This window comes from Talpa europaea, assembly GCF_964194135.1.
Source record: "Talpa europaea genome assembly, chromosome: 1".
NCBI classification, from domain to species: domain Eukaryota; kingdom Metazoa; phylum Chordata; class Mammalia; order Eulipotyphla; family Talpidae; genus Talpa; species Talpa europaea.
The window spans coordinates 56,210,280-56,354,458 of record NC_140073.1 but is presented as its reverse complement, the minus strand read 5'-3'; the positions used below and the strand labels follow the sequence as shown (position 1 = coordinate 56,354,458).

The 144,179-nt window shown below is 41.1% G+C and overlaps 5 protein-coding genes across 12 annotated transcripts; 4 read left to right on the top strand and 1 right to left on the bottom strand.

Moving 5' to 3' along the window:
- Positions 1-26,744: 26,744 nt before the first annotated feature.
- On the top strand, positions 26,745-93,606 carry SYTL2 (synaptotagmin like 2; the record flags this gene model as incomplete). 8 transcript variants are annotated; one of them, XM_084252652.1, is made up of 19 exons in its annotated part: positions 26,745-26,845; positions 36,581-36,732; positions 38,869-39,004; positions 48,046-48,127; positions 49,114-49,228; positions 50,587-51,378; positions 56,415-56,483; positions 62,929-63,030; positions 64,902-64,955; positions 66,160-66,207; positions 68,709-68,803; positions 71,728-71,847; positions 73,526-73,695; positions 82,706-82,808; positions 84,884-85,054; positions 87,589-87,667; positions 90,838-90,937; positions 92,328-92,533; positions 93,461-93,606. In XM_084252652.1, 19 exons carry the CDS (start codon positions 26,745-26,747, stop codon positions 93,604-93,606), a joined length of 2,841 nt encoding a protein of 946 aa, XP_084108778.1. The 8 variants fall into 8 exon arrangements, with proteins under 8 accessions (XP_084108778.1, XP_084108782.1, XP_084108781.1 ...); XM_084252656.1 differs by lacking the exon at positions 66,160-66,207 and having other exon boundaries at positions 38,956-39,004; positions 49,117-49,228; XM_084252655.1 differs by lacking the exon at positions 66,160-66,207 and having other exon boundaries at positions 38,956-39,004.
- On the top strand, positions 56,699-60,205 carry LOC311180288 (uncharacterized protein; the record flags this gene model as incomplete). The annotated part of the gene is made up of 1 exon (XM_084248014.1): positions 56,699-60,205. One exon carries the CDS (start codon positions 56,699-56,701, stop codon positions 60,203-60,205), a length of 3,507 nt encoding a protein of 1,168 aa, XP_084104140.1.
- A 5,304-nt stretch (positions 93,607-98,910) lies between the features above and the next one.
- CCDC89 (coiled-coil domain containing 89) lies at positions 98,911-100,026 on the top strand (the record flags this gene model as incomplete). Its single annotated transcript, XM_084232275.1, has 1 exon — positions 98,911-100,026. One exon carries the CDS (start codon positions 98,911-98,913, stop codon positions 100,024-100,026), a length of 1,116 nt encoding a protein of 371 aa, XP_084088401.1.
- A 21,005-nt stretch (positions 100,027-121,031) lies between these two features.
- Positions 121,032-121,997, top strand: CREBZF (CREB/ATF bZIP transcription factor; the record flags this gene model as incomplete). Its single annotated transcript, XM_084242863.1, has 1 exon — positions 121,032-121,997. The coding sequence occupies one exon, from the start codon at positions 121,032-121,034 to the stop codon at positions 121,995-121,997; it is 966 nt and encodes a 321-aa protein (XP_084098989.1).
- A 4,974-nt stretch (positions 121,998-126,971) lies between these two features.
- Positions 126,972-132,007, bottom strand: TMEM126A (transmembrane protein 126A; the record flags this gene model as incomplete). Its single annotated transcript, XM_084237379.1, has 4 exons — positions 126,972-127,299; positions 127,894-128,008; positions 129,052-129,245; positions 131,919-132,007. 4 exons carry the CDS (start codon positions 132,005-132,007, stop codon positions 127,107-127,109), a joined length of 591 nt encoding a protein of 196 aa, XP_084093505.1. The 3' UTR covers positions 126,972-127,106.
- Positions 132,008-144,179: the final 12,172 nt, after the last annotated feature.

Here is a 144,179-nt window from a genome sequence, read left to right as displayed (position 1 = left end):
TTGCATCCAAGGTTTTTATCCATTTTGAGTATGTTTATGTATGGTGTAAGACAGTAGTCCAGTGGCATTTTTTTGCATGTGCACAGGCTTCTTCTTTATGCTGAAGGAGCACACTGACTCAAACAATGTAGAAGAATGATTACTTACAAGAGTCCAACCAAATTCCAATCACAGATTGTCCAACATTTTTGGCAATAGGATTTTTCATTTCTGTGGAACCAAATAATGTCACAGCTGTGAGCCCTTAACCACGGAAGTGCCTTTTGGATCCATTTCTATGACAAAAAGCGTGGGGAGCATGCCCTTGATTTTCAAGGACAGGTTTATAAGGCATCAGTTATAAGGTATATCAGTTTACATTTCATGGGTGTTATTAAAATTTTAGGTGGCTGAAACTTTTCTCCATTTACGTCTCTTAGAGAAAGTTTATAATTCAAAGCCCTAGGAGAGATGAAAGGAAAACTGCTAATCCCTGAAATATAGACTGTGATTAACTACAAATTTCTTCCTTCCTTATAGGCATTTGTATTTTGTAATAATGAAGAAAATTTAATCAAAGCCTTAAAATGAAGACTAAGGAAGATTTATGAGCACTTTGCTTTTATGATCATTTCTTTTGTGAAATCACTTTTACTCTTTTTCTTATTGTTTTCAAAAGACACTTGTTTGAAAAGGGGAAAAATTCTGGAGACTAAAGGCACTTAGAGTGACATATTATAGGATCTCCATTCAGAGAGGGTTTGCGTTAATGAATTAGAAAGTTAAAAAGAGAAATGAGCATCCCTGACTTGGAATAGAACACGTAACGGCAAAGGGCATTTGACTGACAGTTGCCTCTAATACCCTATCAGAAGGTTGATTCTAAGCTACCCCTGAAGGGTTTGAGGGAGTCCTATTGATAGATCCCAGGGTTACCCCTAATTTGAAAAATCACTAAAGGCAGGTTGGTGTCATAGTTTCCCTGGTGGGTTATGTCTTTCTCTGAGTCAAAGATCTAATCTCCCACAGAGTCAACTAATCTCCCTAGAGCGTATAACCTGATCTGACTTTGTTCATCCGACTTCCTATGATTCTGACCGGGTACATACTCAAATTTAGAAGATCATAATAATCTGCTGTATCTAATTCACTAATTACGTACTATATGTGTGTCTGATCCTGACTGTCAGAACATCAAGGATATTAATCCCTTCTCTTGTAGTTTGTGTATTTTGATAGCTGCGTCTAGAATTTCCAGGTAATGCGGCTGGGATTTATGGGTCTTTGTCAGTTTCAAGAAGTTGAGAAAGGAAGTATTCACTTCCTTATAAATGAAAAATTTAGACATGCGACCACCCATGTGAGTTACTCCCAACATCTTGCTGGCCACAGTTTCATTTGGGACTTTGATGTAAGCCAGAGGAGAGGGAGTAAAGTGGGCACTCTAAGAGTCCTCAGGTATGTATTTAAAGAACTATAGTAGGTATGCTGGAAATCACCTGTTTGCTGTGTCCACAGTTGTCGGTGAAAAAGGTCACAGAAGACAGATTAGACAGTAAAAATTTATATGATAAAGGCTTGGTCAACCTTTAGAATGAGAAAGGCCTAGAGGTTCATCTATCCTTGTCTTTATTCTGCAGATGAGGAAACTGACAAGTGGAATGATAAGACCAGATTCACAAAGCCAGTGTTGAATCAGTGTCTTTAGGCTTGCCATTTGGGTTTTCCTGTAATCCTCTCTTCCCAATCCTTGATCACCCCAAAGGCTGTGACTAGATGTTAAAGTGCAACTACCCATAAAAGCTGAGGTCTCTTCCTTTCTGGATTTTTCTTTTTTTAATTTAAAAGGCTATATGTGCATCAGAGTGCTTTAATTTAATAGCTGACAGCATTATTTATGAAGGAAAAATACATAAATATGAAGTACTTATGCTGAATGTTATTGTACTGTATTTTTAATGTAACAGTGCAGATCTTGTTAGACACATGAATGTGTATAATCATGTTAAATGCAAATAAAAATAAAACTGGTTCATAGTTAAAAAAAAAAAAGGCTATATGACTGCCTTCCTGAGGAGGTACAAGTGAAGTCTGGCAAGGAGTGAAATATTTTTGTTGAAGTCAATATGCACCAGAATATTTACTGAAAATTCTGTTTTGGATCATACACATTTGTCTACACAAACCATGTCTTCTCTTCTGCTCCACATCATCTCTTCACCTGAAAGTGGTTTCTAGGTCCTATGGGTTTCTCTTCTGCTGTGGAATTGTGATAGGGCAGGAGCTGCCCCAAACTGAGGCACACCTCATTTTCCATAGATGGCAGACGAGCAAGAATCCTCAAGTTTGTTATTTATCTCTAACATGTGGGAGCCCAGGGCTCATAGGGAGATGCTGGAAGGTGTCCTTGAAATTTGTAAATTTAGGATAAAAGAGAAAGTACAGTATTTGGCACATAGTAGGCATGTTGCATTGTAGACAATCAATGATTATTAAACAAATGAATTATGGTACTTTTTCTCCATCTTCCTTTATAATTATAGAGCCTTAAGGGAACCTAAAGACTATTTCATTTCATCCTCTTTATTTTAGGAAGTGAAGCAAGTGAAGACTAAAACCATAAGTAATTGGCCCAAAGTCATACATCTATTCAGGGCTTGTGCTGGGGCAAGACATATTTTGTGTCAGGATGTTGTGTTAGCCAAGTGAAATGGTCATTTTATGAGTCAAAATGGTTGTATTTTGACATGTTTTTTCTTGCATATGTGTGTATGTAGCCAATCATATATTGGAAGACTCAACATTGTATTCATTCTTATTGCAATAGTAGTAGTAATAATCTTGCCTTCTTTCTGAAGCGAGCATGCAAGCAAGCACAAAGTAGCTTAGCTTAGTGTGGGAATCAGGAATGCTGATTCTGACTCAGATGATTCTGGTTTTATTTTTATTTTTTCAAAGATTTATTTTTTTATTTATACAAGAACCGGGGTACAGGCCAGATGTGCGGGAGGGTGAGAGGATTCACCAGGGACAGAGCGGGGAACAGAACAGGCAGAATGACTGAAATACACTGCTGAGGGGAGCAGCGGGCGAGACAGGAGAGGTCTGCCACACCTGATACTGGTTTTGTATCCTTGGTCTTGCTAAGTTGAAATTTCCTCATTTGTAAATTAGGAAAACTATCATATGCATCTCTCTTAATATTGCTTTAAAGTAATGGCTTAGTTTAGTGCCCAGTATATAGTAATGGCTTAATAAGTATTAATAGGGAAGAGAATTAAACTCATGAGACCTTAAAAACTGAGGCTTCTGGACAGCTTATTCATCTTTTCTGAAATCTCTAAGATGTGGCATACTTTTGTTATCTATGTGGTCATATCTTTATGTTCTTTCTAGTGCACAGTTTTCTTCTAGTTATAGGTAATATGCTTGGAATGATAGTCTCTCCATTTTGAAGACCTTTACTTTGATAAAATGTGCTGTTGTGCCTTGACAATCATTACAGTAGAAGTAAAACAAAAAGGCATATGTATGCAGAATTAGACCTCGAGCTCCATAAAGGGAGGAGACCATTTCTTTCATAATCTTGGATCATTTCTCCTCAGTGTCTAGCAGAAGTCAGATGTAGAGTTAGGGCTCAAAATGCTGTTGACTGACCAACTGACAAAGTCAGTATATTCTTTTAAGACCTGGACCTTGGAACCATATTTGCTGTTTGTCCATCCCTGCTTCGTGGTCAGCAATATCTGCACTGCCGGGCTTGGAGACGCCCATGTGTAAAGTCTTTCTCAGAGGACTCCTCATGACCCAGTGACACATCAAGAGCAAATATGTTTTCAGACAGCTGCACACTTAGGGGAAAAGTTATCACCCTGTGGATAAGAGTGGACTGAGGCACTCCCAGCCCTGAAAAGGAAGTAGCAGACTTACCCTGAAAACAAACACTTCGTTAGCAGAGAAAATAAACAGAGGCCCTCCCTCCTCCTCTCCATGACCATCAACCCACAATTCCTTGGCATCAGTAGACTTTGGGTATCTTTCCCTGGAGTCTATGCTGCCTTTAGACAGGACCACTGCATGAAACCATTGGGGCGGAGAGCAGATTCAAGTCAAACTTTCCTTCATAGTGATTTTTTTTGAGATTATTTTTTACATCATTTTTCATTTTTGTACAATGTATGCATTTTCATCATGGTTATAGTCCCTCCATAGTGATTTTTCAGGGAAAGGGATTTGCAAAACATTGTTCTAACAACTACCCATAAATTCCTGTATTGTCTTGTATTGCAATAGTAGTAGTAATAATCTTGTCTTCCATTCAGACTGGCTTCTTCCCTTTTACTCCATCATGTATCTCCATTTATTTTGTTCACATTACTTTTGCCATTGTGAGGCAGTGGAAGCAGAGTTGATCTGTAAAGAAAGGTACTATAACAACAACATGCTGATCATTTATTTAAAAGACAAACTTATTGAGAATTGGCTGCCATTTTGAACTATGAAGGGAGCCTTAGTGCCTGGAAGTATCTATGAAAGAATTACAAATATTTATGGTGCATCTACTTTGGTTGGCACTAAGCTAAGCTATTTGTGTGTTCCATGTCTCATTCATATGGCAACCTTGCAGAAACAAGTATTACCCCTCATTTTACATATGGAAAAATGGAATTTTGGAGAAATTAACTGATTCAAGATCGAACTGCGTGTCATTAGTAGAGCTCTCTGACTAAAGCTATGTATGCCCTTGCTACTACTGCAGGCTCAGGTGGGAATGACCTTTAACTCTCTGTCAGCCTATAAGGCTGGTAGACACTGCTATTATTGACCTGTTGAACTTTTAAAATTGACAAAATTGGAGCAAAGGTATTGTGAATTTCTAGTTTATCTCTGCTATGAGGAGTAGAAAATGTATACATTTGTTCATGCAGTTATCCATTTATTAAAAACACATTTATTCATTCTGTACCATATGTTCACCATCGTGCCAAGCACTGAGAAGTTATAAAAAGTAGAAAACATGAGCTCTGTCTCAGGAGCTTTTATTTTAGACAAGGAATTAAGAATCCTAAAATATTTTTTCTTGAAGTAAGAACAGGAGTTAGATGCATTGTAAAAAACAATCGGTGCCTTTGGAGTTTAGAGTTGGGAGAGAGTATGTAGATGGTTAGGAAAGGAATATGCATTAAATACATACACGCACACTGTCTAAAGTTGGTGGTGCTGATGGTGGCAGAGGAGAGGTTGCTCCAAAATATTTTTTAATTAAACTTTACTTTGAGGTATTGTAGACTCTCGTGCAGAACAGGGAGATCTGTGTACTTATCCAATTTCCTTCACTGGTCAATTCTTATACAACTAGAGTACAATTATTATAAGGCTATTGACATTAATGCGGTCCAGGTTTCCCCAGTTTTATATTAACTCCTCTGTGTGTGTGTGTGTGTGTGTGTGTGTGCGCGCACCTAAGCCTGTGTATATTAAGTTTTAGTTCTCCAGTCATCAAGAAACTGATTGGCTCCATTTTCAACAACGGTTCCTCTGAATTTTCTTTCATAAACCTCGCTTCCTTTTTCCTCTTGCCTCCCCTACTGCTATCCCTGTTCCCCAGCAACCACTAGGCTGTTTTCCATTTGTGTTGGTTTGCCATTGGAAAAAATGCCATAAATGTGACCAGACAGTATGTAGCCAGCTGGAACTGCCTTTCTTATTCAGCATAATTCCTTTGAGGTTCTTCCAAGTTATTGTGCAGCTATAGTTCATGCCTTTTTTTTTTTTAAGATTTATTTATTTTTTATATAAGAGCTGGGGTACAGGCCAGAGGTGTGGAGGGGTGAGAGGATTCACCAGAGACAGAGCAGGGCACAGAACAGGCAGACTGACAAAATACACTGCTGAGGGGAGCAGCGGGCGCAGCAGGAGAGGTCTGTTGCACCATGTGGGACCCTCGCAGGCTGACTGGGATCGAACCTGTGCTGCAGAGGCTGCGGACAGCTTCACAGCGCTGCGCTCAACTGCCTGCACCACTGGGGAAGCCCTCATTCCTTTTTATTGCTGAGTAATATCCCCTCATATGGATATACCACAGTTTAACTATTCATCTGTTGAAAGACATCAGGGTTATTTCTAACTTCTGTTTGTTACAAATAAAACTTCTACGAGCAGGATTTTTTTAGTACATTATTTATGTAGCATAATTGGATCTAACCTTAGGCAGAGCATGATGTGGGAGTTCATGTCACTCCTTTCTTGGGGGATATTTTTTCTTTCTCTTAGCATTCATTCAACAAGTACTTTTTGATCTAGGTGTTGTAATACCTACATTCTACCAAAAGACCGAGGAATTAAAATTACCTTTGTTGACTTTTGGACTTCAGTGACCTGTGGCTCTCAGTGTATAGCTTCTTTGGAGAAAGATAAACTAGAACTCCAGGTCGTGGACATTTCAGCTCCTATTAGCTCAGCTAGTCCTCAAGAATTAAATCCTTACTCTCTTTAATTCTCTAGGGCCTATTCAGACTTACTGTAATTTTTTGTGATGATTAAAAATCTCATTTAAAATCTTAAAACTCAGTCTTTTGAATTATTTTGGAAATAGAAGTGTAAGAAGCTTCTGTGTAAATTGTTTAAAGATTTTTTTTTTTTAAGATTTATTTATTTATACAAGCATTGGGTACAGTCAGAAGCGCGGGAGGGTGAGAGAATTCACCAGAGCCAGAGCAGGGAGCAGAGCAGACTGATGAAATGCACTGCTGAGGGGAACAGTGGGTGGCAGGAGAGGTCTGCGCGCCATGTGGGACACTTGCCGGCGGCTGGGGATCGAACCGGCACTGCAGAGGCTGCAGACAGCTTCTCAGTCCAGCGCTCAACTGCTGCGCCACCAGGGGAGGCCCTAAAGATAATTTTATAAATTCTTTTCTTTTTTTAAAGATTTATTTATTTATGCATACAAGAGCTGGGGTACAGGCCAGAGATGAGGGGGTGAGAGGATTCACCAGAGACAGAGCGGGGAACAGAACAGGCAGACTGACGAAATACACTGCTGAGGGGAGCAGCAGGCGAGACAGGAGAGGTCTGCTGTGCCATGTGGGTTGCTCCCTGGCCGGCTGGGGACTGAGTTCATGCTGCAGAGGCTACAAATTGCTTCATAGTGCGGTGCTTAACCCCTTGCGCCACCAGAGAGGCCCCCTATAAATTCTTTTAATAAAAACCGGTAGACAAGGACTTTTACTGCTAGGAAGATATTAGACATTTGCCAGATAATGCCTTCTTAAAGGAAAAGGTGAAATCTCACCTTCTTTTCTCCATCCCTGAAGGGGACTGATTTTCTGTTGCCCTCAAACAAGTAATGTTAACTTGAGCCCATTCTGAAGCTCTGTCCTCTCCATTCGCGTACTTTGTAAATGTCTTTTGTTTCAGTTATGTTGAGAATTATAAAACCTCTATCCTCAGGTGGGACTGAAACCCACAGAGTACACTTCATTAGTGGTTGACCTTCCAGCTTTTAGATAGGAGGCACTTTAGCAGGGACCATGCATCCTGGTGACTTCAGTGTGGAGTGAGTGGGTGTGGGATTTCTCTAGGCTTAAATTGCCCTTTTTTCATCTCCCACTTTTTCCCTCTCTATTTGGAAACCTCTTCTGATTTGTTCAAATAAAAGGAACCACCCAAGTAAGATACTGCATTAAACACATGTGAATGCTGATGTGCTGCAGGGTCAGGAGCCTGAGTAAGTAGTGATCCCCAGGGCCAACAAAAACTGGTTTATAAATACAAATGATGGGAAGGTTTTTTTCCTTATCAGTTCTATGGAATTGTGGCAAGAAACTGAAAGCTAAGATTGAAGATTATCTACTTTTTTATTTTGTATAATTTGTGTGAATGTTGAAGATTGGTAATTTTCAATGCTTCTGATGTGCATAAAATTTGATAAAAAGAATATGTAATGAAGTCCCATGACGGTGTTTATTTCCCTTGTATTTCAGCCTGGATAGTAGTAGCATTTGAAAGCCATTATTTTTGGAGGATAATGTATGGGCCCATAACTTGAAATGAAAACACATCGCAGACTGACTAGTTCTCCTTGAAGTGGTGTTTATGTCCTTTTTTTTCTCCTTTGTCTCTAAAATGCAAAGAAAACACCAATGAAGCAGAGAATATGATATCTTTAAATAAGATTTTCCCCTTTATAACACTGTAAGGTTCACATACTCTTTTTCTTCTTGGTGGCTTTGCCTTCCTGATAAAAGAACAAAGCAGAAGAACTTTGAGGCTTTTTGTGGTTAAGCTGCTTTGAGGCTTTCTGTGGTTAAGCTGTCCTGAAAGACCAGCTCTATTTTCAGATCATTGTGTTGCACCATCTCCACGATTAAGCTTTTGTGAAGGGTAGTCCCAATTTATGTGAGATCATCAAATGCTTTTCCAGAGGAAATATTTCTTTTCTGCTCTAACTGGGTTCCTTGGCTTTGGTTGTGAGTTCTCCCTGGATTTAAGGAAGGTGCATTTTCAGTTATCTTGTGAAGGTTGCTTTTAGGACACTGTGTCAGGTACATCGAGCCAAGAAGGCTTTTGTGGCTGAAGAGTGACCATCAGGCCTTCCGGGACCCCTCTCTTGGGCTGCTTGGGGACGTCTGGTCTGATAAAATCTGTGGGTAGAATTTGCCAGGGGTTGAAAAATGAACCAAGGCAGAGAGTTTTCAGGAAGCCAAGAGAAAGGGGAAAAGCCCCACAGAGCTACAGCCCTGGCCACTGAGAGAATGAACAGACTGTGTGATAGGAGAGGCCGGGCAGGGTGGGGGTCAGGATGTGGATGCTGGGGCTGGGCTGCTACTTACTGGTTAGTCAGTCTCTCTAAGCCCATTTTCTTTTCTTTTCTTCTTTTTTTGAAGATTGATTGATTGATTGATTGATTGATTGATTGATTTATACAAGCACTGGGTACAGTCAGAAGCGCGGGAGGGTGAGAGAATTCACCAGAGCCAGAGTGGGGAATGGAACAGGCAGACTGACGAAGTACACTGCTGAGGGGAGCAGCGGGCGGCAGGAGAGGTCTGCGCGCCATGTGGGACCCTCACCCGGTGGCTGGAGATTGAACCAGCGCTGCAGAGGCTGCGGGCAGCTTCGCAACCCAGCGCTCAACCGCTGCGCCACCTGGGAGGCCCCTCTAAGGCCATTTTCTTATCTGCAAAATGCTTGCTCAGCATGTAGTTGTGAGAAATTGAGTTAAAGATGTCAAGTGCTTGGAACTGTGCCTGGCATATTGTTAAACGCTATGGAAGCCTTCCACATTAATAGTAACGGATAATAACTAATTTTGCCCATTTTACCATTTACTGCCAAGAATAAGGGATTTGTAATTCACTTGTAAATTATCCCACTCCTGAAAGAATGACTATGTTAATTTGCTGCTGCAAGACGGGGATAATGTTATTTTTGGGTCTGGAGTGGGATGAGAGGTGCACTCCTGAGTTGTGGGTCCACATGCCTTTGTAGCCAAATTTTGCTTTTTCACAATTTGAGTCAGACAAAGGTCTATAGGAAGTCATCTTTTTCAGTGTCCTCATTTTGCAAATGAGGAGAATAAACCCTGGAAGTTTCAGGGATTTGTCCATATCGCATAGCTAGGGAGTGACTGAGTGGGAAGTGAAATTAACCTTGTCTAATCTTCAGGACGTGGTTTATCTCCAGTACCCATGAGTTTCTAGAAGCTCTGCCCTCTCTCTGGATTCCTGTAGCTAATGAGTCTCTTCCACACAGTTTGTCCTTTGGAGGTCTTTATTGAACAAATTCTTTGTCTATTAAGAATTCATAAAAAGCATGTTTATCTTTTTCTGAAATCAAGTTATGGATAATATTGTTTTACCTAAATATTTTCACTTTTCCATTATAGCTTGACTTTTTAATATCTGTTGCTGCTTGGAGAATAGTGAAATTGTATGAGTATTACTTGGTTTTTGAAGTGAGCATGGGAAACTGTATTATCTCAGTTTGTAGAAAATAACCGGTATCTGTACGATATGCTCATAGACACTTACCTGTGTACAACATAGCAATTAAGATGGCAGACTGGTTAAATGACTATACTTCTTTGAGTCCAGTTTCTCTTCTGTAAAACAGGGGCCATAGTGATACTTTCCTTACAGAGTTGGACTGAGAATTAGTAAAGTAGCTTATGTAAGTGTTCCAATATGGAGGCTCTTTGTAGAAACAAAAATACAGTAAATTTGCATATAATTCTGCTACTGTCCTAATAAACAACTACATCTGAATGAAAATCAGCTATGTTAGGACTTTTTTTTTTTTTTAAATGGGAAAAGGATGTCTGATTTTACCCACTGGTTGGAAACCAGAATCCCAGATCTGTATTCACTTAACAACCACACTGTGTAGTTTTCTCTATGTAATGACAGGGTGCGGAGTTCTCAGAATGTCATATGTTGGATGCACATAACTGAGAACTAAATATGTACATCTATCCATATAAACATAAGCCCTTCTGTAATTAGAATATGTATTTTATATATTTTATTTTATTATTTTTTTAAGATTTATTTATTTATTTATTTGTTTGTTTGTTTATTTATTTATACAAGCACTGGATACAGTCAGAAGTGCGGGAGGGTGAGAGAATTCACCAGAGCCAGAGCGGGGAGCAGAGCAGGCAGAAGGACCAAAGTACACTGCTGAGGGGAGCAGCGGGTAGCAGGAGAGGTCTGTGCGCCATGCGGGACTCTCCTCTGGTGGCCGGGGAGCAGCCGGGGATCGAACCGGTGCTGCAGAGGCTGCGGGCAGCTTCGCAATCCAGCGCTCAACTGCTGCGCCATGGGGAGGCCCTATTTTATATATTTTAGATGGGAAGAATGTGTGCCCTGTTCCTTTTAACCAGGCATAGATATTTTTGAGCATTAGCTCAAGGGCAAGTCTTCAAGGCTTCATTAGTGGATGTGTCCATTGGTAGGTCTTGCTGCCTTTTGATGAGCTCTTCAAGATGCCAGAAAGACAGAGAAGATGATGGAAGTGGTTCTGTTCTGTAGCTTGGAAGCTCTGTTTCTCTTTGCTCTATGAATAGCACTTGGTTCTGATGTGATGGAATAGGAGGTTTAAATTTTCTTTGGTGGGAAGAACCGCTTTTGGCTTCAAGTCTAAACTCAAAATCCATTTCTGGGATACCACCAACAAATAGCCCTTTCCTTTGCCCACTCTCACTGCTTGCAGTTTCTTGTGGTTGGGAGTAAGGGAGGATTGTTTAATCTTATAGAGTATAGTATGTGAATTATACCTATGGATTTCATCTTAGAACTCTTGAAGAAATAGGTATTGTTTGAAATGTTACCTGCTGAAATAAAATTGGAATGACAATTCTGGAGGGTTGACTATCACCTACATCGGCTATCCAATCAGATCTGTGGTTTAACTTCAATCTCACTTGCTATGTCTGAGATTCCTCCTCCCAAGGACCTTCAACCTGATTCCACAGTCTCCTTGATTCCTGTGTTTTGGCTTACACCCCATTCTGTGTGCTCTGCAGAGTCTGGGCCTGTTTTATTAAGCCCATCTGTAATTTTAAGGCTCTATCATCACATTGAAATCTTTCCCAGCCTCTATTCTCCTCATCTTCCTTCCCACCTAATGAGCAGGTCCAGGTTGCTCACTAATTACATTCCTGAAACTTGGTAGCATTGAATGCAGACTGGCAAGGCAGGCTTGCTATACAAGGAGGTGATTCATCATGCCCAGGGAGAAGGATACTTTGAGGTCAGTGAGCACAGGTAATTACAGTAGTGGTCAAGAGTACCAAGGCTAGGGGTTGGCCTCAATGGAACAGAGGCCCCTAACCCCATGTGGCCCTCTCCCTGACACCTACTGTGAGTGCCAAGCAAAAAGGTTCAGGGTCACCTGTTTTGACTCCTGGGAAAAATACTTAGCATTACACATGCTGATTACTGATGGCGACTAAAGAAAGTCGCTTCTGAAATGAAAGACAGTGTGTATCTCTGTGTTTATAAATATAGACATCCTTTAGTTTTTCTCTACTCCACCCGCTCTAAAGTAATACTGTTCCATCTTCTGCATTGAATTCAGTGAGTGTAGGGTATAAATTGTCTAAATGATACCCCATGTGCAAAGCTCAAGTCTCATCTATTCCCAGTTCTTGCCCTGATATCACTTCCTCACTTATCACAAAATTGATGATTAAACACAAACTTTCAGGGCCTCCCTGGTGGTGCAAGGGGTTAAGTGTCTCACTATGAAGCTATCCACAGCCACTGCAGCACGAGTTCAAGCCCCAGCCAGGGAGCTACCCACATGGTGCAGCAGACCTCTCCTGTCTCTCCCGCTGCTCCCCTCAGCAGTGTATTTCGTCAGTCTGCCTGTTCTGTTCCCCGTTCTGTCTCTGGTGAATCCTCTCACATCCCCCCACACCCCCCCCACAGCTCTGGCCTGTACCCCAGTACCCCAGTTCTTGTGTGAATAAATAAATAATTTTTTTTAAAAATAAACAAACCTTCATCTGTAGTCTTTTCCTCCTCTACAGTGTGTTCTCTTCCCAACTTTGTCACTTAGCAGCTGCATGACCCTTTCACCTTGCTAAGCCTCTGTTTTCATATCACTAAAAGGGGGGTTGTGATGACTGATGTTCTTACCTGCCCTCCTGCCTCACAAGGCTCTTGTGAAGAGTGCATATTCCAGAGTGTGGTGTAAACCCCAACACTATGCAATAGAAGCTATTATTGCTGTGAGTCCAAATCTTCTTCACAATAGGAACCAGATCTTACTGCTTAATAGCTTGATCTATAATTCCTAGCCCAGCTTCCAACAGGGGACACTCTTGGTGAGAAAGGAAGGAAAGAGGGAAGAGAGAATGGAAGGGAAGAAAACTTTACCATTTTTGTGTCCTCAATTTTTCCTAATTATTGTTCTCTCCTACAATACAGCTACCTGATGAAAAATGTTTTGTTTCTAAAAGGCATTTTATGGGCCTCCCTGGTAGCTCAGCAGCTGAGCGCTGGGTTGCAAAGCTGCCTGCAACCTCTGCAGTGGCGGTTCGATCCCCGGCTGCTCCCCGGCCACCAGAGGAGGGTCCCACATGGCGCGCAGACCTCTCCTGCCGCCCGCTGCTCCCCTCAGCAGTGTACTTCGGTCCTTCTGCCTGCTCTGCTCCCCGCTCTGGCTCTGGTGAATTCTCTCACCCTCCCGCGCTTCTGACTGTACCCAGTGCTTGTATAAACAAACAAACAAATAAATAAATAAAGGCATTTTGTGCTATTTTTACAAGTTGACTTTTTCAATAGTCTTTCTCCCTCAATCACCTTGGTACTGCTCTTGGAATTTATTCTGGTTGTTTGCTTCAGTGCTCATGAGAAAAAAATTATTATACAGTCAGAAGGTATCTGAGAGATCAGAAACCAAATGGTTAATTTTACAGGGGAGGTTACCCCGAGAGGTGAATAAATCCAGGATTCCAGTCATTAGTGGCAGAGCAAAGATCAGATCCTAGGTCTTTGCTTCTGATGTTTGCTCTGAATCAGGCAGCCTGCAGGCTGATAAAGTGTCAGTGATTACTTTGGCCTACCTTTGGAGGGTATTTTACGGATTGACTAGTATGATAAAACTCCTTACCAGGTCAATGCAGATTTTTGCTTTTATGAGGACTTATGAAAAATAGATTTGCTGATGCTGTAAGATCATACTCCCTGCCTGCTTTCCATACTTTGGGTCTGTCTATATGTGCTGGTAAGTCCAGAACACATAAAGAATAAAAATCCCTTTGTCACTGGTTTCATTACACATCAAGTTTAACGACACCACATGTCAGGGCTCAGTGTTTGGAGTGTGTGGGAGCTTGAGGGAAAACACAGTTCCTCTCTGCATCCTTGGATTCCTTCATAGGACTTGTATGCCTGGCACTTCCTTCCGCCATTACCACTGCTTTTCTTGCCATGGACAGAATTTTGGAGTTAGGCAGGTCCGGGTTCAAACCCCATCTCTGTTGCGTAGAAGCAACACGGGTTTAGGCAAGTCCTTTAATCTCCATGAGCTTCAGGCTCTTCATCTGCACAGGTGTTTTTCTTGCTCTGCTGTTTTGCCTTATAGTATAGAGGTAGTGGGTGTAAAATGGAAAGATTTTGAGGAAGCTCTTCTTGCTATTTTTTATCTGATTTTCCAGGGCTTGGATGAGAATTTTCAGAAAGTTTAGTGTATAACTTAGCCCTTTTGGAGATTTTCCTTCCTTATGGTAAAACACACACAGACACTCACACACCCACATTGTGTATCATTTCTAAATTTGAACCTCCTTTTTAAAAGCTGTGGTTCTGTTGGTTTACAGAGAAGTTTCTCAAGGACACATGTAACATATATTTTAGAAGTCCATAAAGATTGTGTCATAATTCTGAGCAGCAATATACATTTTTTCCTAATAAGGCAAAGACTTGGAGATAGTTACTTTCTTACTTTTTGATTAGAGAAAACATTCCTTTTTAAAAATAAATAAATTTGCTTCTGGTCTTTTGAAAGAACACTATAAAGTGAACTTGGTCCTTTGGTGGAATTTGGTGTTGCACTAGCAAGCATAAAGTGGCAGCCCCAGGTCAGGAATATAAAGAAGATGGAGCTAGAGCTTTCCCTCAGGAACATCTTATCTGTCTCTGATAAGGGAGAGAGTTGCTATTTAATGCCAAGTCCTGTGAGACCAAAAAGGAGGCAACTCTAACTCAGCTTGTGAAGAAGGGGCTAGACTCACCTTTCCAGAGGAGGTGACACCTGGACCATACTTTGAAGAGGAGGAAGGAGTTTAGTCAACTGAGAGAGGGCATTGTAGGCTGAGACAGCTGCATGTTCTAAAGGCACAGGTGTGTGAGAAGTAAAATTAAGGAGCCTCAAGATATGATATAGGGAAACTGAAAAGGAAGGCAGGGCCAGATTGTGGAGGGGCCCATGGAACCCTAGGAGGTTGAATTCGATCCTGAAGGCAGTGAGGAACCATTGAATGCACTGCCCCCTTCCTGTGCCCAGGGAGACCTTCACCAGGAGAAGACCTCAGCGAGGTCAGAGTCTAGTATTTCATTTTACAGTTTTCCAGGCCAAGGAAGGGAAATAATTTCCTCCTGGTTACACAGGTAATTAGTGGCTAATGGTGTATGTTTTTGTACAGACATGGTGGTGCTTGGGAGTAGGGCAAGGGAAGCCTCCGAATGACATTTCAATGTCAACCACGTGAAGGCAGATTCTCAGAGTAACATTTGAGCAAGGATTTATCATGGGGACTGCATGGTTTGAGCTCATGACCCCAGCATGCCTTTCTGCATACTATTTCCTTTAAAGGAAAAGCCATTGCAAGCTAGAAATGCTGCTTGGCTATTTTTAGGCCATGTGGTAGGGGGGATTAGTGGAATTCTGAAGGTCAGCTCCAGCTGTTTTTCTCCAAAAGACCAGCTGAACTCTTCATGAAATTTCTTGCTGGGGCTTTTCCCCTTCTGTGAGCTGTTGTACTGAGTGTGAGTCAGACTGGACTGGGGAATAAGTAAGGGGACAAGAATTCAGGGAAGACAAAACAGGTCAGGTTGCTTGTTGCCCTTTTTACTGTTAAATGCTGTCTTAGATGTTGTAGGTCTTTTCTCATTCCTCAGTCATAGTGACAGTCCTTCTGGATGACATCGACCTTGAAGGAAGTTTGGATTTTGGAGACTCAGAGGTGTCATATATGTGAAGACTCGGGCCTCGTGTCTGGTCAGAGGTGGTACTGACTAGTTACGTGGTAGGTGCACTGAATGACACCTTTCACTCAGGACTCGCACCTTAGAACACTTTCCAGCTATGAAGTCAGATATTCCTGAAGACTTCTGTGAGAGGAGCTCTTGGTGGTTGTTTGACACCTACAGTCAAGACTACTCCCCGCTGCGTCTCAGGGACTGTATAAGGAGGCTGAGTGGAAGCACTCTCCCTTCTGTGTGTCTACACTGTGACCTCACCTCTTACCCATCAAAGTTGTTCAAGTGCACTGTACTTGAGAGCACTTGGGAGTCTCCTCACATGCTGTGCCCTAGGTCTATCTGAAGGAGCTCTCGCTCAGAGGGTGCTATAGATACAGACACAACCTTGTCTTGACCTTTGAGCTACAGGAGGGTGGGGAGCACCAACCCCTTCACAGTCAAAGATCTGCAGAGAACCTATAGTTGGCAGTCCGTAGACACAGACTCCAAGTTTGGGAACTCAGCCAGCTGACGTCTGTGGCTCTTTAATCTGCGAATGTAGAATCTGCATACAGAAAAAAAAAAATCCATGTGTAAGTGGCCCCGCGTGATTCAGACCTGGTGGTCCAGGAGTCAGCTGTGTTTTGTGCTCTGGGCACTGTGCTTGCCTCACCCTGAGGTCCTGGATTTGAGTAGGGCCACAAGGAGGAGTTCCAACATTAGTCCAGTGGTCTCAACACTGGCTGCCCATGGCAACTACCTGAGCAGCTTTCTAGAAGCTATCCCTGGTGGGGAGCCAGTGCTGCTCAGCTAAGTCAGAAGGGCTGGGGGGAGGAGGAGATGAAGGGACTGGGCATGTGTATATGCTGGTTTTGTTTTTGTTTGTTTATTTATTATTTTCTTACATCATTGTTCATTTTTTGTACAGTATTTTGTTGCTCCCCTCACTTAGTCCCTGTGGTTCTCCTACCACGCTGTTGCCTATGAACTATGTGATTTTTTAAATTAACTTTCCAGGTGACATTAATGCACTGCCAGCTTTGGGAGCTCCTGTTTTAGTAAATTTGGACAGAGTCCTTCACTGCCAGGCTGGGTAGGAATGTGCATGATTATACCAAAAGTGGAGCTCTGTGTAGTCCTTTTAAAGGCTGTGCTGGTGATTGCTGCAGTTCAGTTAACTTTATGATCCTGGGTTTAGTCCCAACCTGATTAATAAATCAGCTGGTTTTACTCCCTTCCTCTGAATTTGAAACTTGGAAAATAATTAAATCTCAAATTCATCTGTTGCACATTGCTGTCAGTGTGCTGCTTTCAGTGGCACTATGACCTGCAGCCCTGGCATGTGCAGCCCTTATCTAGATCAAAGGTGTGTATGTCCTAGATGATAATGGAGGCTTCCTCTGGGTGTCCTGCCTCTTATTAGGTGGCTCCATGACCTTAAGCAGTTGGTTTAAGCCCTTTGCTTCTCAGTTTCCTCAAAGGCATAAAGAACTAGTTATGATTACAAGTCGGCAGTTATTTGTGTTTCCTCCAGCTGGAAAACAATTTATATCAAATGAACATGCTTACCTTTGACTTAACGGTTGTGCTCTATAATGTGACATCAGTCATGCCTCACCTAAAGGAATCCTTTATGACTGTGATCCCCAGCCCTGGCCAAACATCTGCATCTGGTGGCAACATTTTAGAAAATGCATGTTCCTAGGCGTCGCCCTTGAAGATTTTGATTCAGTCTTGAGCAATGTCAAGAAATGTGCTGCTGCTTGTTAGTTAGATATGGATACAAGTAATAATGAATGTAACTGAAATGATCCACTCTCAATTTAGATATCAAGTTTACGGTTGGTAGAAATCCTGTTTTTTTCAAGGAAGCCTTCCTGTACACCTTCCCCCCAAATATCTGTCTAAGATTACATTACCCACCCTGGTTAAAAATTCTATAGCATGCTGCTCTTCTGCTTTGTGGGATTTCTCTGACCTCTCTTCCTTTGGGGACATACAAGGTACCCTCTTCCAGAATTGAGATCTGGGACTATGGCAGATGCTGCTCTCCCAAGGTTAGAGGAAATTTCTGTCTGGCATTCTGAACTTGGGCAAGGCTCCTGCTGTAACCAGGAGCCCCCAGCATGCTGGCTTTTCTAGCAGCTCCGTGCACCTTGTTCTACTATGTCTTAAAGATGCTCCTTGATCTGTGTCAAAGGCAAATCATCCCTTTTGCATATTGTCATCTTTTTTTTTTTTAGATTTTATTTGCATTTATAGCCCAGGTAAGAAGTTTAAAATGAATTATCAGCTGCCTGTTTCCCCAGTTCCTTTCTTCACCATTTTTATCTTCTGAAATCCTGATATGCCAAGAAAATATAGGTTAAAAGCATGGTTCTGGCTTATTTATGAAGACTAGAAAGTGAAAAATTCATGTTCAAGTCCCCTCCTTTGGCATTTTAAATGCCCTAGGGTCTGACTGTAGCCACAATTTTCTATATATCCTATAAAGAAGTTGTCGATCTTCGTTTTGAACACCCCTTTGCTCAGAATGCCCACTCTACCTCATTTTATCTTTTTCTTCAATCCCTTGATTTTGGTTTGTGCCTCCTATATCAGTACTTAACATAGTACTTGTACAGGTTAGTTATGTATAATGCTACTTCACTTGGGTAGGGTATGATTGAACATTTGACTTCTATGGTTACCATAAGTCTGAATTTGTAGCCTAGGAATGGCAGAAGGGTGAGCTTTTCAAAAATCCGAAGATAATATTGTTAGGTTGAGTATGAGATCAAGGAGTAGGGGGAACTGTCACATTTAAATTGTTTTTCCTTCTCCCTACCTCCTACATTGTTAGTTTGAATCAGTCACTAAGTCAGTCTCCGGGAAATATTAGTTTCCACCTCCATCAGCCATGTAGCTGTGTACTATGGAGCTGGAAGAGGTAAATGAAGTTGAAAAATGGCCTCCATCTTTGGAGGACTCCTCGCTAATCAGAAGCTTGATATATTGAGGGTGACTATTCATTTTGATTTTTTGGTTTCTCCTCTATAAAAAAAAGTTTATTGGATAATTAATTTATTCTTCCTTATCCTATCTATATCATTTTACTTATTCACTTCTCTATAGATTCACTTCATTTGTCATTTTATTTATTCATTCAACTTTTACTTTTAACAGGCTAATCTGAGCCTGTCTCAGAAAATTGTTCTTTCTCCTCAAGAAGCCCAATTTAGACAACACATTAGGTTGGGTAATTTTCATGTTTTAGGTTTTTTATTTCGGTAGAAAGCAAATCTTTTAAAAAATAAATATATTGAATAATAGCAAAAGGCATTTAGAAACTGAATAAGCAAACTTGCTTTTATATAAAACATTATTCTTTTTGAAGTTTTCACCTGTGTAAAAGCTCCTTTTATAAAACCATTTTGATGGTTTCAAACACTTTCTTGGTGATAGATGATGAAAACCTAATTTTCGTGGTTCTTTATAATAGAGCGATAGAAGCTCTGACTGTGTGGCGACAGGGAAATACTCATGTAGTGATGTTTACTAACAGTGTTATACACAAGTTTCTTTTTCATATAAATACATTTCTGTGTAAGCATTTAACTTTCCGATTGAGTTTCAACATAGGAAATAGGTTCTTTCTTCCTGGTGTCTCCAGCATTCTAACAGGTGAACAGGCTTGTCTAAACACATGCATGTTGACACAGGTGCTTTATTCCCTCTACCCCATGCTTGTCTTTTCCATTTCTAGGCATAAAACAAACCCAAAGAGCCTAACCATTTTCCTACTCCTAAAAAGTGGCGCATAGGTCCTCCCGTTGGCGCAGCGGGTTGAGCACAGCACTGTGAAGCTGCCTGCAGCCTCTGCAGCACTGGTTCGATTCCTGGCTGGCCAGGGAGATACCCACATGGCGTGGCAGACCTCTCCTGTCTTGCCTGCTGCTCCCCTCAGCAGTGTATTTCAGTCCTTCTGCCGGTTCTGCTCCCCGCTCTCTCTGGTGAATTCTCTTACCCTCTCCCACCTCTGGCCTGTACCCCAGTGCTTGTATAAATAAATAAATCTTTTTTAAAAAGTGGGGCATAGAAGAGCGTGCCATGCTTTGTGGGTGAATGAATGTTGTTCAGAGGAAATAACAAAGAAGAAAATCCAATGGACTGAAGGAGAAACAGCAGGGTGAAAACAGGCTGGACTAGCAATCAGGAAAACCTGGGGTCTAGTCTCACCTTTCTCCCTAAGTATCTGTGTGCTCTCTCTGAGAATAAGGAGGTGCTGATGTGGTGAAAGATTAAAAACAGTAACTTTTGAATCTATTGGATTAATGTCAGGTTCTGGTTGAGTGACTATAGGCAGGTTATGCAACTCCTCAAGCCCAATGTGGAGAAAACTTGGCTTCCTGGCTGGTTAGATGATTAACTGAGGCCATACGTGTAAAGCGCTTTGCACCACTACTCAGTCTTCATTTCATTCCAGAGAAAAATGACCAAGATTATAGAAAACATCAGCTGGGGGAAGGAGGAAGTTCCTATTCCTTCAACAAAGAACACTCAGGCAGAACACAAACGTTTTCCTTTCAAATTGTCATGTGGAAGGGAGCGGGAGCTGAGGAGGCAGGGCAAAGTGGAGGGGAAGGGTAGGACTTGTGGGCAAGTTCAAGCAGAGTGCAAACTAAACCTGAGAATGGGAGCAGCTTAGCAGGGCAGTTAATTGCTCTGGGCCTGGGCACCCTGGTAGTGTGGCCTGCTGGTCTAGTGACCACTCATTTGGGCAGAGGGTAAGATCTCTCCATTGGGAGGGAAGTGAGCAAAGGTTTTCTCATTGCCTCCGCAAGACTTTTTCCTTCCTAGGTTTCTCCGGAACCTTCTGTGGGTTATTTCATTTATCCGATGGTGTCCGTATGATCTGGGAAGTTTCCAAAACATTTGGTTTTACGTATGAAGGTTTGTCACCATAGAAGTGAACCTCTTACTTGATCAGGAATGTTTTTTTTCTAACACTTTTCTCAAGCGTGCCCAACTCAAACATATTTTTTTTCTGCTTTCCTCTACCTTTCAGCTCCCCCCCGCCCACCTCAAATCTACATTTTTGATGTCATGGGACTGTCAGAACAACTTGCTTCTCTTCTGAAAATCTTACATGTGAGAGTTATTATTTACTAGTGTTTTCTTTCCCTTGCTTGAGGCCTTCAGGCTTCGTATAACGACAGCCATCTGGGGAAGGAGAAGGTGCCATCTGGGTCCCTCCTTGCAGCAGACTATGTTGGGGTACCCAGGCTCTAGTCTGGATTTGGTCTGGCAAAATTAGAATTAGGGCTATAAACCTACCTTTTCTCTGTGCTGCTACCTTTAAAAACAAGTGCCCACTGTTTGAGGCCTTGGTTTCTCTCTCTAGCTCAACTTTTATACAATTGATAAGAAGAGTATTGATTTTTATTGCCTATTGACATAGCAGGGATGGCACCTGGAAATTGTGAATTAAGGTCTGTCCGCTGTTGGGACCCTCAAATCTCCCCTTTGTGCTGCTGCTCCTATTGCCGTTCAATTCTTATCTGTCCTTATCAGTGTCCTACATTTTCCCCAGCACCTCACAGTAGTCTCCATAGGAAGGTAAGGCGGGAGTGTATACAACTATCATACAGATGAGAAAACTGGGACTTGGAAAAAACATGCGACTTATTAAACTACCCAATCATGTGAGGGACCTAGAAGTGGAATCCAGGGGGTAAAATGGACCCGATTTTTCAATCATGGGCCTTCAAGTCGGGTTCATGGTAGGGGAAGTGGAGACTCAGCCCCCTTCCACTTTGTTCATGTCTTAAATACGTGAGTGCCGAGTAGCTACAAGGCATGCTGGCTGGTGCTGGGGACACAAAGCACTCTGAGGCCTGGCTCATGAGCTGGTGGGGACAAACATGAATAGGGAGGGATTCAATGCAAGCCCTCACTGAGGAGTTAGTGTGAATGAGCACACTGGAGCACCTGGTCAGCCTTGCCACTAGTGAAGGTTTCTGTGCAGCAAATGGTATCTTACTTGAGACCCAAAGGGTATTAGCTCAGCCAAGGGAGCTGCAAGAGGAATGACTCATGTATGCAAAAGCCCAAAGGCAAAAGAAACTGAAAAAAGTTGAGTGTGAAAAAAGCTTTAGCCTGGGCCTCCCCGGTGGCGCAGCAGTTGAGCGCTGGGTTGCGAAGCTGCCTGCAGCCTCTGCAGCACCGGTTCCATCCCCAGCTGCTCCCCGGCCACCAGAGGAGGGTCCCACTTGGCGCGCAGACCTCTCCTGCCGCCCGCTGCTCCCCTCAGCAGTGTACTTCGGTCCTTCTGCCTGCTCTGCTCCCCGCTCTGGCTCTGGTGAATTCTCTCACCCTCCGGTGCTTCTGACTGTACCCAGTGCTTGTATGTATAAACAAACAAATAAATAAATAAATCTTTAAGAAAAAGCTTTAGCCTAAGGAGAAGAGCTTAGAGAAGAAAGTGGGTGCTAGTCCACGTGGCCTCTGCATGCGAAGGGCTTTGACTATTAGCAATGGACAAGGGGAAGCTGGTGATACGAGTTTTAGAAAAATCACTTAGCAGCCTCCAGATGGTGGGTGGGTAGGAGGTAAGACTGAACTTGAGCAGAACCTTTTGCTCCTCCCCAGAGCTGCTCGTTCTGTGTCAGGATTTCCCTATTTCCAGAATTTATCCCTCTTGTTTTTTTGCACTGAGGTTGCCCTCATGTTGTGGCCAGGGATCCTTTTATGCTTAAGAAGAGAATGTACACCCAGAGCAGACACAAGAGTTTTGTTCTGCACCTTTAGCTGGAGGAATCTATGTGTGTGTGTGTGGCAGGGGGGAGTCAGTGAGACATCACCATCCGGATAACTTCATCTGACAAGGCCTGTGACCATTTGTCCCACATGTAAGCATGGTGGCAAACACCTTCCTGAGACTCACTCTCTTCATTTGAAGAGCACAGACAATAAAATACCTCCCTCAGATCTTTGTGGGGATCCTTTCGATGATACATGTAGGGCATGTCGGAGGTACCCAGTATAATTTTATTCCCTTCTCTTTTTTTCTGCCTTCCTCTAATGCTACTCTCTCTCTGAGTAAAAGCCAGAAATCTTCTGGGCCTTCAAAAGCCTAATTCATTCTGACCCATTTCCCTACTGACCCCCTCTGTTCCATCCTGCTGCTCACACATCCTGGAGCTCAACACTGGTGTCCTTGAATGCTTCAGACATGCTCCCACCTCAGAGTACTGCAGTGCCCACATGGCTTGTTTCCTCGTCTCTTCTAAGTTTTTGTGCAAATGTCATCCTCATGAGACCTACCCTAATGCTCGCTTTAAAACTCTAGCTCCCCCCCACCCCACCCCATAGCTCTTGTCCTTCCATTATGTTACATAATTTAATTATATTGTTTTTTAATGTTATTACTATTTAGTTTGATCATTATCTCCTCCAACTAGCAATTAAACTTCACAAGGACAGGAAGTTTTTTTTAAATTTCTTTTTTTATTATTATTTGATCAGCTTTCATTTTGCAGATTTCTTTTTATTTACTTTTTTACCACCACCATCTTTTTTTAAATATTTTATTTTATCTAATTCTTACATCATTTTTCATTTTTGCACAATGAAGTTTCTTTTATTTATTTATTTTGAGGCAGCATTCATTTGTAACACCCAATAAGATTCAGAGGATAGGTTTACAACTCTTCAGATGTGTGTTACCAGACCACACCCACCACTCAGACACCCACAATCCTCCACCACAGTCCCTTGGGCTCCCTCCACACTTTGCTCCAAGAAGTTTTTTTCTGTCTTATTCATTACCATCTCTTCAGTGCTTAGAACTCAGAGCGCTCACTGGGTGTTTGTAGAATGAATGAATGACATGTTCAGTTAGCTGTCTGATCTCAGGGATGGTCTCATCTACAATATTGGGAGTCGGGCAAGCACCTGATACTGAAGGGTCTCACTTGCTATCTGAGGACTCTTCTGCAATCTGACTGTGGAGAGAGTCCTGACTATCCAAGCAGGAGTCAAGGGTTCCAGCCTTGACTGTCAAGGGTTCCTTCCTTTGTCTGTAAAATAAGAATGTTGCCCTTTGACTCACTACCAGCCTACTTTTATGAAAATCTTTTAACTCTTAGAAGCTTCTGCACAGAGGTACTGGCTAGCTTGCAGTTCTACTGGAAGGTGTGGAAACCAACTCTTTCCTCTCTCCTTTTTACACCTTCTACTTGAAGGTGTGGAAACCAACTTTTTCTATTACCACTGTTGGACAGCTTAATTGTTTTTCTCCTTCTGTCTGCTTCTCATTGACCTTAAAGACCATCTCATACTGAACCATATGGGGTGTAATCCTCATCGGGCACATGGTCCCCTTAACGTGGCCAGCCTTTGAGATCTAAGGAAGCTACTGGGCATGAAAGAACTAGGAGATCTGTCCTCTGAGGTGGTATATGTTTGAATACATTCATGTATTCAGTCCCTTATTTATTCACACACTGAAACTCATAGTCAAATGAAAGACTAGAGGCAGGCAGGTAATCATAGACGTGAACGTAGGTATATGGAAGAAAAAGTTTTTGTACTAGTCATGTTCCAGAAGTGTTGTACAACCTCAAACCTCAGTGGCTTCCAACAACAAATACCTAATTGTTGCTTCCGTATCTGTAGGCCAGCTTAGGTGGCCCTGCTTAAGGGGGGACAGGCTCTGGTCTGTCCTAGCATCTCTCTGTGTGGAACCCCAACTTGAAAAGGCATTGGGTGCCTGAAGCAGGCACTTTTTTTGGCACACGGCATGAGTCCAGGAATCCAAGCCACTCAAGCACATCCACAGCCTATGTCTGCATCACATTTGAACATCCCATTGGCCAAAGTAAGTCACAGGCCAAGCCCAACATCAGGAAGGCAGGGATGATACTCTGCTAACTCTAGTGGCAACGTGGGGGTATAGTTTTGTTGTTGGGCAGTGAAGAGTTAGGAGTGATAAGCTAATCTACAGCATTTAACTCTGGCTGTGGAAGTAAGAAAAGGCCTCCTGGAGGTGGTAACTTTCGTCTTGAAGGATAAGTAATTTATGAGACAAAAAAGAAGTTAGTAATGTATACAAGTGCATACACATTAAAAACAAAGGAAATATTGTCTATTGTCTTCATATTTATTTGTATTGTCACTGTGAGCTATGGAAGGAAAAAACAGGGGCCTCCCTGGTGGCACAAGGGGTTAAGACACAGCACTGTGAAGCTGTCTGCAGTCACTGCAGCATGAGTTCGATCCCCAGCCAGCGAGGTGACCCACATGGCGCAGCAGACCTCTCCTGTCTCGTGCCCTGCTCCCCTCAGCAGTGTATTTCAGTCAGTCTGCCTGTTCTGTTCCCCACTCTGTGTCTGGTGAATCCTCTCACCCCCCACATCTCTGACCTGTACCCCAGATCTTGTATGCATAAATAAATAAATCTTTAAAAAAAGAGAAAGATAAAACCTCACCTATCCATGAAGTCCATACTTTATAGCAGAGATCAGGAAAAAAAAATAATGCAAAAGAAAAAAGGAAAATACATTACCAAGAACTAAAGTATGATTTCAGAAAGGAAGCTAGAATTTATTTTTAGCAGCTATTTTTGATGCAAGGTATGTGCTGTTTAATATTCATTATTTCATTCCTCACAAACTGAAGAGTGTCCGAATGTTAAGGACAAATGACAAAACTGAGCCTCGGAGTGGTAGATAGCATGTCTGGCGGTTCAGATCAGCAGATGCTAGTCCAAGGAGTACCTGCTGGTAGTTCTATTTGTGCAAAAGCAAATAATTCATAAAAATTACCACTAATGACTCACTGTGTTTTATTAAGCGGATCTGTTTGAAAATTCACTAAGCCCATGGATTTTAGTCTCTATTGTCTATGTGGTGCTGCTTTTGTTAAAGGGCCCCAGCCCTAGAGCAGATCATGTCTGGGGTGTTTTCCACATCTTACCTTCTCATGGCACATGGGTTTAAGATGCCACAAAGACAGTATGATTCTCACTCTTCTACTCCACAGTGTTCACTTTGGATGGAAGGGTGTTTTGAAATTCTGCTACTTCCTTTCTCTCAGTTTATATACTCCTACCAGTAAGCGTTTGTCCTTGGAAATTAAGGGAGACAAGCATGATGGGTTGTTCCAAGCCTCCAATAAAGGTTAGAGATGCGACTGTGTGAAGGATAATAATCCCCACTATTTTCAAATAACTTCTACCTAATCCTCGCTCCCCTGTAACTGTGAACACATATACTCCAGTGGAACATTCCTGCTCATGAGGGAGGGAGCATTTCTGAGCTTTTATTTCTTGTTTTTAACGCATGATCACTTGATAGTGGGAATCCTATTTCTGGGCCCTTACTGACTTTTGCTGTGACTCTTTAACCTAGTATCAGTTCGAGTTTGCAGAGAAAGAGCCAGTTCTTGTAGATAACCATCCCTTCCCTCGGCGGATCGTTAGGCATTGGCAGGCTGTTTGTGTGCCCTCAGTCCTGGTGGCCTGGAAGAATTGCAGGATGGTTCACGACCATTTGCCATTTGCTCAGGAAGCCAGCAGACCTGGATTGCCTGATCTCAGAGACCGTCTCACTTTGCAGTGCTTTAAATCTTGTAATAATGAGCAATGCTTATAGGAACTGCCTCTCGCTGTCTAATAGTTATTGTCTTATGCTTCCTCAGGTAGGTGGCCGTTTGATGCTGCTATCTGTCATGGACTTGATGATGAAGACGGAAGGAGAAGAAACTGTCTAGACTGGTCCAGAGAGGAACCTGGGTAGGAATGGTGCTGTAGGGACAAGCGACCTGCTTGGCAAGGGCTGCAGCATCCTTCTGAGAGCCTCTATTCCACACCGCCCCATAAAACTCTACTTCCTCACTGGAAAGGGCACCTAGGATTTTGCACTTGGCCACCTAACACCTCTGCTGTGCCAAAATAAGACGTTTGCTGCTGAGCTGAATGAGATATCACTCCATTTTGGTTTTGCAACTTTCAATCATCTGAACTTCACTTACAGTTGTTTTGCTTTGAGAACTTTAAGCCAGATTTGTACTGTTATTTTGTGTACACTTTTCAAAATGATCGACTTAAGCTTCCTGACAGAGGAGGAGCAAGAGGCCATCATGAAGGTTCTGCAGCGAGATGCGGTCCTGAAGAGGACAGAAGAAGAGAGAGTCAGGTAAGGCACCAGAGAAGATCTTGGCTTGGGGGATGGAGAGACAGTCTCTAAGGAGATGAAATGCTTTCTCTTTCTCAACTCTAAGTAGTAGTTCTGACTTGGAGCCTGAACTTGTGGCTTCCAATTTTAGGTTTCCTTCCTGGCTGGAACTCCTCCTTCATGTCTCTTAATTTATCCCATAGGCTCCTGCCAGAAATAGAGTCTTGATTAAAAACCTAACTAAATTCCTTAACTTATTACGCTCTGAGTTAAAAATAAAGTATATACAAACATGTATCTGCAGCTATATTCATGTGCAGCTATATGGATGTAGGTGTATATATATTTATATCCACTTATTTTAACTGAATCATGAGCCAAATTAGGAACATTTTAAATTTCTATTTTTTTAGAAAAAAAATAAAATCGAGAAGTACCACACATTTCTGAATACTTTCAGAAATGTTTGAATTGGTCTCAGAAGCAATTTAAATGAACGCTGACCAAGCCAAGTTATTTTTTTGCATGTGTGTCTCACAAAAAGGAATGGCAACTTTGACACAGTATTCTCTTTGGAAGGACTCCAAGTGTTCCATGTCAAATTTCTGCCACTTTCACTCACCTGTGAGGTAGAAAGAGAACAAAGCAGGTTGCTGAAAAGTGGGTTTGAGTCTAGGTCCTGCCGCCTATTACTGTGTAATCTTGAACTTTGAAAGGCTTCCTGTCTAACTGCATTCTAACTGCATGCTCCCCATCCTAGTTGTTATCTAAAAGGAGCATAAGCCAACTTCTTATTTCCTAGGATGCGGCATTTCCCTTATTTTTACCCTACTTGAACATGCATACATCATAAAAGAATATGTTAAAATTATTTGAAGTTCTCCAGATTATCTGATTATGGCTATTAATAATAACCCAGTAATTGGCAATGCTTCACAAATTGCAAAGGGCTTACCCACCCATTGCTGCTGAGCTCACGGCACTCATGTGGGCATGGGGGGATGGCATATAATCATGCCCACATGATGTGTGAGGACATTACTTTGAGACAGGTCAGGTGACTTGACTGAGCTCATAAAACCCATAGATACCAAAGTGAGAATCAGATCCTGGTCTTAGGCATTTAATTCGCTAACTCCACCTCTTTCCCCTGAGGAGACAATAGCATATGGACCATTTGGGGGCTGACACGGAGAGGGAAGTGACTGTCTTTTTTAAAAAAGATTTACTTATTTATCTATACAAGCACTGGGTACAGTCAGAAGTACGGGAGGGTGAGAGGATTCACCAGAGCCAGAGCGGGAGCAGAACAGACAGACTGACGAAGCACACTGCTGAGGGGAGCAGCGGGTGGCAGGAGTGCTCTGTCACATCATGCGGTACCCCCACCAGCGGCCAGGAATCGAATCAGCGCTGCAGAGGCTGCGGGCACCCTCACAGCCCAGTGCTCAACCGCTGCACCACCAAGGGAGGCCCAGAAGTGACTGTCATGATGCGATGCAGGACACCGGGTAGTAATGGTGACAGGAAGTGGCTGCAGGTAGTGGCGATGAGAATGGGTTTCCATACTTGGCATGCTCCTCCCACAAGTCAGTCTGTGCAGCTGGCTGGGCCACTGCTCCCTGTTCTCAGCAAGCAGGGTACCTTGAGCCGTTTCCCCAAGAAGGGCAGGGAATTTGCCTTTCTTGGCCATCAGGACCTCTTGGTAGCATTAACCCCTTACCTGCTCACAATGTAGAAAGCCCTGTCATTCACGTGGTCCGTTGATGCTTCTCACAACTCTGGGATTTGCCATGGCAGGACCATTAATGCCCATTTTAGAAATAAGGGGAGGGGGAAACACAGAACACATTGATTCTTAAAGGTAGTGGAAAATGGAAATTCCTTTAGCCTCTCACAAGGCAAGGTAGCGGGACTTAGAACGAAAGCAGGATGCTGGCATGGCATTGGTCCCTCCAGCCACCTCAGGTGAAGGTCTGTGAATATTGCAGAGCTATGAGTACCATTGAGTCTTCCACTTACATGGTGTTTTGTAAGGTTTGCAGTTCCACCTCCTCTATCTAACCAGGTTACAGAGGTATCTGTCCTCGCTCCTTCTACCTTTACTTCACTGGCAACTTCCGTGTAGTTTTGTGATTCTGTATGAGTGGAGAGACCTGCGGTAGCTGAAAATACCAAAAATGCAAAGTTCTGCCTGGAACTAGACCTTGTAAAGGGTGTGAGTGTGAGCCTCTGGGACCTGCCAGTCTACACCACAGCAGAAATACTGTGCAACCCTTCGTTGTGGCCAGCTTGCTGGCTCCTTCCACCTGCTGTTTCTGAGGTTGCCCCAGCTGCTGTTGGCTCTGTACTTGGTTTTTACTTTTGTAAGTGAATAGAAATAAAGCATGGGAGGTGAGAAGTCTGGTGTGAATCCAGCCCTATCTACCACCACCATTCTGGGGAACTTGCTAGTAGGCATCAAGCAGCTCTTACTGACTTGGGCACCACAGGCCCCAGCCCCTGGGGCCACAGGGGAGTGATGGTGGACAAGGAGGGCAGACAGTGTACCCCATGGCCTGTGAACACTGAAGGAGGCCCCACCGTGGCCTATTCACATAAGAGGAGTTGTGCTCTCTCCTCCTCTTTGCTGCAGGACTGAAGGGACGGGATAGTTCTGACACTGTTCTGGACCGGGAGAGCCAGAACTACAGCAGGCCTCTGCTCTCTAAAAATGCTCTTCTGTGGACTTTTATTTTTCAGCCTTTTTTTGTCATCTTCCAGCTGTTCCTCTTTGTTTCTCCTGTGACAGTCAGAGGCTGACAGCCTGGAAAAGAGATGTTTCTTTCGTATCAGTCCCTTTATAGATAAAGATAAAGCCCAGAGAAGGGCAGTGACTTGCCTGGAATCACAAGGCTAGTCATGACAAGAAAAATTCTTGATCCAGTGCTTTCCCGTCTGCCTGCGCTGCTCACTGTTGCTCTGAGAAGAGTAGGGTTCTGTCGTGACATCAGGGAGCTTTCTAATGACCTACATGAACCTTAGAGTCAAAACTGATATGAGCGTGAATGTGGTTCTCACCGTCGATCAGCTGTGGTTCGTGGGTAAGTGACTTAGTCTCCTGGGCCCCAACTAAGCCCCAGGAATGACCGTGATACTAAACTCAAAGGATTAAAGTCAGGATTAAATAAGGTAATTTTTAATCTTCTTAGTACATAATAGGTGATGACTACATTTTAATTCTCTTATTCAGCATTCCACTTGTCTGTAAAAGGATGCGATCTCTGGTGAGTAGACTCATTCCTCAGGGGGAGGTTACTCCTGAAACCCAATTATTTCTGTGAAAAATTTAATTGAGCACCTAATAAGTATTCCTCTAAAGTGCACATCTCTGTGCAATGCTGTGAAGGGAAGTCTGGGGCAATTGAAACATGGTCCTAGGCCTCAAAGAAAGATAAAGCCCTTTTCATTTATTGGGTTATATTTTGCAAATTTAAATCTTCAACTTTGTTTCCCTCATGTAATTGAACAATGCCGCAGTCCTCCTCAAAGCGGCATGTGGCTGTAGAAAAAATAAACTGTATAATTATATTAACTTAGGCACACTATAATATGGACTTAGGCCACAACTCTGAGATAAACATGAGGAGCTCACTAATGGATTGTAGCATTGTTGCCTGCTAAGAACAAACACCGCCCCAGAATCCTTTTCTGTATGATTATAGATATAATTTGGCATTCAAACCTAGATCTCCTTGCCGTTTGTGGTATTAGGGCTCGGATTTATCCATATCCAAGCTCATTTAAGACACTTTGGAGGGCCTTCCCGGTGGTGCAGCGGTTGAGCGCTGGGTTGCAAAGCTGCCCGCAGCCTCTGCAGTGCCAGTTCGATCCCCAGCCACTGGACGAGGGTCCCACATGGTGCCCAGACCTCTTCTGCCACGCCCGCTGCTCCCCTCAGTAGTATACTTCGTCCATCTGCCTGTTCTGTTCCCCGCTCTGGCTCTGGTGAATTCTCTCACCCTCCCGTACTTCTGACTGTACCCAGTGCTTGTATAAATAAATTAATTAATCTTTAAAAAAAAAAAAAGACACTTTGGAGATGGTTTATCTATAGGTTACTATTGGACCAGGGCTCCAAGCCCAGCAAGTTTCTTCCTGGATGCCAGCAAACAGGAGAAGAGGCAGGGAGCCCTGGGCAGGTCTAACAACATCTTTATTGCAGCAGCAGGAAACAACACACACAGATGGCAGCAGCCTTTGGAGCAGAGGCCACAGGGGCAGCAGCCAGGAAGTGTGGGCTCCGTGGGGAGACGCCTCCTGTCTTTTTATACTGTTCAAGGACAAAGCTGGCACAGGGCCAGATTTATGCTTAGGTTACAGAAGTATGTTTTCACACATGTAAACTATGCATCAAGTTTGCATGTATTTACTAACTTCCATGCATGGAGACTACATATCAAGATTACATGTCATGATGAAACATCAAGGTTGCATGCTGTCTGCTAAGCCACCTGAGTCTGGAGGCCACAGTGAAAACAGGCTGAGAAGCTCTGTTTTGTTACTAGCCCTTTAATTACCTTCCGTTCTGATTTCACGGATGAGAAAAATAAGTGTCACACCAGGGAAGTGTCCAGTTCTCAAATCACCCAAACTATTAATGGTAATAGGTTGGATTTGAACACAAGGGAATAGCCACTGGTGTTGTCTGGGGTAGGTTAGAGGATAACAGTCCCAGGTCACTATTGCCCCTGCAGCTCTCTCATGTTGGGCCTGGTTATTACCAAGCACACCAGCTTGTCTCTCTACCTACCAGCTGGACACAGTCACCATCTTGTGCAACATACATCAAGATGGGTTCTTTTTCTATCTCACCTTCTCTCTTTTAAAGCAACACCACTATAGATACAGATGCATAATTTTAGTCTTTTATGGTTTGAAAATTACACAGTCTAGAGATGGTGTTTCCTGTGCTTTGCATCACACTGGCCGCAGAAAATTGTTGCCCATGTGCATCTGTATACCACCTGTACCCCCACACCCACACCCCCCCACAGCACTGGGCATCCACATAGTAGATACCATCTCAACCACAACCACATCTTATGATTCTCAGCTGCTTCCCTAAGGCCTAATTTCTTTTAGATGGAGGCAGTTGTCATTGAAGAACTGCTTTCCAGGACTGGTGGTGGTGTTTTTTGCCAAAGCAAAGGGGAAAGACACCAACCTTTGTTCAGGGAACTAAATTGTACACGGAGCTTTATGCTTATTTACCCCTTTTATCCACAAAAGAGCAGCTGCACCCTTTGAACAATGCAGTAGTGGGGTGAAGAGGTTTGTGCCCTGCAGTTTTGAAGCCTCACTTATCAACCAGCCAAAGCTGCGCCTCCCCACGCTGTACTGATGTGGGGATCATGATGTAGTCACACAAGGGCGGCACCTTTCCTCTCGTTTTCCACCTTGTAAGAAAAGTGTGCAATTTAGTTCATTTTCCCATGTGTTGGTTTTCATATTTTCTGTCAAATATTGAATTCCTCTGTGAAGTGTGATTACCATCTTAGGAACCAGAGTCCTGTGTGGCTGAGACCAGGAGTCAGGCTGGTTTCCTGTCCTGAGCTCAGGCAAACCTCTTAACTTCTCTGAGGCTCAATTGTTTCATCTATAAAGTGAGACCATTTGTCATTTTTCTTTTCATTTCTGCACAATGTATACATTTTCATTTTGGTTATATTCCCATACAATTGCACCCCCCTTATTTTGACCCTAGTCCTTCCTTTCCCCCCCTTCTCTCCCCCCCCCCCCGTAGTGTGTCTGGTTTATAGTTGCTTGTTGATTTTGATTTTTACTTTATTATAATTAGTCTTTTTCCTGGTCCCTTATTTGGGTTTTCTAAATTCCTGCTATGAATGAGACCATCCAGTATTTTTCTTTTTCTTTCTGGCTTATTTCGCTGAGCATGATCCCTTCTAGCTCCATCCATGTTGCTGCAAACTGCATGTGTTTATCTTTTTAAGGGCCCTTCCAGCACTCACATTCAAAACAAACATCTAAGCATACTTTCAAATCACATAGTTTAACCATCTTGCCCAGAATATACTGAGAGGTTAAAAAGAGAGAAAAAAATGTCCGGGATTGAACCAATCAACTCTCTGGCCAGTCTGCTGATCTCCTTATCCACAGTGGACTAGATAGTATCAGCTCGGCGCTGCCTGTGATATTAGGACTTTGGCTAATCAGGATGAACAGCTGTGAGCTGGGGCACAAGGGGGTTAGGGAGTTTGCGGGAAGAAAAGTGTAGAAGCCAGGATGGAGGGTGTCATTGCTCTCTGGCTTTCTCCCTATTCACACTCTGCACCACAGGACTTGACAGTGGCAGTTAGGGCTATGGATATAATTATTTTATGCACAATTTCAAACCTATGCCTGATAGATGACAGGGGGTTAATGAATTAGTGAATGAACAAATGAGCAGATGAGACCTTTAACATGTAGAGAAGGCAAGACAGCCATCTTTTGCTTTGTACATCTTGGTGAAACTGTAAAGATTCAATGAGGGAATGCATGTGTAAAACGTGGTGTCTGAGGCAGAACGATGCTTTTTATGTGTTAGCCAAAGGAATGGGGAATGACTGTTGTGTGTGCCTGGAGGGCTGCAGGACAGTGGCTTCTCTGGGCTAAGTGCTCTCCTGCCTTCCTGCTACCCTCCAGCTCTTGGGTGTTTACTGAGCATCTCCTCTGTCCTTAGCATTAAGGTGTGATTAAGATGTGCTGTCTTCTAAGCACATTGCACAGAATAGAGAAGATGGCGAGGGATAAAATGTGTGAATCCCTAGACAATCTCCCTCTTCCTACTTTAACTAAATGTCATAGCAATTAGAGAATTAATTGCTAATTTGGTTGGAATGATTAGAGTTGAGGATGAGAGATCAACATGGGCTGATAGAAATTTTAACATCGCATAGGTGGTGGAATTTTTTTTTAATGGTCTTCATTTTTACAAAACTTGTGTTTTCATGTTACACATATATGAATTCATTTGTAAAATATTCCAAATGACTAAGATAGAAAAAAATTGATTAAGCTTAGCAGTGATTATTACAGTGGGAAATGCATAAATGACACTTAATGGATTTGAAATCATTTCTTTTTCTTTTCCCACTTTAAAAGAAATGAGCCAGAAACCCAACTTTATGATGTACTCTAACGGCTCCCAGCCTTCCCAGAGGTCATGAGCTCCAGTGAACTGGTCTCACAGCCTGTGCTTGTGGTAAATTGAAAGTGTGAACAGAGGCTTGTGGACAGTCATTTAGGCAGAAACAGATCAAGAATTGCTCAAAAACCATTACAAAATGTGCTTCAGTTGAACAACAAAAATAAGTAAATAAATAATCTCTTGAAGAGAAATCAAGAATTATTATGCCATGAGGATTTGTGGTCTTTTTCAAAAAGATGACTAGTTGATCTTGTTTTTACTAGTCTGTCTCTCAGGAGAAGGCACAGGCACTGGGATGGAGTGTAACTCACTTCACCCCAACAGTGACGGGATATCTCTTATCTCTTTACTGACTCAGACTGCATGATGGCTGAGCATTTCTTTGTTCATTGATTTATTCATTCAACAAACAGTTTTTGAGTATCAGCTCTGTGCCAGGCTCTGTGCTAGGTGCTGATATTACAAAGGTGATTAAGATATAATTCTCACCTTGAAGGAGTTTGCAGAGTTCACAGATCAGTGGGTAAGACAGATATGCAGATAGAGTATTGAAACGTGGTGGGGCAAGGGTTATCATGGAGCTGCTGCCTGCAGCATGGAGCAGAGCAAGCTAAACTGTGTCCTGGGAGTCGGGATGGGCTGTCCTGGTGAGGGGATGCATTCACTGGACCTGAAGGGTGAGGAACAACATGGTATACAGAGAAATGAGGGAAAGCTGTCCTAAGAGACTTCAGATTCCTTGGCTTCTTACCAGGATTCAGATACTATTAGGTACTTTCAGGCAAACACCTCACCTCATTGAGTCATCCCAAAAGACCTGCAGAGTTGATCTTATTTCCCCATTTTTACAAACAAGGAGACTGGGTTTAGAAATGTTCGTAACCTGCCCACTGTCACTTCTAGAAAATGCCAGACAGGAATAAGGACCTAATTTAGGGAGACTCCAAAGCCCGGTCTCTGTTTCTAATGTTTACAGAGTTCATGAAAGAGCAATTTGGAGAACAGTAACAAGTCTAGTGTGTCGGCAGGTGGGGGCCAGAGGGTAAGTGCAGGAAAATGAATCCGAAAAGGTGACCTGAAGTCAGGCGTCATGGGGCTTCATAGGATACTCCTTCATTCGACAAGCATTGGATCAATTCCAGACCAGAGAGGAAGATGTACAGAGCACAGGCCCTGCCCCGTAAGGCCCATTCTCTAATCTGGGAGAACTGGAAAGACTTCTTTCTTCTGGATTTCACCTCAGACTTGATCCTTTTTGGAAAAGAAAGGCAAAAGCTCCACCAGCAACCCAAGGGGACTGTTTGCCCTGGTTAAACCTTAGGCAAAGGGAGAGCATATGAAATGTTTAATAAGGAACCATGACTCCTCTGATGACTCAGAGCCTTGAGGTGCTGAGACTGTCCCTGACAGGTTTGGTGATGGGCTGTCATTACAGTGTCCAAAGGCTGTGACCAGCCATGTTTCGGAATGGGTCAGTGCTTCCTGGTACCTGGGAGAGGAGGAAAAGTCCCACGGGAGAGCTGGACTCTGGGTAGAACGATACCCTTCAGGCACCACTCTTATCTCCTCTGTCCTGAGTCTGCTTGCGTGCAGCCTTACATACTCTCTGGTTAAAATACCTCGATTGGCTACTTTAGAAATCATGCGCACTGGCTTGAATGACCTTCATAAAACGCTCTTGGATTATTGTAGCATGCTATCATCTGAGAGTTCAAAGTGTCCTTAAGGGCTTTTATTCTCTGTAAGAGAAGATAGATTTCGTGATTCTCATGCTATTGAGATGTATTTTTTTCCAGCCAGGGTAAATTAGGGAGGTTTTCAGAGGGCGGCACTTGGTTTATTCTCTAGGTTTAAGTTTCTCGGTGAGCACGAATGATTGTGGAACCCTTAAAACATGATCTGCAGAAATGGGATTTGCTTCTGCTTCTGTTCCCTACCCACCATACATTTGATCTCCTCTAACTCCAGCCTGCCTTTCAGGGTACTCATTTGCCTAATATTAAGCACGAGGGACATCTTGCTTTCTCTCTAACCGGTTACTAAGTCTCTAATAAGCTATTTTCACTGAAATAGTAAGACCTGTTAATTAATTACTCCCCCAGGTTGTCACTGCGCGCTTATGAGGTGCCGGACATGTGCAGAGGGCAGTTTACCTGCAGTACCTTATTTAATCTTCATCACCTCTCCATGAGGTGGGGTATTAGTATTACCCCTCTTCCAGATTAGGAAGCCAAAGCTTACAGAGGCTTCACATGTCATCTCTGCGTGGGATATTTACATTTGGACAGTAGATACAGAAGACTTCAGCCAAAAAGTCAGTCTGCTTTTGAGACATTTCAGGCATCATCTGGAGATTGTGGCTTAAATCTTTGAATTTTCAAAAAATGTTGGTCTTGGTTTCTCTGGCTTTAGTCAAAGCGGAACATATACATGTTAGTCATTGTGGGATCTTCTAAAGCAGCTTCATTTTGGCAGTTTGTTTATAAATTTCTCTATGCAGTTTCACAGTGAACTCATTTATTTACTGTGGTGCTCAGCAAAGTGATGTTCTTTTCCTTTTGTAGACATTTGCCTGAAAAAATTAAGGATGACCAGCAGTTGAAGAATATGAGTGGCCAGTGGTTTTATGAAGCCAAGGCAAAAAGGCACAGAGACAAGATCCACGGGGCAGATATCATCAGGGCATCCATGAGAAAGAAGAGATTACAGGCAGCAGGTGAGTTATTGATTAGTGTGTGGAGTACATGTACTTGGGAGAAGGAATCAGGGCAAGGCAGGGTGTTAGAATTGTTGAAGTGAGAGGGAAATCAGTAGAAGGTATGCTTTGCATAATGCGTGCTATTCCTCCAGCTCAAAATCTTAATCTGGATTCACGCTGATGACAGTGGGGGAAGTGACTCAGTGCCACAGGGGGACATAGGAGGTTCTTTATTTTATTTTATTTTTTTTTTGAAAAGATTTTTTTTTAATATTTTATTCTTTCTTTTTTTTTTTAAGATTTATTTATTTATGTAAGCACTGGGTACAGTCAGAAGCACGGGAGGGTGAGAGAATTCACCAGAGCCAGAGCGGGGAGCAGAGCAGGCAGAAGGACTGAAGTACACTGCTGAGGGGAGCAGCAGGCGGCAGGAGAGGTCTGCGCGCCATGTGGGACCCTCCTCTGGTGGCCGGGGAGCAGCCAGGGATAGAACCGGCGCCACAGAGGCCGTGGGCAGCTTCGCAACCCAGCGCTCAACTGCTGCACCACCGGGGAGGCCCAAGGAGGTTCTTTAGATGCCAGGTTGCATTGTAGTAGAATAAACCATGGGGGTTTCTAAGGGATCTGCCACTTTGTATTTCTTCTGCTCTTTGAAGATTCAGAATCTCCGGAGTAGAATGAAGAGCTTTGACAGAAAGAGATTAGTCTCCTGTTCAATGACCTTTAACATCTGTTACTTCGTTACATCAGGACTGTAAACAGTGTTTTGAGGGCTTCTTTAGAATTCTTTTGAGTTCATTAAACATTTATAGGATAGCTTCTCTCTAATAACTCTTGATTAGTCATAAGCATTTACCCCAGAGGGCAGCCCCAAGCTAGCGCTAGCCTGTAATCAATAAGGCAAATACCTATCACCATTTGAGCATCTAATATGTAATAGGCATTTACTATCTATTAGTTATAATTATACCTTCAAACTTATAAAGTGATAAGATTATAGAGTGATATTATTATCACTTATAGAATCTTATAGAGTGATATTATTATTCCATTCTATGTATGGGGTATATAAAGTTCAGAGAAGTAAAATAACTTGTCCAAAGTCATAGTGGGCACATGGAAGAGCTGGAATTTCAGTCTTTCTGATTCAGAGCCACACTCATTGCAGATATCAGCTGACTGCTTAGTACGTGCCATGCGCTGCTTGTGGTCCTCTTGACTTTCAAAACTACCCAGACCCTCAGAAATGTTAAAGGATACAAGCTAGCACTGTGGACTTCTTTTGCAGTTGAAGAAATTAGACTTATTGTAGAGAGAGCTGTGGGGAACACTACCCAGGAATGTGTGTTTTTAGAAATTAGGCGCCCTTAAATATTGCTTCACCTTCTTACCAGGGATGAAAGTATTCCTGGCTTTTACTGGCTATATAGCCTCAGGCAAGTTTCTTAAATTCTTTGATCCTCAATTTCCAAATCTGTAAACTTGGAAAATAGTCCCTCCCCATAAGACAATGCATGCAAAAATCTCAGCATTGTGCCTGCCACTTAGTTATCACTTAGTTGATGCCAGTTTTCTAAGAGGTGCAGGTAAAGAGACCTGGGTGTTCAGAGACAAAATGGGCTATTTCCTGAAGAGGGAGTACACAGGGGCCCTGGTGCCTAAGCTGGGTGTTGACTCTAGAATTTCAGTTAAAGTGCACAGATTGGGGTGAGGAGGAGGCAGTAAAGAGGGATACTCTAGAACAGAAGCATTTGTTTTTCTTTCTTTGTATCTCAGAGCCCGGACCTGAGTTGAACACATTGTTGATATTTAGTAAATGCTTAGTAATGATGACGCTTCTGTTCCAATGAGCTCTACTGGCCCTGAGCATTTCCTGGCCACACACATTTGATCCTGAATCCCATTTAAGTCCGATTTACCTGCACTTTTAAAGGTACACACAGGTACTCAGGAGACTCTGCCTGGGTGGGAGTCTACTGATTTCTCTTACAAATGTAATTCTGATCCTGAGTATTCAGACTCATTAGAAATTGCCTTGGCACTCAGGAAGGCCTGAACTTCAAGTTTGAACAATCTGTGATAAGGAACAATGTGAGAGTTGTAGTTCATGGAGTTAAGAGATAACCTTCCTATCTTCATTGTTTCCTGTTTCAGCTGAGCAGAACAAGGACAGAGATAACGGGACAAAGGAAAGCTGGGTGAATAATATCAACAAAGATGGTTTCCTTCCCCCGGAGCTAGCTAGTACTGTGGAAGACCCAGAGGAGGATGTGGCACTGGCAAGCCCAAGGTAAGCCAGAGCTCATGGGGAGCACTGCAGCCTTTGGGGTCCACTGCTTGGTGTGTGTGGACTGAGTGCAGGTTCCAGGCTGGGCTCATGGACATGGGGAAGGAGCAATGCATGGGAGAAGTCTGGGTCCTGATGTAGACAAAGTTGTAGTATGACTCTTTGCTAGCTTCTAGAATTTCTAACATTTGAATATTAGATAAAATTAAAATACTAAGTGATTTTTTAAATCTACCAATGATAGCTATTATTTATTTATACTAAGGATTTCTCCTTAGAGTAGAATGTTGAGGTACTCCAATGTGAATATCATCATTTCACAGAAGAGATGACTTATGATTAAATTGTAGCGGCCTTGTAGAATGAAAGAAACCCAAGCCTGGAATTAGACACATGAATTCAACACTTGGATATGCCTTTAGCCCTTTGAATGTGGGGAACTCGTGCAACCTCTTTGAATCTGTTGTCTTAGCTGCAGATGAGAATTGCAATAAAATCTGGGAGAGGCTAAGGTGAGAATTAGTGATACTGGCTGTAGACTATCTGACACATAGTAGGTACTCAGAAAAAGATTCGTTAAGATGCAGATTGACCTTAATATTTGTCTTGATTTTTGGTGCTTTCCATACATGTTATTATCTAGCCAATCAAAATGTCCATTTGTACACTCTTCCTAAGGAGTAACTGATTATGGGGCTACACTGATATAAACCTTCTGAGTCATGATGATTTCCTTTTAGGTAGTTAAGGGTCTTCCCATTGATATCCATCCCTTAGAGAAATGGTGTTACCCTTTGTTGGGAATGCAATTGCATTTTACCTCTGGCTCCTCCATGAAGACAATTCAATTTTTTTTCCAGCTAGTTGATGCATTTGCTGATGGTATAGCTATTGAGTCAGAGGCTAGTGCTGAGGCGCCTGGGGAATAGTGATATTTCAACATAGTTTATAAATGAGGAAGACGGTTTATACTATAGGCACTAATAGACATTTTAGAGCTAACTATGAGTAAAGTTATGCCACATAGATAATGGAATGCTGATTTCTATTAAGGTGCCATTCTTCATACATTTCCCTGTTGGAGAGCACTTGCTTTGTTTCCTGTGCATGGTAAATTGTACCATTTCCATTCTGGAATGATTTATGACCTTCTGTTATGTCTGTGGAGACCATGTTGGCTAGAGGTTAAAGCAAGTATAATCACACACTGATTCTGTGACCTTGCATCAGAAGTGACTTAACTCTTTGGGCCTTTGTTTCCTCAGCTGTAAAGTGGGGGTGATAATAGTTCACTAGCAAGATGATTGAAAGTTTAATTTACTGGTGAATGTAGAATTCTTAACACAGACAAAACCACATAACAGGTGCTCAATAAATGGAAAGATGGGCGCTTGTTATCTTTGTCTCTCTCTCTCTCTCTCTCTCTCTCTCTCTCTCTATCACACACACACACAGACACATGTCAGGAAACTCAGGAAAGGATGTGTGGAATACCCAACCCCACTTCCCTTGGTGAACCCCCATTTACCTGCTGCGTGCGATCCCCTTACTTGGATGAAAGCATAATTATACCATGGCGGGGAGTATAGCTGACAAGGTAGGAATAAAGGTGTTCATTGTATCCAGCATGCTTGGCTCATTATTGGCATGCATGGCAATCATCCAGAACTTGGAGGGAGCTATGTTCACTTCCTCATTTCCATGCGGAAATGACTGCTTTGCCCTGTATCAGCTTCCTGCCGGTTTCTCACCTCTACGTTAACCTTTGAGAAAGGGGTGTGTGCGTTTATGCTTGGGCCTGTGCTTTCAGAGTAAGTGAGCTTCAGTAGCATGACTCAATGTCAATATTTTCTTAACCAGGAGGCAGATTATGAGGCAACAGTGACTGGATATTGCTGTTTCTGAGGGAGCTTTTCTGCTAAGCTCTGTGATCATCTTCCTTCTTTCTGTTGTGGACACAGCTTTGTGGGGCTGTTCCTGTAGAGAGTTGAAACACTGTGAGTTCCCAGCATATATGCAGGCATTGGGATCTATCTGTGTTCTTTTGGAATGCACCTTTGCACCTGGAGCATGAAGAAGCAGAGAGAGGTTTGATGAACAGAGGAGCAGAGACCAAGGGTCCCGCTACAGCAGTTAAAGGGAAAACTCCCAGCTGCTCACAGTTCTTTTTACTGCCATTCAGGAGGACAGTGTTGGCACAAACTATGGTAATGAACAAGTGGTGGTTCATTTAATTATAATCATAATTATAATTAATTATAATCATCATGGATTGGTACTTTTTATAAAATATATATTAAAAATAGATAAAGTATAATAAAAAATATATTTTTAAAATGAGGAAAACACCAAAGACATGTAAAAGGTAAGCCCACAGGTCATGTGCTGGGAAGTCCCAGCAAGTTGGTATAAATGATTCTAAACACTTACTCAAGTTACATACTTATCTCATTGTGAACCAGTAGTCAACAGTTCACGAACTAGCACTGGTCTACCAACCACAATTGCTAGCCCATCATGATCCCCCACAAAATTATAGTGGATCATGTGCGTGTACGCAATAATCCACAGGACATGGCTTAGCCAAGGTGGAGAGTACATAATGAAGATGTGAAACTTCCCATGTGGGTTAGGTACCCAGGACTGGGGTAACGTGTTATGAGCATGAGGGAGGCATGTGCTGGGATGAGAAGCCCCTCCTTTGTTAGATGACGAGCTTCGTGAAACAGGTTTGGTTGCTCCAGGCAACACTGAGAGTCTAGAAGCCTCTCTGCTAACCAGGGCCTTAGATGTCCCTGCTATTGGTTTTTCCTTGGTCTGAAGAAGCCTGCATTTGGGCAGACCTTTTAGTTTCTCTTTCTCTATTCTCTTCTTTTAATAGTGCTTCTTGAGGGCTGGTTTTCCTACTCCTGGTATTGTCTTGGCTCTGTGGCTGTCTCAGGTCTCTAAAAATATGATTGTTTTCAAGTGTGTTCCAAGCTTCTCCTCCTTTTTCCTTCCTAGTGGCTCCTCCCACACTCCCCCATCCCACATCTTTCATTTGACCGATAGCCTCCTTTCTCCTTTGAAGGCAACTGACTGGCATTCCACCCCAAGAAATATTTGACTTTTCACAACACACCTGTGTGGATGGAAGTTTTGAACTCTTTTCCTTTCTTAATAGTCGCCTTACTGAAGTGAGTCTGAAACGTTTGTGTCACGCTACCATATAGTCCAAGTAGTCCTTAGCATCTGGTATTTTGCACTTGTGAGTATATTACAGTGAAACAGATCAGAGGTCTGTCATATTCCTGGCCTCATACTAATTCCTGATGATTTCTAAAAGATTGAAGAATTACCCTTACAATGCATCCTTAGAATGCAGCAGAGCCATCAACCAAATGAAACAAGCTCTTAGTGCAAGGAGGGTTATTTTAGAGGTAATAAACATCTCAGTGCCCTGACATCACAGTAAGAAGGTGGTAGCCTTCTCTGACTGTCTATAAATCAGCCCCAGTAATAGATATCATTGGTCAGAGGTCAGTGACTACTTTTGCAGAAGTAGCAGGGGATATTATAATCCAGCTTGGAGCCTAGAAGAATAGCAGTTTAACAGTGAGATATGAATATAAAAAAAAGTGGCAAGAATGAAATTATTAATCCAGGGCCTCCCTGGTGGCCTAGGAGTTAAGTCTTAGCACTATAACCATGATGGCCTGAGTTCGATCCTCAGCCAGGGAGCCAACCTGCTTGGCACAGCAGACCTCTCCTGTCTCTCCCATTGGTCCCCTTAGCAGTGTATTTCAGTAGATCCGCTTGTTCTGCTCCCTACTTTATCTCTGGTGAATCCTCTCACCTCCCGCACCTCTGGCCTATACCCCAGTTCTTCTTGCAATAAACAAATCTTTAAAAAAAAAGAAATTATTAATCCATAAATTGGCTAGATTTATTTTCAATATATTTATTGAAAATAAAGTGTTTAAATGCCATTGTTTGCAATTTATTGAAAACACTGACTTCATGTTATTGAAAACACTGACTTCATGTTAGCACCCATTAGAAATATCTGTTTGTTGGGCTGCTAATGCATTCTTCATTCAGTCAGCAGTTATTGAGTACGTATTGTATGCATGATGGTGGCAAGGAAATCAAGATGAAGAGAAGCTTCCTGTCCTCGAGGAATTCATTGTTTGGAGCAGGGACTGACATGTGTAACCATAAATAGTGATACAGTGTGATAAGTGTACTTTGGGAGCACCAAAATAGCACACTGACGGAGTCCAGAGTGCTTGGGAAGGGTTTCAGGGAAGCATCTAGACATGAGTCATGGTTGATATAGTTCTTAAAGGATTATGTTAGCTAGACGTGGGGAGAGGACAGTCCAGGCAGAGGGGCCTGATAGGGCCTAAACCTACAAACGGTTTAGTTTGGCAGATGTGAGTGGTAGGCAGTGCTGTTGAAATAAAGACTGGGACCAGGCTGTGAAGAGCCCTGGATGTTGGGCAGAAGGCTGAACTTTTCCTTCTAAGTCACAAGGAGTCACCAAATGACCTTTTGTGTAAGTTTACTTTTTAGAGTGATCATTCTGATGACTGTGTGGAGGGTGAGGTCAGACAGTTCAATTAGGACATTATAGCAAAAGTTTAGGTGAGGGAGAGTGAGGACCTAGTCAAGGAAATAGAGGAAAAAGGAAGCATGACAGTTTAGATATAAGATTAAAGGAAATGTGAGGTACTTACAGTACGCGTGAGATATCTAAAATCGGTGTAGGATGTGTAGCATTCTTGAACTGTGACCTATATATCACAAGTTCCCAAGGAACTTGTAAAAATCCACACTTCTAGGGCTGAGCATCATTGCATTGCTTTCTCAGGGTTGAAGACCCGAGTCCTGTTTATCACCTTGTCCCCAGTCTAACAATATATGTGGCACATGGTGCACATAGTAGTCAGCAGCTAGGGAGTAGATGTCTGTATCCTCTCTTATTGACCTCCATCACTTGGCACTGCCTGACATAATATTACAATTTTTTACTCTCCCTTCCCCCCAGATCCATGAGGAAAAGTTCTTTCTGTTTACTGCTAGTTTTTGCCTCATTCACTACCCCGTTCTGAATAGTGCCCAGGAAATGTCTTATGAAATGAATGAGTGAATCTACATGGAGAGTGGGAGAGTGACCAGCTCTGTGAGAGTGTTTGATGAGATAATGAAATATAAAATAAAAAATGGTTAATAAGGGGTTAATGAATAAGCAAATGAGTGAATAAATGAATGAGTGAATGAATTAACTTGGGCCCCCCGAGAGAGGAGAAAAAGAGGAGGAGAAAAAAGTGAAAACACAAGGAGCAAACAGCATTGATAGCAACAAGATCCTTTGGCTTTGTGCTTCGAAGCATCACCATGGTTTCTGGTGACCATAAATGTTGAGGGTCATTCTCAAATTTGGACAACTGTGAGAGGAACATTCAAGATTAGAAACTGGAAGGTAGCTGGATGGGCGGGAGCTTGACTACTTCAGAGGTTTGTGATGTTCATGAACCAAAAGCATCCTTGACTGTCTCCAAAATGAGTTCAGGGAAGGCAGAATACTTTCCTGTGGTAATTCTTTCCAGGTTTTTGGTAGGTTTCCTCTGGGCACTTCCCTGTGACATGGTGAGAAAACAATGAGTTTTCTTACAAGCAAAACTATGCCTCCTCACCTCACTTTATTTTTTGTTGAATTAAAGCACCATTTCATAAATCATCATAATGAGCAAAAAATGCTCATCTTCAGGCTTTATTGCCTGTGATTCAGTGACACTCAGTCTGACCCCAGCTTCCTGTTCCCAATCAATTAAAATCAGTCTTTAGTCCTGGAATACTTTTTCTCTAGTGTTATTTTTTTCCTTGAAGGCTTCCGTTTGTATATATCTCCCTCTCGCAGAAAGACTGGCTTGGCTACTTGCCAGTTTGTCTAGCAGTAAAAGCAGTATGAGGCACCTACATCACTTCCAAAGGCAGGGCAGAGAGGGACTAATCTATGGTCCAATATATTTGATCTTTAGTCCTGGGATTGTAAATCCATTCCTTGGAGACCTGCCACATAGAATCACTTACATCGAGCTCTCAAAAGAATCCTTAATCCTATAGGAGCTTAGATTTGCCCAAATCTGTTGTGGTGAGAAGTTCCAGTGTGACATCAGAATGCCTTGGACTTGCATGGTGATGCTTGTGTTAGCTAATCCTGTGGCATAAAGTGTGATAGCTCTAGAAAACTGTGTGTGCCCGAAGTAGTATTTCACTTAAAAATACTAACTTGAAAGTCTTACAGCATCAATACTGACGTGCCCCCCTCACTATCCCTGAGCCATTTCTCCATGTGTGTGTTCGTGGCTTTAAGTGTCACTGAGTATGATGTGTGCAAGCGCAGTACTGGGCACTGGGGTGGGAAACAGCATTAGCTTCCAGGGAATTCACAGTCCAAAGGGAGAGATCAGCAACAACAACACATGAAAAAATTCCCTTGCAGAATTTGCTTTTGGTTCTAATACTGTTCCCTTTTAAGCTGAAAAATACCTCAAAAGAAGGTATAGGATATCTGTTGCTATTTTTAACTGTTTTAGAGAGAAAGGCTGGTTGAGGTTCAAAAGCTTTTTGGAGTTGCTGCATGTGCTCCCGAGCACTTTATGAACATAGAAGCAGGTGCAGTGTGTGGCTGCTGTGTGCTGTAATTTTAAGACTTGCTTTTCCCCAAGTGTCCCTGCCAAAGTATCTAACATTCTTCTTCATCACTAAGGCTTCAATGGCTTGTGTTAAAAATACAGACATTTTTAGGAGGGAACCCCCACTCCCAGTATTATAACTTAAATTTTGATAATCTGCTTAACAAAGTAAACATATTTTGTCGAGTGTTGCTTCTAGTATTGTAGGTAGTTTTAAAAGGTGCCTGAGGCAAGAAATTATAGGTCACAGGATGCAGAATTTGACTTGCTGTATAGTTTATTTTTTAAAGATATATTTTTATTTATGCACACAAGAACTGGGGTACAGGCCAGAGGTACAGGGGGTGAGAGGATTCACCAGAGACAGAGCAGGGAGCAGAACAGGCAGATCTACTGAAATATACTGCTGAGGGGATCAGCGGGCGAGTCAGGAGAGGTCTGCTGTGCCAGGTGGGCAGCTCCCTGGCTGGGGATCAAACTCATGTTGCAGTGGCTGGCGATAGCTTCATAGTGCTGAGACTTAACCCCTTGTACCACCAGGAAGACCCTTTCCCTTTCTTTTTAATAGTCTTTGCTCCCCTGTACTTTTTTATTTCTTGAAGTTTTTCAACTATGTATTTCTTTCAATCCACATCCCATCCACACAAGTGTTGCAACATATTATTAGGTGATGCTTGAGGTGTTGCTGATTTACTATTAAAGAATAAACTCTTTGGCGAAATTATTTTTCAAAATTAAACCAAATTAGAGCATGTTGCTAGCTATGTAACACAGTAAATGAGAAAGATGTACACAGAGGTGTCATAGTATGTTGGGTAGGACAAGACAGAAAGACTAGAAAATGAGCTTGCAAATCCTGTTGGAAAATGGACTGGAATTACCTGACATAAATAATATGAGCAAAATGAAAAAGAGAATTATCTTTCGCAAGCCTCTGTGAATTGCTCCTCCCCCAATCTCCAAGCATCCTCCAAGGATTCCCAGGTTCTTAGATTTGCGATGCCTAGAACCGGTGCTCTCTAACAGGGCATAGGTTTGGCTAGTAGCTACAGTCACTTCTTATGCACGAGACAGGCCACCAGAGCAGGACATCTGGCAGCAGTTTTCCTCTCCCCACTAGGGCCACTGTGACACTCTTGTCCTTCTTTTTTGTTTTTATTATTATTTTCTTTATTTTATAGATTTTTTACATCATTCTTCAGTTTTACACAATATGTGCTTTATCATTTCAGGTCTAGTCCCTGTGGAATTCCCCCCGCCAGCTCCCCCCTGCACCATCACCATGGTCCCTTGTGTTCTTCCCACCCCCCGTTTTGATCCAAATCCTTCTTCCCCTCTGCTGCAGAGTGTCTCTGGTTCATAGTTTCCTGTTGATTTTGATTTTTACTTTATTATAATTACTTTTTTCCCCCTGATCCCTTATTTGGATCCTCTACATTCCTCCTATAAGTGAAACCATCCACTATTTTTCATTTTCTTTCTGGCTTATTTCACTGAGCATGATCCTTTCCAGCTCCATCCATGTTGCTGCGAATGGCATGAGTGTGTCTTTTTTGAGTGCTGAGTAATATTCCATGGTGCCCTTCTTACCCAATAGCCATTGGAGTGGTTGTCAGGAGGGAGCCTGGTCAACTCACTTCTCCATTCACTCACACTTGTCTCACTATCACCCGGGGGCTGCCTTATTTCTGGCTAGGGAGTCATGGTCTAGAGAACCTTCCTCACACCTTACCACCCTCTTCCAGTGCCCTGCATGTTCAAATCCCTCTTGGAGGTGAACAAGAACTTGCCTGGTCTACCTGGAGATGTGGGTTGAAAGTTCCTGGTATGTTGTCCAGATCCCCACATAGCATCACCTGTTTCTTCTGTTCCTTTACTGAGTCATTGTCTCACCTGAGTCTTTTCTTGAGTTATTTCCTACCTGAGTTTGAGTGTACACTGCTATTCTGGGCTTCTCCTATGGAATCAGGCCCTAAAACTCACTGGGGCTTTATATTAGTCACAACATTCCCTTCTTGATACTGACCACCCACTTTGTAGTCTACAGCTCATGTTAGCCTCTGAATTTGAGACGAGTTTATTCTACAGATTTAAATTGTGAACCTGTGTGCCTGGTACTGTGATTTCTTAACAATTTCAAGACTTCTGAGAGATGGCTTGTCTTATCTCATTCTTGTCTTTCATTTCTGTTCTGCCATTGCCTTTGCTTCCTGCTGAACATCCCTAAACCCAACTCCCTCTCCTTTCTTGGCAGTTCAAGTTTACAGATTTCTACTCCACTCCTTCCTTAATAGTTTTTGACTTCATGATTTATGTTTCCTCAAAGGGTGAGGTTTATTCTCTAAATTATTGTTTCTTTTTCAGCTCCAATGTAGTCCATCCAGCTTCAACCATGATTGATGAGTCCCAGGAAAGCACAGGGAAGTCAGCTGGGTCTCCAGCCAAGGTAGATTGAGCTCAGACTTCAAAAATCTCATTTTGGGTGGTGATAACATTTCTCCTATTTTATCAAAGCACCAAGAAATAAATGGTTTGGTGGTTCATGTTTGAACTAAATAGAGAAAATTTTTACTATTAAATAAAGATAATTTTTACTATTTAATGTAAGAAGTCATTCTTACGGTGGAAAAGTTAATTAAAAAAAAAAAAAGCCTGTTACAGCATTGCTGAAGACCCAGATTTCTTGCCTTAGAAGACAAAGATCTGAAGCTACTGGGTGCTGCTTTTGTTCAGCATATGGAATAAGGCTTGTTACTTCCACGTCAGTCCTTATTTCTGCTCATAGCTTCCTGAATCTCTGTTCAAGGTCTGCTTGTGGGTAGGAAATGCTGATTTATGAAACTCTAGATAGTAACATTGGTATCCAGTCTTACATTAATTAAAATTAATTTTAACAATTGTAATTAAAAACAGTTCTATTTACTGTACCTTTCTGTCATTAGTTTATCATGACAGTGACTTTGAAGCACTTTAAGATACTTTGATGTGTCTTTTACATCCTTATAGAAAAGATAATTTGTAATTATGTTTAGAACAGCTTTAATCTAGCATAGCAATGGTCTCCTGAGGTGGAAAAGGGACTGTGGGAATCTGCCCTCACTATGGTCTCAGCTTTACCCTGACCTTGATCTACTCTTTGATATATGCAGGCCCAATTTTCTCACCTCTGTAAAGTATGGGACTTCAATCTGCATACGTGGTTGTAGTTTAACTTTGTAGGACTGTGGGATGAGTGAGTTTACTTTATACAGTTTTATTTTCATATATGGTAATTCTCTGCTAACCAGACAACCATTTCAACCATTTTTCAAACTTACCAGATAAAGTTTACTAGATAAAACCATCAAATATTGGACATAATAAGCATTTGCAAATACTGAATTACTGTTACAACATTTCAAATGAGTTTTAATAAACAATATTTTTCCCTAGCAAAGGAAGAATCCATTTAATAGCCCAGAGTTGCCAGAAGATTACTTACCGCAACAAACCAAAAATGAGCCTTCGAGAAATGGAAAGACTGGTTTCTTTCAGACTTCAAAAGAAGGTAAATATTATTTTTATGGACTAGATATTTTTAACTTTGTTACCTGTGGGCTAAGGGAAATTCTCAGTGTTCTTTTGACTAAAATATCTTTCAGGGGAAAGTGAAAAGTCCTGCTGGTTTTCTTATTCCATAATATCATTGGTGTCCTGCCTGAAGGAAGGAAACACACATTTTCAAAACTAGAAGTTCTGGTCTTGGTGCTGACATTTATTGTGTGACCATAATACCTTTGGGTCCCTGTCAATGAATTGGAAAATGTTTTTACTAGAGATCATTTAACGACTTTTACTGGGAGTCTACCACGTGCAGACACAGTTCTCTGTTTAAAATTAAAAGAGTTTTCTTCAAGAAAAAAAATATGGTCACTTGACAATGTCATATGATTTTCTTAATCTGTAGTTATCAGCTCAGTTCTGCAGGAACATTTGATCAGATTTGTGGCTGCCTCTTATGGAATCTTACCATTCTTCCATACAATTCAGAGAAAATACTAGATGGTTCACTCTCTTCAAAGGCAACTGTAAAAAGATTCCACAAGCATTAAAGGTTGCATAAAGAATAGAGAATTTACAATTAAACAATGTCATTGGGAGTTTCAATTAGCCTGTCTTCATATTAGCGTATTTTCCCTTCTCCATTGGATCTACTTTATGTAGCATAAAATATTTTTCAGACAAAAAGACATTAGAACATGTTACCTGGATTTTGTTTTTGTTTTGTTTTTATTACTTTTTGGCAAAATCAATTTGTGTGAGTGTGTGTGGTAAATTGGTTTACAACACTGTATGTGATTCAGAGGCGTAGGGTCACACATCCACAGTGCAAGTCCCTGCACCACACCCACCACCAAGGTACCCAGAGACCTGGACCATAGTTCATTGTGCCCCCTCTGCTTTGTAAACACAAAGTTCATTGTGCCCCCTCTCTCTCGTAGCTTTAACAGTCAGTTTTCTAGGGTTTGTTATTGGATTGGTTTTAACAAAATTAACTTTTGTTTTAGGTATTAATAATTCTTTCTAAAAAGGTGAGTTCCTTTTTGTGGTTTCAGTCTTTGAGTTTTAGAAGTGACTTCCGTGTTTTTTCTTGAGTCTTCTTAAGGATTTTTCTTAAAAAAAAAAAAACAACCCTTTGTATTGAGTATAAAATACCACAAAGCATATACATAAAAGACAATAATCTTAGATGTACAGTTCAATTTTAAGGACTTTTTAATTAGGTCTGCAGTTCTGCTACATATTTCATTGTGTTTAATGTTAAAATATTTTGCTAAATGTAGACTGAGTTTGTGATAGTCATGTTAAATTATAGAATCACTCTTCATTTTTCATATCACTCTTCATTTTTTACATCACTGACAGGTGAATTGTCAGAGTCAAAAGAAAAGTCATCTACTCTGACTATTTCAAGCCAAAAGATAGAGAAACCAAAGCAGACTTTCTCAGGCTCTGAGGATGGGTCCCAAATCAAAACTCCAGTCCCCAAAGCCAGGAAGATGATGTACAAATCAAGTGATTTAAAGCGAGATGAGAGCCAGTCTTTTCCTAGACCAAGAACAGACTCTCTGAATGCAAGAGGAGCACCAAGGGGAATCCTGAAGCGCAACTCCAGCTCCAGCAGCACAGACTCAGAAACAGTGCGTTTGCAGCAGACCTTTGAACCCAAAAGCAAAGCTGTGTCCCCTCGCCTGACCATCCATGAGAGGATTTCTGAGAAGGAGCACTCTTCAGAAGATAACTCCACAAACTCTTTGGAGCCATTAAAGCATGTGAGATTCTCTGCAGTGAAGGAAGACCTCCCGCAGAGTCCTGACCAAATCCACAGCCGGGAAGTGGGAGAATTTAATGTGTTAGAATCTGACAGGTTGAAGAATGACGCTGAAGAGGCAGGGAATGTAGGTACAGTTTGGAATGACCATACGCCTCCCCTAGACAGAAAGCCTTTGCCTTTCCATCAGTCACCCTCAAGCCTAAGTGCATCAAAAAATGAAACACATCAGCCAATGACTTTTCCAACTAGTGAGCACCATTCTCCATCAGAAGTGTTAACTACAAGACCACAGTCCATTGAGAGTTCACCTGTCATCAGTGAGCATAAAGTTAAATCACCAGAATCATTAAAGCTTGAGTCAGAAGTACCCAAAAGGCCTGCTGGTAAGAGAATTGTCGCTCTGAGTATATAAAAACTGACCCAGTGAGCTTGGAATGGTCAGGCCAGCCAGCCCTGAAGAAGTTCGGTATTGCTTTTTAGGCTCCCCAGGGAGAGTTCAGGCAGATGCCACTGGGGGGATGCTTATCCTTCCTGATGGATTTGGAGATTTTCCTTAATCACCAAAACTGAATAGAACCAGGATAGCACAGTATCTGGCCTTTTATGCTACATGCTAAATAATGTACCTGTGTCAGTTAGTTAAACAAGAATTTAGTTTTGGGAATTATAGTGTATATACAGAGTTAGAATGAAAGAGATGCAGAATAAAAATACTTCTTACCTAATGCAAACTTAACCAAGTATCATTTAACCAAACTCTGGTTTCTCTTCATGTCAGGAGAGCAATGACAATACTGCTTCAAGCTGCTTTCCCATACCCATGCTTCCCATACTCATAGCTGTACTTCATAATTCTTATGTTTTATAAAACAGAAACAGTGGGGGAAACCAGGCTCTCTCATCTTCAATAAGTCCACATCCAATACTGTGACAGTTGCTTTATAATCAGTTTACAATAGCCACAGTCAAGTTTCACTCATTTGCTCTACCCTCCGGTGTTAGTATTAAGTTAACCCTCAGTCACTTTTGCTCAGCCCTAAGGTTTTTGTACTTGTTTAGCTCAGTCCACTTCTTAAAGGACAGAACACTTTCACCACTTTTCCCCCTGGACATTTTAAATCATGTGAACAGAATAAGATAAAAAATTAGCACTTGCTTTTCCAAGATATAAAGGAACTCATATTAAAGGAAAAGATGAAAAATTGTCTTTGGCAATATTTTTCTTTTTTATAATCCATATTAAAAATGTGGTATGCCCTTCCTGTTTCGCAAACTGCACCTGTTTTCCCACAGACTATAATTTTATTTTGAATGTGTATTTATGCTTTCTAATTTTTAAATCCCCACTGACCATGAAATTTGGGAGGACACTATAATCAACTATACCCATTTTGATTGGCAGGTCTCCTGGCCTTGGAGCTTATACACAAAGTTCTGCTTATTCTTTGATGCAGTGCTTTTTTCCTTGCTTAGGGAAAAATATATTTATAATCATAGAGCATAAAAAAATAAGGACTACAAAAATGTTTAACTCAATGTACAAATTATGAGGGTTTGACTTTACTTCTGAGTTTCAGTATTACATTCATCATTATATGGAAAAAAAAAAACAAAACACAAGAATTTCTCAGGGGAAAGGAGATATTGCCAGGCATCCAACAGTTTAAATAACTATTCTTATTTTACAAGTAATGTACTTTCATTGTAAAACATTTGAACAGAAGAAATGTACACAAAATAAAACAAATATCATCATCTGTGAAATCACCCAGCATTAATTATTGCTGGTATTTAAATTGTAGAGTCTTTTGGTAATTATCAGATTATGAATATAATTTTAAATTTATACTGCCAGGATCCTTTTTATACTGCCAGAATCCTTTTTCCACTAACAATAGTTACAAATACTTTTTCCAGAGTTAAGTCGTCTTTCGGTAAATGGACTAACAGAATTCCTAAAGATTTCTCAAAGGAACTTCACTATTATCGACATATATTTTTCAATGTGCGGTTAAGTAAGTGAGCTAGTATCCACTATGTGCTAATTATTATATTAGCTTTTGTTTTTATATTTAGCCAGAGTTGATGATTAAAATTAAAAATAGAACTTTATGAGCTGACATGTTCTGTAGCACATTTATTTTTATTTATTAAATTTATTTTTATATATTTTTTACATCATTGTTCATTTTTAAACAATGTTTGCTTTCCCCCCACCCAGGTGTAGATCTCACAGAAGTTCCTTAACCAGTGCACCTGTGCGCCATCACCTCAGTCCCCTGTGCTCCTCCCTCCCTCCCTCCTTTCCCTCTCCCTCCTTCTCCCCTGCAGGATGTCTCTGATTTATAATTGTCTGTTTGTTTTTGTTTTGTTGTGTTTTGTATTGTTATTTTTCCTCCTGATGTCTTATTTGGTTCCCCTATATTCCTGTTATAAGTGAACCCATCTGATATTTTTCTTTTTCCTTCTGGCTTATTTCACTGAGCATAATTCCTTCTAGTTCCAACCATCTTGCTGTGAATGGCATGAGTTTATCTTTTTTGATTGCTGAATAGTATTCTATTGTGTATATATGCTACATCTTCTTGATCCAGTCATCTATTTTGGGGCATTTGGGTTGTTTCCAGGTTTTACTTATTATAAACAGTGCTGCAATAAACATAGGGGTACAAGTTTTTTTTTTTTTTTTTTTTTTTGAATTGATGTTTTTGTGTCCTTTGGGTAGATGCCTAGGAGTGGAATTGCCGGGTCATATGGTCGCTGCATTTTTAGTAGACTGAGGAAGCTCCGGACAGCTTTCCACAGTGGTTGGACCAGTTTGCTCTCCCACCAGCAATGTAGGAGAGTTCCTTTTTCACCACATCCTCGCCACCATTTGTTGTTGCTGGGTTGTTTTTTTTTTTTTTTTTTTTTTTTATATGTGCCATTCTTACTGGTATAAGATGGTATCTCATTGTGGTTTTGATTTGCATTTCCCTGATAATAAGGGATGTTGAACATTTTTTTCATATGCCTGTTGGCCATTTGCATTTCCTCTTTGAAGAAATGTTTTTTTTAGTTCTTCTGCCCTTTTCTTGACTGGATTGTTTGCTTTTGTTGAGTCGTGTGAGTTCTTTGTATATATTTGTGATCAGTCCCTTATCAGTTGTATGGAGTGCAAAGATTTTTTTCCCAATAGTGGGGTGTCTCTTTGTTTTGGTTAATGTCTCTTTTTCTGTACAGAAGCTTTTCATGTTGATGTAACTCCAGGTGTTTATCTTTTCCTTGACTTTCTTTGCTTTGGGTGATGAGTCTTTAAAGATGTAACTGAGATGTATGTTTTGCAGTGTTTTACCTGTATTTTCTTCTATATATTTTATGGTTTCAGGTCTTATGTCCAGATCTTTTATCCATTTTGAGTTGATTTTTTGTGTGTGGTGAGAGGTAATGGTCTAGTTTCATTCTTTTGCATGTGGAGGTCCAGTTTTCCCAGCACCATTTATTGAACAAACTGTCTTTGTTCCATTGCATATTCTTTGCTCCTTTGTCAAATATTAGTTGTCCATATATGTTTGGCTTTATTTCTGGGCTTTCTATTCAGTTCCATTGGTCTATGTGTCTGTTTTTGTTTCAATACCATACTGTTTTAACTATTATGGCTTTGTAGTATAGTTTGATATTTGAAAGTGTGATATCTCTATTCTCCTTTGTTTTCATCAGTAGGGCTTTGGCTATTTGCAGTTTTTTGTGGTTCCATATGAATTTCATCAGTATTTGTTCTATTTCTTTGAAGAATGTCATTGAGATTTTTATTGGAATAGCATTGAATCTGTAAATTGCTTTTGGGAGAATGGCCATTTAAACAATGTTAATTCTTCTAATCCACAAGCAGGAGATGTCTTTCCATTTCTTCGTGTCTTCTTTGATTTCTTTTAACGGTGTTTTATAATTTTTTTGTATAGGTCTTTCACCTCTTTTGTTTGGTTTATTCCCAAGTATTGGATTTTTTTTTTGTTTCGGTTATAAAAGGGATTTTTTTTCTTGATTTCTTCTTCAGATTGATTGTTTGTGTATAGGAAGTCTTCTGTAGCACATTTAAAATGTAGTTCACTTCACAAAAATTCAGCTCATGTAATTTTCAGGAACATGAATTGTGTACTTTAGGTATAAGGAAGAGTTAGAAATGTTTACACATTTGAGCCTTAACTAAAGGAGAAAAATTCTTGAGTCTCCTCATCTAAATGTACCATGAACCCTATAGGTTAAGGTTCTAGTAGGACTCTCTACTTTCTTTTTTTTTTTAGATTTATTTTTTTATTCATACAAGAACTTGGGTGTAGGTCAGAAGAGCAGGGTGAGGGTGGTGGTGAGAGGATTCACCAGAGACAGAGTGGGGAGCAGAACAGGCAGATTGACTGAAATATACTGCTGAGGGGAGCAGCAGGCGAGACAGGAGAGTTCTGCTGCGCCATGTGGATTAACTCCCTGGCCGTGGATTGAACTCATGAAGTGGCTGCCAATAGCTTGATAGTGATGAGACTTAACCCATTGTGCCATGGAGGAGGCACCCAGGAATCTCTACTTTCTTTGTAGCTTAGAAAGAACTTAAATATCCTTCTGTAACCTCCACCCTTAACTGACATCTTGGAACGGGTAGAGATCATGTTCTCCATCACTCCTACTAATTATTTTTAATTTTAGTTTATTTTATTTGGCTCACAGAAACTACTTATAACTAACAGACTATAGAAAGGATCTGGGAGATTATGGGGAAGGCATTTGAGATCATGCTCCTCAAGCTATAGTGTGCAACAGTGACAGGGATAGTTACTACTGAAGAATCTTGGGCCCCATCTTCAGAGATTCTGGTTCAGTATATCAGGAGTGAGACCCCAAAATGTAAATGTCCTCATTGTGACTTTGTTATAGTCTGGAGGAAATACCTTATTTTACTTTCTTGAATGTTGTTTTTCTAACTTCTAGAATCACCTAAGTCCATGTTCCTCAGACTTGGGTAAAAGCCACCTCTAGGGTTTATGAGTGTGCCAGTGGATGGCTGGAGTTATGAAATCAACATGATACATCTTATGGGTGTTGTTTTTGTACAAATATTTGAGAGTAAGAGAGAGTTGTTTAAAATGCAATCTGGAACAGAATACAAAATTCGCACAAAATTTTAAAGTAAATCAGAGATTTCAAGAAATTTCCCAATTCAGTATACACTCCAGGGATCTACATTTACCGTCCTTTATTGCCATTTGCTTTCCTTTGGTAGACTATCTCAATAAGGGGGGCTTACTTTATAACCCTTAGCAATGGTGATAGAAACAGCTAGTGTCAGGGTAAATGCAAACACAGTGCCTTTTAAAAATAAAGTGTAATTGAATAATAATTTTTTAGCATTCTTTTTCTTATTTTGAAAAGCATTTCTGTATTGCAGATGAACTGTCTCGTGTTGGACCTGAGTCATGTCAGGTGCCTGGTGGCAGTTCTAGAGACCATCAGCAAGGTAAGCCCCCTCTTCTCACCACCCCAAAAGCTAAGACACCCTTACGCTTTGGTCCATATGCCACTGAGATACGGAAGACAACTGATGATTCCATATCTAAAGTCCTCGACTGGTTTAACCGAAGTTCTCATTCAGATGACAATAAGTTATCTCTCCATCAACCTGAAGGAATAGACTCCAAAGAAAATGACTCAAAATCACAACTTGCTATTGCCATGGTGACAGATGACACCAGTCTGAAAGAAAATGACTCAAAGGTGCTATCACCCACCACAGTTGAATTGGCACCTGTGGGATCTGATTCAACATTTCAGGCAGAGGGAAATAAGCCACCTTCTGGATGCATCCAAGATAGTAATGTGAATAACAAAACCGAATCTATTCATTTGTCTCAACAAGGCAAGGGAGGTCCAGGCATATTGCAGCCATTTGAAATCTACAGTCCAAATGAAAGGAGTAAAAATATGGACTCGAGCCAAGCTTCCAAATACATAGTAAAAGGAAATAGAGTATTTCCCCCAACTAGTAACCACTCGTATAGAGCTCTCAAAGAAAACCAAGTTCCAAGTGAAACTAATGATGTTGGTAGCTTGGGTGAAGAGCCCCAGCTTCATGTCTATGAAAAACATACAGGAAACTCAGAAGTGAATTTTGAGTCTTCAGTTGTCAAAGAACCAAGTTTTAAAGACAATTTAAAGACAAAGAGAACATGCAAAGGAGATACTTGCACCCTGAATGCTTCCTTAGAGCAGGAGAATAATGAATCACCATCTGGGGCTACCAACAACAGCTCTCCTTGGAAGAAATCTGAGGTTCCACTACAGCAAGAAGCTGGTGAGGCTCCCCAGAGCCAAGTGCAAAGAGAGAAATACAAAAGAGTGAGTGACAGAATATCCTTTTGGGAAGGTGAGAAAGCTGCTGCCAAGTTAACTCATAAAGACCTAATAACTTCACATGGCCAGGGACAACCTTCTAAAGGAGATCAGCCTTTGAAGACACAGTGTGTGTCCATGGAGCATTTGTCTATGGACCAGAGTGAAGATGATCAAGTCACTGCCAAACAAGTGGTCCTGGATGAGGATCTTCCAGCAGCCCATCTCTCTGGTCATTACTCCTCAAGTAAACTTAAAGACACCAGGCCTCATATATTAGGTCCACACAAAAATTATCCTTCATCTGAGCAGCCAGTTAAAGTGCCTCTGTTTCAGAATAAGATAAATGAGCCTATACAAAGATTGCCAGTGGCAGAGAGTTTGCATACTGGAGGGGAAGTTACTGTACCAGAACTCCAGCATCCTTCAAATATTGGGAGTGAAATACATGCTCCTTTGGAGAAAGACAGATCTCTAATTGGTGAATCAAAACCCAGCTTTAAAGTTATGTCCCTGAAGGAAAGAATGGATGAGCCCAATACAGAACAGGTCTATAATCATTCTCAGTTTGAGAATTTGAGAAAGTTTTGGGACTTAGGAGCCAATTTGAACAACAAGGAAAACATTGAGAAGAATACCACAATAAGTCAAAAAAACTCCAGACCTTTTAATAGCCAGAAGCACAAAGAACTCAGTGACATTAAATCCTCAGGAAGAGACACCCATGAAATAGAGACATGTCTCAGCCAAAAAAAAGTTCTGGCAAAAGAGGAAATGGAGAAATTAAATTCAAAGTGCATACCCCATGTGTTACCAGGTGAAACCACATTTCCATTAAGAACATCCAGAAAGTCTACTTATCAGTTGCCAGGAAATGAGTCATCAAAGGAAAATGTGGAAAAGAATACCAAATGGTTTGAGACTCCAGGGTTCAAGGAAGAAAAGGATTACTCAGACCAAGAGATTCAAGAATCCATAGTGAAAACAAGTGTTTTGTCTAAAGACTATAAAGACACTTTTAATGACAGCTTACAGAAGCTGCTTTTGGAAGTTTCATCATCAGCAATCCAACTTTCCAGTGGAGAAGTTCATGGACAAGTGCTTGCACCTGGTGTTTCTGAATACAGGACAAGGCTGCAAAAGACAGATTTTGCTGATCCTGATGAAGTTGCTAGAGGACCTAAGGAGATCATTGATGAGCATGTAGACAAAACAGTAGCTCCTCCAAAGTTCAAGCCAAACACGTTGACTGCTAGTCTTCACAAACTTCTGAAAGAAGCAACTGGAACATCACCCTCTCCCTTGCAAATCAAGTTGGAACCCATCACCTCTAGGGCCAATTCTGAGCCTGAAGAGAATAGTGTTTTTGAAAAAGAGGTAGAAGGAAGTCATAGCACATCAGCCTGTCAAAGAGAGATAAGAGTTTCTTTTCCAGAGGGCGAAGAAACTTTGGGACAGACAGCTCTCTCTCAGAAAACTGAAGGTAGTGAGTGCCAGCCAAACAGGGAGAGCTTGTTGCAGATGACTGCAGGAGATGCTTGCCCACTGGAGCCACCTTCCCATCTTCGCAGAAAGGGTTCTCTTGGGGATGTGGCCAACTCTCCCCAAGACGCATCTTCCTTCCAGTATACTCATCTTGCTCCCCAGGATAAGTCACTATCTTCTCAAAGAGAAATTTCAGAGACTGTAGAAAAAGTCATTCTTCTACCCAAACCTCCGTTGAAGGATGTAAATGCTGCATTACAAAAGCTCCATAGAGAAGCTTGGTTGACTGGAAGGGAAGTCGTTCCTGGAGAAGTTAAAGAAGAATTTCCTCAAATAGTCCAGGCAACAGGTAGCCCCCAAAATTATTTGGGAGATACTGCACCACAGACTATGCAAATGTCTCCATCAGTCCAAACCCTTAGCTCATCTGTTTCCACTGTTGCTCAGTATGGCAAAGAGTTGCCTCAGGAAGCAGCAGAAATTGTGAGAGAAACAGTTATTCAACCTAAATCAGATCTCCTTGAATTCAGTACTGGCTTAGAAAGGCTATTAAAGGAAACAATTGAAACCCCCTCCTCAAAATATGAAAGTTATAGAGAGACCCTTTCTCCATCACAGTTAAAAGGTAGTATTGAGGTGACCAGGCAAGCTGCTTCTGAATTCCATGCTAAGGAAATAAAAGAAACTGTAGAAAAGTCTGAAGCTCCATCAATAACTGAATGTGCTTTTGAAATTGGTTTTGAGAAACTCCTCAAAGAGGTACCTCAAGTTGCTGCTTATCAGCCCCAGGTGCCAGTGAAGGAAGAAACTCCTGAGAAGGAGCCCTCCCAGTCAGAGCAGGCCAGGTTCTTGGGCACAGTGACCCATCCTTACCAGACAACCTTCAAGGCCTCTGACATGAAAGTTGCCAGTAGTGTTTGCAAATCTCAAGCCAACCAACATGACAAAGAGTTGGGAGGAGACAAAACTGTGACTAATTTATTAGTAGATCCCTATGGTTCTGAAAGTGGGATTGAGATCTCTGGAACCCCAGAGATGGACTATGATATAAGGACCACAGAAACCATAAAGCCCCCAGAGAACAGAGATAGTAAAAGTGAGATTGCAGGCGTTCAAGAAAGGGAGCCTGGCTTTGAAGAGGCTCCTGAAGTAATGAGTGTGTCCAGAAGTAAGCAACCCATGCCTTTTCTGATGAACAAAGAAAACCCTCCCAACCCTCTGACATCACTATATAAGAGACGAGAGAAAGACGAAGATAAAGGCTTCTCTGACTCTGAATTTTCGGATGGGAACACAAGTTCTAACGCAGAAATTTGGAGAAATACCTCCAGTGAGCATATTTTAACTCATTGGTTAATAAGTTAATTTATGGAATGCTTATGACAAAGATACATTTTTTAATTGGGATTTTTAATTCGGATTTATTTGACACTCCCAAATGGTGCTAAATTCTTTTTATTACTTCAGTTTTCCCTAGCTTTTCTTTAAAAAAAAAAGCAACCTACATTTCCTTTTATATTCTTTAATCAAATGAGGTATAGATGGCTTTACCCACAAGACAATATTTTAGAACTGACCTTATTCTCATTAACCTACCAATACAATTTTTACATTTCAAAAATATTTTTAAAGAACTTTTGAGTTCAAAAAGTACCTTTAAAACACTCAAGATAATATTCCTCCTGAAAGTAATCAGAATTTCTTTCTTAATTGACAGTCTACACAGAAGTCTCTAGTAAGATTTGTGACCAAAAAAGTGCTACAAATTGGCACAAATTTCCCTTTTAGGGGAAATATTTTACCACAGTAGTGACTAAATACCAAGAACAAAGTGCAAGGCTGGAACTTCCTTTTCCTCAGAACCCTTGTGCTGTGATATCTTTGTTGCCACTCTCTCCTTCTTGTTTTCAATTATCTGCAGACTCTTCCCCTTCTAGAGTATGACTTTGGTCAGATGACTTCACCTGATTCCACCTAAGGGCATTGCCTGGCCTGTTGCATTTCTTTGCTTCCAGGTTTGGCTATATGGCTGAATATCTTAAATGATTCCCACATTCTTCTTAGTGGACCTGGGGTCCTGGTTTCAGTCAAGCTATGAAACAGAGGGCTTGTCTGAGTTGGCTCTTCTGATTACTATCTGGGCATGAACCTAGAGGCAAAGAACCCAGAGGCAAATAGGAGCAAAAAGTCACCTAATTGAAGTGATGAAATGGTAAAAGATACTCTCTGGCTGGGACATTTTAACCAAAGTTGCACAGCAGCTAGTTTCGATTATTCTAGTATCTTGATAGAATTTGTCATTCTCACTCCCTTCGGTCTCTGTGAGGATAAGTAAGCTTTTACTGAGTGACTGTCCTCTAAGGTTTGGGTTCCTTTGCATGTAACCCTTCTTGAAAGCTGATTAAACCATCTGTCCTTAATCCTATTTCATCAGAGTGAAGCCATGTTAACAAATGTTGCTGGTAAGAAAAGGATAGTGAAATATTAGTGTTTAGAGCCAAACATATGCCAGCATATAAAACTTGTTGAGATAGACTCTTACTATCCCGCCCCATGAGTCACTGGGATAAGTCTTACTAAACCACCCCATGAGTTACCTGAGGAGGAGAGGGCCTCACAAATTTCTTTTACTTTTAGAGACTATTGTCTAATGTGTATAGCCAACATTTTGATTGAACAGCAAAATATACTTTCTAAAAAGGAAATAATAAGTATTATATAACCACCCAGACAGAACTTAAGGAAGATATTTCAAAATTATGAGCCAAGTAAGAGGTGTAAAATGATATATAGTTTTATATATTCTGGCCTAAATTTTTATTTTAAAGCAAACTGTGGTCTGAGTAGGTGGCTAAGCAGGTACAGAACCTGACTACAAGGGCAATATAATTGTGGGGAGCAACCTGATATGCTTGCCTTGTGCTTGAGCTCTTAATCATCTCAGCCAATCAATATATTCCTTTAAAGGGGGAAAGAAGGACAGGTCTCATGGTCACATATTTGTAGAAATGTGGGGCGATTATTCATATAATTATCATATTAATGTTTTTAATAAAGTCTCAGGAAGATCCCTTTTAAAACAGAGCATCCCAAATCTGATTCATTTAAAATCATTTGCTCTGGAATATCTATTAACATTGGGCTGGGGTGGGGGGACTGAGATGCATTTCAGGAAATTATTGTCTAGAGAAGTGGTTTTCAAATCCATTGACTCATTAATGGAATCGTTCATTGATTTAGCAAACATTACTGAAGTGCCCACTGCCAGATGCTATTCTAGGCGCTGGAATACAGGGGTGATGAATAACAGCCAGGGCTTATCCATCATGGAGTCATCACTGTCAAAATGGGTAAACTAAGCACTGTCCAGAGAATTTCTTCTGTTATGTTATATGTACTTAAAGGGTAGTTCTTATTCTGAAACAGAGTTATGCTCTGTTTCTTTAGGTCCTAAAATACCTTTCTTTTTGTAAAATAAAAACAATAGATGATAGAATCATTGAACCCCTTTAAAATGCCTTAGTAAAATAAAAAATGGACTACTTCATGTCACTTCCCAACAATTTGTTGGTAATTTCACTGACACATGAAACCAGACAGCCTGCATCAGTTGCTCTAGAGAGCTCACCCATCTGCGCACCAAATTACACACAGATGTTAAACATCTGAATCTCCCTTCCATGGTTTTCAGCTAATTTTTTTAGTGCCCCTAAAATAATTTCATGGCAGTCCTCAAAAGCTAGAATGTGACACAAAGTCTCACAGAGAACAAATCCTGTGCCCAAAATAGAGGTATAGAAAACTAAGGCTCACATTTCTATTACGTGGAGTCTTATTTCTGTATGATTTATGCTTGCACTTTTTTTTTTGACCAGACAGGTTATTTTTTTAAAGTACATGCTAGCATGGCAATTTTATTTTCTTCCAGGAAATGCTTCATACAGTAAATAAAACTATAGAGGCTTACAGCACAATACCCCCCTTCAACCTAACATTTCAGTGTCCATTGGTTACTAAGGGGTTAGGTGGTTGTGTTTTTTTTTTTTTTATTGCATTGTGCGGTGTTCATCAATTTTGTCTTGTAACAGGTTCAGAAGAAGAACCCAGTCCTGTTTTAAAAACATTGGAAAGGAGAGCTGCTAGGAAAATGCCTTCCAAAAGTTTAGAAGACATATCATCAGATTCCTCAAGTGAGAATAAAATTTGCCCCATCCATTTGTGCTCCCATCTAAGCTTAAACATGCTTATTATGTGCTCTTCTGTGGCCTCACTGCATGCTGTTGTGCACTGGAACCCCTCAAGGGGGGAGGTTAACAGATGAGAATAATCTTTCCCATGTGAACTGAAGAGACGCACTCTAAAGTTGCTGGAACTTTGCTTTAAAAATAGTACATGAGGTTACGAACACTAGGTTTTCTTGAATTCAAGAACCCCAGTTTGAGTGTTTACTCAAGTTTTTAAAGATTGAGGTAGCTAGGAGTACTAGTGGTCCTAGCTGACATTTATAGAGCACTATGTGCCAAGATGTGGCTGAGTGTTTTACTTGAATTACCTCATTTAACTGCGAAAGTATCCTTGAGAGGAACCAATTGTTATCCCATTTACAAATGAGGAAAATGAAGCTCTGAGAGAGGTTCACAGAGCAGGGCTGGCACTCAAAATCAGCATTAATGAGTGACCATGCTAAGTATTACCGTGTTGGATGTCTGAAGAATTTTGCACAGCGTGGAGATGAATTAGTCTCTGGTTTCAAGGACTTCCTTTTCTCTTGTATCCTTTCTTTTGTCTTCACTGTAAGCCTGAAGACTCTCTGCCGTGCACTACTTTAGGCACACTGTTCTCCACTGGCTGCCGCTTTAATTGAAGGATTTCTTGAGTATTAATGGAGAGCACAATGTATAGAGGACTTGTAGGCCAGAATAATGAACTTAGAATTCATGATTTCTAGGGCTTTGTTCTTCCTGGTTTTAAGTTGAAATGCACCCATGGGACTAGAGATGATCATGAGAAAATATATTGAGTGCAAGTTAATCACTGCCAAACTCACATAATTTAACACTGACCATTCTCATAGTTAGAATACTTTCTATGCATCCACAGTTGTAACTAAAAATGTCAGAATTTAAAATGGAAAAGAAAAAGCCACTCCACTAAACATGAAAACAGTATTCTCGATTTGGGGTGCACTCCTAACCTTTCCAATTGGAAGGGACTTTGAAGGTCATCCGTTTCAAATCCCACCACCCCCCATGCAGGAATTCCCTCTAAAGCCTCCTCAACAGGTGGCCAGCCCCCACATTAGCCTGAATGCTTCCAGAGAAGGCAAGTTGATCCTTTCATTGTTCAGCCCCAATTGTTCTTCCTGATGTTAGTGAGGGGGGTGAAAAAAAGAATTTGACAATTGGCCTATTTGGCAAACCTCTTGTCTTCTTGAAACGGGGGCTATTTCCATGGTGCAGTTTTAAGTACTCAGGAATGTGTAGGGTTAAAAAAAAAAATCACCATCAGCTGACGGGTATTCCTGCATACTCCCTTCCAAATACCAATACCCACTCTCATACTAGCTTGCCAAGATTCCACTTAGCAGCTGGTCCCCAGTTACATCTCTTCAGTTGACTTCCCAAGCAAGACTCCCAGAGGCATACACAAATGATGATGCATGTACAGAAATATTTGTTAATGACCATGGGCTTGGGAAGGTGTTAGTCATGGCTAGGATCTTATGCTTTCCAAAAAAAAAAAAAGAATAGGGAGGTTTTTCAGCCCCGTGCTGTCTCCTGCTGCCAGCCAATTGCTTGCTCTGAGCTAACCCTCTAACTCTTGGGAGTCTGTGTGAAGCAGTGTGCTGATGTAAGCTGCATCGAGGCTGAAATGGGAGCTCCCGCTATGGCACTGGCTCAAGTAGCTAAAGAAAACGTATTTTGGGGGAAGACATCTTGGTTGCACCCCTCACTGCATCTTAACTAATTGCTTCCAACTCCTGGGGCTTCCACAGCAATCTCGTTGTTCTTTCTCAACAAGGGTCATCAGTGTTAACCATTTGTTAATTTCTCCTGAACAGATCAAGCAAAAGTAAATAATCTGCCAGAAGAATTAGTACATAGTGCTGAAGATGGTAAATATCTTTATGTATTTGCATGTCTGTCTGTAGTAGCTTCTGGGGTGGTTTGGGCAGTCACCGGGACTGGGACGCAGCTGTTGGATAAATAAAAGAACGTCATTTGCCATTGTACGGTGAATGCTGCTTAAGTTCTGACTTAGGGCAGTTAATACTAACTGTTTGTATTCTTAAGACTTCTGCGGGTGGTAAAATTCTGAGGATCTTATTAGAGACCTTTGGGAAGTGAGGGTTTCTATAAATAGCAAATTGTATTTTGGGGTATCAGCTGTGTTTTGCTAGTCTGACTTGCAGAAGTTCTCGTGAAGGCAGGAAGAGTGCAGTAGGTTTCTGGGTTATTTCTCTGTTTGATTCTCAGTCTCAGTCAGCAGTTAGATCTTTCTGGGCACAACTGGTAAAGGAAAGGGTCTCAGAACAGGAGTGGGATTCCTGCTTCTGTTCATATAGAGAACTAAATATAGACTGAAGATAGAATTAATTGTTCTGATATTTAGGACCCAGAAGATCTTCAAGCTTGTGAATGAAACAGGTATTAGTTCGATTATAAAATGCATAGGGTGAATAATATCTTAGTGGGGTAGAGCTGAAAATTAGTCTGATTTTTATAGTTCAGCATTTACTCAAATGTGTAATTTATATTTTTATGGTAGATTTTTCTTTTACTAAATTGCCTTTACCATGATAATGTGTATTCGTGTAAAATGCAGCAACACAACTCCTCAAAGGTCATCGCTTACTTTAATGTGATAATTTTGTTTTTTTATTATGTGATGTGTTTAAAACCTCATGGAATTAGATGGAGCAGGGATTTTTATCTTTACTTCACAGATAAGAAAAGCTCCAAGAAATTAAATGACTTGTATCTGATCCTGTAGCTAGGCAGTCAGAGAGGGAGGGTAGGGAATAGAATCTCAGCTTCATTACTTCTAGTTCAGTGCTCCTTCATGGTCCATGCTGTGGGTTAGTAATCAGGGGAGAGATACAGAACATCTCCCATGCCTGCTCTTGGATTTGCAGTTGAGCAGGTGATCTTAAAGAGGCTAATGAAGAGTCACAATGGGGAATGGATGAAAGCGAGCTGAAAACTTGTCAGACATATTCAGCAATCTCAGTTGTGAAACTAACATATGAGTTATATTTTCATGTCTGTTTAATCTTCTGTTAAAATGGTATTTATTCTCAATGTTGCTCTTCTGAGTAGATAAAAAAGCAGATCAGGAAGCAGATACAAATGAATGCATTCCAGGAAGTGAGTAGCAGGATCTTTCTTATAAATGACTAAATGTTGCCACTCTACATGGTGTTGAATATACTGAAATAACTAACCCCTTAATAACAGTATTTATTATTGGTACTAAATGCCTGTAATTTACAAAACTATTTCATTCTGACAAGGGTTCTATTAAAAATATTTTACTATTGCCTGTCTTAAAAATTTTTATTTTCTATTAGAAAGAGTTATATATTTTCAAATGGTTTTATATTTTCAAATGGTCATATATTTTCAAATGGTTTCATGGTTCCACTAGCAAGATTTATATATTTTCAAAATTTATATGTATACATATATGTTAAATATATTTGTTATTACCAAGTAGTATTACATTTTGTCAGTCTCTCAGCTCTTTGTGCCTAAAATCAAGTTGGTAACTTCTAATATCACTTGACTTTTATGTCACATTATGGTGTTGAGTATTGTGTTTTTCGTGGCCTCTACAGAAGACTGCAGATGTGAAGCAATTTACAATTTTTTAAGACCAAAGAAACTGTACTTTGATGATTATTATGTGGTATGGCTGTATGTGCCTCTCTACATATCTGTGGAAGCAAATTTTATGATGTCCAGGGTTTAAGCTATGAGTTCAAAGCTGAACTTGAACAGTATATGTTCAATATATAAAGCAAGTCAGCATCTGAATTTTAAGAAATAAATGTGTATTTGTGGTGGCTAATGTCTATCAACTAATTAAATCCACCAAACAAAGGTGACAATCATTCACTCTTTTCTGTTCCACCTTAAGAATGATGTGCTTAGCTGTCACTGCTGTCTTGAGGACAGATACACATTTAAAAAAGGTGTCTGTGGGTCCCAGCAGAGCTTTCCAGTTTCATAACCCTAGGCACTTGATGGAGGGATGGGAAGGGGGTGATGATACACGTGCCAGCCCTCAGGAGTCAATAGGATTTTTTATAACAATTTTCCCAACAGTCTTTGGATGTGTTAATAGGTGTTAATGAGAAGAGCAGCTAAATGAAGGGACCTGAAGATAGAGAAACAAAGTGCTGATGCTGGCAGGCAGCGATAGCTAGTCTGAAATCTGAACCCTTCCTCATGAGGTCCTCCTGCTTCAGAGATGGAGGTGCTGAGCTTTGGCACCTGATCGACAAATTCTTAAGAACTACTTAGGGAAGAAAACAATACAGGCTCCCGCCTTTGTGGATGTCCTCTGTCTGACTGCTGAGGAAGAATCAAGACTTCTGTCCCTTGAGGGTGTTGGGTAAAGAGGCTTTTCCAGTTGTATTTGAACTGGCAGACACTTAAGTTGCGGCATCTTATTTTATCTTCCTATGTCTTATTCAACATTTAGCCTGAGGAGTGAAAACAAAATATAGTAATAGACCATATGTGCCTATATATCCATATCTTCGTTTGCCACCTCCTATTTAGCTGAGTTTTTGGTCAAGGTCATTAGACTAATCATTAATTATTAATTTCTCTCTTATCATATTTTCCAAAGTGACTAATAATGTCTAAACCAGGATTATTCTTTTCCTCTAGTGAAGAGTGTATTCTTGCCACAAGACAAAATCAAACACATGATCAGGGCATAAATAACTAAAGCCAAAAAATGGACAATTGACTACACTGGGGTAGTGTGTATGTACTTTGAAAATGAAACAGAGCAGAGTAACTTGTTTGCATACTCTTTGGGCTAACTGTGTCCTCATGGGACCCATTCTTACTTTCCTGCCAGTGTAAGTCACCCAAATACACACACACATGCACGTTATTGTTTAATGGGGAGTGATTAAAGCAGGTATATTGTAAGAAGTCATGTGACTTCCACACATATAACTTACTGGTATCAGAAAGAAAGCATACACTACATTTTCATATTAATGCAGAGTAGCCTAACTTGAATCATTTAAACTTGGTATGGTGACATCACTATTGAAAATTTTCTTGCTTTGACAGGTTTCTGAATAATTTCTACTTTCAAAAAACAGATTTGAAATTTTAGTCTTTCAATAAGTTTGAGTGATAATTGCTATCAGAGAAGTAATCCCACTACTAAGCAAACCTTCTCTTTAGACTCAATAGAAAGACATTTTTGTTATGAGTTGGAAAGATCCTTGCTGTCCAATGAAATAGTTTTTCATCCTGCAGCATGTTAAAAATATATCTCAAGGAGATGAACCAAAAAGTTACAGAATTTGTGGTTTGAAACTCTGATGTGAAAAAATAAGTTAAAAATGATTCACATTGACTGTATGCTTTAATATAATACAAATCCAGCTCCAACTCAATAAGAACAAATAGTTTTCAAATACTCATTTTTCTATTTGGTTCAACTCCTTGCTAGTTCAATTTAACATATGAACACTGCATGTTGCTTACCTCTGATCTTCTGCATGTGAATTACTTACTGTACCTTTAACTTTTTTATGAAACAAAGTGTGTTTTCAACTTATGCCTAATGTTGTCTGACAATTGTAAGAATAATTTTGAATGGAAATGCTGCCGTTTAGTTTCCACAGTGCCTTCACAACCTGATAATCAGTTTTCCCACCCTGACAAACTCAAAAGGATGAGCAAGTCTGTTCCAGCATTTCTCCAAGATGAGGCAAGTTTGTCTTTTTTACCTTCAGAAAAAGGGAACCAATGTAGGTTGGATTTGCTATGCCAAGGTTGGTGTGTGCCAAGACAGTGGCAGAGACTAAAGTGTCCCTCCTCCCCTGCTTTCTGGCCACCCTTCTGTCCATTCTTAGACTTTAGATGAACTGACCCTTCCCTGTCGTATGAGTAGCGGTAGTGTTGTGGACCCTGGAACAAGGCAAGGCATTTCTCATTGACTCATACTGTAGTTCCTTTTGGTCAATGAAGTCAAATCACATAGATTTGGGAATGTGATTTTTGTTTTAAAGTGGTTACAAAGTAAGAAATACAGGCATAAATATGTTGGCATGAACTAATTATTGGATGTAGTTTAGAGTAGAGTTGATTTGTGAAAGCTTAGGCTAGGTGGTGTAACTAGATTGAAAACATTTGTTAAAATAATGAAGTAGCAATGACATAATTCAGAAGGATCAACTGGGTATAGGTGCTTTGCATACATGATCTCATTTAATCCTCCAACAACCCAGGAGTGGACACCTTCATTATCCCCTAATATTACAGATGAGGAAACTGAGATTAAGAAAGGTGAAGTAAGCTCACTCAGCTAGAAAGGGGTTGAGCCAGGACTGAAGCCCAGATCTGATCCCCATGCTATGAACTACTAACCTACTCTTCCCTGAATATCTAGTATGCACCAATCATTTAATTTTGATTCTGATAATCATTCTCACTAGTTAAACATAGTAGGCAATATGTTCTCCATTTTATAAAAGAAGAAATGCCTCAGAGAGGTTACGTAACTTTCCCCAAATTCAACAGTTACCAAAAAGTAGATAAAAGATTCTATCTCAGATTTTTTGACCGAATTAAGATCCCATGTTTTGTGGCCCTGCTGTGAGGAAAGAACCTGAGCACTTGAGTCAGATAAGCCCAGGCCTGGCAATGCCACTAGTTTGTTGTGTGTTTATGAACAACTCCTTAACTTCCCTGGACCTGGTTTCCTAATAACTACTGTATAAGTAGGTACATGAGGAGTCTGAGAGAATGCAAGGAAAGTACATAACACTGTGCCTGATACATAGGAAGCAGCCAGTACATGTAATGTTACTATTTGTGGTTTTGGTCTGATTTTTGATATTAAAATATAAGACTTCATCCTTAATAGATGGATGTAAAGAAAACTCTTTACTATGCATAAATTATATCCCTTCTCCCCTGTTTGCTGGCCACCCTTCTATTTTTAGACCTTAGATGAACTGTATCTGGAATACTCAGCCCCTAGATGTGCTTAAGAATCCATATTATAGCTTCCTTTGGGACAAATCTCTCATTTTTTTGTGACTAACTCATAGCGGAAAGCGAACCTTAGGCATCTCATAGAGTTCTTATGCATTCAAAGTTTTATAAATTGCTTTGTTCTTGGTTGGTCATATGAATAAATCATAATATTTGAGAAGCAAAGAATAACAGTTTTTGCTTTTTACTTTTCTCCTCTCTTCAGTTTTAACAGTCTCATTGTGCCACATACAAGAGTCCAATTCCTTTAAATTTGTGCATCAGAGATAGCAAATAAGCGGTATCATTTTACCTTTCGAAGTAAATGGGGATGAACTGAGCATTAAAGAAATAGAGATGAAGTAAGGCCCTTTTCCTTTGTCAGCTGTCCACTGAGGCTTAGCATCAGTCATATTTGTTGAATGCCAGCTATGTGAAAATCGTTGTTCCAGGTCAACAAGACAAGGTTCCACCAGTACTGAATTCCTCTAGTAATTCACTAATGAACTGATATACTAGGCAGATTGTAGTATGTGCTACAACAGAGAGAAGTGGACTTGGTAAGCATTGGGGGAAAGTGTGACAATAGAAACATTAAAAAGGGATGAATTTCTTTTATTCCTTGAGTGGAGAATTCTTATTTATGAATTTATAAATTCTGTGTTATAAATTTTGTTTTTATTTAACTCCTTTCTTAATCTACATTAGAATTGGCATTCATTATATTGATACATAATTGCATGGCCTGGAATAACTTGGCACGAACTAACTACTCCTCCATAAATGTGTTTCCCTAACCCCAGGAGTCATTGAACTGCATCATAAACTCTAATCCCAAAAGGAATGCATTATGAATCATGAAAATTTTAAGTTACCATCTAATAAGCTTTGATCTAAATATAATAAAACTTATTGTTGCCACTTTTCTTTCTTGATCTAGATAAATATTTCCTGGGATATATTTAAAATATCTTACTGATTATTTTTTTTTCAAAAGCATGTTAAAATGGCTAGAATATATAGTTGAATGTACTTCCTCACAGCAACAAAAAGATAAGTACACCAACACCATAGAAATACATAAAAGGTGTTTTAAATCCATACATATATAATGTATTCATGCACATACATGCATGAATGTAAACTCTTAGCTGAAACAGATCACACTAGCATTTCTTTATCCTAATTTAATAGTGTATTAACTGAAAGGTTGGATTTTTAGGGAAATTAAAGCCATGTTAATAATGAGAGGAATTAAGCATGACATTTGATGTCTGACATTCCATCTTAAGGCTTTTATTTTCTGACTTAAGTTAATTTCTCTCATATATCAATAAAATCCTCCAAACACTATAAATATATAATGTTAAGATCATAATAGTGCAGCCTTGTGTAGCACCTTGGGACCACCTTGTAGGTGTAGGAACATCACATTATTTAGGTGGCTAAACTCTGCCCTCATCCTTAGGTGAGGTCCAAGGCCGACCACCCACCACACCCTGAATCCCACTCTCTGGCAGTAAGCACGAGTGTGTCCTCTGACCTTGGGAAATATCATAGGTCAGTGGGAGACCGAGATATATGCTCTTTGCCTAAATAGAGATTCTGATCTTGACTCATTCTGAATTTAAATTTTGTGTATATGATGTTTTTTAGAGTGATGACAGAGAAACAGACACAGCATCAGAAAGCAGTTACCAGCTCAGCAGACACAAGAAGAGCCCCAGCTCTTTAACCAATCTTAGCAGCTATTCTGGCATGACGTCATTGTCTTCTGTATGTAAACAAAAGCTCTGTGTTAATACCTCTGCTTCTGTGACCCTTACCCTGCCATGCTCCCACTACTGGAAAGGGCCTCCTATTGTATTTCTCAGATTCCAAAGGCACCAGCCTTTTTCTCTAACCCACAATTAGCTTCTGGCTAGCATATCTTCCTCTCTCCTTTTTATTAAGCATGATGAGTTCATTTATATTATTTTTTTTTAAGTAAGTACTTTAAAAGTACAACTAAAGTATCAATAAGACAAACCACTACATTTTTCTGTGCAACAGATTGCATAACTTTTATAAAGTCTGTTTATGTCAGGTAAGCTTTTGTATGCTTTTTGCAGATATAGAATTATACCTGTATTTTAGCAAGACTGGTGAATAAAATTATAGTTATTCACATATTAAAAATAGTACTGATTCTTCACTTAAACTAATAGAAGGATTCAGAATAGGATTTTATAAGAAAAATCGCTGAAGTCTAGTTAATCATATTTGATTTTGAAATTTACATAGAACTTTCTTTCATAAAGTGAGCTGGTTATTTGTGCATGCAGTCTGAAGCATGTAAATACATATGTAAATATATCTGCATTTCTCAAACCTTTTTTGGAGCCTATTTTAATTGAATTTCTGGTAATAAAAATCTAATGTTTGGCTTTGAAACGGCCTTGTAAGTCATCCATTTTCTTCTGTTCCTGACCTCTAAAAGCTGATGACTCAGTATGCATTTTTCTTAGATTCGCTGGATGGATAAAAGTAAAATTCCCTTTTATTTATCCATTTTGTAAAAATTGGACTTTTTTTTTAAATTTGCAGTAACAGTGGCTAACAACACTGTTTATGATTTCATGGTAAAGGTTCACACTTCGCATGTATGTTACATCATTCCCAGCACTCAAGTACCCAATATCCTTCATCATGGTCCACTGGGCTGCCTCCCTTTAATGCCTGCCCACACCCTCCCATGCTGGTAGCCTCATTGAGTGCTTGGAGTAATGTGGCACTGTGATTTGTACGACTGGGTTTTCTCATATACTTTTTCTTTAATATTTTAAATACTAAGCATGCCTTAGAATGGCACTCTGACTGCCCCTTAGCATAAAGTCAACCTGCTTTGAAACCAACATTTAAATGACTTTGCATTTCACTTTTCATCTATCTCTTTTAGAGGCAATTTTTTTTAAGATTTATTTATTTATTTATTTATTTATTTATTTATTTATTTATTTATTTATATAAGCACTGGGTACAGTCAGAAGCGCGGGAGGGTGAGAGAATTCACCAGAGCCAGAGCGGGGAGCAGAGCAGGCAGAAGGACCGAAGTACACTGCTGAGGGGAGCAGCAGGCGGCAGGAGAGGTCTGCGCACCATGTGGGACCCTCCTCGGGTGGCCGGGGCGCAGCCGGGGATGGAACCGGCGCTGCAGAGGCTGCGGGCAGCTTCACAACCCAGCGCTCAACCGCTGCGCCACCGGGGAGGCCCTAGAGGCAACTTTTTAAAATTCTAGAGTCGTCATGTATATCATGTCAGAGTGTCTGTGTTGATATGTCTTTATGCCATATCAAATTAACTGCTTTTATATGCAAGATGGAGAATTAATGGCAAGCAAGGATAACATCCTTGATCCTGTGTTGAGTTCAAGAATGAGATAGAGACGAACTCTACCTATTTCCAATGTTTTCAGGTGAGTGGCAGTGTGATGAGCGTTTATAGTGGAGACTTTGGCAATCTGGAAGTGAAAGGAAGTATTCAGTTTGCAATTGACTATATGGACCCCCTGAAGGAATTGCATGTCCTTGTGGCCCAGTGTAAAGACTTAGCAGCAGCAGATACTAAAAAACAGCGTTCAGACCCGTAAGTACATTTTGGAGTCACTCCTTCACCTTACTTTTCAAATTCTTAATCTTACAGAAATTGGAAAGGAAAGAAAGTAATTGAAAGGAGGGTATGTGTATGACTGTGTTAAAAGGAATGTTTGAAAAATTGGGGGAAATGCTATTTTATTTAATTCATAAATTCATATGCCAAAATTATCAAATAATGAAAATGTTAGATGTTGATTTATAATGATGCACACCTGAAACTTATATCATGTTATCATGCACTGTTATTGCAACAAAAAAGTTCTAAAAAATTAAATGTCAGAGAAGCACAAAATATTTCAAATTAGAAGAGACCGCTGAGGTCATCCTGTGTGTGTGTGTGTGTGGTGTGTGTGTGTGTGTTGGGGGTTGGGAGTTGTTACATTTTTTACAGACAAGGAAACAGAGGGCAGCAAAGATAAGCCACCTATTTAGATAAATTCAGGTAACAGCAAAATGAGGAATGAAAACTTTTGTTTCCCTCTCCCTCCCCTTGCTTTGCTGTATTCCTCAGATCTATGGTCAGCTTGCTAGTTTTGAATTTTTCTTGACCTTTTGTTTGGCCTTCTCTCTGTTCCCCATATAAGTGAGACTATCTGACATTTATCTTTTTCTTTCTGACTTATTTCAGCCTGCATAATTCCTTCCAGCTCCATCCATGTTGCCACTAATGGCATGTGCTTGTCCTTTTTGATTGCCGATTAATATTCCATTGTGTAAATATACCACAGCTTTTTGATCCATTCATCTATTTGGGGGCATTTAGGTTGTTTCCATCTCTTAGTTATTGTAAATAATGCTGCAATAAACATAGGAATGCAGGTTTCCTTTTGAATGAGAGCTTTTGTGTCCTTTGGGTATATTCCTAGAAGTGGAATCACTGGATCATATGGTAGATCCATTTTTAGTCATTTCAGGTCCTTCACACAGCTTGCCATAGTGGCTGGATTAGTTTACATTCCCACCAGCAGTGTAAGAGGGTTCTTGTATTGCCACATCATCTCTAGCATGTGTTGCTTCTGGTGGTTGTTTTTCATGCAGGCCGTTCTCTCTGGTGTGAGGTGGGATTTCATTGTGGTCATGATCTGCATTTCCCTCATAATTAGTGATGTTAAACATCTTTCCATATGCCTGTTGGCCATTTGCATTTCTTCTTGGGAGAAGTGTCTTTTTAGCCTTTTTGCCCATTTTTTGATTGGGTTTGCTTTGTTTTTCCTTTTCTTTTTTTTAAAGATAGATTTATTTATTTATTTATTTATTTATTTATGCAAGCACTGGGTACAGTCAGAAGTGCGGGAGGGTGAGAGAATTAATTCACCAGAGCGGAGAACAGAATAGGCAGAGTAATGAAATACACTGCTGAGGGGAGCAGCGGGCACGACAGGAGAGGTCTGTCGCGCCATGTGGGACCCTCGCTGGTGGCTGGGGATGGAACCGGTGCTGCAGAGGCTGCGGGCAGCTTCGCAGCCCAGCGCTCAACTGCTGCGCCACCAGGGGAGGCCCTGCCTTGTTTTTCTTGAGCTGTGTAAGCTCTTTGTAGATCTTGGCTATCAGTCCCTTGTCAATCATTTGCTGTGCAAATATTTTCCCATTCAGTGGGGTATCTCTTTGTGTAGATTAGTGTCTCCTTTTCTGTACAGAAGATTTTAGTCTGATATAGACCCAGCTGTTCATCTTCCCCTTTGCTTTCCTTGCTTCTGGAGAAAAATCCTCAAAGAAGTTTCTGAGGTTTATGTCGTGGAGTGTTTTGCCCATGTTTTCTTTTATGTATTTTATGGTATCAGGTCTTACATTCATGCCTCTTATCCATTTGGAGTTGATTTTTGTGTATGGAGTGAGATAGTACTCTAGTTTCATTCTTTTGCGTTTTGCAGTCCAGTTTTCCCAGCACCATTTATTGAAGAAGCTTTCCTTGCTCTAGATCCTTTATTGTAGATTAGGTGACCATATATGTGTGGTTTTATTTCTGGGCTTTCAATTCAATTCCATTGGTCTGTTAGTTTGTTTTTGTTCCAATACCATGCTGTTTTTATTATAACGGCTTTGTAGTATTATTTGAAGGCAGAGTGTAATACCTCCAGAATGAGGACTTTTAACTCCAATTTCTTTCTGTGACAGTCTCAGACTTTCTCTGAAATTAGGGACTTGTGGGGCATACTTCATAATGTTCAGTGATGCAGAAATAGTTTAAGATTCTAGAATAAGGCAATTTTCCATATTTAAATTACATCCTACAAAAGAACTTTAGGGGGATTTAACAATTCATCTTTTTTTTTTTTAAATAATAAATTTTATTTTTATATTCCCCATACAATTGCAGCCCCCCCATTCTGACCCCAATCACTCCCCTCCCACCCGCCCCCCTAAAAGTGTCTCTGGTTCATAGTTTTTTGTTGATTTTGATTTTCACTTTCTTATAGTTATTCATTTTCCTGGTCCCTTATTTAAGTTTTCTAGATTCCTGCTATGAGTGAGACCATCCGGTATTTTTCTTTTTCTTTTTGGCTTATTTTGCTGAGCATGATCCCTTCTAGCGCCATCCATGTTGCTGCAAATTGCATGTGTTTATCTTTTTTGAATGCTGAGTAATATTCCATGGTATATATGTACCACATCTTCTTGATCCAGTCATCTATTTTTGGGCATTTGGGTTGTTTCCAAAGCTTAGCTATTGTAAACAGTGCTGCTATAAACATAGGGGTGCAGGTGCTCTTTGGAATTGATGTTTCTGTGTCCTTTGGGTAAATACCTAGGAGTGGAATTGCTGGATCATATGGAAGCTCTATGTTTAGTAGGTCCAGAAATCTCCACACAGCTCTCCACAGTGGTTGGACCAGTTTGCACTCCCACCAACAGTGCAGAAGAGTTCCTTTTTCTCCACATCCTCGCCAACATTTGTTGTTGCTAGTTTTTTTTAATATGTGCCATTCTCACTGGTGTAAGATGGTATCTCATGGTAGTTTTGATTTGCATTTCCCTGATGACAAGTGATGTTGAACATTTTTTCATATGCCTGTTGGCCATTTGCATTTCCTCTTCAGAGAAGTTTCTTTTTAGCTCTTCTGCCCATTTTTGACCGGATTATTTTCTTTGTTGTTGCTGAGTCTCATCAGCTCTTTGCAGATTTTTGTGATCAGTCCTTTATCATTAGTGTTGGGTGCAAAAATGTTCTCCCAGTTGGTGGGGTTTCTCTTTGTTTTTGTTATTGTCTCTTTTGCTGTGCAGAAGCTCTTTAATTTGATGTAGTCCCAGCTGTTTATCTTTGTCTTCACTATCACTGCTTTGGGTGATGTGTCTGTAAAGATGTCTTTGATGTGCAAATCACGTAGTGTTTCGCCTATATTTCCTTCTATGTATTTTATGGTTTCAGGTCTTATGTCTAGTTCTTTAATCCATTTTGAGTTGATTTTTGTGTATGGTGTGAGGTAGTGGTCAAGCTTCATTCTTTTGCATGTAGCGACCCAGTTTTCCCAGCACCATTTATTGAACAAACTTTCTTTGCTCCAATGCATAGTCTTTGCTCCTTTGTCAAAGATTAGTTGACCATAAATCTGTGGGTTTATTTCTGGATTTTCTATTCGATTCCATTAGTCTGGATGTCTGTTCTTGTTCCAATACCATGCAGTTTTGATGATTATGGCTTTGTAGTATAGTTTGAAGTCTGGGAGTGTGATGCCTCCATTCTCTTCTTTTTTTTTCAGGAGAGCTTTGGCTATTCGGGGTTTTTTGTGATTCCATATGAATTTCATCAATAATTGTTCTATTTCTTTGAAGAATGATATGGAAATTTTGATTGGAATAGCATTGAATCTGTATATTGCTTTTGGTAGGATGGCCATTTTAATAATGTTTATTCTTCCAATCCATGAGCAGGGGATGTCTTTCCATTTCTTTGTGTCTTCTTCTATTTCTTTTAACAGTGTTTTATAGTTTTCTTTGTATAGGTCCTTTACCTCTTTTGTTAGATTTATTCCCAAATATTTGATTTTTTTTGTTTCAATAAAAAAAGGGATGCTTTTTTTGATTTCTTCTTCTTCAGATTTATTGTTTGTGTATAGGAAGGCTACTGACTTTTGCGTGTTGATTTTGTATCCTGCCACTTTACTGAACTGATTGATGAGTTGAATTAGTTTTTCTGTGGAGTTTTTGGGGTTCTCTATGTATATTATCATATCATCTGCAAATAGTGATAGTTTGACCTCTTCTTTTCCTATTTGGATTCCTTGGATGTCTTTCTCTTGTCTTATTGCCCTGGCTAGGACTTCCAGTATTATATTGAAAAGCAGTGGTGAGAGTGGACATCCTTGTCTTGTTCCAGATCTTAGTGGAATTGCTTTCAGCTTTTCACCATTGAGAATGATACTGGCTGTTGGCTTGTCATAGATGGCCTTTATGATGTTGAGGTATGTTCCTTGTATCCCAAGAATTTCAAGGGCTTTTATCATGAATGGGTGTTGCACTTTGTCGAAAGCTTTCTCAGTATCTATTGATATTATCATATGGTTTTTATATTTCTTTTTGTTGATGTGTTGGATAACATTGATTGATTTTCGGATGTTAAACCATCCTTGTGTCCCTGGAATTAATCCTACTTGGTCGTGGTGAATTATCTTATGGATACATTGTTGGATTCTGATAGCTAGAATTTTATTGAGGATTTTTGCATCAGTGTTCATTAGGGAGATTGGCCTGTAGTTTTCCTTTTTTGTGTTGTCCTTATTCGGTTTTGGTATTAGTGTAATGTTGGCTTCATAGAACGTGTTTGGTATTGTCCCTTCCTTCTCAATTTTTTGGAAGAGTTTGTGAAAGATAGGCACTAATTCGTCTCTGAATGTTTGGTAGAATTCATTTGTAAATCCATCAGGTCCTGGGCTTTTGTTTTTGGGGAGGTTTTTGATTACCATTTCAATTTCACTGCTTGTAATTGGTCTGTTTAGGTGTTCTATTTCTTCTTTATCTAGCTTTGGGTGATTGTAGATTTGTAGGAATTTGTCCATCTCCTCTAGATTGTTAAACTTGTTTCCATATAACTGTTCATAGTAGTTACTGATTATTCTTTTGATTTCTGCTGTGTCCGTTGTGATTTCTCCTCTTTCACTGATGATCCTGTTTATTTGTGCTTTCTCCCTTTTTTCCTTTGTGAGCCTGGCTAGGGGTTTGTCTATTTTATTGATTTTTTCAAAGAACCAGCTCTTGGTTTCATTGATCTTTTGGATTGTTTTTTTAGTTTCAATTTCATTTATTTCTGCTTTGGTTTTTATTACTTCTTTTCTTCTACTGGTTTTGGGTTTTTTTTTGTTGTTCTTTTTCTAGATCTTTGAGCTTCGAGATTAGGTTGTTTCTTTGAGTTCTTTCTTGTTTCTTGATGTGACCTTCTATTGCTAAATATTTTCCTCTTATTACTGCTTTTGCTGCATCATATACATTTAGGATATTGGTGTCCTCCTTGTCGTTCAATTCAAAGAATTTTTTAATTTCTTCTTTGATCTCCTCATTAGTCCAGTGGTCTTCCAGTAGTGTAGTTTTTAATCTCCATGAGGTAGGAAAGTTCCTTGCCTTCTTTTTATGGTTTATTTCTAGTTTGATGCCTTCATGGTCAGAAAAGATGGTTGATATGATTTCAATCTTGGTGTATCTGTTGATGTTTGTCTTGTGCCCCAGTATGTGATCGATCCTGGAGAATGATCCGTGTGCACTTGAGAAAAATGTGTACTCCGTTTTTTTGGGGTTTAGTGTTCTATAGATGTCTGTTAAGCCCAATTGCTCTAGGTCCTTATTTAGAGCTTTGGTTTCTTTACTTATTTTTTGTCTTGTTGATCTATCCATTGTTGATAGTGGTGTGTTGAAGTCTCCCACTACGTATGTGTTTTCTCTGATGTCTGTTTTCAGAGAGGACAACAGTTGTCTGATATATTTTGGTGCTCCTTCGTTTGGTGAGTATATGTTAATGAGTGTTATTTCTTCTTGAAGTATTGTCCCCTTGACCATAATGTAGTGACCATTGGGGTCTCTTTTTATCTTTTTGAGTTTGAAATCTGTTTTATCTGATATAAGTATAGCTGTTCCTGCTTTCTTTTTTGGTCCATTTTCTTGTAGGATTGTTTTCCATCCTTTAACTTTGAGCCTATTTTTATCTTTTGTAGCTAAATGTGTTTCCTGGAGACAGCAAAAGGTTGGGTTTTGTTTCTTAATCCAGGCTGCAACTCTGTGTCTTTTTATTGAAGAGTTTAGTCCATTTACATTTAGAGTTAATATTGATATATTAGCATCTGTATTTGCCATTGTGTTTGTCTTTCCTTTGATTTTATTTATTTATTCTTTTAATAACTTTTTTTTTTGGCCTTCTTTCATTGTTATTCGTCCCTCTGAGGTTCTGGCTTTAGGACTCCTTGTAGTATTTTTTGGAGTGGGTGTTTAGTTGTAATGAAATTCCGGAGTTTCTGTTTGTCTGGGAAGGTCCATATTCTTTCTTCAAAGAGGAAGGAGAGCTTTGCGGGATAGAGTATTCTTGGTTGGCATCTGTTTTCTTGGAGTCTGTTGACTATGTCCCTCCACTCTCTCCTTGCCCGTAGTGTTTCTTCGGAGAAGTCTGATGTCAGCCTGATTGGTTTTCCTTTGAATGTTATCTGTTTCTTCCCTTTTGTCAGCTTCATTATTTTTTCCTTGTCCTGGATTCTTGGGAGCTTTACTATTATGTGTCTTGCTGTATTTTTCCTTTCGTTGTGGAAGTTTGGTGTTCTTCTTGCTTCTTGTATATCAATTTTCAGCTCCTTCTTCACATTTGGGAAGTTCTCTTCAATTATCTCTTTGAATATTTTCTCTGTTCCTACATCTCTCTCCTCTCCTTCTGGGATTCCTATAACTCTTATATTTCCTTTCCTCATGGAGTCAGATAGTTCCCGAAGTCTTTCTTCGTTCTTTTTCCTTTGTGCTTCTCTTTCCTTTTCTGTTTTGGTTCTTTTTATTTCTGTGTCTTCAAGAGTACTTATTCGTTCTTCCATTTCATCTATTCTGCTTTCATTGCTTTTCCCAGAATTCTTTAGTTCTTCCATTAATTCTTTGATCTCCTGCATTTCTTTTACTTCCCTCTTTAGGGACTCAATTTCTTTCTTCTGACCATTGTTTTCCCTCTTTAGGGACTCAATTTCATTCTTCTGATCGTTGATTATTTTTCCCTTATCATTGTTTTCCTTTATGACTTCTGTCAGTTTTTTAATCACGGCAATTTTAAATTCTCTTTCTGGAAGGCTCAGAAGTTCTTCCAAGTTACTCTCATTGCAAATCTGGGGCCTGGTTTTCTTTTTGTGGTGTGCTTTTTCCCTGGGGAGTTGCTAGGTTGCGTGTGGTTCTTCTACTCCCTACTGTCTGTTTTCTAATTTGCCGTATGCGTTGGGACAGTGTGTTGTTGAGACTGGCCGGCATCTTGGGTGAGCTTCTCTGCTCCCCTCTGGTTCCTCCAGGAGCCATATGTCAGTTTCAAGCAGTCTTTACTGAAGAAAGGTCCCTGTTCTAAAATGCCGATGTGGGGACACACTCCCCTGTGCTCCTGGTCTGCCCCGGTGGTGGGTTCCTGCTCCCCCTCTGGGCTTGGACTGCAGGCCAGAGGGGGTCTGGTGTGGGCGAACTTCCCCCGCTCACCTCTGGCTCCTGAGGAAGCCTTCTGCAGGTAGTCTTTACTGAAGAAATGTCCCTGTTCTAAAATGGTGATGTGGGACACACTCCCTGCGCGTCCGCTCTCAGGCACACTCTTCTCCCCGCCTGGTCTGCCCCGGCTGTGGGTGCTCGCTCCCCCTGTGGGCTCAGACTATTGGTCAGAAGGGGCCCGGCGTGGGCTAACTCCCCAGCTGGCCACTGGCTCCTCCAGGAGCCTCCGCTGGTTTCAAGTCACTAGGTGGCGCCAGAGATCTCTCCTAGAGCCCTTGGGGAGCTGATTTTCCACCCCGTGGGACAGGGAACAGAGCGGGAATGGTAGGGTAAACCTCAACGGCTTTGGGGTGCTGTGTCTGCCTTGTGCCCCACCGTCGTGGGGAACCCACGCCCCTAATTTCGTGCCCTGGGTCTCAGTTCCAAATTCCTCAGTTCCAGGATGCGGGCTGTAGCCCAGTTCAGTGGCGCGGGAATGGCGCCTTTTGAATCCCGCTCCCGTGCCTGGGCGCCTGGTTCCTGCTCACTCAGTGAGGACCTCCGCGTGTCTCCCCGCAAGCCTAGGTCGCAGGCACGGGGACCTGGGCAGCTAACATCTGGATCCGCGTTTGCTTTTCAACCGCACTGCTTTTCCGCGCGAGCCTGATTCCGATCCATGCCGCTTTTCCGCGCAATCCCGATCTGCGTTTGCTTTTCCAGCGCGAGCCGCGCCGCTTTTCTGCGCAAGCTTACCGGGAGGCCCAGGGCTGTGTGCTGGTGCTGGTCTCCTCCTCCCAATTCATCTTTTTAAATCACTGGTTTTAGTTGTATTTCAGGTTATTTGCAAAAGGTGAATACTATTACCCACTGGTCCCTATGCAGAAGTCTGATTCTTAATTATTTTGCTAGCATATGCCCAATCCTTTGCATTTGTATAAAAATAAATGGGTTCAATATCTTTCTTTTACATGGAATATGGTTTGATTAGCTATGTTAAGTATTTTTTTCAAGAGACTAACAAAAACCTTTTCTAACTTTTCTAACAAAGTCTGCAAGCACCAAAGCCTTTTCTTAATAGGAAATAAGCCAGGAGAATGATGATTGTTGGCCCTCCTTCCCCAAAATAGGTGGGGGTTAAAGGAAAAAAGGAATTCAGTTAGCTGTTTTAAGATTTACAAAACAATATAAAATGATCAATTCCACTGAAAATCTAAATGTTTAAGTATAAAGATGTTGGTGAGAAGATTTGTTACTTACTGCTTTTCTCAGTATCCTAAAATACATATTTCTGTCAATTTCCAATGTATTTTTAAAAGTAAGAGATGGAAATATCACCTTAATTTTCTCTGACCTTTTTATCTGTTCAATTCTCTTTTTAGATATGTAAAGAGCTATTTGTTACCAGACAAGGACAAAATGGGCAAGAAGAAAACAGCTGTAGCGAAGAAAACTTTGAATCCTGTGTATAACGAGATCCTACGGGTATCTATGAACTAACTCTCTGGGAAAATCCTACATGTGACCTATGCATTTAAGTAGCTGTCTTAAGAGACTGGGTAGTGTCTCTACGGATGAAATCTTTCACCAAGAGAGAAGGAAGAAATAAATGTTTTCTGAGAATCTGCTTTGTATGAAACTTAATGCTGTGAATGTGGTATACATTATCTCATTCACTCCCTAGCTGCATCTCACAGATGAGGCAAATGAAACTTAGAAAAATAAAGTAACTTGCTCAGTTTACACAGCTGATAAAGTTGAGCATCGCTACCAAGATGAAAAGCACTATTCTGATCATGTTATTTCTCTGCTTAATCTCTTTTAGGATTCCTTTACCTTTAGGGTCAAGTCCATCCTTGTTTCCATCCATCCCTTCACAACTTGAGCTCCAGCTCATGTTTCCATTTCATTGTTTTTGTCCAGTCTGACTCCTTTCTGTTCTTTGGAGGAACTACCTTTTCTCACACTGCTAGGACTTTGTTCCTTGAAGCTGGAACATTCTTCCCCATAGTCTCATTAACATGCTTCTTTCTGTGATAAGTTGTCATAACCTTTTAGTTCCCCTGCCATCTGCAACATCAGTCATCTTATTTCAGCATAGGGTAGATTAGCACTCAGCACTCAGCACTCAGTCTCGTGTAAAGGAAAAAGCTACTATTAACTGTCTGCTTTCCCACTAAATTGTAAATTCTGTGAGGGCAAGGGACCAACTCTGTTATTTACAAGCATTATACCCTTAAGTTAGTGACCTTACCTGTCTGTACTTGAAATCTGCAAAAGAGAGATAATAATAATACCTACCTACCTCAGTACTGTGGACATCAAAGAGTTAATATGTGTGAAGTCATCAGCATATATTAAATACTTAGTAAGTGTTGACACTTGTACAGTGTCTGGCGTGGATTCAAAATAGGAAAGACAGGTAGTTGAACAGCTGAATACAAAGTATGTTTGGCTCAAATACGCATATTATGTCCCAAACTGCATCACGCTGCCTTAGTCATGAGTAACAGAAAATTTAAAACCAAAAATATAAGAAGTGTTATTCATTCCCTCTTTCTGAAAATTCCATCCAAGTATTTTATTTTATTATCTTTGGAGGAAAGAAGCAACAGTTAAACTAGCTCTCACTCATCGATGGGTAAATTTTCTGTAGCAAGTATTTAATTACAGTTTGACTATGCTATATCCCAGCACCCCAGTTATTACTACTTCAACCCTGTATTCAAGAAATGCCAACTGATTTAAATGGTAAACTCAGAGAAAGGCAAGTCTGCTCTAACCAAAATGGATATTCAAGTAGTACATCAAATAGAGATTATTTTTAGATTAGAAGTATCATTATCCTTTTCATGATTATATGTAATCATGGATTACCTACATTTAAGATGAAAAATTGTTAGGATGCCAAATATTTTCAACTTTTCCATATGAAGTAGGAAAAAACAAGTATTTTTCTTTGTAAAATACTTGCCCACGCAGGATATTGATAGCGGGAGAGGTTGTATGTGGAGGCAGGTGGTGTGTGGAACTCTGTATCTTCCCCTCAATTTTTTATGAAACTAAAATTGCTGTAAAAAGCAAGTCCATTAAAAAACACTTTGTTCTTGGATAGAAAATAGATCATTAGATTAAGCTTCATTTGTATTTTCAAATTAAATTAAATTTGATTTATGTTGTTGATAGGTGTGTTGATAGAATTGACTTACAGTTAAATATAGAACTATTAAAAGCCTACCGAGTAAAAAAGTGAATAATTGGCTTTGTTTTTAGCAATCTATTACTGCTATGATACGATCTATTAGCTATGATATTTGATCCCCAGTTGGCTTCGCACAGGGGAAAAAGAAATCTGTTTTGTGAAAGATGGATTTTAGCTCTTTGAAACAAGATACTTAGAATATGGTGACTTTGCAATATTCCTGAGACTTGAAACCTAACAGATGAGAATATCTCATCCACAAAGATGACTTTTCTTTTTTTCACTTTTCATGTCTGTGTCAAAATTTTGACATAAAGTAATATTATTTACCACTTGAATTTCCTTCTTTGACCTGCAGTATAAAATCGAAAAGGAAATTTTAAAGACACAGAAGCTGAATCTCTCCGTTTGGCATCGGGATACTTTTAAGCGCAATACCTTTCTAGGGGAAGTGGAACTTGATTTGGAAACTTGGGACTGGGAGAACAAACAGAACAAACAGTTGACGTGGTACCCCCTGAAGCAAAAGGTGAGTCTGGAGTTTTTTGGTTGGTTGGTTTGGAGTCTCGTGTAAAGGAAAAAGCTACTATTAAATTGCACTTTAATTCAGAATGCTTATCCATATTGTGAGACTATGTATCTTTTCACTCTGTCCCTGTTTCTCATGTCTTTTTTCCCGTTTCTGTGTTTCAGCTGCTTGTTTTTTGCTAACCCATCTTCAGTTCAGTCATTTTCTCATCTGCTGTGTCTAATCTGTTACACCCATCTATTGGTTCTCAGTAATTATACTTTACAGATCTATATTTTTACTTGATTCTTTTTATAATAAAGGTTCTACTTCTCTGCTAATGTTTTCCATCTTAACATTATCTTTATGAATATATTAATCAGTTATTTAACATGTGTATCTGAAAATTCTAATATCTTAAAGTTTTATAGGTCTCTTGTCTTTTCATATATTTTTTATATACTTGTTATATAATTTACAAAATTATACTAAATTAGAAATGTAATTGGAAATTATGTTTATTCAAGTATTAACCTACCGCACTGTGTGTGACTTAGAGGTATAGTTTCCCACCTCTCTGAATGTCTGGTACCATACCATGCCCACTGCTTAATACCTAATAATGTACCATAATCCCTTGGGTGACTTTCCCCTTCTTAGCTATTTTTTTAATATTAGTTTGGTAATTTTATCCTTTATCCTGATATGCCTGCTCGTTTTATTACATGCTGGACATTTGTCTATGAAAAATTCTAAAGATAGTTTGAGAGGATTTACTGTTTCTTTTGACACACAGAGTCCCTCTCCTGCCTCCTCCCCTGCAGGATGTCTCTGATTTATAATTGTCTGTTTTTGCTTTGCTGTATTTTGTACTGTTATTATTTTTTTACACTGATGTCTTATTTGGTTCCCCTATATTCCTGCTACAAATGAAACCATCTGATATTTTTCTTTTTCCTTCTGACGTATTCAACTGAGCATAATTCTTTCCAGCTCCATTCATGTTGCTGCGAATGGCATGAGTTTATCTTTTTTGATTGCTGAGTAATATTCCATTGTGTATATATGTACCACGTCTTCTTGATCCAGTCATCTATTTTTGGGCATTTGGGTTGTCTCCAGGTTTTATCTATTGTAAATAGTGCTGCAATAAACATAGGGATAGAAGAGGCATTTTTAGTAAGTTCCCAGGCATTGCTGATGCTGGCCTAGGTACCATACTTTGAAAACCACTGACTTAGGGTATTTTCTAAGACCATTCTTCCTTACCTGCCCACAATCCTGCCTCATGAGAATTCCAAAAGTCCTGCTAAACTTCTTAATCTCTTTCTGCTGGGAATTTTTTGCTTTCAGTTTGGGTCTACTGAAAAATCAGCTAGCGCCTCTAAGTAAAAAGCAGAGAAGAATATCAGTCTCCAAGATCTTGCCCATTTGAGTCCTATCATAATAATTATAGGTTTAAAAAAATTTTTTTGATCTAGGTTTTTCGTTCTCAATGTGCGGGTCAGTGTGATCCTAGCTAGTCGATCATAGCTGGAAGTGATAAACACAAACAATTGATAAAAACTTCATTTAAATCTCCATGATCATAATCTTAAGAAATGATTCCCAAATATTGCATCCAAATCATTTGAAGCACTAACACTTCTCAATTACTTGTTGGATAGAATTGCTCAGAGGATGTCCATAGAATCTCATTTTTGGGGGCTCCCCAGTGGCGCATTGGTTGAGCGCTGGGTTGCGAAGCTGCCCGCAGCCTCTGCAGCGTCAGTTCAATCCCCGGCTACCAGGCGAGGGTCCCACATGGCACGCAGACTCTCCTGCCGCCCGCTGCTCCCCTCAGCAGTGTACTTCGTCAGTCTGCCTGTTCTGTTCCCCACTCTGGCTCTATGAATTCTCTCACCCTCCCATGCTTCTGACTGTACCTAGTGCTTGTATAAATAAATAAATAAATCTTTAAAAAAAATCTCATTTTTAACTAGTTTTTCTTGTGCTACTAATGCATAGCAACGTTTTAGATATAAACCTGTAAAGGGGAAGAGTTTGAAAGTAAAACTATCTCTCTTATACTTGAAAATAATAAGTATTTTAAAATAATTGTCCAGCTCTTTTGTGTGTGTTTTGTTTTTAACAGATATTTACCCATTTGTTCTAAAATAATTAGGTTAACACAACTTTGAAAAATGTCACATTTGACTCCCCCGACCCCCATTCCACCCCTCTTTACTTCTTCAGAGAAAGATAAGACAAATAAATTGCTTTTACGCTGGCTGAATGACTAAAAAAAGAAAATAACATCCCAGGCCACCTCTAATGCCTCCATTATCTTTGAGACTAAAGATTTTTAAATGTTTTCTGAGTTTTCCAAGATGCACACTATAGTTCTGCAAGATATAAAAGCAATGGTCAAGCTCTGATGGGGAGGGAATTAATCCAGGGTGCTCAGGAGTAACTTACAGCCCTAGAAATGGGGAAGGTATGGCCCTTAACAGAGTGCTAGCAAATAGGGTAAATGGTTTATGCCTTACACCTCCTGACAATCCTTTATTTTCCAGACAGCACCCGTTGTCCTTGAAGCAGAAAACAGAGGTGAAATGAAGTTAGCTCTCCAGTACATTCCAGAGCCAAACCCTGGTATGTAATGATTTTCTGTACAGATTTGTGCCCTCTTCTTACCCTTTCCCTCTCCAAAGATTTCTTAAGGTTGATTGATATTTTCAAAGGCAGGAAATTCCTAAACAAGCTTCTTAACCTAGTAATTGTACAGCCCAAATGAGTCAATATTTTTTATTATTTTTTAAAAAATTTATTTATTTATGCATACAAGAGCTGGAGTACAGGCCAGAAATGCGGGGGATGAGAAGATCACCAGAGACAGAGTGGGGAACAGGACAGACAGACTGACTGAAATACACTGCTGAGGGGAGCAGCGGGCGAGACAGGAGAGGTCTGCTGCGTTGTGTGGGTCACTTCCCTGGCCTGGGATCGAACTTGTGCTGCAGTGGTTATGGCTAGCTTCGCAATGCTGCGTCTCAACCCCTTGTGCCAACCAGAGAGGCCCAACTCAGTTTTAAACTAGAACATTCACATTATTTTGTGCAGTAAAGAATATAACAAAATGTACTGTATATGATTTAGTGGTAAAGGTGTACTTTTAGTAATGTTAAGTATATTTACCTTTTTGAAGCAGATATTTTCATTTTGCAAATACAAAACTCTATACCATTGAACAATTCCCCTGCCCTCCCTAACCCCAGGTCCTGGAAACCACCATTCTATTTTCTATGAGAAAAATTCTCATTTTTTTCCAGTCTACCTTATAGTCCTTATTTGTGTTGTTGTTTGTTTCCCTGTTTTTATTTTTATTTTTTTAATTGAGATAACACTGGTTAACAACACTGTATATAATTTAGGGGAACAGTTTCATATCTCCTTAGATGCATGTTACCACACTACACCCACCCCCAAAGCCCCCACAATCCTCCACCATAATCCACTGGACCCTAGGCCCCCTCTCTCCCCCCCTCGTAGTGTCGTTCTGCAGTCAGATTTCTAGGATTTGTTTTGGTTCGACTTTGTCAGTTCCATTGTTTTGTTTCACTATATTTCACATGAGTGAAATCAGCCAGTGTTTGTCTTTCTCCTTCTGTATATTTCTTCTTGTTTTATCTTTCACTTCACTTTCAAAGAGTTTATATCTACACATTGTGAATGACACTTCCTGTATTTAGAATTTGGACCTATACCTGTACCCCTATGTTTATAGCAACACTATTTACAATAGGTAAGCTTTGGAAACAACCCAAATGCCCCAAATGGAATATTACTCAGCAAACAAAAAAGACAAACTCATGCAATTTGCAGCAACATGGATGGGGCTGGAAGGGATCGTGCTCAGCGAAATAAGCGAGAAAGAAAAAGAAAAATATGGGATGGTTTCACTTGTAGAAGAAATGTAGAGGATCCAAATAAGGGATCAGGAGAAAAAAAGGCATACATGGTGAAAAAAAAAATGAAGAACGATATACGAAATATATAAAATAAAAAATAGAATTTGGACCTATTGGCAGCACCGTGATAAGACTGTTCTTTTCATAGGTGGGAATTGGAAAGTTTCATTTAAAGCTCCTAAAAAATTAGAGCTCATTAGTCCTCCAATCACAAGGTCTCACTGGGAAAGAAAACTTTTCCCTCAAGGTCACTAACTGCATTCTTGATGTTAATACCCCAGGTCTGACTGGAAATGTTCAGTTCTGTGTGCATGACTATTAATCAGGGGAAGGGGAGGGAGAAGGTTCAAAACAGGGGAGGGAAAAACACAAGTTCTATGGTGCTAGGTGATGGTGCACGGGTGAATTGGTATTTGGAATTTTTATGGGGACTATACCTAAGAGGAGAAAGAATGCATTGTACAAAAAAAGGAAGAATGATGTAAAATATATATATAAAATAGGAAATTTTTTTTTAAAGTAAATAAATAAAAAAAAAAACTGGTTGTGCCAGGCCCATTCTGTCCACCCCAGCATTACTGGTTGGCTTGCTCTGGGCCTTGTCTCTCTAATAAAAGCTTCTTTAATCACCCCTACCCCCCAAAAAAGACTGTATGCATGTAGTGACTGAAGTCTGTTGTTACAAACTTGGTAACTTTCAGTAACTAGGCACTGGAGCTAGTGGGATGTGAGAAATAATGGCTAGTGTGGGTAGTGACTAGAATGGTATTCTAATTCAATTTTTAAAAGTTGCAGGGAAAGCAAAGCAGGTCTTTAGGCCAGGTGGCTGCTAAACAACCATCATGTTACTTCAAGATCTTCCTAAAAGGCAAATTCTTTTAGTACATAACTTGTATTCTATCATTTATAGTAAACATGCATAGAAATTCTTCCACTCTCATTTCCCAGTTTGCCTACTGTCATTTCTTGGTTGTAGGGGCTACGCATAGTGTGTATTGTGATGGGCTCCACCTTGTCTGAGTCAGAGATCATGTATTTTCTACTCCGTAATGGCCGCCTCTTCTCAGCCTATCCAAGTCTTAGATGAAGTCCTACTACCTTTTCCATAAAGCTTTTCCAGACTGTATTTACCCATTCTGGTCACATCATGTTATAGTAATAACTTGGCAATTCATTTTATTTTTTTTATTTGAATTACTCTCTCTAGCTTAACTATAAATATTTCCTAAGGACATGAATTCCTTGTATTCCTTATATACTCTGTAACAATCCTGGCATCAGGATTGAGCACATAACTGAGCTCATTAAATAATGGTGGGTGATAGCTGGGTTAACCCATTTTTGAAAAAATGGTACTATTCCTCTGTTCATATGCACTCAGCCCAGAAAACAGCTTTACACTCTGTCAGCTCAGTAATTTCCTGCCCATAATTTTAGCTATTAAATGTTTAACCACTTTTAACAAGAGCCAGTACCTATTTGCTTATTTTCTGCTTAAATCTTGTCTAAAATGCCTCCCATCATTCATTGAGGTGTTTTGAATATAACTATAAATGGATGATTCACTTAGCTGATATGTATATTTGATTTTGCTGAACTGAGCAAAACCCAAAAAGAATGATGTAATACTCTCTACTTGGAATCAATACATATTATTTTCATAGAGTTATCTGAGTTCAGTACAACCAGACTATGAAACATAAGAATGTGTAGATTTAGCAGTTAGGATCATATATGTTCATGTACTACCTCATATCACAGCACAGGACCATTTTTAGGTCGGCACTTCTGGATATAATAGTAAGAGAGAAATGGCAGTGAAAAAATGTACTTTCTCGCTTTTTTTTGTCACAGGTAAAAAGTTTCCTGCAACTGGAGAAGTGCACATCTGGGTGAAGGAATGCCTCGATCTACCACTACTAAGGGGCAGCCATCTAAATTCTTTTGTCAAATGGTAAGACAATTGATAAGCTTGCCTCCCTCGTTCGGGAGCAGGCTGGCCTCTGCTGGTTGTTTCAGTTCTCTGTGATACTGAAACTCATCATTCATCGTTTAAATGAAATAATTTGGGGCAATGATAACGTGAATTAGAAAGACCTGTGACATAAACCTCCAAGACTTCATTCAGTTGTAAAACCATAAAGATACAAATGAAAGCAGAGCCTTCATACTTAGATATATAATGCCATATTTTCTAGGCAGTACATCTGCTGATGAGAACCTTATTCAGTATAAGGAGTGGATCAAATTTAATGCTGGACTGCCACGCTCCTCAGTTCCCTAGAGGGGAGGAAGAGAGTTCTTTTTTTTGTTCTTTGTCCCATGTTTATTTTTGACCATTTGCAAGAGGCCTTTTGCACCATCTTGCAAATATATGGAAAATTATTTGCTAAGCAGATCCCTACTAATTATTAGCTCAAAAGAGCTTAAGACAATATCGGATGGTTTCACTTGAAGGAGGAATATAGGGGAACCAAATAAGACATCAGGGGAAAAATAATTACAATACAAAAGAGCTTAAGACAGTTTGGATTTTAAGAGGCAAGGTTTTTTTTTTTTTTTCCTGTTATGCATATAAATGTCTGGTATCTAGTAAATACTATATAAATAGATATTAGTGTGTAATCCTAACTCCCTCTGAATAATTTTATTTACATAGGATCAGGTTTTTTCCTTATACCGCATACTTCTTTGCAGAAGTCTGCTAATAAGATTTTTCAGCTCAGGTCAATCTCCTGTTCTGTGACCCTTGCAGATCTTTTTGCCTCTCTAGATGAGGTATGGCAGGTTAAATTCATTATTATCATAAATATAATGTAATGGTTGCCAATATATAATTTATTCCTAAAATCAAATTAGCACGTTCCAGAGGTTTTCTTTCTCAAGTCTGTACCACACTAATTTCTTAGGCTTTACAGATAGTCAAGAATAGACCATGCTTCCAAATTTTAAAGGAATCCTCAAGAAATTTCTACCATGGTAAGCACTGAATTAGTTGTAAGTATTGAAACAAGTCATTTGCTTAATGTGTAATTATAAAATTAACCTTAGGAGGCAGGCATCATTGGCCCCTTTTTGTAGACGAAGAAGCAAGTATTTGAAAGGTTAAGTAATTTTCCCTATAATGCAGCGCCAATAAGTGGCAGAGTCGGGATTCAAAGCAAGCCTGGTCTATTTGCCATACAGAGTTTCTCCCATAGGAGGCCCCCACCACCACCACCAAAGCTCTCTCTTTTTTCTTCCTTTGCCAATCCCCAGGATCTGTGTTGAATTGCACTGAAAGCATAAATGTTCAAATGCCCACTGTCATTAAAATGGTCTCTCCACAATCTTTTATTTTATAGCACCATCCTTCCTGATACGAGTAGGAAAAGTCGCCAAAAAACAAGAGCTGTAGGGAGAACCACCAACCCTGTCTTCAACCACACCATGGTGTACGATGGGTTCAGGCCTGAAGATCTGATGGAAGCCTGTATAGAGCTTACAGTCTGGGACCATTACAAATTAACTAGCCAGTTTTTGGGAGGTCTTCGGATTGGTTTTGGGACAGGTAACATTTGCTCCACTTTTAACTCTCTATGGGCCAAAGTCTTCTAAAATTTTAGAGGTTTGTTTGTGTGTTGCTCTGCTTCTTCCTAATGAAAACAGATATTCTATTTCTGCTACCTATAATGAAATGAACAGGTAAGAGAATGTCAGGCTGTGTGCTACAAACTCCAGATGTGAAAATTAATAGGATGCTGTGTCAGTCTGCACAGAGCTTAAGGTATTGTAGAGGAAATTGAAAAGCCTTCATTGCTTCTCATTCCTGAAAAAAACAACTTTGGCCCTTGAAGACTAAAAGACTAAAAGACTATAAGACTTTGGCCCTTGAAGACTAAAAGACTAAAAGTATGTTTTCAACAATAGCAATCTTTAAAATAACTAACATTTATGGAGCACTAGTCACTGTACTGATTGCTTTGTTTGCATTGTTTCAATTAATCCTCACAGCAGCTCTCTCAGTAGTTACTAATGTTATCCCTAGGGGAACTGATGTTCCATGAAATTAAGTACAGAACTAATGGTGGCAGAGCCCAGATTCAAATTCGAGTCTGTTAGATACTAAAGACTTAACTGCACTTCCTTAGAGATGATCCAGTGTCACTTCCAAACCAATGGAGGAATCCACCCCACTGCTCCCCTATGCTTGGAACAGATTGTTCTCTAGTTTTTATGTTAACATGAAGAGAAATCATGACTTTGGAAGTAAAGGCAATAATCTCAATTATGGAGCATCCCATTATCAGACATTTCAGATGATTAAACAATTCTGTCTTATGTTGAGTCCTGTATCTGCCCTCCTGTTGATGTTAAAACTCTTCTTAATTGCCTTCTTGAGTGATTATAATCAGGAAATGACTCATTCCCCCTCTTCTCTCCCCCACCCCCAAACTGAGGTATTCCTTTCTAAATGCATAGCTTCCCTTTTTTGCAGGCAAAAGCTATGGTACTGAAGTGGATTGGATGGACTCTACTTCCGAAGAAGTTGCTCTTTGGGAGAAGATGGTAAACTCCCCCAACACTTGGATTGAAGCAACCCTGCCACTCAGAATGCTGCAGATTGCCAAGATTTCCAAGTGAACCCAAAGTCCACTGACTCCTTTACTGGAAACAACTAAATAGGTGGATCTGATATGAAAATCTGACTACAGACAGAGATTCTTCCCTTCTCTCTCTTGCTACAAATGAATGCTACACAGCATGGGAAAGTCAGCCTACATGTGTTTCTCTGGCCATAAGGCATAAGAGATTGAAATAATAACAAAAAGTGTAACTTATTTGGAATTGCAACATTAGAAAGGTTTTTGGGGAAAATAAGAAACTTTAACTGTTGCATCTGCCTCAAGGAAAAAAGCTGCCAAATGTGGGATGCTGTAAACCAGTAAATTATTGTAGTTTGTGACCATGCATTTACACTACAATCTAGTCCACAGTTAATAGGCTGCCAATTGATCACTGAAAACCCTTGCAGGAACTGAAAATGTGTAAGTTGTGGAAAAGAGTGACAGAAAGATATTCCTACAAAAGAGGGGTGGGGAGAGGCGACTGTCATTGACAGTAAAGAATTTGACCATAAGAAAACTATTTACTCTCTAATCTATGTTAAAACATGGAATTCCATATTAAGGCAATGAGTCTAAATTTACTGCATGCATTTCTGCCTTCAGAAACTGCGTTCTCCCTTTCCCAGTTTTAAACAGAAGTCTTAAATGTGCTTTGGTGCCACCCATTGGCCATAGATGGAATCCAGCTTGTGGCTTAATGTTCTCCTAAAATAGATGTGTCAGCCTGTATTTTATAATAGAGTGTATGTGTATATATATACATATGTATATATATATATATGAAAAAAACCACAAAAACCTTGCATATATAAGGCTCTGTATTTCTTAGAACTCTACAAAAGCAGCATGAGAGTTGTCACAGACATGCTTTGCAACAAAGTTTAATTAAAATGCTAATTGTTAAATTTATACTATACTTCCTATGTTATAAGTTTCATATTTTGTAAAAACCTTAGTCAAAATAAATTACCATGATTTAACTAGGGTGGCAAATTAACCTGACTTCTGATTTTTTAATTTTTTAAAGATTTATTTATTTATGCATACAAGAGCTGGGATACAGGCCAGAGGTCTGGGGGCGTGGAAGGGATTCACCAGAGACAGAGCGGGGAACAGAACAGGCAGACTGACTGAAATACACTGCTGAGGGGAGCAGCAGGCGAGACAGGAGAGGTCTGCTGCACCATGTGGGTAGCTCCCTGGCCGGGGATCGAAGTCGTGCTGCAGAGGCTTCAGATTACATCATAGTGCGGTGTTTAACCCGTTGCACCACCAGGGAGGCCCCTGACTTCTAATTTTAAAAGAAAACTCTACGTTAGGAATCCTGAAACCTAAATTCCCTAACAAGGGTAAAGAACTACTACTCGGCTTATATTTTCTCCAGAATCTTTCTTGCAACTCTGAGTATAATTTCCTCTAAGTGGGAAGCTCTAGCTATGCTATTGAGAATAGTACAATGTTTTATTTTTATAATATAATTCAAGGGCTTTAAAGATAAGTCAACAGTTGCCTTTGAAAGATTTTTGGGTCATAATACACACAATATTTCTCTAAGAACCCAACCAGATTGCCTTTCTCAAAACAAGCACTAATCTGATGTAGGTTAGCAGTCTAAATGGTGGGGGAATGGGATCTTATAACAGACAGCTAAACAAATGTCAATGGAAGCAACTAGATGCTTCTTCCTGTAAACAGATGCTACGATCTTCTATGTCTTGCAGGTAAGAGCCACTCAACAAGAAAATGACTCTTCCCATTGTGTTTAGCAGTGTTTCCTCTTACTGCTATTTTATTTTTTTATTGAAGTCACATAATATTTTATAAATTTCAGGTGAGTGTCATTATAAATCAATGCCTGCACCCAACATTAAGTTTACCACTATCCTCAGTCTACTAGCATCCCCCTAGCCTACTCCCATCCCAGACCTCTCACCCTCAACATGCAGGAGTGGATATAGAACCACCCTCTTTGCATGTGCCACAGCACACTGCCTCAGGATGTCCAAGGGGGTTTCATGTCACATTTTTTCTAAAAGAGAAAATAAAAATTGTAAATTTAATCTCACTTAACTACAAAAGGAAAATTAAGTGGAACTTCTATGCATTATATAGTATAAACAACCTCAATTCTTTAATGAATTCAAGTTGACAGACATTTTTAAAAAAAGATTTATTTTATTTATGCATTCACAAACGGGTCTAGGTCTGAGGGGGTGGGGGGTGAGAGGACTCACCAGAGACAGAGTCGGGAACAGAAGAGGCAGACTGACTGAAATCCACTGCTGAGGGGAGCAGCGGGCGAGACAGGAGAGGTCTGCTGCGCCATGTGGGTTGCTCCCTGGCCAGGGATGGAACTCATGCCACATTGACTGGTGATAGCTCGATAGCACTGTGACATAACACCTGTGCCACCAGGGAGGCCCCTCAAGTTGACAGACTTGAATCAGGGGGATTTTTAGGCAGTCTCTTAAAATTTTGATACATATTTTCTTACATTGGCACCTTTCCTTGAACTCCATGTTTTAGGGCTTTTTTTCATTGTTTAGGCCAGAAACCCACCTAGAAATAATCAAAAAATGGTAGACATGTTGGAAATATACTGGGTTAACACACAATTAGAGTAGTACCACAAGAACCTAGGTTATGTCAGGGACTTGTAGCCTAAAACCAGGAACTCAATGCTCTGTTCATCAGGGGTAGAAAACAGTACCAGAGGTGGATAGAGAAAAGTCTACAATTGGCCCCATCTGCATTACGTGCCTTTTTCTGACTGGGAAGAAGTGATGCAGTATCAGAAAAATGCAATTTTTATGTACATATGGACACTGGTGAGATCAAGAAGTGGGAAGTCACTCAGTATGTGTCTCCTTGAAGTGAAAGTACTTCAGAATTCACACAATGGAATATTACTTCACAATCAAAAAAGATAAACTCATGCCATTCACAGCAACGTGGGTGGAGCGGAAAGGAATTATGCTCAGTGAAATAAGCCAGAAGGAAAAAGAAAAATATCAGATGGTTTCACTTATAGCAGGAATAAAGGAGAACCAAATAAGACATCAGGGGAAAAAATAACAGTACAAAACACAACAAAGCAAAAATAGACAATTATAAATCAGAGACATCCTGCAGGGGAGGAGGAGGGAGAGGGATCACAGGGAGGAAGGGAGGAGCACAGGGGACTGAGGTGATGGTGCACGGGTGCATTGGGGAAGGAAACTCTATGGGGACTACACCTGAGGGGGTGGGGAGAAGCAAATATTGTTTACAAATGAACAATGATATAAAAAATTTTTTAAAAAGTAGTATTTCAAAGAGTCACTCCCAACTATTTCCAAAGAAACCTAAATTTCCCCATCCACCATGACTGTTGCAGCTTCTAAGTGGGTGATAAGAATCTTGGGACCCCATGACCTGCCCAACTGGCCTAGGAGTCCACCAAAGCCTGCTCACTGGTGCCCTGGTCTAACGCCTTCCAGAGAGGCTTAGCTTTGTACACCAGGGAACTTGCTAGGACTTCTCTGCACATCTCTGGCATCCATACACACCAAAAAACATCTGAACATCTTCCTTCTCTGGACCCTTGTGGCTAGTCTGTTTCGGGATTGCTCTTCCATCCCCCATTTGCTTTATCCCTTAGTTTTCATAACATTAAGATGATTCTAAATTTAAAATTTTTTATCTTGTATTTTTTTTAGTTGCCTCTAACTAAAGCAATTTCCATGTCATTAAAGTACCTGTGTGAAGATGATAATGTTTAATGGCTGCATATTCTGTTGTGTGAAAATATAATTTTCTTAACATTCTTTTTTGGACCTTTACATTTCCAACATTTAGTTGTTATAAACCATACTACGATGAAAAATGTTGAGCAAAACATCTTTTTTTCCAGATTAGTCCTGGAACAAAGATCTCCCCAGAAAGAAAATCATTAGTTCAATATTTACAATATATACTATATCCTAAGTTCCCAATACATGCTGTTACTGTGTTTCATCAACACTGTAAGAGAGTACCTTTTTCATTATACCCGTCCCAGTCCTGGATATTCTTTTTTTTATGTTTAATATATTTTATTTTATATAATTCTTACATCATTTTCATTTTGGTTATATTCCCCATACAATTGCACCCCCCTTATTTTGACCCTAATTCCTCCCCCCTCTTCCTCTCCCCACCCTCCCCATAGTGTGTCTCTGGTTTATAGTTGCTTGTTGATTTTGATTTTTGTCTTTATTATCATTAGTCTTTTTCCTGGTCCCTTACTTAGGTTTTCTAGATTCCTGCTGTGAGTGAGACCATCCGGGATTTTTCTTTTTCCCTCTGGCTTATTTCGCTGAGCATGATCCCTTCCAGTTCCTGATACCTGAGAATTATATCTAAGAAATTTTTATAATATAAGTAATTTGATAGAAGAAATGTTATCTAAATGATACTTAATTTGAGATGGTCAATGAAGTCAAATTTCTTAAGCTAAGAAGGTCTTTCTTGTTCCAGAGATTTGATGCTTACCTTTAATTTCTTCTAGTTTCCATCTTTACTACTTTGCTTTTATTGCACTTTACATCTAACTCATTTGGAATTGACTTTGGTATATGAGGGTAAGCCTCATTTGGATCGCTTTCTCTTTTAATGTTTATATTATTAAATTTCTGTTATCATTTTTGCTAGTGGGTAAAAACAAGGAGTGCTGAATTTCTAATAAAATATATTCCCAGCTGGGGACAAAGCTGAGAGAAACAAATGACATTTCAGTAGGACTTGCTCTTTTACTGAGCTACGTCGAACACACAGCTACCAACTCAGCTGTTAGGGTCCTGACTCTGAAAGTACAACCACTACTTTGCATACTACAGAAATACAACGTGGTTCTACAAAGCAGCGGTGGTACAGATTGCTACAGTGATGTATTCTCATGGCAGCTGACGTGGAGGGAGGAGGAGGAGGAATTTGTCACCATCAGCTTGATTTGTTTACTCCTACCAGACCTTAGGTGGGGCAAGCTTTCTTCCCCTCCTGCTGGCTAGAAACCAGGGAGGGTTGGCATCTTTCCTCTGTACAGTACCGGCCAGACACTGGCTGGTGAGCTAAGGGCTGTGCTTGGCTACAAAGGCAAGCACCACATGACCAGACCGGCTGTGGGCTCCCCGCAGGCCCCTTGTTGTTACTTCACCGCATTCTAAGGGTGGCCCTCCAATCACAGGGCGCCTTACTGGGGAACCCAACTGCGGGGCTGTGCCAGGAGTCCCTAGCAACACCGTGGCTTTTGAGATCTGAGGAGGAAAAGACTGTGGTCAGTGGACAGTGCAGGAGAGTGCCTATGCCCCAGGAAGAGCAGGCGCTCGGGATGGACACTCCACCCATTAAAGAAGCCTTGGAGAAGAAGCAAAATGAAAAGCTAAAACACGAGGAAGAAGAGATGGAGTTTAAGGAACTGGATGGTCTGAAGGAAGCTTTGGCAAACCTCCGGGGACTGTCCCAAGAGGAGAAGAGCGAGAAAGCCATGCTTCGCTCCCGCATCCAGGAGCAGTCCCAGCTCATCTGCATTCTGAAGAGGAGGTCGGATGAGGCCTTAGAGCGCTGTCAGATCCTGGAGCTGCTCAACACAGAGCTCGAGGAGAAGAGGGCGCTGGCGGCTGAGAAGCTGAAGGCCAAGAGCGAGCACGCCCGGAAGCTGGAGGACCGTTTCCTGACCCTGGCAGCCAACCATGAGCTGATGATCCGCTTCAAGGATGAGCACAAGAGTCAGAATGTCAAATTGAGGGAGGAGAATGAGAAACTGAGGCTGGAGAATGACAGCCTCTTCAGCCAGGCTCTGAAGGACCAGGAGGCCAAAGTATTGCAGCTCACCTCCCGGAGTGAAGCTCTGGCCACCGAGCTGGAGACTCTGAAAAAGAGATGTGCTCAGGATGCCTGCCAAGCACTGGCCCGAGAGAAGGAGCTCCTGGAGCTGCAGAGCCAGCAGGCCTGTGCCCACACCAAAGAGACAGAACAGTTGCGCAGCCAGCTGCAGAGCCTCAAGCAGCAGCACCAGCAGGCAGTGGAGCAGATGGCCAAGGCTGAGGAGGCCCACAACAGCCTGAGCCAGGAGCTGCAGGCCAGGCTGCAGGCGGTCACTGGGGAGAAAGAGGAGCTGCTGCAGTTATCCATGGAGAGGGGGAAGGTGCTTCAGAGCAAGCAAGCGGAAATCCACCAGCTTGAGGAGAAGTTGGAGACTGCAGATATGGCCAGAAGGCATGCCCTAGAGAGGTTTGAGTTAGAGGCAGTGGCAGTAGACAGCAACTTGAGAGTCCGCGAGCTTCAGCGCAGGGTGGATGGCATCCAGAAGGCCTATGATGAACTCAGGCTGCAGTCTGAAGCCTTCAAAAAGCACAGCCTGGATCTTTTAAGCAAGGAGAGAGAACTCAATGCCAAACTCCGCCATCTCTTTCCATAAGATGTTTCTGCTTCCTCTGACCTTTAATTCAAATATTTGTGCTTTAGTATTAATGTGAGAGTAGAGATGGTATTCCATATATCACACTTTTAAGCACAAAAGGCAACTCAAAACTACTTTATTATACCATTGTTACTATTGTAAGGCTAATGCTAACTTTCAGCCCTGTCACCTAGAATATACAATATTCACCAGATTTTCTCTGTTCTTGAAATGGTCCTAAATTTGCTATCAGGATTTCCACTTCCCCCATAACTTACTCACTTTATCTTCAAATCTATTAAGATTTTAAATGAGCAGCTTCATTGATTTAGTTGAATCTTAAATGTGCAATGAGATGTGCTAATGTGAAAAAAAGAATCAGCACCATTAGCCCTTATGGCTAGGTAGGCTTAGAGTCTTCTGTATTTGAGATTGTAAACTATGACAGTCAATAGCATAATAGCCTGTAGAACTCACAGGAAAAGGTGATTTTACAACTTACCAAACAATTGTGTGTTTCATCTCTTTTACCCAATATCCTTTTTATTTTATTTACACCAGCTTGGAAAAAAAAAAAGATTGAGATAATTAAATTCTTTACTAAAGTGGGAAAACTTCATTTTAGTCATTGTAAGTGTGTGATAAGATTCAAATAAGTGAAATAGCCTGTTTTTCTTTCTCCCACAATCTTAGATCACATTCAATTTTTTTGTTTTCTCTTTAATAAAAACAAGATTTAGAGGTATTGTCATGCAAAGATCAATAACTCATTTAGTATTTCAAAATATGTCAATAGAGAAAAGCGCCCAATTTGGGGTAACAAGTCATAACAAATTGGGTATGATCCATATCGCAATTCATAGCAAATGTTTGTTTCTGTTAACATATTTTCTTGCAACTAACTTTTCCACCTTTTAAAAAAAACTTATAAACTGTATGTATTTATATATACTTACAGAATTTTTGTAGGAATAGCTAACTATGTACTTATAAAGACACATAATAGTTATATATAAGTATATATATATTTAGGCAAAGCCCTTGCAGAAGTCATCATAAAAATATACTTTGTTTATTTCTGGTTTTAGTTATTGATATCCCAAAATGTTATAAATACTTGTCAAAATACTGTAATTTGTATATTTCTCACCCATTTGGTACTAAATACGAAGTAACCTAATAATTTGGATTTATTAAAAATATAACTTAGCACCTACTTAATAAACAGCTTTCAAGCAAAAATTGTCACTCAGACAATTTTTAAACCTATTTTCTCACAATTCCGCTAAGATTATGGTATCAAAAGCAAACTTTTCTCATCAAAACAGGAATCACATTTCTGGTTAGAAAAGACTGTTTCCTTCCTCTTAGACATTACCAAGAGTCAGAATATTGGAGTTAATTTAATCATTGCTAGTCTTTATCGAATTCCTATTATTTATCATTGTGCTGAAACACTTCAGATAGTTTTATTTAACCTTGGGGCTATTTAAGAAGGTAATGTTCATTTCTATTTCAAAGAGAAATCTGAGATTTGATAATTTTCTCAAGGTCACCAGGTCATTGGCAGAATTAGGATTTGATGATAACACGACACTGAAAGATATGTTGGCTGTCCACTAAGTGCTCTGGAGGTGGCACTGAGAGCTTGTGGAAGCGTGTTTTATGCCCTGGAAGAGCTCTCATACCATCTAGTCTAAGGGCAAAAAGCAATTACATGCAGTGAGATTTGTTTGTACTGGGGGCGTTATGAGATCACAGCAGGTCACATACACACACACACTCTAACTGCTGGGGGTAGGGGGTGAGTATTGGGACAGTAGGAAAGCAGCCAGGATAACTGACACAGGATGTAGAAGCTGGTTCTTACATAAGCAGTAGGATTTCATCAGATGGACTTAGAGTTTGAGATATCATCTTAGAGAAATTCAAGGTTTTAAAAAATATGTGTAGCATATGTGGGGAAATCATAAGCTGTTGGGCGGAGGTGCAGAGAACTACACCTACAGCCAGAACTGGAAGAGGAGGTTTTAGACAGACTATAGAGAGCCTCAAGAGCCAGAATAGTCCCTGCGTAGGGGAGTGAGGAGGAGAAGGGAAGAGTATAAACAGGAGACACAGACCAACCCGACTCCCCTTTCCGCACAGGATCAGGATGCTCAGCCAAGGGCGTGGTCCTGGTTGCCAGCACCCCTTCCTTTCCCTCACCTGCTAGCCCATACCACCCCTCCAGCCCTCAGCCTGTCCAATTCCAGCTGCCCTACCCCAAATAGCCAACTGTGGTGGTTTCTTTTCAAAATTTTGCACCCAGCCTGCAAGGAGAAAGCTCCTAGGCAGCGACCAAGTGAGCCCTGGAAGCAGGCCTTTTGGACAGGAATCCTGGGGTCCTGGTACTGCTAGGGCCTATTAGGGGGCTTTGCCCGGGAATTTCCTCCTCAGGAAGGGGGCGAGTGCACCTGGAAGAGCAATGGGATTGGATAATATAGGACAAGTACGCAAGGACTAAGTAAGCAAGGATTTAATAAGTAAGGAATTAATAAGTAAGCAAGGAATTAATAAATTAAGGGGACAAGGCACAGGTCCCCTACAAAGTGAGTACAAGGGCAAGGTCCCAGTCACCTGGAACTAAGAAAAGTACTGCTCGTTGTAATGCTAAGGAATTTGTGTGAGGTTGAACCCTATGTTTAGTGGGCCCCAAATGCTCAGAGAGGGGTGATTTCACAAGGTTCCCTCTCGTACTCTTGAAAGATATTAAAAGGAACCTGGGTAGTTAAAATAGGACAATGATGGATGCCTAGAGAACAGCTGAGGAAAAGAACCCACAACACAGACTAGGAAAGTAAAAGGAATATCCATCTGTCATGTTACCCTCATAGCAAGTACTTGAGACTCAATTTTCAGTGATTTTATTTTTTTTATCCAGCATTTTATTGTAACAAATTATTGATGTTGAGTTTCTTTCACTGTGTTCATACATACAATTACGCTGGCTCTTGAATAATAATTAAAAATTAAATCTTAGTTTGCCTCATAGAACAATGTAGTATTCATAACAATTTGCCATAGCATTACAATTGTCAGTGATTTTACAGATGAAAAATGTGAGCCTCAGATAGGGTGACTTTGGGATGGAGAAGTGACCTTTGAACCTATGTACCTCTTGATGTGCCATTTGCACAGGGACCCCAAATTAATCTGATGCTCCTCTGTCATTGCATCGGGGCACTCAGCAGTTGTTCAACTACCCCACATTTCCACTTTGTGCTGGGCACTGCAAATGATGTAGCTGGCCTGATTTCTGACCCTAAAGCCTGTGCTTTTTCCTACTATACAAACTACCTTCTTTTCCTTCCAGGTACAAAAAGGCATTGTTTTTATTTTTTCGATTCTATTGATTTACCATTCATTTACAAAACAATGTAATTGGGGGCTACAGGTTCATACCTGAACGTGTACATGTTTCCCCAAAGCTCCAGTGCCACGCTCTACGACATTTACCCCCACTGTCTTTGCCTTCCTCCCCCGTGGTAACTACCATATTTTTCAGTCTATGAGAGTTATTTTGGTTGTGTTTTGCCAGATTGCTTTCTTTGGTTATCTATATTCCACAAATGCACGAAAACAGTGTAACTGTCTTTCAGTTTCTGAGATATTTAACTTAGCAAACTCACCACAAGTTCCATCTACCTTTTCCAAAGGGCACAATTTCATCTTTTAATAGCTGAGCAGCATTCCATTGGCTATATATACCACTGTTTATTCATCCGGCAATACCATGTCTTGACAATCATAAATAATGATGCTATGAAAATAAAGTTGCATCTATTTGTTGGTATTTTCATATTCTTTAAATAAATTCCTAAAAGTGGTGTTGCTGGAATCGTCACACAGTTTTCCACATAGACTGACCAATTTACATTCCCACCAACAGTGAGTGAGTGCTCTTTTTTCTCCACACACTGGCAGATGCACTTGTTTCCCTCTTTTTTGATATAGGTCATTCTCACAGGGGTGAGGTAATATCTCATTTGAACATTTCTAGTCACTTGCCCATCTCCCAAAATACTAAAACAACTTATCTAATTTTCTAAATACTGAAAACAACTTACTAAATTTTAGGCCTAGGGCTATACGTATGAGTCTCCATATTTGATGTTGTTCTCTCCCAAACCTTTTGCTTATTCCACTTGGCGAAAACTAATCCAAGAAAATTTTTCCCTTGGACAAATATCTTTGATCATTCATTACACACTGAATTGAGCACAGTGGCCCCAGACCCAAGCCTCTCACTTCCCAGTCCCTTAAGGGATTCATCTTAGTTATTTGCCAGACCACCCTATTTAATGCTCACATTCACTCTTACTTGTGCTACTCTAAATTAATCTCTTCTTTCATGTTTAATATTATTCATGACAACATTTGTAACAGCAAAAGATTGGAAATAGCTTACACCACCAATAAGGAACTGGTTAAATAAACTATGGACCCTTCATAACTTGGAATACTCTGCAAATGTTAAAAAGAAAAAAAGTAAAGGCAAGGTCCTTATATATTAATACAGAAATAGCTTTAAAATATATACAGGGGGATGGGCCTCCCCGGTGGCGCAGCGGTTGAGTGCTGGGTTGCAAAGCTGCCTGCAGACTCTGCAGTACCGGTTCGATCCCTGGCCGCTGGGCGAGGGTCCCACATGGCGCGCAGACCTCTCCTGCCGCCCGCTGCTCCCCTCAGCAGTGTACTTCGGTCCTTCTGCCTGCTCTGCTCCCCGCTCTGGCTCTGGTGAATCCTCTCACCCTCCCGCGCTTCTGACTGTACCCAGTGCTTGTATAAATAAATAAATAAATCTTTAAAACAAACAAACAAACAAACAAAAAACATAAAATATATACAGGGGGAAAACAGGATGCAGGATAATATCTATAGTATACCACCTTTTGTATAAAGGGGACAAGAGTAGAGAAAAATAAGAATGTAAACATATTTACTCCCAGCTGTATAAATAAAATTGGGAAAAATAAAGGCTAATAAAAGTGATTATTAGTGGTGTGGAGGGATGTGGGTGATGGATAGGAATAGGAAAGCTACTTAATTTTATATCATTTTGCTTTTGAACCACAAGATAGTGTTTCAAAAAGGTGATAAAGGAATTATCCACATAGTCACTTTACTTCTCAGTAAGCTCTATTTCTGTGGAGATGACTCAGAATGCCTGCAGATTTTTCTTTCTTCAAGAACTAAGTAGATGAGGCATATTTTACAGAGTCAAATACAGCCTGACAGATTTGGGTCAGGCCATTCAGCTGGAAGTTGCTGCTTTCACAAATGTTCAACAACATACAGATAATGATCATATTTTTTTCTACCTGAAGGCATGCCTCCCCATGATTACTATTTCTCTCCTAAATTTAAAGATTTGAATGATTTTTCTCATGGATTTTCACATTTATGTGAGACCTAAATTTTAGATTTTAGAAAGTTTTTTTTAATACTTTCAGACTTTGGGTTTGGTTTTTGTTATTTCCCTCATAAACAAAACAAAACAAAACAAAATGGTAGAAGTAGGCCAAATCATTCCAACCTTTTAATTTGAATAACTCATTCATTTAATATACTCATTTACATAATATTTACTGAGAACCTATTATATGAGGAAGACAAAACCCCTCATTCTCACTGCATATGCATCCTAGAGTATGAGAAAAATACTGAAGATCAGGATGACACAGGTGTGCATAGCAGGCTTTTCCAACATAGAGTAAGAGATTAAGGAAAGGTCTCTCTAGAAGTAGCATTTATGCTAAAGCATGTAAATATGTAAGAACTGTCCAAGAGAAAAGATGAGGAAAACATGGGAGTACAGTAGTTGGGAACATTCACACCACCCTTTGTTCTTGGTAAAAAAAAAAAAAAACCTACTTTTCAGTCACCCATCCACAGCTACAGAATAAGTAGTCACAATAGACTGTAATAAGACACTTTGGCCAGATTAATTCCATCATGCTCTCATCCGTAGTTACTGCCATCCCTGTCAGAAGTCAGTTTTCATATTTAGTCCAGCCTTCCCCTCTTCCTACTCCCATCCCCATACAAATCCATTCACTAGGTCCTTTGGAAATCCAGATCTGTGGTCAGCAACTAGCCAATGTATTAGTGCAGTGCCTGAGGTGGTGCACTGGCTCCACACTGCCTAGATTCTAATCTTGTCACCTACTGGGTGATAGGTCTTACTGGATATAGAGGAAATCAGAGAGCCCAGACTTTCAGTGAGTGAGAACTATAACTAGGTCATGGCATGAATTGCACACTGGTATAACTATATGGAGAAAAGAATTATTCAAATGAACTATAAGAAACAACATTTTTAATGTCTTTTTTTAAGATTTATTTATTTATTTATACAAGCACTGGGTACAGTCAGAAGCGCGGGAGGGTGAGAGGATTCACCAGAGCCAGAGCGGGGAGCAGAGCAGGCAGAAGGACCGAAGTACACTGCTGAGGGGAGCAGCGGGCGGCAGGAGAGGTCTGCGCGCCATGTGGGACCTTTGCCCGGCTGCCAGGGATCGAACCGGCGCTGCAGAGTCTGCGGGCAGCTTCGCAGCCCAGCGCTCAACCGCTGTGCCACCAGGGAGGCCCCATTTTTAATGTCTTCAATGGGATATATTACTAGGAGAAATAGATCTGCGAAGATATAGTAAATTGCATTTATTAGTTTTATGGCTACCTATAATATTGGCATTGATTTAAAACTAATATCTACACTAGTAATACAGATATAGTAATATATATATAGTATAATTGTGTTATATATATTATAGCTACATAATTATGTATATATAGAAAATCTAAAGAAAAAAAGTTATGCTAATATTCCTAAGGACAAATTTGTATAAATTCAGACATTAAAAAGTTAAAAAACACTTAATGTTAAATCTGATTTAAAATATCAGACTAAATCCATGACAATTTTTCTTTAGAAAAATATATTTTATAGCTCTGTCAACTGAAAGGCCTAAAGGCAATGATAATCCAGTAGCAATGAGCATCTCTAAGACCTCCAGTAAAAATGAAGAAGGCCTAATTCCAGGTCCAGAAGAGAAAATGTGTAAGATGAACCTGATACAGTTAGTTGTGTCAGAAAAAAAATAAACTATCAAGGACTAAAGGAGTTTCATTAAAAACAAAACAAAACACCAAAACCAAAAACCCATATTAAGCCAAATTGGAGGGGCTCCCAAAGTCCAAATGGCAATAATAATTCCAATTGAGAGAAATATGTGGAATATTTTAAAATCTATGAATTCATTTTGGTACACCTAAAAAGGAAAAGGCAAACAATAATAATAACAATAAATACAGTGTCATTCATCACCAGCTCCTTATTCTGAAAAATTACTATGAAAAGGAATTATTTAGGCATGTGTCCTCATTGTCCTCTTCCCTATATTTTAGGGTAACAAAATGTCCCATAAGTGATGAGATACAGTTGTTTTCACAGAATAATTCCAGATAGCAAAAAAAAAAAAAAAAAGGAATGGAAAATTTTAAAACCATCATTTCATGACTCCTAAGGGAAAAAATCCTTCAGGCACTCAACATCATTAGATGAAACCGCAGGAGAGACACAAACTGGGATTTTATGGAGGGATCGTCTTGTCACCATTTGAAAACATCCATCACTACTGGTATCACTAACAGGAAAGTTGGTGCTTCTGATGTGATGCAACATAAAGAACAGTAGTATTTCCTGGGAAGTGTTCTGGATCAAAAAAATTGAACCTGAAGCTAACTAATCTCTAAGAACTAACTTCCCTTATAAAGAAATATGAGGCCAGTTAGAAAAGTAAAACTGCATGGCAAAAAAGCAAGCAGATCTTGTTGAACATGAGACATTCAACAAAACAAATGGCATATTCTTTTCAGAAAAACAAATGCTTTTGGGGAAAGAAGGAAGAGTGATGCCATAGATTAAAAGAGAATTAAAAGGCTTAACAGACAAATGGAATATATAGAATTGTTTGGATCCCAATTCAACCAAGACATCTGTAGATATAAATTTTTGAGACAATTGAATGTGGACTGGGTTTAAATGACACCAAGATATCCATGACAATTTTACTAGCTACAATCAGTTACAGAAAAAAGATTATAATTAAAAATACTGACATGTGTAGGGATAAAGTGGCATGAAGTCTAGGATTTACCTATAATACTTCAGCAAAAAAATTCAAGCAGATGAAACAGCTGTGCCACAGCAGTGGCAAATTTTAATAATACTTAAATCTGGATGGGGAATCTGTAAGGATTCAGTATACCTTTTTCTATACTCCTGTGTATGAGTGCCTATTTTCAATATTTAAATTTTATAATTATAAAGGGCTGAGGTTTCGGAAGGACACAGGTGGACAAATAATTTGGAATTTGGTATTGGGAAGCAAGATCTGCTTAGCCATGTTCTGGTTTGGGTTTGCTTGGACTGAGACATAAGACAACATTCACTTGAAATATAAAGTCCTTCCTACCAAACAATGGAAAGCTTTGCTCCTGTCCTTCCAAATTTCTAATACTCAGCCTCTACCCTTGTTATTTCCCTACCAAAGCAACAATTCTTAACTTCAACGGCAGCAGTTGTGGGCTATGATTAGTTGGGAGGCACACCAGTAGATTGTTACTATTTTAGCTGATTGCAAATGTTGGTCATTTTAAAATAAATAAATCAGGATTCCAGGTTAGTCCACAATAGTTATAACTCTCATTCATTTGCATTCAGAAATGCTTTCTTGAAGAATAAATGGAAATACAAACAATACACTGACTATTGCACATAGTCCATGTGATTACGTAGTGCTTGTAAATACAACCCTATTGTGCCCTAGACATTGCCAATCCCCTGAGTCATCCATTTTCAGCCAGTCATAAAATCCTCTCATGATCTCACTTCTTCCTCTGTACAGATTATACCTTAAAAGTGAACAGCGAAATTCATTCATACACTCTGGCCTCTGTAGTGCCCCCTCTTATCCTGCTGTATCCTTTCAGCAAAACCCCAACCCTGACTCTACTTCATTGCTTACCTTCTCAGCTACAGAAAATAAAACAAAGGTACTTATTGGTACTAAAGTAACATAAGGTCATCATCTTTGTGGAGCATTTGGTATGTAGGTATTCCGCATGTGTTTCAACTCCACTTTTTTTTTTTTTGGTAAATATTTATTTATTTATTTATTTATTTATTTATTTATACACGCGCTGGGTACAGTCAGAAGTACGGGAGGGTGAGAGGATTCACCAGAGCCAGAGCTGGGAACAGAACAGGCAGACTGACGAAATATACTGCTGAGGGGAGCAGCAGGCAGCAAGAGAGGTCTGTGCGCCATGTGGGACTGTAGGGTAAGGTAAAAAATCAGGCTTTTCTGCCCTCCCACCAACAGGATAGATGAGGGAACCCTGTGATCCTGAATGCATGCCTGATGGCGGGCACCTGAAATGGGTGCACCTGTGCTAAGACTGTGCTTTTAAGGGCAGTGTCACGGGGACACCAGTAGAAGCCGAAAGAGAAGCCCGAAGCAGAAGCAGAGAATGCCAAAGAGCGTGAGGATTTGCGGGGGGCTGGGAGGACTGCCAGTCTCCCGGCCCCCCAGCATCCCTGCCTGCCATATGCCTGGTGAACCCCAATAAAAGACCTGCAAAAAACCACTAAGGACTCTGACTCCTCCTTTACCCGGTCTGCATGGGATCAGAAAACCTGCACCTTGTCCATCCTGCCTTATAATTGGCGTAAGTCGGCAAGATGATCCATGCAGACGGGTATGGAGCCCTCCGAAGACCTGGAGGGGCTAAGGAGTAAAAGACTGCCTGTGACGACGCTAGAGGTGTCATGGCGACCCAGGAGATGGACAAGGTCCAGGATCTACAGGGCAAGACCACACCTGGAGGAGGAGACGCCCAAGAGGACCAGCCAACGACGCCTGAGAGGACTAGCCAACCACCCCTGAGGCAGCAAGAATCGGAAGACAGGGCCACAATTTGGAGCTCGCCAGTGCTGATAGCAGGGAGAGGCCTAATGGACTTGGACTAATGGAGTTGGACTGACAATCCGGCCAGAAGGCGGAGGACCTTGCAGGTTGATATGTTTTGGGACCCTGGGGGTGGAACAGTTTTGTTTGTAAACCCCAGAAGATGGAAATCTGGGGGTGGCCAGTGGGCCTTGATGGCCAAAAGCAGCCTGTGTATGCCCAGCAGCCAGGTGGAGGAGAAAAGCCAACTGAAAAGGCAAAAGCTGGTACTGATGCTAAGTTGAGAAGCCCTGAGTGGCTGTTAAGCAAGCCTGAGTATGCTGAAGACCTGTGAGTCTCGTAAAATCTCCTGTGGGTGATGCCCTGCTCATTCTTGAGTGAGGGTGAGGAGCTGAGGAACCCGTCCTTGGGGGACAGGTGGGGAACGTGGCTTGGGGTGGAGCCAAAGCCGCATGTACAGTTTGGATCCCCGACCCATGTGCTTGTGCAGTGGGTTGGCCTGAGTGCAGGGGTCTGCGAGTTGCATTGGTGGCTGTGAAGGCCGAGTGTTGGAGCGACTGCAGACAGAAACCCTGAGGGTTGGCGATTACCCCCAAAAGAATAGAATCACCAATCCCAGAGCTAGTGCATCCTGGGGGTGGATGCAGTGTGTGGCTTGTAGCCGAGACCACAGCCAGAGAAGGCCAGGAAGCCTGACGGCTCCTGGTGTGTGACAGTAGATGCCGTGAGTGATTCCCCTCCCTCGTATGAGCAGTGCCTTAGGCAGCAGATTTGGTGGCTCATCTGCTGGTACCAATAATTGTCTTTTGCACTAGGTTGGGGCCCTGCCTGGACTTACTTGTGTTCTGTTGTATTTTGTTATATTGCAATGTATTAGCTTTTGTGGGCCATGGCTGCATTGTTTGTGTTTGCTAAGAAACAAAGTTGTGTATGTGTGGATTATATGGCAGAAAACCCTGAGGGGGTGGACTGTAGGGTAAGGTAAAAAATCAGGCTTTTCTGCCCTCCCACCATCAGGATAGATGAGGGAACCCTGTGATCCTGAATGCATGCCTGATGGCGGGCACCTGAAATGGGTGCACCTGTGCTAAGACTGTGCTTTTTAAGGGCAGTGTCACGGGGACACTAGTAGAAGCCGAAAGAGAAGCCCGAAGCAGAAGCAGAGAACGCCAGAGAGCCCAGATAGAGTGAGGATTTGCGGGGGGCTGGGAGGACTGCCAGCCTCCCGGCCCCCCAGCATCCCTGCCTGCCATATGCCTGGTGAACCCCAATAAAAGACCTGCAAAAAACCACTGAGGACTCTGACTCCTCCTTTACCCGGTCTGCATGGGATCAGAAAATCTGCACTGTGGCCATTCCTGCCTTTACAGGGACCCTCGCAGGTAGCCAGGGATTGAACTGGTGCTGCAGAGGCTGCGGGCAGCTTTGCAGCCCAGCGCTCAACCGCTGCGCCACTGGGGAGGCCCTCAACTCCACTTTCTAAGTGCATTCCTGTATTACGATAATGGAAAAGTAAAAACAAAAGCACAAAGCAGACTATACTTGTCAGACTCCATAGTCATGTTTGTAAGATACAAATGAAGCAGGGACACTTTCCTCCTGCTTTGGCTGTCTTTGCTGATAAGCACATTTTTGAAGATACTGGGTTTTTTTTTTTTTTTTTTTGGAAATTGCATGCCAGTTTCATTCACTGGTTTTATGGAATATGATATTCAACCCCGACTAATGACTCTTGTCTCCTGGTAGACACATCCTTGGATAGTTTTCCCCAACCCCCCCCCCTCCCCAGTGAGTAAAGTCTGTCTCGTGACTATAGAATACCACAGAAGTATTCCCATGTGACAGCTGAGGCTAGGCCATTGTGGAGCCAGGAAGGAAAAAATGGTTATTTAGGGTCTTTTGCTGTGACCTGGGGCAAAAGCTGTTATCAACAGCCTGTAGCCATGATGTGCTCTTCGTATGCGTGGTTAAGGTCCTTCTTGTGTAACTGTGAAAACACACACCTGGCATTGTACTGGCTTTCTCTATAAATCATGTAAAGGCTAATAGGGCTCCTGCGGGCCACTGCAGCTGCTGTCGCTGCTGCTGTTGCTGTTGCCACCACTGCGGCCATAACAGAAAGGGTCCCAAAGTGGTCCAGAGGAGTCCAAGGGGGGCTTCAGGGGTATATGTGCTGCCGCCCCCTCTTTTGTACTTAGCCTCCTGTTGCAGCAATAAAGCACGTCAAATTTGCCTATGGCTCCTCAAGTCTTCGCCAGTGTGCCGGAATCCAGAACCTGGCATCAAGCAAATGCACAACAGTCATAAATACACAACATAAATACACAACAGTCATAAAGAAACACGTTGCCTCTGCTTGGGCCTCATGAATCATTCACTCTGGGGAAAGCCAATGATCATGAAATGTAGACCATGGTATCACCTGTGGAGAGGCCTAGATAGAGGGCTAACTGAGGACCCCCCAGGACGAACTTGTCAGTCATGTTGGGAGTAGATTCTGTAGCGCTAGTCAGGCCTTCAAATGACTAGAGTCCCAGACAAAATTTAACTGAATTCCATGAAAATTCCAGGGCCAGACCTGCCTATATAGCCAAAGCACTAATAAATGTCTCACCAACAGAAACCATGAAAGATAACAAATGTTTATTGTTGTTTTAAGCCACAGAAAAAGCAAATATTTAATGTTGTTTTATTGCTGTTTTGAGGTTTGGAGTAACTTGTTAGGCAGCAATAGGTCATTAATGCACAGACTTGAGAGTTTTTGGCAACAGCCCTTTTCTTGAAACCAACATTTCAGATTTCTTATTCTATCATGTTCCCAAAGGGGGCAGAGATAGCTGCTCCCTAACAGGCCTGTTTAGCCACACTGTACTAAGAAGCACTCTTGATCACTGGGCCTAATGCCCACCTTTGCTAATCTGTCCAGTGACTTTGTAAGCATGCACTTCTCTGTATTAAATCTCCTTCTGCTTAAAATAGCAAGATTGGTTTCTGTTTCCTACAGCTGAGCACTGAACAGAAGACACAATCTCATCACTCAGCTGGATCCTGAGCATATTTGGTCAGTCCTTCCTCATTTTCTTCAATAATTTTTCCACATCTTCATAATTCTAAGTCTCCCAACTGAAATCCTGTAGTAGTTTTTTAGAGCTGCCATAATAAAGTGCCAAAAACTGGGTGACTTAACAGAAATTTGTCATTCCATGGTTTGGGAGGCTTGAAGTCTGAAATCGAGATGTGAGGCCATATTCTGACCCTTTCAGGGGGAGAAATCTTCCTTTGCCTCTTCTAGCTTCTGGTGTTTTGCTGGCAGTCCTTGGCATGCCTGGGCTTATAGATGTAAGTTGCTATTCCTCTCCTGTGATTGGAAAAAATCTATGGTTAAAGAACTTAAGATCTTACCTGGAGAAAGGGGGTTAAACCTGTGTAGTGCCAGGATGGAAAACTGAGGTTTTCTATGATCCGAGCAGACGGGTAAAGGAGAGTAGACGGGTAAAGGAGAGTCCTGGAGCCCTTGGTGGCTTTCTCAGGCTTTTATTGAGCTTTTACATGTAGAACCAGGTACACGGCAGGCAGGGGTGCCAGGCGGCCCAGAGGACGTTAGGCCTCCAAGCCCCTGCCAAGTCTTCACTTTGGGCTTCTTTCTCCCCTTCTCTCTCCTGCCTCTGCCCTGCTTCTTCTGCTTCTCTTGGTGACTCTCTCAATACTCCTCCCATGGCCCACTGAGGTAAACAAGACAGCTTACAACAATGTAACAACTGCAGATGCCCCATCAGGCAGGGCAGAAAAGCCACCATCTTAATGATGGCAGGGCAGAAAAGCCTGAAAACCATTTACCCTACAACCTGTTGTGAGGAAATTAAGAATACTAGGGCCTCCCTGGTGGTGCAGGGGTTAAAGACAGGGCTATCTGGCTGGCCAGGGAGCAACCCACATGGCACAGCAGACCTCTCCTGTCTCATCTGCTGCTCTCCTCAGCAATGTATTTCAGTGGATCCTCCTGTTCTGCTCCCCACTCTCCCTGATGAACCTCTCACTCCTGCCCCACCCACTCCGCACCTCTGCTTACACCCCAGTTCTTGTATGCATAAATAAATAAATCTTAAAAAAAAAACCTAAATACTCAACAAAGACAGTGTCGGTGATGCTCTATATGCCTTCAAGTTTTCACTTGTATTACATGCTCACTAGAAACTTTTAAGGATTTTCTTTCACCTGCATTTCAATGAAATGTTTGTATACTTATAAATAATTCAATAGCAGATAATCTGTATGCTAAGATATTTGCTATAATTTATTTTTTTGTCCACGCTGCTCCAGTCATTTTGCCTTCTTTTCTGAACATAAAGTTTTGGTTTCAGCTTAAATCTCACCATAGGGGAATCTTCCATTGACCATCTACAATGATAGTTTTGTTAATAACTTCTTTTTGTTAATTGTTTTCCTCTACTAAAAAGTAGGGCCCATAAGAACAAGTATCTTATCAACTTTGTTCACATACACCATGCTGTGAACAATACCTAACTCAAGGTGGGCCTAGTGCATGTGTGTGTGTGTGTGTTCATGTGGCTCACGTTTTTTTGCCTTTTGAGGCTATATCTTAAAATCTTTCGCCTCTTTCAACTTCCCCTTTTTCTCTTAATCCAACTGAAGAAGCTCTTAAACCATATATATTTGAAAGGAAATTTCATGATTTAAGGAAAGTATAATAAATCAATTCATGACCTTGAATTTTGCTAAGAAGAAAATGTAGTTGAATGGGATCACCAGCCACATGAAACACTAGTAATTCAAGGCAGATCAGAGTTCATCTTGAACTGTGCACTGTTTTATTTTAGCAAAACTTTAAAGGGAAGATTAAGGATATGAAGGCCATTTATTTATTCTTCTAGATATCATAAGTTATACTTAACTTTTGTCCCTTGCAGAATTGTTTTCATTTATTGAGTTTTATTGTTTTGACATAGGCAAAACTAGAGACTTTCAATCATTCATTCCACAAATATGTATTGAAGCATCATCAACTGTGCCAGGTACTGCTCTGAGTATTTGGGACTTATCAGTTTCCAGCCATTCTGGAACTTGAGTTTTATTTTATCCCTTTTATCTAGAAACTGACATATAAAAGTAGTTGTTGTTATGGTTACCTGCTACTTATTCAGTATCCCACAGAGGTTTCTTTGCAAGAATTGAAAAAGTGGTCAAGGAATTCATAAATACTTTATTCATGAGCAAAATGCAAGTTTGTTTCTCATTTTCGGTTTGGGTTGTTCAGGAAGTTTAGTTTGTTGTTAGCAAAGAGTGCTCATTTCTCAGGATTTTTTTTTTTGAAGATTTATTTATGCATATGAGAACTGGGGTATAGAGATGCAGGAGGGGTGAGAGGATTCACCAGAGACAGAGCAGGGAACAGAAACTGACAAAATACACTGCTGAGGGGAGCAGCAGGCAAGACAGGAGAGATCAGCTGCCCCATGTGGGTAGGTCCCTGGCTGGGGATTGAGCTCATGCTGCAGAGGCTGCAGATAGCTTCAGAGTGCTGTGCTTAACCCCCTGCGCCACAAGGGAGGTCCTTCTCAGGATTTTTTTATACCATTATGATCATGGAAGACACTATGGGCTATGGTGGAGGACTACAACTGTTTTGGTGGTGAGTGTTATGTGGTAACAACATCTGAAGGGGGATGTCCTATACCTCTAAATCATACACAAAGTTGTAAACCAATGTTAGCTCAATTAGAAGACAGAGATCACAGAGCATAATCCTTACTTTTAGAGATGCATACAGGAATATCTTGGGGTTTTGTGTCTTGTCAGCAACTTTGGGAGAATCCAGCAAAAAAATAATATTTTAACATACAGAGTTCTTTCCCATCTTGCAAGATAATGGGTGAAAAAGCTGAGAAGGAAGCCTGTGTGAAGAGAAGAAACCTGAAGCCAAGAAGGCTGATGCTGGCGGCAAGTTTAAGGGCAAGGCTGTAGGGTAAAAGGTTTTTCAGACTTTTCTGCCCTCCCACCATTAGGATTGTCCTGCCTAATGGGGCACCTGCAGTTGTTACATTGTTGTAAACTGTCTTGGTTACTTCTGTGGGCCATGGGAGGAGTATGGAGATAAGTATGGAGATAGTCACGGAGAGAAGCAATAGCAGAAGAGAGGCAGGAGAGAGAAGGGGAGAAAAGAAGCCCCAGAAGACCCGAGTGAAGACTTGTGGGGGGGCTTGGAGGTCCCCCTGCACCCCTGCCTGCTGTGTACCTGTTTGCCACACTACATGTAAAGCTCAATAAAAGCCTGAGAAAGCCACCGAGGGCTCCAGGACTCTTCTTTACCCACCTGGTCTGCCCAATCATAGAAAACCTGCTCTGTACCCATCCTGTCCCTACAAAGGCCAAAACCTCTAAGAAGGGGAAGCGATGCTACAGCCAAACTCCTGCTTCAGTCAGAGGATTTAGCAGCTATTCCCAGTCTGCTTCGTACTCCAGAAAAGCCATGCATAACAGTAAATATTCAGCAGCTAAATCCAGGATTGAAAAGTAAAAGCAGTTTCTTGCCACTGTCACAAAATCAGTTGGTGGTAACAAAAATGACAGTACTGAGTAGTTAAATTTTGCAAAATGCCTACATATTATCTGATTGAAGATATGAAACAGGCTGGTGGGGGGTGGTGAGAGCCTCCAAACAACAGTGCTCAATAGAGGGCAGGTCACTGTGGGTTCTTTATCCAGGTGGACAATTTCAAGACCATTCAGGCTCAGGGAACAACAACAATGGGATTTATAATGAACAGGGGAAGCAAAATGTTCTCAAGAAGTTCTCAAGGCCAGAGTGGCTGGCTACCTCACCCCAGTAGTGTCCCATAGTGTCCAAAAGTCCTACACAAAAGGCTGCTCATCCAAGATGGTGTTGTCCCATCAACAAAGGCTTAGAGTGCGTGGCCAGAAGGAGATGTTCTGAGATGACACCGCAGCAGCTTGAAGCAAGTCTGAGGTCAGTATGGACAGCACCGAAGGCTGGACCAGACAGCAACAGAAGCGGCAGCACTGGAAGGTGATACCGCCTGACAATCAACAGCTCGCAAAAGGTGACCCGTACACAAAGTGTCAGTCACCCATCAACAGTACGGACAGCATTGGCCAGTAGTGCTGGTCACTACCATTACAGTTCTTTGTGAGATGTTGGCCCACGACAACTTTCTGAGGCCTGGTGCTCCTTTCAGGTGATGTCAAAGGCAGGCCAGAGGCAGATGCAGCCAGCTCAGCTTCTGTGAAACTCTTTGGCCTCTCTGTAAAGCTTTCGGCTTCTCTTATTCCTTCAGAGGTTGGCTGCTGGATGCTTCTGAGAGCATCCAGTCCAAGTGTGCAACTGTCCAGTCCAAGCAAGTAAGTCCAGTAAATGCCAGCGAACTAGTCTCAGAATGCAGGAGTGCAGCTAAGTAAGTCCAGGGCCTGAGAGTCCAGCCAGCACAGGTGTGCCAGCGTTCCAAGCTCGCTTCTCTCCCCTTCTCAGGGTCCCCCACCTATGTTGGGGCTAGCCCCATAGGGCTACAGAGGCAGCATGCCCTGGATTGTCATGGTAGGGGAACCACTTCCATCACCCATCACTGTTGGCAAAGGCCAGCAACCTGAACCCCAGTGGGGTCACTGGTGGCAGGTGGTAAAATACCCACCACCTGTTGCCACTTGCACAGCCTGCAAGCAGTGCCTGGAGTCCCAAGGGGAGTCTCAGGTTTCAGATATACCTCAAAGCTGTTGAACCACAGGGAAAATAACCCTTTAATCAGCATGTGAGAGAACTGCAAGGTAGCATTACTCCTGGGACCATTCTGATCACCCTAACAGCAACACAGAGGCAAGAGGATAGTCTTCTTGATTCAGCTGGCAGTGGCTTGCTACTTGTTGTTACGGAGCAATCCCAATATAAAATGGTCTGCCTGACTGTGGGTCTACCTGCACACTTAAAGGGGACTTATTAATGCTAAACTGCAGACACACACAAAAGGTTGATGAAAGGTTTATTTACAAGGGAAGGGGAAATGAGTAACCCAGGGAGAAAAAGAGGGAGATAAGTTCATAAATGCATCCTTTCTGTTCTGCTGACCTGGAATCCCAAAGGCCTGTGGAGCTGGTGAAAAAGCCGAGTGCACCACGAGGCCAAGAGAGTGACACCTCCCAGCCAACATGGCTGGTTAAATACTCAAACAGAGAACATGGCTGCTTTACTCCGCCCTGAGGTCCTCACAACCTTCCCTTTGGTGATCATGGGATTTATAGTTCCCAGTGTCTTGATGGCGTGGGGGTGCAGCCCTCAAAGCCTGTATGGAGTTTGCTCAGGACATCCTTTCCTCCTAACATTGTGACTGGCCCTCAGTGGAGTTCCCCCAGGCAGTCCACACCAGAAATTTGTCATCACAACCTCCTCCAAAATTGGTTATCAATGGTGTTATTATCCCCAAACACCTCACTGATGCTTACTTCAAAAAGAAGCTGCATAAGCCCTGACACCAGGAAGGTGAGATCTTTGAAACACAGAAGGCGAAACAGATTACAGAGCAGCTCGGGTGTGATCAGAAAGCTGTGGACTTGGAAATTCTGCCAAAAGTCAAAGCTACTCCTCAGCTCCAGAGCTACCTCTCACAAGTGGAATCCCCTCACAAACTGCTGTTCCACATTGTAGAGCAAATGATTTTCAGGCATTTCTGCCCTTCTGCCTTTAGGATTACACGCCTGATGGTGGGCACCAGCATTTTGCTACATTGTTATTTTCAATGGTGTTATTTATTCTTGTGGCCATGGCTGCGGTATTATGTTCCCTGAGAGAAGCAGAGGCAGGAGAAAGAACAGGAGAAGGGGAGACAGAGCACCAAAGAGTACAGAGTGTACCTGGTTGCTGCACTAAGTGTAAAAGGTCAATAAAAGCCTGAGAAAGGCACCAAGGGCTCCAGGACTCTCCTTTAACCACCTGGTCTGCTCCAATCACAGATGAACCTGCTCTGTCCCTGTCCTGGCACTACATCCATTTACTACGAAGAAATTTTTATTTTATTTTATATATTTTTTACATACTTTTTCATTTTTGCACAATGTATGCATTTTCATTTTGGTTATATTCCCCATACAATTCCCACCACCTTTATTTTGACCCTAATCTCTCCTCCCTCCCCTGTAGTATGTCTCTGGTTTATAGTTGCTTGTTGATTTTGATTTTTACCTTATTATAATTAGTCTTTTTCCTGGGCTTTTATTTAGGTTTTCTAAATTCCTGCTATGAGTGAGACCATCTGGTATTTTCCTTTTTCTTTCTGGCTTATTTTGCTGAGCATGATAATATGGAGCCACCAAGAACCCTGAATAGCCAAAACCCTCCTGAAAAGAAAGAAGGCAATGGAGGCATCATTCTCCCAGATTTCAAACTATACTACGAAGCCATAATAATAAAAACTGCATGGTATTGGAACAAGAACAGACACACAGACCAATGGAACCGAATAGAAAATCCAGAAATAAACTCACAGATTTATGGTCAACTAATCTTTGACAAAGGGGCAAAGAATATGCACTGGAGCAAAGAAAATTTGTTCAATAAATGGTGCTGGGAAAACCGGGTCGCTATATGCAAAAGAATGAAGCTTGACCACTACCTCACTCCATGCACAAAAACCAACTCAAAATGGATTAAAGAAGTAGACATAAGACCTGAAACCATAAAATATATAGAAAGAAATATAGGCGAAACACTCCATGATATGCACCTCAAAGACATCTTTACAGACACATCGCCCAAAGCAGTGATAGTGAAGGCAAAGATAAACAGCTGGGACTACATCAAATTAAAGAGCTTCTGCACAGCAAGAGAGACAGTAACCAAAACAAAGAGAAGCACCACCAACTGGGAGAACGTTTTTACTATGAAGAATTTAATTGAGCTATTAAATATTTTTTAAAGACTAAAACCCATGGCAAAATGTTAGTTGTCAAATCGCTCAGTCATCCGGGTACTATGTAGTATTGTTGAATGTAGAATGGATTTTGTAAATTTTTTTCGTATATTTTGGAAATTTTTATAATAAGAACTTGAAAAGAAAACTAAGTCACCCGTGAGCAGCTTGCTCATTTCCTCCTCTTTTCTCTGATGGTCTGTGAATGTTTGCGTGACAAGATCATCAGTTTTATTTTTTAAAAATATTTATTTATGCATACAAGAGCTGGGGTATAGGCCAGCGGTGCAGGGGTGAGAGGATTCCCCAGAAACAGAGTGGGGAGAAGAACAGGTGAATCTACTGAAATCCACTGCTTAAGGGAGCAGCGGAAGAGACAGGAGAGGTCTGCCGCGCCATGTAGGTAGCTCCCTGGCCGGCCGGGGTCGAACCGGTGCTACAGAGACTGCGGGCAGCTCCACAGCCCAGCGCTCAACCGCCTGCGCCACCAGGGAGGCCCCCCAAAATCACCAGTTTTAAAAACCAAACAGATCAGGGTAACTTCTAAGGTTAGTCAGGCCTTCAGCAGCAAACGACCCACTTCAAAGCAAAGGGCTTCCTAGGCGCGGCGGGCGGGGCGGGGCGAGGCGGCGGGGCGGGGCGAGGCGGCGGGGCGGGGCGAGGCGGCGGGGCGAAGAGGAAGGGGCGGGGCGGGGCGGGGCGAGGAGGCCAACAACGCCCCACTCGCCGGACTTCGCGCTTCCGCCTGGGTCGCCGATTCCCGTCACCGAGCCGCAGAACAAAGCCACGCCCGTTCGCTGAACTCTCGCGATACTAGACCAGGGGGAGCGCGAACGCCGTGTGCGGGGCCGCGGCGAGCCCGACAGACTTCCGGCCCGGCCGTTGTCTGGGCGGCGCGGCCGAGTCGTCTCCGGGCCTCGCGGCGCCGGCCTCGCGTCCCTGCTCCCCCCGCCTCGGCGCGGGGGGTCGGCCCGCCGAGCCGGGCGGGAGGCGACGCGGCCCGGGCGCTGCCCTTCGCCCCGGCGGCCGCCCGCCCGCGAGGCCCGGCGTGCGCGGAGCCCGGCGGGCCCTGCGGCTCATGCGGCACAGCCTGACCCAGCTGCTGGCGGCGTCGGGCGGCGGCTCCCCGGCCCGCAGCGAGAGCCCCGCGCCGGCCGCCCCCTGCTCGCGGCGCGCGGCCGCCGCCCCCGCGCCCCCGGGCCGGCCGCCGCCGCGCGGCGCCGAGGGCGAGCGGGAGGCCGGAAGGGGCGGCGCGGCCGCGCGCGCGCCGTCGCCCGGGGCCATGGAGGAGCAGGCGGGCGCGGCGGGCGCGGGCGCCGAGGACATGGACTTCCTGGCGGGGCTGGAGCTGGCGGACCTGCTGGACCCGCGGCAGCCGGACTGGCCGCTGGGGCCCGGGCTCGGCTCGCCCGCGGCCCCGGCGTCGGGCGGCGGCGCGGAGGGCGGCGGCGCGTGGCGCGCGGACGATGACGCCGAGGCCGCGGCCGCCGAGGTGCAGCGCTTCTCCGACCTGCTGCAGCGGCTGCTCTCCGGCGGCGGCGGCGGCGGCGAGCGGCGGCGGCGGAAGGCGCCCGGCGGCGGCGGCGACCCCAGCCCGGCGGCGGCGCGGAGCCCGCGCAAGGCGGCGGCGGCGGCGGCGCGGCTGAACCGGCTGCGGAAGAAGGAGTACGTGTCGGGGCTGGAGGGCCGCGTGCGCGCGCTGGCGGCCGAGAACCAGGACCTGCGGGCCGAGAACCGCGAGCTGGGCCGGCGCGTGCAGGCGCTGCAGGAGGAGCGGCGCTACCTGCGCGCCGTGCTGGCCAACGAGACGGGCCTGGCGCGCCTGCTGAGCCGGCTGAGCGGCGGGGGGCTGCGCCTTGGCACCTCGCTCTTCGGGGACGCGCCCGCCGGCGACCACGACTACGCGCTGCCCGCGGGGAAGCGGCCGGACCCGCCCGAGGACGACGACGCGGCGGGCGGCGTGTGCCTGCACGTGGACAGGGACGCCGTGTCCGTGGAGTTCTGCGCGGCCTGCGCCCGGCGCGCGGCCGCCCTCAAAATGTAGGCGCGGGACCCCATCCCCCGCGCCGCGGCGCCCGGCACCTGCCGCCCCCCCGGGCGGGACCCTCGCCGGCCAAGGCTCAGAGGAGGAAAAACGTAATATTGCATCTTTACGTCTTTAGCTAAAAGCATGAATGTGACACTGTACCCCGCTCCTGATGATGACATGTGACTATTAAATCTCTCTGACAGTTTCTTTTTTAGGTGATTTCCTTCCTGCCAGGCTCCGTTGTAGGGGTTACAGAACAGTCGTGCCCGCCTCACCTCCTGGTAAGGACCCATCTCTTCACGTAACGCTCATGCTCTGCTGCTTAGTCCACTTTAATGGGCACCATCTCAATCTGTGTGTGTGTGTGTGTGGGTTTCTTTTTCGGAAGGCGGGAGGGGAATCTGATTTGGGCCCTGTCCACCCTGGAAACAGACTTGTGCTGGTCGATACTGTATTTCAGATGTTTCTCTGGCTGAAACAGCTGTTACCGTGTCCCCTTGTTCAGACTTGCGTGTGTACCTAGCTCTTCTGTCCCCAGTGTGGACAAGGCCTTGGATGACATCGGTTCCAACTGTACACTGACAGCTGCTAATAGAGATGCAGTTTGGAGACAGTGAAACAGGTGAAGTTGAATGGAAGTTCCGAGTTGTACAAGGTGCAAACTGGAATTCCAATTTCAGAGCAACTTTTCAGAGGTTGACGAGAAGTGTTTGGGGCATGCACAAATGGGATAGTTGTTTTGCTGGAGATGACAGATCTCATTAGGTATTCAACAATGCCTTTTAGTTTTCAGTAGAGACCTAGAAAAATAATCTTCCTAGATGAACATACTTTATTATCTCATTAGTAGAGAAGTTGGAAATTAAAATGCCTGTCAGACTCCTGTGTTAGTTCATTGAAGGAAGAATGAAATGGTTAATGAAATGTTTTTATGGGGACCAGCACAGTGATTATCCTATCACTGAGTATGAATCAATTGTTGAACGCCTTTATTTTTGTTGTATTAAAATTCTAGGTTAAATTTTGTATGATTAAATATTGAAGGTTGTGAAATGTGAATGAAAACGTGTAAAGTGAGGCTTCACAAAGAATCTTACTCATATTTCAAAGATATTTGTCCTGTTTCAAACAGAAATGTTAAAATTGAGCGATTCTCACTAACTTAATAACACGATTGACATTCTTCCCAAAGATGGGACATAGTCTTCCCTTGAAAAATTCTTCTCTGTATTTCCCATCATCCGGGTGTATAACTCGAGTTACCGGTGTTCTTCAGTGTGAAGCATGATGAAATTCTTTGTGAAACATCACTGTTTGATAAAGTATATACATATTTAGCATCCTTGTTTTTCTTTGTGCTAAAGTGGATACAGCTGTTGGGGCAGAAGAGACGGGACCAGCTGCTGGCCACATTTCCTGCTTTATTTTAAAAGGTAGTATAAGAAATGAGGAAAAGAGGTAATACCAGGGCTTCTGCTATCTTTTACTTTAAAATGTTCCTAATTAAAAAATATTTCCAGCAGTCCAAAGATGTACATTATCTTACCCGTAACATGTTTTATTTTGTTGTTATTTGCTTATGAAAATGGAATCCTTGTTCTTGAACAACTTGTAACTGTTTTGTTGCCACATAATCCAATTTGAGACTTAACTTGGTCTCTGGTTTCCAGTGCATCACAGCATATTTTGTAAAATCATCTACTGCACTTGAGCATGAATGGGTAGTAGCCAAACTCAACCAGGAGTGATGAACCTGCTTATACGTGCAGGAGCAAGCCCCTCACAATGCAGCTGCATGGATTTTTAGTGCCTACTGAATTATATATATCTATATATATATAAACCAAAAGTAGTTGGGAAAAATTATTTGAAGCGACTAATTTGTGCTATCTTTATGGAATATGTTAAACGTAGTTTTTGAAGCAAAAGCCTTGAATTGAAATTTAATTAATACTTGAACATTTTGTATATATTTCTTTGTATATAATTTTGTGCAGTACCAATGACAAATTTATGGTGTCATAATAAAACCAGGTTTGTTGATCTTTCAGTTATGGGCTCAAAGAATTTATTCATCTCTAACATGACATTGGAAAATAATGGATGAAAATAGGAAAAATGATTGTTGTTAATGCTGACTGTGGGTCTTAAAAGGTTCTGGAAGCAGTAAGTGTGTTTTTCTAAAAATTATACTATCCCCTTGGAATATTTTCTCCCTAACATCAGTGCTTTTCCTGCATTATTTGAATTTGGGGGTTGGGGAGAAACAGTAGTCAAAGCTTTCTGAATTGGGATGCTTTGAAATTGCAAGTGTAGATTTTTAGGATGTCATTTTATAAATGGCAGTTTGGAGAAATACTTGATTAAGAACTTCTGAACACGGAGACTAGTTTTGCTTATTTTAAAAGCTCCTTTGTTAGGTTCCTTATGTTTTAAATGTTTTTTCTTAGTTTCCATTTCATTCTTTTTTTTTTTTTCCCTGATTTCGGTAACAATGATTTTGTCATTTTTTACATCAATTTCATGGTCTTGTTTTTACATGGTATTGCATGTATTTAGGACCTATCTGATAGGGGTTTTAAGTAAATTTGGTCACTTATGTGTAAGCACATTTTGCTGTACATGTTTGGGTTTCTGAATTTACAACAGATCTGTTTATTTCAGTATGTAGTAAATATCTTAAAATGTCCTATTCACAACTTGTAAATTAAAAAAGATATTAATATGAAACCGTTGTCTTACTATTTTTAGAAAATTGTGTTCTGAGTGATTAGCTGGAGAAAGGAGATTTCTGGACTATAATCCGTATTCTTTTGAAATTGTCAGGCTTAACTCTGCTGTAATTAATGAGAACAATTCAGTATTGGGGGGAACTTGTTTTTTATATATTGTGCCTCTGGCAGAGTGATACAGAACTAAAGACGTAGCTTTTAAATATTTGTTTTCTGATGGTGACAGGAATTCATACATTGATAGAACACATCATATTGACCTATTTCTAGCGAAGTATTGACTTAACTGTTTCTGCACTTCGTTGGCCAGACATATCTAAAAATTTCACATTTGTTAAAATGTAGTCACACCTGATATCTGACAAAGTGTTCAGAATATTTTAAATATTTGTGCATTTTATAATCACTAAATTAATTTTTCTCTCTTCTCTTTAAACAGCTTAGCAGTGTCTGCAAAAAACGAATCTTTTCCTACAACCTGTTAACTGACTGGACTGATGGTAACAAAGTAATTGTGGGAGCCATGTCGGTCAAAAATTTGGCATCTGCTGAAAAGAGAGTGCCATTTTCAAGTTCCCAAATTACTTCTATACTGATTTCACTTTCCAGAAATGGAGATATGAAAAGATTCTCTGGCATCCTTGAAAGACTTACTAGAAATACATCAGACTTAAGTTAAATTTTGGAGCAAATTTACACTCTTTTTGTCTTTCATGGGAATGATACACAGTTCTTTGCATACCTTTTAAAAGTTGTAACCATTGGAGAAGAGAATTTACAATATTTCATTAAGGAATATGAAATTATTTACATCAAGAACACATTCTGTGGGATTACATTTAGTGAAGTAGAATTAAAACAAACAGGGTATCAGTAATAAGGCATGAGTTGATATTTTCTGGAACATGAAAGTAATCTGAAGTATAGACAGACCTTGCTGAGTAATCCATGAAAGGTAATGTAAAGCCCTTAATTATATAGGGTAGCCTTTCAAAATAGATGCATTGAATTGTCTGTTTCTCTCTGAAAAAGTTGATTATGATTAAATGTGTGGGCAGTTAATTGCAATTCAGGGTGTGTAGACTGTTAGGTTTTGGCTGCTTTAGCTTTCTCTGACTGCTTGATACTTGAATGGTATCCTAGTTCTATATACATTAAAACTTCTCTAGTGGTGTAAAAGGGCTATAATGGTATTTTACATGATGGAGGTGGTTTTTCTGTGGAGTATGTTTTACTTAAATTGAAACATTTTCTAGTTTATTACAAGTATTAAACAAAAAACTCTGGATTGTTTTCATTTTTGTTGGATAATGTTAATGCATTCTTTTATCTGGTCTAGATGGACATTGTATCGTACTGACTTCTTTGGGACTGTGTAGATGGTAGAAGTGGAGGGGTATAGGTGATAGGCCCTTTTCGCTCCAGAAAGATTCATCGTATTCACTAAACTGTTTGGTTATTGTGTTGGTATTATATAAAACTTGTTAAATTCCTGCAGTTTCTTATAATGTGAATGTATTCAGTGCCTGTGAAGCCAGGCAGCAAAAGATTCCCAATGGCCTATATATTTAAGTGACTGATGGATGCTCCTACAGCATTATCAGTACAGCTGGTTGTAATGGAACAACTAAAAATTAGGCATCAGTATTACGTGGTGACAGTAACTACTGCTTTGATGGGACACAGTGGGTAATTCACTGATAGGAGTTGCCAGCACCATATTAACATATTTGAATTTGGATACCTTGGTACTCTGCCAGACAGTACCCTGACAGTCTTATAATACCATATATGGCCTAGACTGAAAATAGTCATTTACATTGTTTTGAAGTGCAGACTATATCAAACGGAATTTTTGAAGTGCAGACTATATCAAATTTTGAAGTGCAGACTATATCAAATTTAAATTTCATTCTGAAAGTAAATTATTAGGAACATACATTATATAATATTAGAGAAAAATTGGATTAAATTAAATGTGCTCTAAAATTCTGTGACTTAATACCTATGGAACTGAGTTGGGAAAATGAAGTGTAGCATTTGCTGTTTAATATATATGTACTTTTTTCTGTTAGTTTTCATTCTTGTTGGGCTTCTTTTAAGAGGTCTCCATTGAAGAGTGTTGTATGCTATTGTGTGCGCGCGCGTGTTTGTGTTATAGGCCAAATTGCTTTATGTAAAGGAGTGGAACAAGCAAAGTAGAAGAGACAAGGTGAATTAGAGAGATGACACTCTTGTTTAAGAGGTTAGCCCTATTTGTTGCCCTGGGCAGCTTTTTGTCATAGGTCCCAAAACTGTACCTCATGTAATACAAATTACAAGTCTGTGTTTATTCATACATTAGACAGCTTCATTGCACAATTTTATTTTTGCATACACATTTGCTTAACACTCATTGAATTTCTAGACCAGTTTCAGGCAGCTGGAGAGCCTTTATAAGTAATTTATACTGTCTAGACCCAAGGTATGCAGTAAACACAGTCTGAAGCAAAATGGGAAACAGCATCTTTCTAAAGACAGGTTTAGAAATTCTAATCCAGTAATTTAAGATGTTTCCTTTCTCTGGTAGCAGAGCTGAGTTATACCTGTAAGAAAACATGGATTCAGTTCACAAGAAAGGAAGTTTTTTATCAAGTAGCAAGTTTAATACACTATATATTAATTCCAGAAGTCTTAACATGAAACTACTTTCATGTTAAATACTAAGGTGGTAATACTCTTCAGTGTCTTTTAGTCCCAAAAATTTTTTTTCTCCGTTTTATCTCTAGCAGTTCACGGAGCATAGACTATTTAATGCAAGAGTTCATCTGAGAATAAGATATTTTAGAGTAGCAGGCTTTTAGCTACTCATTTTTTGATGGAGTTTTCCTTTAGTGGAAGTGCTCAAACTAAAAATACGGTGTTTATAAAGTAGCTTTCATGCCAGACATCACGTTTGCAGCTTTGTAGCTGGCATTCAAAACACGAAGTTAAGAACCTAAACTACATACCAAGAGACACAGTATAATAAATTTCTAGAACTCTTCAAGTTCTTGAGAAGTAATTTTTGATTATGTATAAAGTTTTATTAGCTCAAAGTTATGACTTTAAAAATAGAAAATCCTTTGAAGTTCAAAGTTATACATTTTCCAGGCAGTCATTTATAAAAGTTTCTCAGTGATTATGAGAAAGAATCCTACCTGGCTGCTAGGCCTCCATTCACAGGAATAGCCAAGAAAACAGGGTAAAGACCACCCAAAGCAAGACCAACCAGTCCTCCCCGTGTTACGGTACAAGTTTCACAATTTAAGTCACCTAGAAAATAAGTTGTGGAAATAAGGGTCATGACAGTCAAGCAAACGTGATTTAAACAACGCAAGGTTCCCTTTTATGTTTCAAATTTTCAGGCAGTAATAATGGCAAATGCAATTCTATTGTGCATGTTAAAAGGTATAAATAACTGCATGTATACAGAGCCTTAGCCAGCCAGGAATAACATAAAACCATCTTAGGAAAAGTTCTCTTAATATGTTCTACATTTGAATATAATCATATTGATTTGTACTTCTAGCTTTTTGCATTTATACTAGCAAACTAGAGCTAATATTTTTGTTAAGAAACTTTAAAACAATTCCTACGTCATCTTACATAGTTTGATGTCACTTTATTTTTATAAAATTATTCAATTCCAAATTGTTTATTAAAAATGGCTGTTTTCACTCAGCCTGTTCAGTTCATTGGGTAGTAGGTCTCTGGATCCTAAAATTTCTTTTCATACTGAACATGGTCAAGCAAAATATAATACACATACAGTTTACACAACATTTAATTTGGGATAGCAATGGACTGTCTCCTTCCTCATAATCTCTAGTACTATTTTGAAACCATTAATTAGAATTTTTTTTTGTGATTAGCTATTCTCAAAGCACTCAGCACACACAATATGCTGTCAAGAAATCAAGAAACCATGTTTGGTAATTATTAACTACATAAAGAGTGTTAGTAATATAAGGATTTTTTTTTTCCCTTTAAGGAAATTTTTTGTTTGTTTTTAAAAACCTAATGCAGTCAGCATTTAAATAAGTATTTCATATATTTTTTACTCTGAGCACTGTGGAAGTGAGATAAAGGAAAATATTTAAAACTGCTGGGTATGCTTTTTTACTTGTTTTGTAAGTGATGCTAATATGAATAAATTGCCACTTACAAAGAGGCTAGAAATTCTAGTTCAGTCGTACCAAAGTGCTGAGGCTATATTATAGCAGTGTAGCTATTTGATATATAAAATACTTAAGGATTAGTGTAAGGCATACAGATTACGAAAGCAAACTCTGCGATGATAGTGAAATAGAACTTACCTGTATTCAAAGGTAAATTTACAAAACCTCTGTAAGAAAAATCCGCTGTCAGAAATGGGATCACTGCCATCGGTAAGCCAGAAGCTATACGAGCCTGTGTCACATGTAAGACACGCCGGAAAAGACTATTTGCTATTAGTCCACAGAGAGCTGCGTTAATTCCAACATACGTTGACCCATGTTCAAGTAGATTCCTGAGTGGGCGAGGGAAAAAACCAGTAACGTTTTCTTTGGTTTTATGGTGTGTGTGAGCTCTCCAACAATTCTGGCATGTTACAGAATTTATCAGGATTTTTGGAGCAATAGGATAAAACATTTATCCTCTAACATAAAATAGAACCTTTTAAAATCATGTTTTACAAGATTTTTATTGTAAAAGATTTGAGAATGTAAACACAATAGTCAGGTCTTACTAAATATATTTTGTGATTTTGCAAAGGATATTAGTATAAAAAGTTCCCGCAAACTATACAGCAGGGGAGAAGTTCTGAAGAGTGATTTTGATTTGAATGCCTCTCTGCTATCTACAACATCTAATACTTAACCTCTCTAACTCATCATGGTATAAAATGATCCTATTTTATAATTATAGTGATTTACACATCAGGTTTCCCATTAGCCTGTAAACAACTTGAAGGTGAGATAGGACATATTCTTGGCTTCTCTAGCACCTTGACGCATAGAAAGCATTCAATGAGGTGTAGAGTTAATGTTTCTTTTCGCACTTCCCTGAAGCTTTGGCATTGGGTTGGAGGTGTGGGTGGGGTTGAAGGAGTACTAACATTTGAGGAATACATATTGTAGGTGCTTTACAGCAACCTATTGAAATGCTGATAACGCAGATAATTTAGTGGTATGTCTGGTTGAGTTTAAAATTCATGTCCTGTGCATTTATCAGCTTTGGAAAAAACCAATACCAATAGGTATTGCTGGGTAATGAAAATACTCCAAACTCTTCAGTCTGCCCTTTTTTAGTTTTTTTAACCATCTGTCCTGCTATCTGCTACACAAGTATCAACTACTTAAATTTCTCATTACTTTTCATTTGGACACACTAGCCACACCACAACTCCTGTAACTTCTGCGGTAACACCCATCTTAAAGTCATTTTCTATAGAAATTCTAGTTGCGTTTCCTACATTGTGTAAGGTAGTAACCTTTCAAACTTGTCAGGTTTTACTGACAGTCAAAATAGTGTTTGTCATTCAGTCACCGAGCGCCCACTATGTGCAGCAAGCTTGGTGTTGAAGACAAATCTACCTTCACTTTTTCCAGTTTGCTACTGGAAGATCAGAGAGATGTAAACTTGAGATGGAACCTCTCAAGTTTACAGTATAGGAGGAAAGGCAGTTTAGAAACAAAGGATATACAAGATACTATTTAGGGAATAGTGATAATCTAGAGAACCTTTCAAATAACATCAGAAAATGAATATGAAAGATGTGTATTTTTGTGTAGGCTGAGGGAACTGGGAACTTGAGCACTTTCTATAAAATATTAATTTTATCTTCATAATCCTGAGAAATGTTCTACCCACATTTTCATCAAAATGGAACCAATACTCGAGATTTTTGTCCATAATTTTTTCGATATTACATAAACAATTTCTAAATTACAATTACATATGAATGTTAAAGACAGTAAAAAATTGCCAAATAAACAAGCAGTGCAACAGTCTGAATAGCAAATTTGCTGTTAGCATCTATTCTATTCTGGCTCTCCCTACTAGTACGGGCCTGGAAACATGGCCTGCAGTTTTGCTTGAAAGGCTTTTCTGTTCAGGAAAACCATCCAACAGCATGTATATGTGTTGTGGGGCAGTGGGGAGGGTGTGGGATAAACAACCTGTGAAATTTCACCAAGTTCTCACTACTGCCCTTGGTTAATATGTTCTCCTTTGCTGAAATGATTAAGTAGCATTGGGAGTGGAATTTGGCTAAGACAGTAAGATTATACCTCCAAAATGTATTTTAAATCCAGCCTTTTCTTCATCTCAGCCCACCATCCACCACCATCTCTCACCAGGATTACTATACCCGTTATCCTACTGTACTTCCCCATTTCTCCTATCTTAAGCCTAATTTCCAAAAAGCAAGTGGAGTGTTCTTTAGAAAGGTCAGCTGGATCACTACATCCCACGCTTAAAAAACCCGTTCCTCCAATATGCCCACTTCCCTTGAACTTCAGTAACTCTTGGTTCCTCAGAATGACAAAGTGCTGCTGTCCTGTGGCCTAGCATATACCTTGGCCTCTGGGATCTGTGCGGGGCCCCCCCCCCCCCCCCCCCCCCCCCCCCGGCTCCTTTTCATCCCTTTTAGTCTTAGATTTTTAAGTTGGAGAGGCCTTCTTGCCAGCGAGGTCTAAACATTTCGTAGAAGTAAACTAATTCACTCCATGTTGTCTTATAAGATCGGTGTGTTTTCTAGATCTCTTTTCTGTTTAATGACCCCTTAAAGGTCTTTCAGCAGTACCCATTTTGCTGACACTCCTCTTCTAGCTGTGTGGGTAACGGGCCTCTCAGGCTGTAAGCACAGTGATAGAAATGAATTGAGAAGGACGACAAGGGCTATTTTCAAGTTTTGTTATTTGGAGTCCATTTCTTAGTGTGAGTCCATAAATGCTCACATTTGACTATATGCTGAGCCAAATGGGAAACATTTGCACCATCATACAATTAGGAATGTCCAAACGTGAACACTTGCAGTGACTGAGAGCAAACTGATTATTAATCTTTCTGGCCCTTAGTTTTTGCATCAAGGCAAAAGACCATTTCCTTCTGATACTTTGTTTATACTCAAAATAATATGATGTAATAAATTAATGAAAACCCACCTGGCAAATAAAATATTTTTAAGAAGGGATCTTACCTGTCTGCTTCTGGAAGTTGGTTAATTTTTCTGGCTATAATGAAAATTAAGTTTTCTTTGGCAGTATCACCTGGTTCATGATTTTCCATGTTGAGTAGTAAATTAATTTTTCAATAATGTGTATCTATAGAAAAAGAGTGTTTATAAAAAGTCTTAAAACCATGACTTTAAAAACAAGTAGTTATAAATTGAATTCATAATCTGAAAAATCAATGCATATACACCACAGCGAAAAAATAATTTGCAAGTGATACAGAAACCAGAACATGAAAGGGACAAAATACAGAGCTAGGAAATAACAGAATATCACCTTTAAAAATATGTAGCTTGGTGGCGCAGGCATTTTAGCCCCTGGTGGCGCAGGCATTTTAGCGCCGCGCTGTGAGGCTCTCTGCAGCCTCTGCAGCGCTGGTTCAATCCCCGATGGCTGGGGAGCTACCCACATGGCACAGCAGACCTCCCCCGTCTCGCCCGCTGCTCCCCTCAGCAGTGTATTTCGGGCAGTCTGTCTGTTCTGTTCTCCGCTCTGTCTCTGGTGAATCCTCTCACCTGCGCATCTGGCCTGTACCCCGGTTCTTGTATAAATAAATAAATAAATCTTAAAAAAAATATAGCTTGGAAATAGCACTAAATGTAAGAGAAAACTGATAGTAAGGAAAACTGATTTGCATTCATCAGATACTTTAAAGATAAGCTGATCTGAGTATTTGCAATATAACTGGCAAAAGAGTAATTAGTATGCAGCTAGAATAACAAGAAAAAAGGCAAACAACACAAGAAAATTTGACAAAGTTTGAACAATCACTTCGCAAAGAGTAAAGTGAAAACCTCTGAAGTATGCTTGACCTATCATAATCAGGGAAACGAGGGGAAGATGCTGAAAACTGACAATTGCTGGCAGGAATGCTGCGGGTGCTGCTGGTGGGCGTGTAAACTACCCGACTTGGCCACAACCACGCTGGACAAGAATTCGGTATTTAGTAGAGTCACCCCCGGGCCATCTTAGTTCTAGTTCCGTCCTGGAGCAAAGGTCAGCAAACGTCTCTTGGGGCCAGACAGCGGCTACTGTGGCCTCTGCGGGTGCAGGGATGGTTCCTGCCCGAGGCCGCTCCACGGCACCTCAGCGTTCTCCGCGGGGTGCCGCGCGGACGCCCCCTGCGGGCGCGGCCCTGGCGGCGGCGCCGATCCCCGCGCTCTGGGGAGAAGGCCCGCGAGGGGGGAGGCCTTGGCCCGACACTTCGTCGAGCAAGTTGCCGGGCAGCAGTTGCGAGAAGCCGAAGCTCGGAGCTGACGCTGCGGGGGCCGGGGGCAGGAAACCAGGCGTTTCTGGCCGCGGTTTCCCGCGGGGGTTGGACGGCGGCTGCCACGCGAGGGGCCTGTGGGGAACGCCGAGGCGCCGGCACCCGCGCCCCTGCCTCGTGCGCACCAGGTGGGTCTGGAAGGGTCTATCTAGGTTTCCGGGGTTCCAACTTTTGGGGGGCCCGGGTTACAAAGACAGGGTAGGCCGCCCCGCCCCGCAGGAGCTGTCGACGCGCGCGGGGCGGGCCGCGGGCCTGAGGCGAGTCGTTTCCTCAGGAGCGTCCGCGCGGCCGCCGCCGTCCGCGCGCCTCAGAGCGGGGCTCGCCAGAGAGGGGGCCGGGGGCGCGGGGGGCCGGGGGGGAGGGGCGCGGGGCTCGCCGTTGGGGGCGCGCGGGGGAGTCCCGAAGCGCGCCCGCCGCGGTCCCCGACCCCCCCACACAAGGCCAAAACGCTGGTCAATGCCGCGGGGCGTCGGGAGGCGGCCGCGCGGGCTCCCCCCGCGCCACCCCCACCGCGGGCCGGAGGGGGCCGAGGACGGGGAGACGAGGCCGGTCGCGGAAACGGCCGCGCGCCCGGGGCCCCCGCTCGCGCCCCCTTGGACGGAGGGTCCCGGCGGGGAGGCAGAGGGCGCCTCGGCCAATCCCCCGGCCCGGGCCCCTCCCCGCGCCGCCGAGCCCGACACCGGGGCCGGGCCGCCCCCCGCCCCCACCCCCACGCCGGCCCCTTACTCTCGCCCCGCGGCGGGCGCCGCCTCCGAGCTCCTCAGCCGCGTACACGCCCGCGGCAGCCTCCGCTCGGCCCGCAGGGCGCCGCCATGCCGGACACGTGACCGCCGGCGGCACCGCCCTCTGGGGGCGGGCAGGGCGGGGCGGGGCGAGGGGGCCGTGGGGGGCGGGGCGGCTGCTTCCTAGGGGGCCGGGGCCTCCGCGGGGCGTCGCGCTGGGGCGGGGGCGGGGGCGGTCCTCCGCAGAGGGCGGCGAGCTGGCGGTGCTAATTATCAGCTACTCCCACCTCCCTCGACAGTGATTGTAAAACTTCGGGTGAAAGTTGCGTGACCCCAAACCTGCCCTTCACTGCAAAACCACCTTGTGCGCCTGACTGCTGGGCCAGCACAGCTGCTCTCCAGGTGTTGGCCGGGAGCAGGGGAAAGCTGCCCCGCTGCTGGCATACCCTGGGTGCCCACTACCCCAGTCTCCCAGTCTCTGTTCTTGGATCTCAGGCTAGGCCACATTTGAGCCAGTATCTCACTGTGATAGGGCAGGGAGAGGGGCGCCCCAGAACCCCCAAACCTGCCTGCTCTAGATAGATTCTGCCACCCGCCGCATCAACACAAAACATGAGACTTTAATGGGAAGGAACTTTAATACAATTAGGAACCAATACAGGAAAGGCAAAGACTCTAGTTTCTAAATCAAGCACCCAATGTTACCTGTCCCCTCGTGGGTAAAAGTCCATCCAAGCAGGATTGGCCCGGAGCAAGGCCCCAAAGCCTGCCCCAAGTCTAAAGCACCTTCCAGTGGGGACCCACAGAAAAGGGTCAGAAACAACCAGACAAGTCTAGAAGGAAAAGAACAAAATCAAGACAAAACCCACCATTGTCACCTCCCCAGGGGTCTCTCACCCACATCTGTGTCACCCAGTCCAGGACTGAGAGGCAAGTGCAGCTTCTCCACATGTCTCTTGGCTCCATGTGCCTCCTCCAGGCCTCCTCTGGCTCCATCCTGCTTCCTTTCTTCTCAGTCTCTTCTGCAGCTTCTCTTCCCTGCTCAGCCCCTCCCTCCTGTGGGTAGCAAGGAAACCTGAAAACTCCCCCTTTCCTGGGGACCACCCTGTTACATCACTATAATCCATCCACCTCTAGAGCAGGATCTTTTTTTCCCCCCTGAGGATCCCTGGTGCCCTAATGAGTACTGACTGTAACAGGAATGACTGAATGGCAAAGAAAAACTAAAGAGCGAGGGTGTTTGTTGGCTCTATCAGTCTGGACAATTTAAGAACCAAAGTCTTGGATTAGTACTCTGAAGATCTCCAGCTCTTTTTTTATCCTCGCGGCCTCCTTCCTCATCTATAAAACAGAAGAGGAAATAATACTGGAGTTTATTAATTTGTGATGTTATGAGGATCTGATAAAAATGCTGAACAGGTTGTTTTGAAAATCAGTGGGTTTTATCAAAGACGTAAACTTGATCCATAAGATAAACTGAAGAAGAGCTGCTGCAACTCCTGGGCTGAGAGAGATTTATCTGATGTCAAATCTTCTCCAGTCAATATGCGAGAAAATTAATACAGGTTCTCAGATTCTGAGGCAAAAGTCAACACCAGCCCCAATTGGAAATTTGAAGATAGATGCAGAGAAAGTTGAGGAAAACCAGTTTAGTAATTCGCTAACAATAATGTGTGTGAGTACTTTGTTTCCTAATACCCCACTCCCTTTTATACTTTTATTTCAGGTTCATTTTTAATGTTTTGAAGCTAATTTTGAAACAAATGTTAGTTCGGTTCAGGATCAGTAGCCCATTCTGGAATAATAAAGGTAATTTTAATATATTTGTGAGAGGGCAGGGTGAGGGGCATCCCACAACCCCTAAACCTGCCTGCTCTAAATAGGTTCTGCCATCCACTGCATTAAGAAAAAACATACTCTATTGTGCAAGGTCATTAATGGAAAAGAACTTTCATACAATTAGTGTGGAATTGTTAACCTCCCAATGTGTCTGTCATCCACATCTGCTTCAACCAGTCCAGGGTCAAGAAGCAAGCACAGTTTCTGTTATAGGGCCGCCCTGATATGAAATAGGTTGCGTGACTGTGGGTCGTCACCCGCGTGCTTAAAAGGGATTTATTAATGCTAAACTGCAGACACACACAAAAGGTAGATGAAAGGTTTTACAAGGGAAGGGGAAATGAGGAAATGAATAACTCAGGGAGCAAAAGAGGGAGATAAATTCATAAATGCGTCCTACCCGTTCCTCTGACCTAGAATCCCAATGACCCACTGAGCTGGCAAAAAATCACGCACCATCAGGCCAAGAGCACGACCCCCCCACTACCACCTCCCATGGCAGGTTAAATACTCAAACAGAGAACATGGCTGCTTAACTCCACTCTCAGGTCCTCGCAACCTTTCCTTTGGGGATCATGGGATTTGTAGTTCCCAGTGTCTTGATGGAGTGGGGGTGGCATCCACAAAGCCTGCATGGAGTTTGCTCAGGACATCCTTTCCCCCTAACATTTCTTTACGTGTTTCTCAGCTCTATGTGCCTCCTCCAGGTCTCCTGGCTCCATCCATCCTCCTTTCTTCCTCCATCCCCTCCTCAGCTCCACCCTCCCTGGGTGGGACAGGGAACCTGGAGCCTCCCATTTTCCTCGGGACCACACTGTTACATATTGAGATTAAAAATATTAAAGGGAATTCTGAACTGGACACAAAGAAATGGTAAAATTTTAAGTAGGTAGAGGACCTTACAGGTAAGAGGCAGTTATCAGAAAGTTTAAGATACTTTAGGAAATGGCTAATATGGCTTGGTTAATGTTTAATATTATGGAAAGAAAATGAAATCATCTACAAAATGAATATGTTCAGTCCCAAGATATAGAGAAAATTAAAAAGTCTGGAGATGAAGCAACAGAAAATGACATTACTGGTCACCATTTACTCTGTGACTTCTAATGAAGTGGTACCTTCAATCCATTCTCCACAAGGACTTTATAGTACTGAATATATTAAATTACATGTTAAAATCAGGTTATATTACACCCTACTAAAAACTCTTTAATAACTTTAATGACTTTGAATAAGAGAGTTTTTGTGCTGTCTCTCCAATTCAGGGTTGTTTAACCTTTAGGCCTCATAGTGCCAAAGAGGTCATAATTGCAGTTTCTAGATTTGCACAGCTATAAAGATTTATTTTCATAAAAGTGTGACAGAAGGAAAATTCTAGTGTTCCCTTCACACACTTAATCTTCCATTTCAAGGTTTTAAATCAAACTCCCAAATACAGTGTTCTGCTCAGTAGGCTGCTCACCAAGATGAAATTCCACTACAGCTTCTCTACATCTGTCTGTATCTTAGTTATGTAGAACTATGAAACCAACTGATGCAGAATAATGGGAAGCAGGGAAGAGGTAAAAATAAACCAGAATACTATAAATTCAAGGCTAAGGATTTTCTCTCTTTTGTATGCTGTATTTTCAAAGAGACATTCGTTATTAAATATGGGGGGTGAAATATTCATGGCTGCACTTTGATAACATTCACGTAGCATTGGAAGAGGAAGCATAGAATCAGTGATACTAGTTAGTGGGTCCACATCAAAAAGGCAAAGAGGAAAGGCAAAACTTGTACTCAAAAGTTGAAAGGTCAAATTCCTGTTTATATCTGGACCCCTACTGTTTCAGAAAGGTCGTGGCAACATTATCCATCTCTCTGGTCATGGCAACACTATTTATATTGCTGCACAAGCCAGAAACACCGGTCCTACATCACTGCAATGTAGACTAATCAACCTTCCATTGATAGCCCTCCTACATATCCTTGACACCATTTATCTCTCACACAAGCACTCAGGGTACTCTTTAGTCTCACAGCCTCCACTCTGTCTTCCTGTCAAGTATTCTTCATGTCGCAGTTATGGGAACTTTAGGTGAGTTTTAGCTGTGCACTGAAGGGAGAAGGGATAGAAGCTATAATGCCCCCGACAAGCATAGCTGTTTCTGGAACTAGCAAATAAAGAACTATTTGTCTCTGTTCATAAAAATGAAAGCATTTGTTTTGACTTCACGGAAGCTTTGAGAAATAATGAAAGACAAGAGATAATTTTACATTCTCATAGTCTGCCTGAACTTGTTCTAATAATATATTGACACAAAGTAGCTAATTCTTTCAAAATAAATGTAATCTGACTGTTTATCACCACCATTACCATGCTAATTTAAAACCACTATCATCTCACACTTAGATTTATATACAATTATCTGTCATAAAGACAAATTCAAGAGATAGCATCCTGACTTCGATGCTACATGAGTCTCCTCAAAATCGTTGATGCAGGAAGAATTTTTCTTTTTCTTTTTTTTTTTTTTTAAGATTTATTTATTTATTCATGCAAGCACTGGGAACAGTCAGAAGCGAGGGAGAGTGAGAGAAATTCACCAGAGCCAGAGCCGGGAGCAGAGCAGGTAGACTGATGAAATACACTGCTGCAGAGGCTGCAGGCAGCTTCGCAGCCCAGTGCTCAACCGCTGTGCCACCAGGGGAGACCCAAGAATTTTTATTTTTCAAAGATGATTTTTTTTTTTTTTCAAAGAGCAACGTCCAGCTTCTGAACATCTCAGGCCCTTCCCATTGCTCATAACATTGTAAAATGCTGAACAAAGTATATAAAAGTGATTTTTTTTTTGTAGATACTGGAAAACAATCAACAGTGTACAAACACAGTAGTGATTGTACACAATTCTTGAAGGAAGGGAACATTCTGGGTGAGATCCACATTTACCTAGCTTTTTCCTAAAGTGTGTTACTCTGGCTGTGTGGTACACTGGGGATGAGTGCAATATAAAGTAACATTCTTTCCACTCTAAAAATTCAAATCTTGAAGTTTGGAAATGCCTGAACAACTGGATGTTAAAAGGCAAAGACCTGGAAAAGGGAGCCACAGGAAAGAGGTGGGGGGGTTAAAATCTGTGCAGAAAATTCCCTCAAATCTTTGGCTGACACAACTCCACATGCATGGGATAGACCTTAAGGAACCCAATGGACAGCAACAGCAAAAATATGGGAAGCGCTGAGTATTTCAGTAGCTGTCTGATACTTACTGTTTTAATTTAAATATTTCCAAATTATTGCTGGTGGTGCAAGGGGTTAAGACACAACCTATGAGGCTGACCGCAGCCACTGCAGCACTAGTTCTATCCCCGGTCAGGGAGCTACCCACATGGCGCAGCAGACCTCTCCTGTCTCGCCTGCTGCTCCCCTCAGCAGTGTATTTCAGTCAGTCTGCCTGTTCTGCTCTGCACTCTGTCTCTGGTGAATCCTCTCACCCCCCCACATCTCTGGCCTGTAATCCCGTTCTTGTATGCATAAATAAATAAATCTTAAAAAAAATAAGTATTTCCAAATTATAGAGACTGAGCGAAAACTTTGGGTATTCTATTGAACACTCTGAAGTATCACATCTAAGAAGTACCAAGAACTAAAGCCTATTCCCTAAAACTAAAGTTAAAAAAAAAAAAAAAAACCTAATCAATGATACTAAAAAAAGAAAAGAAAAATAAAATTAAACAATAAAAAGTAGAAAAATGAAATACTAAAGGCAATAATGGAAATCAATGAAATGGAAATGACAGAAACAATAGAAAAATCAATCACAGCTGTTTGAAAATGTTAATAAAATCCATAAACCTTAGAACTATTATTCAAAGGCAGATAAAACAACTTTATTGTTTCTGTACTGAAAGAGGGAGCATCGGTTCAGATTCTACATGCATTAACAGGATAAGAAGGGGTTGTTATGAGCAACTTTAACTCAATGTGTTCAACAACTTAGATGAAATGGACAAATTGTTTTGCTCAGTTGTTATCTGCTTGTAGAGGGTTACACTTTATTTTTACAGTACATCTTATAACTTGTATCCTTGCTAAACCCAGTATGAATAAAGACAATGATTTTCAGATGTTTAACAGTCCTTATGTTCCTGATACAAATCTTATTTGGTCATAGTGTATAATCCTTTTATTGCATATTGATTTTGATCTGCTAAGATTTTGCTTAGGATTTTTGCATTTATGTTCATTGGTCTATAGTTTTCTCTTTGTGTGTTGTCTTTGTCTGGGTTTGATATTAGGGTAATGTTAGCCTCATAAAATGTGTTTGGAAGTATTCCCTCTTTCTCATTTTTTTTTTTTTGAAAATTTGAGGACAGATATTAGCTCATCTTTGAAGGTTGGTAGAACACACTTGTGAAAATGTTTGGTCCTGGACTTTTGTTTTTTGGAGACTTTGGTAACTGTTTCATTTTCCTTGCTTGTAATTGTGTTTTTCAGGTTTTCTCTTTCTTTCCTATTCAGTCTTGGATGTTATATAATTTTAAGAATCTATCCATCCGATTCTAGATTATTCAGTTTGCTGATATACAAATGCTCGTAGTAATCTCTTATGAACCTCTGAATTTCAGATGTCTGTTGCAATTTTTATTTCTGATGTGAATTTTTTGAGTCTTCCCCCATTTTTATTTTTTGTGAGCTTATTTAGTTTTTTTGTTTATTAAATTTTGGCTTTGTTAATCTTATCAACTGCCTTTTTGGTTTATTTTTCATTTATTCCTGCTCTAAATTTTAGTATTTTCTTCCTGTGACTGGATTCTGCTTTTGTTTGTTCTTCTTTTTCCTGTTCACTACGGTGAGAAATAAAAATATTTATTTGACCTCTTTCAGGTTTCTTGATGTGTTCTGATATTGCTATATGTTTCCCTCTTAGTACTGCTTTTGCTGTGTCCCATAAATTCTGGAAGGTTGTGTTCTTAGTATCATTTTTCTTGAGGTATTTTTAGATTTCTTCTTTCATTGCCTCATTAACCAAATAGTCATTCAGTAGTGTGTTGTTCAGTGTGTAAATATTAGTGTTTTTTCCTGCTTCCTTTTTTTTGTGAGGGTGATGATTTCTAGTTTGATACTTTATGCTTATTGTGGTTTTGAATTGCACTTCCCTTATAAGTGATGTTGAGCATTTTTTCCCCCATGTATCTGTGTGTCATCTGTGTGTCTTTTTTGGTGAACTATCTATTTAGGTCTTTTGCCTGTTTTTTAATTTGGTTTTGTTGTTGCTGAGTTGGATGAGCTCTTTATATGTATTGGCAATTAATTTCGTGAGATGTAAATATCTTCTTCCAGCGTAGAGGTTCACGTGTGTGGGTGTGTGTTTTTTTTTTACCATAGAAATGTTGTTTTAGTTTGATGTAGTCTTTTTGTTTATTTTTTGCTTTTGCTTTTCTTGCCATTGAAGTTACAGAACTCAGAGGGTGATGTCCAGGATTGTACTGCCCTTGTTTTCTTCTTTGTATGTTATATTTCAGGTCTTGCATTAAAACTGTAATCCATTTTAAACTGATATTTCACATATAAAGTTAAAATAATAATCTGGTCTGTCCCTCCCTCCCTCCCTCCCTACCTCTTCTCCTTTTTTTTTTTTTTGCATATGATTGTCCAAGTTTCCCAACACCATTTGCTGAAGAGAATTTCTATTCTTCATTATATGGTCTTGACTCCGTTGGCATAGATTAATGGTCCATATTCATGTGGGTTTGTTTCTGGTCTTTCTATTCTATTTGAGTGATCTATGTTTCCGTTTTTTCTTTTTTAATTCCCCAATAACATACTGCTTTGTAGTAGTGTGAAGTCAGGGAGCACGATACCTTCATTTTTCTTCTTTTCTCTCAGGGTTGCTTTGACTATCTGGTGTCATTTGTGGTTCCATACACTTTTAAGAATTATTTATTCTGCATTTCTCTGCTTACAAGTGATGTTGAACATTTTTTCATATGCCTGTTGGCCATTTGCATTTCCTCTTCAGGGAAGTTTCTTTTTAGCTCTTCTGTCCATTTTTTGACTACTGGGTTGTTTATTCTGTTTTTGTTGAGTCTCATCAGCTCTTTGTAGATTTTTGTGATCAGTCCTTTATCATTAGTGTTGTGTGAAAAAATGTTCTCCCAGTCGGTGGGGTTTCTCTGTTTTGGTTACTGTCTCTTTTGCTGTGCAGAAGCTCTTTAATTTGGTGTAGTCCCAGCTATTTATCTTTGCCTTCACTATCACTGCTTTGGGTGATGAGTCTTTGAAGATGTTACTGAGGTGTATGTCATGTAGTGTTTCGCCTATATTTCCTTCTATGTATTTTATGGTTTCAGGTCTTATGTCTAGTTCTTTAATCCATTTTGAGTTGTTTTTTGTGCGTGGTGTGAGGTAGTAATCAAGCTTCATTCTTTTGCATGTAGCGACCCAGTTTTCCCAGCACCATTTATTGAACAAACTTTCTTTGCTCCAGTGCATATTCTTTGCTCCTTTGTCAAAGATTAGTTGACCATAAATCTGTGGGTTTATTTCTGGATTTTCTATTAGATTCCATTGGTCTGTGTGTCTGTTCTTGTTCCAATACCATGCACATATTAAAAAAAATTAGCAACAACAAATGTTGGAGAGGTTGTGGAGAAAAAGGAACTCCCCTGCACTGTTGGTGGGAGTGCAAACTGGTCCAAACACTATGGAAAGCTGTGTGGACATTCCTCAACCTGCTAAAGACGGAGCTTGCATATGATCCAACAATTTCACTCCTAGGTATTTACTGAAAGGACAGAGAAACATTAATTCAAAAGGGCACCTGCACCCCTATGTTTATAGCAGCACTATTTACAATAGGTAAGCTATGGAAACAACCCACATGCCCAAAAATAGATGACTGGATCAAGAAGATGTGGTACATATACACAATGGAATATTCCTCAGCAATCAAAAAAGATAAACTCATGCAATTTGCAGCAACATGGATGGAGCTGGAAGGGATCATGCTCAGCGAAATAAGCCAGAAAGAAAAAGAAAAATACTGGGTAGTCTCACTCATAGCAGGAATTTAGAAAACCTAAATAAGGGACCAGGAAAAGACTAGTTATAATGAAGTAAAAATCCAAACCAACAAGTAACTATAAACCAGAGACACACTATTGGGGGGGGGGGTGGTGATGGCCAGGGGGAGAAGGGAGTAGGATCAAAACAAGCCCACCCTCGGGGGTGGGAATTGTATAGGGACTATAACCAAGGTGAAAATGCATACATTGTGCAAAAATGAAAAATGATGTAAAAAATATATAAAATAATAAAAAAAGAATTGTTCTATTTCCTTGAAAAAAAGGTCATTGGAATTTTGATAGGCATTGTATTGAATCTGTTCATTGCATTAGTAACATCATTTTACCAATATTCATTCTTCCAATGTATGAATGCAGGATATTTTTTATTTCTTCGTATCTTTTTAAAAAATTTATTTTGCCACCATTTTAAAGTTTTCAGTGTAAATATCCTTTATCTCCTTTGTTAAATTTGCTCCTAGGTATTTCATCCTTTTAAATGGGATCATAGGACCTTCCCAGTGGCGCAGTGGTTGAGCCCTGGGTTGCGAAGCTGCCCGCAGCCTCTGCAGCGCTGGTTCAATCCCTGGCAGCCGGGCAAGGGTCCCACATGGTGCGCAGACCTCTCCTGCCGCCTGCTGCTCTCCTCAGCAGTGTACTTTGTCAGTCTGCCTGTTCTGCTCCCCACTCTGGCTCTGGTGAATTCTCTCACCCTCCTGCGCCTCTGACTGTACCCAGTGCGCTTGTATAAATAAATAAATAAATCTTTAAAAAAAAAAAAAAAGCTAAAATAAATAAATAAATAAATGGGATCATAAATGGAATTTTCTTCATTTTTCTTTATTCTAATTCACTGTTAACATATAGAAATGAAACATATTTTTGTGTATTGATTTTGTGCCCTCCAACTTTTTTCATTTATTTTTTTTCTATAATTTTTTTTTTTGGTAGAGTGATTAGTATAGTATTGGTTTTCTATGTCTGTGATCTACAAATAATGTTATCTATAAATATGTTATCTACAAATAATGATAGTTTTGATTCTGTTCCAATTTGAATTCCTTTTGTCTTCTTCTTGCCTAATTTCTCTAGCTAGAACTTCCAATGCTACATTGAACAGTAGTGCTGATAATGGAAATCCTTGTTTTGTTCCTGATCTTGAGGCTAACATTTTTACTTACACCGTTGGGTGATGTTAGCATTGGATTTGTCATTTGTGGTCTTTATTATGATAAGATACGTTCTTTTGGGCCGTTTTTATCATAAATGGGTGTTTAATCCTCTGATACTGACTTTTCAGTATCTATTGACGCAATTATATAATTGCTTTCTTTTTTGTTGATGGGATGA